Source organism: Ursus arctos, chromosome X (assembly GCF_023065955.2).
Source record: "Ursus arctos isolate Adak ecotype North America chromosome X, UrsArc2.0, whole genome shotgun sequence".
Classification (NCBI taxonomy): domain Eukaryota; kingdom Metazoa; phylum Chordata; class Mammalia; order Carnivora; family Ursidae; genus Ursus; species Ursus arctos.
In genome coordinates this window covers 15,725,775-15,827,255 of record NC_079873.1, presented here as the reverse complement: position 1 = coordinate 15,827,255, position 101,481 = coordinate 15,725,775, and the positions used below count along the sequence as shown (strand labels likewise).

Genomic DNA, 101,481 nt, shown 5'->3' with positions numbered 1-101,481 from the left:
AGCAGTCTATGAGGAACTATGTCCACGCCGTGTGTGCTTGCACGCTGTGTGAGGATCAGTGTGTGAGGAGCGAAACTACGCGCGGTTTGTGAGCGTGCGGTGAGAACTAGTGCGTACGCTGCATGTACACGCCGCGTGCATGTGCTCTGTGGGGGCCGGTGTGCCCCTCGCTTGTGCACGCGGTGCGCGTGCGCGGCGTGAGAACCGGTGCTCACTTCGCACGTGCACGCCGTGTGCGCACGCTGTGTGAGGAGGACGCGTGCGCGTGCGGGTGCGCGCGGGTCCGGTGCGGCGCGGCGGCTCCGGCAGTGCGCCTGTGCGGCCCGCGCGTCCCAATGGAGCGCGGCGGGGGCTGCGGGTCTGGAAGCGGGACGGAGGGGGCTGCGCGGGGACCCCCGCTCTCCGGGAAGATGGCAGAGTCAGGCGCGGTGCGGACCTCGCCGCCCAACCACCGACCTTCAGGTAGGGCCCCCGGGGTGTGTTGAGCGCGTGGGGGCTTCAGGTCCCCCCGGGGGGCGGGGCGGACCCGCCGCAAGCCGCGCAGGGCAGCGGCTCTGGAGCGCGCCGGGCGGGGACGCGGCGCGGTGCTGGGCTAAACGCCCTTCTCCCGGCCTGGGGTCGACTGGGCGCGGTATCCAGGGCCTCGACGCTCGCCGTGCCGGTGGCAGGGGCCCCTCTCAGGTGGCCTGAGTGAGTGGGTGCAGTTGGGGGTGGCTTAGGGTGGATGGCCAGTATGTTTGGTGTGGGGAGCCTGGGCCCAGGCTGGATGCCCCAGGGGCTCCGGGGGGCCGGGCCCCTCTCAGGGAGCAGCCGGCGTGGGGGGCACTGGGGAAGGCTGAGCAGTGGGGGGGGTCGCCGGGGCCTGCGCGCTCGCCCACTCTGCGTCTTGGGAAATGCGCGCGAGCGGCAGCTGCAGCCGGCCCTGGAGGTGGCCCGGCTTCATGCTTCGCGGCATCCTGGGGGCAGATCCCGGACGTCACCCACTGGCAGGGGCGGGCGGAGCACTGCTTGGACAGGCGGGCGCGAGCCCCGGGACCGGGTTCCCCCGCCACCCGCAGGCACTCCCGCAGGCCTCGGGTGCGTTGCCCAGGGGTCTGGAGGGGCCGCAAGCCCCCTCAAATGGCAGCGCAACCACTGCGTCTTCCAGCCCGCAAGCCTGCAACTGCTAGGAGCTAAGGAGGGCTGGTTCCCGGACGGGCTGCCCAAAAATGAGCGAAGCAGGGGGAGATTTTGAGGACATTTGGCAGAATTTTAGATAAGCAGGTCTCATGTCTTCGACGTTCTGTAAAGTGGTTGCAGGTAGTGCGGGGGTGCAAGCAGTGGAGAAACTGATTTCCTGCTGTTTTTCCTGGCAACACCTTTTTTTTTAAGTTAATGTGACCTATTTTTAAAACATTTTTGCTGTAGTATAACATGCATAATACAAAAGCGCACAGGTCTGAAGTATATGATTCGAAGAATTATCACATAGTGAAGAGACGACTATTTTATATGAGGTGAACCAAGGAAGGGAAAGAAATCAAGGGAAATGTTCTTTAGTCGCTTAAAACATGCTCTTCATGGTGGGTGGGAGGTATTTTCTGATTGGGCCTTAATTTGCATCGTTGATAGAAGGAGGAGGTGGCTTACGTCTTCCCCAATTTGCGTTTTTCATCATGCATTTTTTAAGGCAGAATTTAACAAATATCACAGGTTAGTGATATAAATATGTATTTATAAATATGTATACTTCCGTTTTTATTCTTTTTGCTTAATTTGAGAAACTCAGATGTGTCTGCTAGGGAAGAAGCCAGAACCCACCAACCCACCCACCCATCAGAATCAGCCTTGGGGGAAGGAGACCGAGCAGAAGAGAATATTGGAAAGGTTGTTGAAGTTTACAGTTTTATTTGGGAGTTTAAATAATAGGTTATTTCCATGTTTTAAAGGCAGGGAGGGGCTTTTTGGTTGGGCTTGCAATTTATCTGTGGGATTTTTTATTTTTTAAAAAAGATTTTATTTATTTATTTGACAGAGAGAGAGCATGAGCAGGGGGTTGGAGCAAGGGGAGAGGGAGAAGCAGACTCCCCGCTGAGCAGGGAGCTCTATGCAGGACTACATCCTAGGACCCCAGGATCAGGACCTGAGCTGAAGGCAGACGTTTAACCGACTGAGCCACCCAGGTGCCTTACCTGTGGAATTTAAGTTTCTCTGAAGGAACTTAATAAGGGGGCATCCTTATTAAGCCCTAGTAGGAAACTTTATTGTAGAACCATTTAATGCACTCTCTACTGATATTAAGATTAACTTAAACTGTTTTCCTTTATTTGAAATTGAAACGATAGAAAGACATGTGAAGGTTTAAAATATTACACTTCCATGCATTACAGTTGGTGTGGAAAAATTGGGAGTGTTCAATTTAGGGGCCAGGTAGTACCATGGTTGATTATTTTGAGGGCTACTGAGGCCAGATACTTAGAAAAAATAATGTCATCCTCAGTAAAATCTGGATTATTGAGGTTTTATTGTAATCCATCCTGGATGCTGATCATTCTTGGCTGCCCAGAGGCCTTATCATTTGGGATCCATTCCTAATGAGATTCAGCCTGCACATCTGGGGGCTATGAGTTGGTGAGTGGTTTTCCTAGGATCTGCTGTAGAAGGTGACTAGGGAATACCTCTGGTGGTTTCCTTTAACAACAGCTTCTTCCGATATTGAAATCCTGTGCATGTTCCTATTACCCACCAGTGATGCTTTTTTTCTTTCCTTTTATTTACCTCCAGGATGGAAGTTAGCAAATGTGCTGTTCTTTCTAGTGCTCTGTTATGTGCACCGTATAACTAATGACGAGCAAGCCCTCGTTGCTTGGATCTGCTTAAATACCTTTAGCCAGCAAATAGAATCACTGGATCTCAGCTGTCAAACTGCCTCTGTGTCACCCAGATCTTGTGCTCCCCTCAGCCTGAAATGCCCTCTTCCCTTTTCCCTTTCCATGGTTCACTTCCTCTAGGCTCCTCTCAGTCAGAATTAAGGAACTTCTGCTTGTCTGTGCCTGTGGCACCTTCAGCGAAACACTATTATTCTGCCTGTTACGTTCACCATCCAGCTCCTCTCAGCAGGCATTCTTTGAGAGTCCACCGTTAGCCGGACCCTGTGCCGGTGGCTGCTGCTGAAGCTGAAGAGATTGAGCGCCGGAGTGCCTGGGTGTGAATGCCACCTCGCCACTTTCCTGCACTCTCACCTCCCGGAAGTTATTTGACGCCTTGAGCTTCAGTTTTCTCATCTTTAAAATGGGCTCAAGAACAACATGGGGAGGTAGAAGCACTGCTTCGAGGAAGGAATTGGTCTCTGTAAAGCAGTGCCTGACACACAGTAAGTGCTCACACTGGTTAGCAGTTATTTCCTATTATATCATCAGCTTGAGAACAAGGCCTGGGTCTAGGTTATAGGCCCCTCTCTCAGTGCCACATGGTACAGGTACACAATAAGTCTGTAACTGATCTTTAACAATTGCATCATGCCGGGAGCACCTACACCGGGTCCAGTGCTCAGTAAATATTCATGAGTTGGATGAAAGCAGCGTGTTGGTGGAGTTTGTGATAGTGGAATTACAAAGCATGTTTCCTAAGACCTGTTGAGTTTTCTGGTGTATTCGATGGATGAATGTTGTTTATTGAGTTGAACTCATTTACCCATTGTTCCCTGGTAAAGAGAATTGCTTTAAGGAAAGATGAGGTTCCCTTTTGTCCTTCCACTTGGAAGTTTTCCATCACCCGCCCTAGATAAAGAGAAAGTAGGTACAAGCTGGAAATTCAGGAGACCCTCCCTCAGGGGCAAAGTTGGGTGGGGCTGAGTAGGAAAGGCTGAGAGTAGGTCCCCAAGAAATCAGAATTCTTCATCTTTTCTCAAAATTGTATTTAAGACTATTCTTAAATGCTTTCTTTTTTATAAAAGATTTTTACATAATCTCTACACCCAGTGTGGGACTTGAACTCACAACCCTGAGACCAAGAGTTGCATGCTCCACCAACTGAGCCAGCCAGGCACCCCCAGACACTTGAATTCTAAGACTGTTTGGACCTAAGAAGAGCAAGTTGAGTTTGTGCATGCATATTAACATCTCAAGTCCCCTTGGCATTAGGAAGGACCCACAGGTCAGGAGGGAAAGACACAAAGTTGTGTTTGGTCTGGGGCTTCTGGTCTTGTTTAGTGGTGGCACTATAGGACCTGGACTTGGCAGCACCTTCAGGGCAAACTGCTGAAAGTTTACCTGACCATCAGCGGTTTCTCTTCTGATGTCCCAGCCCTGGTGACACAAGTAGTCAAAGTCTTTCCATTTCTAACCCTTCTTCCTCTCCAAGATTAAAAGATGTTTTTCTCTTATTCAGATGCCCCATCTTCTGGAGTAGTTTCTTTTTTTTTTTTTTTAAGAACATCTCATCTTTTGTAGGAATTATATGGATTGACTTATAAAACGAGGATTTGCAGGGTTGATTTGAGCAGAAAGAAATGGGGATTTCTGGGGGATGTTGGTGCACAGTCTGGTGGGCCTTGATGGGATGATTTAACAGGATATAACTCGAATGCACTCAGCTCCCAGGATGATGCTGACGATGATACGGCCTGGTTTGGGGGGACTATCACTGTGTTGCATTGGCTCTGGCAGCAGTCCAAGGATTTGAAACCTTTCCCAGGAAGTGGCTGTGGTTGGGGGTAGCTGCTTTTGGGGGACTGTGGCCTGGGAGGGATTGCCCACTACCCATCTCACATCTCAGGTGACCTCTTTCAAATGTGGAGTTGGCATCTGAGGCTCTGGGGTAGGCTAGGCCTCGGGATCCCCCTCATCCCCCTCTGAGGTCTGTCTGAATGTAGGCCTTTATCTGCTTTTCTGTTAGGAAGCATTTTTGCTATCTTTTTGCCTAGTTTTCCTCTTTAAAAGCCCTGTGATTAGCAGAGTTCAGGTTGTGGCTTAAGCAAAACGAAGACAGGTGTGAGTGAGCTACACAGCGGTCAAACAGTCATGACAAATTCCCATAATCCTTTGGAATAGCAGGGTCTGTCTCCAGGGTACACAGCTCCTGGCTGGCACTGGGTTCATTCACTGTTTTGAAAATATCTGCTTTTCCTCTTGATGCCAAATAGGCTGGCCCCAAACAACCCTATGGAGTGCTTTTTGCTCCTTTGTCATCTCCACCCTCTTCATTTTTACCTTCCTCTTTACTATGTAGTAATAACTTTAGAGAGACATTGTTAATATACTTTACATTTCACCCTTTTAAAATGCACAATTCAATGATTTTCAGTATTTTCACAGAGTTGTACAGCCATCACTACAACCAATTTTAGAACATTTTCATCACTCCACAGAGAAACCCCATACCCATTAGCAGGCATTCCCTGTTGCCTCTCGCCGCCCTTCCCCCAGGTGCGGGCAGCCACCCATCTACTCTGTGTCTGTAGAGACCTCTGGGGTTCCTACATGGTGGTCTTCAGCCTTTGGCGCAGACGCATGTTGTTCTTGCCCAGCAGTGCATGGATGGGTCTCCGTGTATCAGAGGTTTAGAAACCATCATTCTGCAGTCTCCATCTTTCAGATCCAATACTTGTTTCACCACAAAGCCTTGCCTTTCCACCTTCCTGGGCTTTCTGCTGCTCAGGCCTGCCAGGCAGCAGAACCTGAATGTAACCTCCCTCCCAGACAGCCTGCAGTTACACACTGTACACGTGCTCATTTTAGCTCCTCAAATGGTAACAGCTGCCAGTTGTTGAGCACTTATGAGCCAAGCACCATTATAAGCACTTGTCATATATTATTTTACTTTATTCCTCACAACCACTCTTTATACTGTTTTTTTCCTGTTTTTATCCTCATTTTAGAGATGTTTCAATTCTCTATTGCTGTGTAGCAAACCATTTCAAATGTATTATTTCTCATGATTCTGGGGGTTAGTTGGGCTCAATTGAGTAGTTTTTCTGTTCCATGTGGTGTCAGCTGGAGTCGCAGTCAGCTTGGAGCTCACTTGGGTTTGTAACGTCCAACATGGCCTGTCATGGGCCAGGTATCTAATCACAGGGAGTCTGTCCTGGACTTCTCACAGCATAGCAGCTGTGCCTCAAGAGTGAGGAAGCAGAAGTTGCCAGTTCTCTTAAGGCCTGGGCTTGGAAGTCCCAGAATGTCATTTTTCCTGCATTCAGTGGTTAAAGCAAGTCACAGGGCCAGCCCAGATTCAAGGGGAGGGAGCTAGACTCTACCTCTTGACGTGAAGAGAGGTTATCTCCTTTTTTGGAGATTCTCTGATGCAACAGGTAAATATGTTGAATGTAAGAGAGGTTAAGTAATTTGCTCAAGGACATACAGTAAGCGGCAAGCCAGTGTGTTTGACTCCAGAGTTAAGTATTTTGAACCTTCATGCTACTTGTGCCTTCCCAGATAGATTATAACAAACTCCTCTCACATACGCTCCAAGTGAGCTCCCAGCTGACTTCGAATCCAGCTGACACATCTTCTGTACCCCTCTCAAGATCTAGCTCATTACTCTAGGTCCCCATTTTATAAGGATTTTTTGTGCCTTTTCCTTAGTATACAATTTTTCTCCCCAAAGGTAAGGAGAACCCACATTTCTTAGAATTATAGCAAACATTTTATGAATTAAAATGCTTAGAGGAAGAAAACTTCCATTTAACAGGATTTCTGGTTTGCCAGCAATTAACTTCCTACTCTCTCTGTGCCAGCCTTTATTACTGGGCTCTGGAAGATCTCCTTAGTACATTTTTCTGTCTTAGGACACTGTTGGGTGTGACTGAGGATTGCAGTTCTTGGATTATCACTCCAGAAGGCCCATGGAAGATTCTCTTATACTGTAGGCCAGTGTGTCTCAAACTAATTCTGGCAACCAGTTTGGTTTTTGGTTTTTGTTTCTAATTTCCAATCTGTTGTTGACCAATATCTTGGTAAAATAGAATAAAAAAGACTTACTAGAAAAATAAAATGTAAAGGACATGGAAAATATAACTCCTGACTTTTTAAATATTAGATTAGGTATTAGATTCCAAGATATCAATGGATATTAGATTAGACTGTCAAATTGCTATAAATGTTTCTAAATGCATGTTCTCAACTTATGTCCTTATTGTGAACGATAACGAACAGTAAGGAGACTGGCACCCATCCACGGGCTACACTCTGAGTAGCTCTGCCCTAGGCCAACATTTCCCAAAGGGTGTGGTACACAAGAGGGTTTTAGGTTACATGTGGACAGGTTTATCTTTTCAATTTTAGGTTAATAGTTGTGTAGATTTTTAGATTGTATTATAAAAATACAACTAGTACATCAAACTGTAATTTCATGAATATTTTCAGAATGAGTAGAAAATGAAAAGAACTCAATTTAAAGATAAAATACTAAACAATAGTATAGGCTGGTGCTGGATAATACAAATAGAATGCTAGCCGTATATATAATCCTAAATTTTCTAACAGCTACATTTGAAAAAGTAAAAAAGAAAAAAGGGAAATTAATATAATACAGTTTCTTCAGGGTCGCCTGGGTGGCTCAGTCAGTTAAGTGTCTGCCTTCACCTCAGGTCATGATCCCAGGGTCCTGGGATCAAGTCCCACATCGGGCTCCTTGCTCCTCTGGGAGCCTACTTCTCCCCCTGCTGGTGCTCATGCACTCTCTCTCTCTCTCTTTCTGACAAATAAATAAATAAAATCTTTAAAAAAATTTATTTAACCCAGTATACCCAAAATACTATCATTTCAATATGTGATTAGTATAAAGAATTATTAATAAGAGATCTCACAATGTATTCTTTGCACTGAGTCTTCCAAAACCAGTATATATTTTATGCTTTCAGCACATCTCCATTTGGACTGGTCACATTTCAAGTGCTCAGGAGCTGTGACTAGTGGCTAGCATATTGGACAGGACTCACTGATCTAGACCATTTCCATCATGGCAGAAAGTTCTTTTGCTGTAGGAATGACACCATAGTCACATAGGGCACGATGGTATTGAATGATGTTGAGAGTGGTATGAACGCGTGCTGTGGTATTCAGTCCAACGTGAGTAGGCGTGATGGAAATGGAAAGATGATTTGATAAATGGTATCCCCTGTAGTAAGGCAAAACAGGCTTAATCCCCAGGCACTTGAAGGGAGAAGCTGCATTTGTTTTCTCCAGCATGGCCAAGTGGTAAAGTCCGCACACAAAATGTTGTCTTCGTGACCAGACAGGCTGTGGAAAGAGGGTGGGCTTGACTTTGTGGTAATTGTTGAGCTGTTATCAGTGGAAAGCATGGTATAATATTGACAGAAAGATGGGAGAAGGCAGCAGTATTAACCAGCTCAGGATCTCCAAGGTTCAGTGTTGGGGTCCTGTGGGGAATCCTCTGGGTTAGGATAGGCTCTGTGAGGTCAGGTCTGGTCATTTCCTCCCAGAGATGGTATTGTGTCTTCCTAGTACCTGTTTATAGAAGCCACTTGCTCATTATGATCAACAAGTTCCTGTTGGTTGACAGGACAAATTCTGGGGACCACATTACTGGGCGGTTCCAGTGAATTCACAGGCTGGTCCCACCTCCTATGTCCTGGGTTTGATTATGTGAGAGAGCCGGCACTGGCTATAAAGGGACTTAGTTGAGTGGGACCGGTTAGCCAGCACTCACTTTCAGGGCTTGCAGGACAAGTCCTTGCCCAGACCAAGTTGTCTTCCTCCTGAGCAGTTGGTCTTTCTCTATCTTTGACACCAAGTCTTTAAAAATTAACTATTGCTTGGGGAGCCTGGGTGGATCAGTCAGTTAAGCAGCCTACTCTGGATTTCGGCTCGGGTCATGATCTCAGGGTCCTGGGATGGAGCCCTGCATCAGGCTCCATGCTCCGTGAGGAGTCTGCTTGAGGATTCTCTCTCTCCCTCTGCCTCTCCCCCCACTTGCATTCTGGTTCTCTCTCTCTCAAATAAATAAATAAATCTTAAAAAAAAAAAAAGAATTAACTGTTGGCTTAGCAAGTCTACCAGTGTGGAACCTGGGTTGGTGTGGTAGGTATAGTGTCTTAACTTCCTTCTTACCTCTATTTTTCTATGTTACTCTTGTTTTTCTCACTTGCTTTTCATATTTATTTCTCTGTTTTATATAAGACGACAGAGGGCATAAATGAATGCCTGAAATTAATAATAAATACAGAGCAGGAAATGCCGCTGTAGCTTGACTCTTTTACCAGGCACCTAAACCCCTTAATTAAACAGTGCTTTGTGTCCTTGTTTTAAAACAACACCTTAATATGTGCTCTTAACTTGAAATAACCATCTGAATTGTAAACTGGACAAAATGGGATTCTGCTGAACTTATTTTTTAAGCACCTGCCCCACCCAAGATTCCTGTCCTCTTCCCTGAGCACCTGGGTATGCTCTCCCCTTACTAGAGAAGGAACCGTCCTTGTGCATGGGAGTGGTGTCACCTCTTAGGAGTTTTTGCTCTTTTTTACTTTGTGTGTGTTGGGTTCTCTGGAGCACTTGTCAAGGGATGGCAATTGGTGTTGAAATACTATGATAGCCTTCAGTGAAAGCTTTCCTTCCATTTGGATAACTTTCCCCCCAGTGGAGATTTGTGTTATGAACAAAATTTAAGTGATCATTTTCATTATCTAGGTAACCAATATTACTTAAGCTGTTTTAGCTACGTCTTCAGATATAAACTGTCTTAAAAATTACTAATTCTAATTGTAGTTTTCTTACTGCAAAACATGTTTCTGCTTTCCTTTTTTACCTTCTCCTCGCCCCCCTAAATTTCCACTTCACTTGATTTTGTTTTTGTCAGTCATAAATTATTTCTCAAGAATAATTGCTTCTTATTAATGGTCCATTAGTTTCCACATATCCCTAATCTTCTGGGATGAGATTAGCTCTTTTTATAGTAGAACGATCAAGAAAGCAGAATGTGGACTGTTTCACTCTACCCTGTTAGCCTTCATTTCTCTTAGTTGTCTTTTACTTTCTCTCAGTTTTGACTGAGGGACCCCAGAAGACTTGGTGCCTTTCTATTAAGGAGTACTGAATGTCCTTTGTGGTATGTAATTTCATCTTTATTAGTTAAAAATTAAAAGGATTCTTGCCACTTTGACACGTAAAGAAGATCTCAGAGTGAATGCCTCTTTTTTTTTTTTTTTAAGATTTATTTACTTGAGAGAGAGCGAGCTGGGGAGGGAAGGGCAGAGGGAGAGAGAGCCCAACTCAAGGCTCAGTCTCACCACCAGAGATCACAACCTGAGCCAAAACCAAGAGTTAGATGCTTAACCGCCTGCACCATCCAGATGCCCCTAGAGTGAATGCCTCTTACAAGCAGGCCAGTTCAAGCAGGAGATATCACATGTGAGGACCAGGGCTGTCTAATAGAACTTTCTGTGAGGATGGAGATGTTCTATGTCTGTTCCACATGGTAGCCACCAGCCACCATGTGGCTATGGAGCACTGAGGAACTGAATTTTTAATTGTATTTGATTTTAGATAATTTAAATTAAAATAGCACATGTGGTAGTGGCTCCTGAATTGGACTGGGCAATTACCTAGATGTTGACTAACCTTGCCAGATAAGGAGCAGAAATGAGGAATAGGTTTCAGGCCTTGAACAAGTTACTTTAAACTCATCCATTCTTGGTTTCTCCTCTACAGACTGTGGTATTTGGCCCTTCAACCACTCTCAGATGGGTACAGGCCATCAAGTAAAGAACCCAGAAGTTACCTCCTATGGTTCGTATCAGATCTGTAGGGCCATGATGGAATCTAGTACCCAAGGCTTATTTCTGGCTCCTGGTTGCCCTGGGGTGCCCATGGTCAGCCAACTCCTCTGTGTCCCCGCCTCAGTTTTGGTTATACAGATTGGTTGGAGGATAAGTTGGATTGACTTACAAGGCATTACCAAACCATTAGGTGAAACCGTTAGTTGTACAGGATTTGGGTGGCCTGTGGAGAGAATTTTTGCTGTGAGAGACTGGCAGGGACTGAGACCATAGGCCCAGGCCAGAGAACCCTGTAGTAGAAGGTGAGGTTGGTGAGGGCATTTGGGGGCATTGGGTACCACAGCTGAATGAGTCATGTTCCCCCTTCTCTAGGACGTACTCACTAAAGTAGATAAGCCTCAGCTCTCTTGTTCTGGCTTGTTCCTTACAAACTGTGGCCACAAGTGTTGGCCCATGAGAAGAACTCAGTTGCTTGTCTGTAAGATGGTACACTAGGAAATCTGACTGGTGCTTTCCAACTCTTGAGATACTGTGATCCTCCACTTCCAGCTCAGGAGGCAAGGGGAAGGGTAGGTTTGTCTTCACCCTTTTGTTATGGGGATCACCAGCCAAGTAGGCTTGGAGCCAACAGACTTACCAACTTTCCCCGTAACCTCCCCCATTACAACCAAGTAGGGACTTCTGGCTTCTTTATCTCTTATGACCCCATCCCTATTGCCTGGGTTAGACCTGTCATCTGGAGCCTGATCATTATTACGAGAGCCTTAGAGGTCTCTTTCCCTCCATCCAGGTCACCCTCCCGTCATGGATCCATCTTATCACTCTTACCTAACCTCATCTGACATCTGCCTAGCGTGCGTATAGTCTAAGCTTCTGATAGGACAGGTGTGTTGAAATGGGGCTCCCATTTACCTTTCCAGCCCCCTCTCTCTGGCCAGTGACCACTTGAAGCTTGTAGCATCCAGCACAGTCTGCACCCACTCACACCTCACTGCTCATGGGCATGCTCTTCCCTGCGCCCAGAATTCCCTTCCTCTTTGTATCTGCCATGTTCATCCTCTAGTACTTGTCTCACATCTCACCTTCCCTGAAGCCTTCCCCGATCACACATTTTTGGTGGATTTTTCTTTTCTCCCCCATTTCCATTATGGTGTTGATAATGTTAATGCAGGTAAATCAGATCATGTGCAAATAAACTTGGGTTTGGCATTTGGAAACTGAAGTACACAGACCTTAAGCATATAGTGTGATGAATATTTACTTATACACCTATATAACCAACACCCAGATCAAAAAACAACATTTCCAGCACCCAGAAAGCTTCCTCATGCCCCCTCCTAGACAGTGGTCCCCAAAGGGAACCATTGTTCTCACCTCTTTTTTTTTTTTGAAGATTTATTTACTTAGGGACAGAAAGAGAGAGAGAACATGCATACGGTGGGAAGGAGCAGAGGAGGAGGGAGAGAGAAACTCAAGCAGATTCCATGCTGAGCACAAGTGCTACGGAGGTCTCGATCTCACCACCCAGGAGGTCATGCATGACCTGAGCCGAAATCATGGGTATCACGAGTCGGATGCTTAACTGACAGAGTCACTCAGGTGCCCCCTCATCACTTTTCACTGTGGTTTAGTTTTGCTTGTTTTTGAATTTTATTAAAATGGATTCATGTAGCATGCCCATTTGTATTATGGCAAAATATACATAACCTAAAACTATTTTAGCAGTGTTTAAGTCCATTGCAATTAAGGACATTCACATTGTTGTGCATCCATCACTGCCATCCATCTCCAGAACCTTTTAGTCAAGTATATACTTTTTTTTAAAGATTTTATTCATTCATTTGAGGGACAGTGTGAGAGAGAGAGCACCAGAAGGGTGAGGGGCAGAGGGAGAAGCAGGCTCCGCACTGAGCAGGGAGCCCGATGCGGGGCTCGATCCCAGGACCCTGGGACCATGCCCCGAACTGAAGGCAGATGCTCACACAAATGAGCCACCCAGGCGCCCCCAGTATATACTTTTTTGTGTCTGTTTTTTTTCACTCAGTATTATGCCTATAAGATTCACCCCTGTTGTATATATCAGCAGTTCATTTATTTTTATTTCTGAGCAGTATTACATTGTGTGACTATTATTGTAGTTTGTTTTATCCATTCTTTTGCTAATGGACACATGGGTTATTTCCAGCTTCTTATTCTTTTGACTAAAACTGCTATGAACATGCTTGTACACATCTCTTGGTGCCCATACAGATGCATTTCTATTGCTTATATGCCTAGAAGTGGAATTGCTGGGTCATAAGGTAGGCACATGCTCAGCTTTAGCAGATAGTGCCAAACTGTTTTCCAAACAGTTAGAAGCAGTTTCCTTTTGTGGTTATAATAAATTACCACAAATTTAATGGCTTGTAGCAACATGAATTTATCTTATAATTCTGGAAGTCAGAAGTCCTAAAATATGTGTCAGTAGAACCTTTCTGGAGGCTGCAAGGTAAGAACCCATTTCCTTGCCTTCTCCATCCAGCTTCTAGAGGCTGCCTGCATTCTTTGGCTCATGACTCCTTCCTCTCTTGTCAAGGCCAGCAGCATAGCTGTATCTTCCAGTATCTCTCTCTCCAACTTCTGGTTCTATGGTCTTATCTCCTCTCTCACCCAACTCTCTTGCTTCCCCTGTGATTGCTTTGGGCCCACTTGGAAAATCCTGGATAATCTCCCCATCTCAAGAACCTTAACTTAGTCACATCTGCAAAGGCCTTTTTGTCACATAAGGTAACATTTTCACAGACTCCAGGGATTAGGACATGGACATCTCGGCAGGGATGAGGGGGAGGGCATTATTCTGCCTACCACATGGCTGTTCCATTTTGCATTCCCATCAGGAAAGCATCAGAGTTTCAGTTCCTCCACATCTTTGTCAGCACTTGGTATTGTCAGTCTTTTTAATTTTAGCCATTCTGATGGGAATGTGGGGTACATCTATAGCTACCACCTCCAGACGGTATATCCTCCTTTGCTCTGATACAGCTTTATTGCAACTTATCAGTATTATAAATATTTGTTTACATGCTTCTGTCTTGGCTAAACTGTATATCCTTCATGCAGCAGGTTGTAACTGGCTCAGTAACTGCTCCTTGGATGGTAAGTAATGACTGAGGGCATTTTTTAATAGAGAAATGAGCAGAGCTAAAGATGTAATTGAAAGCCTGTGCTTATCGTCCCATCTCTGGCTTGAAGTAGGGTTTCTCCCAGATAAAAAGTAGGACCAGAGCAAAGAACTTAGTTTCTAGCTTTTGCATACTTTGCCTTTCCCAAGATAGTTAATCTATAAGTGAGTAATGCTATAGAAGGAGATGTGGGCCTCAACTCCTGAGGGCGTTGGTTGGAGATGACTTCACCTTATATGTAAATGAGAGGGGAATGTAGTTTCAGCAGGCAGTCTTCTGGGGAGTCTGATCTTGGACCTTTTGCAGTGTCTGAAGTTTTCCTTTTCCCTGGATTCTGCTCCAGTATAGCAACGCACTGCAGCTTCTGGCTTGCAGAAGGAAAGACTGGAAGGTGAGTGGGGTTTCTTGATCTCAAGGAATGTAGTGTGTGTAGACTTAAACCCACCTTGAAGACTTGAGGATGGAATTTCTGAGGAAGGTGAAGCCATAGTAGAAAAGAATATCTGATGACCCTGGACACAGAGTGGTTGGGTGCAAATGTCTTGACACTAGGGAGATAAACCTGGAAGGAGGAATTAGTATTAGACAAAAGGCAGACAGGATTGTGGCTTCCTTTGGGAAGATTCTAATATGAGTAACTACTCTTTTGTTCTTGTTTGTTCCCAGTTTACATTCCTGGACCCACCCCTGGTTTCATGAAGGCTATAAGGTTTCGGGGCCTCAGTCTTATCTTTTCAGGCCACAGACGTGTTGGCAGCATTCCTGCAGCTTGGCATTACTTTGACCCTGTGGGGTGTGGCATGTGTGAGAGAAATGTTGCCATCAGTGTGGCAGGGGACTTCTTTGGCCCTCATGAGAAAACCTCTCTGTCACTGACAAGACCTGACTGGTCAGTATTTAGATCATAAAGGAGTTGGTCTTTTGAGAAAAATACTAGCTCAGGGTGGAAGTTACTGTGTTGGGCCTATGCTGGCATTATTATTCCCTGTTGAGACATACTAACAATGCCACAGCTTTAGTGATTTGAATAAGTACACGTGTGATTCACAGGCTGATCTGCAAGCAAACCAGCCATGCCAGAATGGAGGCATGCCTGGGCCTTGGGTGGTGTGGCCGACACACACACCAGGAGGATTGGGATAGGCTGAACAGAGCCATGGCTATGTTTGTGGAGTCCCAGTGACTTCCTGGATGTCCTCTCTTCTCTGCCTGGTGTATTCGAGCTGTGGAAAAGTCATGTGGCTGCATTCCTGCTGAGAACACCTTCCCACACACAGACCAAGGGCCTGGCCTTTTGGCGTTCCCCTCTGTTGACTCCAGGTCTGGAGGGGATCTTGAGAGAAAACTTGAGGTGCCGCCCCCTGTAAGCAGGTGCATGTTAACTTTTTCCAGGACAGACCGCGGCTCTTTGCTCCACATTCTCAGGCTGGAGGGGCACTCCTTGCCTCGTAGGTCAAGAAGTCCTTTATGTTCATATAGACATCTCTCCTCTAAATGCCTCTCCTCTTGCTTTCCTGTCTGTGAACAGGTAGAACAACCACTCAGCATCCTTTTGACAAAACCTCCCAGTCTCCATAAAGAAACCTGGGGCCTTCTGTGGGGCCCAGTTCCCTAAACCTTCCTTACATGACTTTTAGTTTGGTGTTTACTTCTATGATATTGGTGTCTTCCTTCTATAACTTTTTGCACAAATTACCCATTGTGTAGCCTTTTTACCTCTTCTTCAGTTAAGAATTTACTAATGAGATATCCCCTCATATCTGTTAGGATGCCTGTTATCAAAAAACAAAAGACAAGTGCTGGTGAGGATGTGGAGAAATTGGAACCCTTGTGCACTGTTAGTGGGAATGCAAACTGGTGCAGCTGCTATGGAAAACAGCGTGAACATTCCTCAAAAAAAAAGTAAAAATAGAACTATACCATATGATCCAGCAATCCCACTTCTGAGTATACATTCAAAAGAATAAAGATCAGGATCTCAGGGATATTAACACTGTTCACAATGGCTAATGTGGAAACAACCTAATAAATGTCTATGTGCAAATGAATGGATAAAGAAAATGTGATACACACACACACACACATACACACACACTGGAATATTATCTAGCCTTAAAAAGAGAAGAAAATTCTGCAATATGTGACAGTGTGGATGGACCTTTGATGACATTATGAAATCAGCCAGTCATGGAAAGACAAAAACTATGTACATATATTCCACTTATATGAAACATCTAAAATAGACAAATTCACAGAATCATAGAGTATATTGGTGGTTCCCAGGAGGTGGGGACAGCAGGGAATGGAGAGTTACTAATCAACAGACATAAAGTTATAGTTAAATAAGATGAGTAAGTTCTGGAGATCTGCTGTACAACATTATACACAGAGTCAACGATATTGTACCATACATTAAAAAGTTTATTAAGAGGGGCACCTGGGTGGCTCAGTTGGTTTAAGTGTCTGCCTTCAGCTCAGGTCATGATCCCGGAGTCCTGGGATTGAGTCCCATATTGGGATCCCTGCTCAGCGGGGAGTCTTCTTCTCCCTCTGCCTGCAGCTCCCCCTGCTTGTGTGCACTCTCTCTCTCTCTCTCACACACACATACAAACACATACACACACATACAAATAAATAAATAAATAAAATCTTAAAAAAATGAGTTTATTAAGAATGTAGATCTTTTGGGGAACCTGAGTGGTTCAGTCAGTTGAGCGTCCAACTCTTGATTTTGGCTCAGGTCATGATCTCAGGGTCGTGAGATGGATTCCTGCATCGGGCTCCGTGCTCAGTGTGGAGTCTGCTTGAGATTCTCTCCCTCCCTCTCCCTCTGCCCTTCCCCCCCACTCGCTCTCTCTCCCTCCCTCTCAAATAAGTAAATAATTTTAAATTACTTATTTGAGAGGGTGAGAGGGAGCACAAGCAGGGGAAGCTGCTGCAGAGGGAGAGAGAGAAGTAGGCTCCCCGCTGAGGAGGGAGCTCGATGCGGGGCTCAATCCCAGGACCCTGAGATCATGACCTGAGCTGAAGGCAGATGCTTAACCGACTGAGCCACCCAGGCTCCCCTAAATAAAAACCTTTTTAAAAAAAGAACGTACATCTCATGTTAAGTGTTCTTACCACAATAAAATTTAAAAAATACAAAACATTTACAAACAATATACCATTTAAGACCGTAATCTGATCAGTTACCGGCTTAGCCAAAGACGTGGGCTATTCCTTGGTCTATTCTTAGCCTTAGTTTCTTTACTTATAAAATGGAGAAAGAAATTCCTCACAGCGTTGACAGGAGGACTGTATGAGGTAATGCATGGAAAGTGTTTAGTACAGTGTCTGGCACATAGGTGCTCGGTGAGGTAGGTGGTATGGCCATCATCATCTGTGCATCGAGTATAAGACCCCAGACCTTATGTCTATGAATATAAAAAATACATTTTTGGGGTGCCTGGCTGGCTTAGTCCATAGAGCATGTGGCACTTGATCTCAGAGTTGTAAGTTCGAGCCCCATGTTGGGGGTAGAGATTCCTTAAAAATAAGATCTATAAAATTTATATATATGTATATATTTGTATGTAGCATACTTTATATCAGTGTACTTATATTGATATATTTGTGTTCTGGCTTTGCCTTCCAAGGAACTAATGACCTAGTGAGATAGGCTTTAATTAATTAATTAATTAATTTTTAAGATTTTTATTTATTTATTTGACAGAGGGTGAGAGAACACAAGCAGGGGGAGCAGCAGAGGGAGCTGCAGAGGGAGAGGAAGAAGCAGCATCCCTGCTAAGCAGGGAGCCCAACACGGAGCTTGATCCCAGGACCCTGGGACCATGACTTGAGCCAAAGGCAGACACTTAACCGACTGAGCCTCCAAGGTGACCCGGCTTTCTCTAATTGAATATAATCCAAGTCTCACACTGAAAGGTACCATAAATGGAAATACAAAAATGGACCATGAGGCCATAGATAAGCGCACGGTTAATTCTGGCGGAGAACCCAGGGACAGTCTTTGTGCATGTGTGAGTCTTCACGGTGACTTACATTTAGGTGTCCTGTGGTTAGCAGGACAGCACTGCCAAGTACTCAGCAAATTGTTACTGGAGGCCTGTCTTTGGCCATGTTCTCCAGTTTCTGCACAGGAATGGTGGTTCTTTTTCTCCCATTCAAGCTCAATTTGTAAGTATGTCAGAGACTTGTCCTAGGTCCAGTTTCTCATTGTCCTAGGTGAACTTAATTTTCTCACTTTGTGTAGTTAGCATTTTTCCACAGGGGACACAGGAGAATAGAGGAAAATTCTTATTTTTTTGTCCTCTATCCCTCTTTGACACCCACTGCTAGATGTTTTGCTCCACAAATTGGCCTGGAAATCAAGACATCATTCAACTTTCTGAACTGTGGAAACTGTCACGGCTTTTGGCAAGATAAGAGAGTTGAGTAGTGTGCTGTAAGTTCAGGATTTTAGACTCTGTATTGGCCAATATGGTAGCCAACTGCCACATGTGGCTATTTAAATTAATTCAAATTAAATAAAATTTAAAATTTAGCTCTTCAGTTGCACTAGTCACATTTTAAATGCTCAGTAGTCCCATGTGGCTAATGACTACTGTATTGGACAGCACAGACACAGAACATTCCTTTCTTTGCATAAAGTTCCATGGAACAGCACTGATTTAGAGGGTTATCTTAACAGTTGTAGGCTACTTAAAAGAGAGGAAGACATAGATATTTATTCATGCTGTGATGGTTTTGATCCTTCTTCTAAATGATCCAAGTTGGATGTATAAGCATTAAATGTACCTGCCTAATCAACTGAACCTTGTCTAATGCACGTAAAATATTTTGACCTCAAATTTGTAGTGCAAGAAGGGTATTTACTTTCTGAAGTCTTTTTTGTACTGCCATATTACCCTGAAGCAGCTATCAAGTGTGGATTCTTAGATGAGAGAGCCCTGGTTTTTTAATTGTGGTAGATTATATATAACATAAGCTTTACCATTTTAACCATTTTAAAGTGTACAATTTAGTGGCATTAAGTGCATTCACAGTGTTATGTGACCATCACCACTATCTTTTTCCACAACTTTATATCATCTCAAACAGAAACTATACCCATTAAACAGTAACTCCCCATTATGCCCTCCCTCTAATCCCTGGTAACCAATATTCTATTTTCTCTCTCTTTGTTCTAGGTACTTCATATAAGTGGAATCATACAACATTTATCCTTTTGTGACTGGCTTTTTTCGCTTAGCCTAATGTCCTCAGGGTTCATCCATGTTGTGGCATATATCAGAATTTCATTTCTTTTTAGGGCTGAATAATATTCCATTGTATGGATAGACCACATTTGTTTATCCATTCATCTGTTGATGGACACTTGGGTTGCTTCCACCTTTTGGCTATTGTGAACAGTGCTGCTATGTACATGGGAGTCCAAGTATCTGTTTGAGTCTCTGCTTTCAGTTCTTTAGGATGTATACACAAGTGGAATTGCTGGGTGATATGGTAATTCTATCTTTGGCTCTGATTTTTTGGAAGCAGTTTAAAAATTTTTGAGATATAATTCATACAACATAAATGTCACCCTTGTGAAGTGTACAGTTCAATGGTTTTTAGTATATTCACAAGGCTTACAATCACCCCTACTCATTTTATAGCCTCTTAGGAACCAGAATGGGGGAGAGAGACAGAATTTTGCAGGCAGCTTAAGTGGAAGGAAGGGAGCTTTCAGGATTAGTATGAGACTCTTTAAAATAGTAATTTGTGGGGCGCCTGGGTGGCACAGCGGTTAAGCGTCTGCCTTCGGCTCAGGGCGTGATCCCGGCGTCATGGGATTGAGCCCCACATCAGGCTCCTCCGCTATGAGCCTGCTTCTTCCTCTCCCACTCCCCCTGCTTGTGTTCCCTCTCTCGCTGGCCGTCTCTATCACTGTCGAATAAATAAATAAAATCTTTAAAAAAAAATAAAATAAAATAAAATAAAATAAAATAGTAATTTGTGGGGGCTCCTGGGTGGCTCAGTCGTTAAGTGTCTGCCTTCGGCTCAGGTCATGATCCCAGGGGCCTGGGATCGAGCTCTGCATTGGGCTCCCTGCTCAGCGGGAGGCCTGCTTCTCCCTCTCCCCCTCCCCCTGCTTGTGTTCCCTCTCTCGCTGTCTCTCTCTCTGTGAAATAAAGAAATAAAATCTTAAAAAAAAAAAGTGATTCGTGGGGCACTTGACTGGCTCAGTCGATGGAGCATGTGACTCTTGATCTTGGGTCATGAGTTCAAGGCCCACGTTAGGGGTACAGATTACTTAAAAAAAAAAAGATATTTCTACCCAATACTTGGCATGCTGTGCAGTCTTTAGCAAGAATACTCTACTCACTGTGAGGCTTTTAGACTGAAATTCAGAAAAGCTCCCCTGCTACCTGACATATTTTCAGCTACTTATGAGGCCTTGTTTTATGGAACGGGATGTTGAATAACCTCACAAGTGGGTCAGACTCCTCAGAAATTCTCTGGAAGCTGTGGCTTCTTTCTTCTTTATCACACCTCCTATGTTTGCTTTGTCAGACATCCTTCCCTGGCTTGAAAGTTGTTCTATTCCTTCTCTGGTTCTGATCCCAAATTCTGCAACTACTTGGTTTCCAAACATCAGATTGTTTACAATAAATACCTTCAACATGGATTTTTAGATTTCACATTGCTCTGCTTTGAAGCAAATAATAAAACTCACACTCTTTTGTTATTGAACAACTCGGGGATTAGGGGGTGCTGACCCCTCTGTGCAGCTGAAAACCTGCTTATAATTCATATAATTTTGACTCCCCCCAAATTTAACTACTAATGGCCTACTGTTGACCAGAAACCTTACTGATAACATACAAAGTCGATTAACACATGTTTTGTGTTACATGGATTATGTACTGTATTCTTACAATACAGTAAGCTAGGGAAAGAAAAGTGTTATTAAGAAAATCATCAGGAAGAGAAAATACATTTACAGTAGTGTACTCTATTGGGAAAAAATCGTCATGTAAGTGAACCCACATAATTTAAACCCATGTTGTTCAAACCTGTGTTGTTCAAGGGTCAACTGTATATGCCATTCATACATTACCAGGGTGTTCTGATTTTTCTTGTCACGTATTTGTGGTTTTAATATTTTATGGTTTGGGGATGGTTTTATTGCGGTCTTCTGATAGTTGGCCAGCTTTCTTTACCTTTTTTTTTTTGAAAGATTTATTTATTTGACAGAGAAAGAGAGTATGCATGCATGCATGTGAGTGGGGAGGGGCAGAGGGCTCTTGGACTCCATGCTGGGCGCAGAGACCAATGCAGGGCTCAGTCTCATGACCCATGAAATCATGACCCGAGCCAAAACCAAGGGTTGGATGCTTAACCAACTGAGCCACCCAGGTGTCCCTCTTTATTTATTTATTTTTTAAATACCATATAGTTCTCTCAACTCAGAGTGTATAATGGAGTGGTTTTTAGCATATTCAGAGTTGTGCAGTTTATAACCATTACCACAATCAATTCTAGAAAATTTTCTTCACCTCAAAAAGAAACCTCATGCCCTTTAGCAGTCACTCCCCCTTTCCTCCCAACATCCAGCCCTAGGCAACCCAGTCACTAATCTACTCTGTCTCTATAGATTTGGGGCAAGCTGTCTTGCATCCTTGTTAACAGTGATTTTTTTTTTCTTCCCTAAATTGTACTATAAGCCACCCACTCATCTTTCCATCCCTGTTGCATTCTTGTCATTTGCCTTTTTCTTTTTTTTTTTTTACTCTTGATAGTAGTAGGTTAGCTAGAAATCCTTCAAAGTGGGTGGGGCACAGCTGCAGGAATTCATCCCAAAACAGCAAGGACAGACAGATAACCACTGCTGAGCCCTGGAACACCCTTTTAAGGCACCTGTCTTTATTCTATACTCTGAAGCTGGCTTTTTTTTCACTGGCCGGGCTGCCAGGACGTCGAGAGCTAATAAGCCAGTGAGAGCCGCTGGGCCGGAAGCTGCACTGGGATTGATCCCTGATCCTGTGTAAGTTCCTGGGCAGAAATCAAATGCACAGTTTCCAGATGTGTAAATTCAGTAACTTCTTCTCTAACAGAAGCAATATTTAATAGTCATTAATGGTAGAGGAGCTTCAGAATCTGCAAATATCTGTCTTTACCATGCCAGTCACTGTTACTGGTGATGAGAAAAGATTGGTGCACTTGGGCATAAATAGTTTATTCACTTAGTATAGTGTTTTTCTTTTGTAGCAGATGCCCTGGGACTAAATCCTAACTCTGCCCCTTTTATTACCGAGGTGACCTTGAGCAAGTCACTTCACCTTTCTGGAAGACTCCTTTCCTCCTCTCTGAAACGGGAGAATAATAAATCTAACTGCATCAGGTTGTTGTGAGATTTAAATAAGATAGTACGAGCAAAGCACTTAATACAATGCCTGGCCAAGAGTAAGAGATGAATAAATGTTACCTGGTATTAAGGGGCCATATTTATTATGTGCCTGCTGTATACAAGGTGCCAGGTTAGGTTCTACAAGGAATAAACCAGGATCTCATGAATGGAGTTCAAGCCCTCTTGGTGTTATAGTTGTGTCTGGAGCTTGGCGGTTAATGCTGGGGAAGCAGAGGCTAGGTGGCATCCAGATTTTATTTGTCTCCTTAGAACTATAGATTTTATTAAATAATTTTCATAAAGCACAGTGTTGATTATAAATATCAACACAGAAAAGATTTGGCTGAGGTTAGGTGTTTCCTGGGAATGGTAGATATTGTCGTTTCTTGTGGGCAAATTAAAACATTCTATCATTTACTGTTGGCCACTGGTAGCGGTCATCAAGACAAACCGTTTGTCAAAACAAATAAACTTGACAAAAAAGGGTAGTCATGATCCTACTTAATGAACCTCCTAATTTTTTTTGTATTAAAAAGGCACCAGTAGTGTTCATTCCCAGGCATGCTCTATGTACATCCTATTCTATTCCATCTCTGTATTGCTCCGTATTGCTGCTGTCAGGATGAGTACCAGCAGGCTGTTTCTGTGGAATTTTCTGAGCCACGTGAGAGAGAAGCACAGTGTACTCTTAGAACAAGATCTGTCCTGCCTTTCCTTGTGTTCCAGAGTCTACTTTGGTTGAGAGAGCTAGCATAAGCTTTTGTTTGGAAAGGAACTTTGGGTTTTTGTTTATTTCTTAAAACAGGAAATGGTGAGCATTCTGATGGTAGAAGTCCCATATCAGTTTTAGCATGAGAGAACCACGTTTGGCTTGGTTGTAAATGGTGAGAGTCAGCTGCAGTCTGGTGCAGGCTAAGCCTTCTGACCCACAGGAGGATAGGGCATCTTTAGATACGGGCTCAGCCCCCTCCTTTTCTAAAAAAATTTTATTTATTTATATGACAGAGAGAGAGAGAGCCAGCAAGAGAGGGAGCACAAGCAGGGGGAGTGGGAGAGGAAGAAGCAGGCTCTCAGCAGGGGAGCCTGATGGAGGGCTCGATCCCAGGACCCTGGGATCAGGCCCTGAGCCGAAGGCAGACGCTTAATGACTGAGCCACCCAGGTGCCCCTGGGCTCAGCCCCTTAACTCAGTGTTGTCTTGGGAAAAAAATCTTTTAGGACTTCACTTTCCCATCAATAAAATGGTATTACTTCCTGCAGTTGTATTAAGGATTAGAAAAAAATACATCTAAAGCACACATCATGCTGCCTTGCAAGAGTTAGACCTGTTAAGTAGTCTTTCTTGGCTTGGAAAAGAATGGTGAGTTTGCTTTGTGGCACCTTCAAATGAGCACAGAGACCAGGCCAATCAGTTTCTTTTGGTCAATTAAACATCCCTTAGAGGGTGCCTGGATGGCTCAGTCGGTTGACCACCCAACTTGATCTTAGCTCAGGTCTTGGCCTCAGGGTTGTGAGTTCAAGGTCTGCATAAAACCTACTTAAACAAACAATCAAAACATCCTTCAGTTATTTTATCCAGGGGGAGAAAAAGTGTGTGACACACTGACACTCGTTTATCCCATCCATCCCGTGCTAAACTCAAGTCATCACCTGGAAGCAACCTCAACATTCTTCTGACACCACACTCCAGGCAGCCACTGCCAGTCAGTCAAGGCCTGCATATCCTGCCACTCCCTGTGGAGCTCTAGAAGTCTTTTGCCCTCAGAACCAAATGTGACAGGTATAGGTATTTGTTTCCCCTGTGGAAAAGAATTCTCCAGTAAGTAGAGGGTGATGAAGGAGACACCAGACTTAAAAGTCTCACAGATATGTGGATGGAGTGATATCTGAGGTATTCAGACAACAAATACTTTCTGAGGGCCTACTCAAGGCTGGGTTCTGGGCTGAGTGCAGAGGGAGACAAGATAAAAAGACACGGAGGAACTAGAGTGTCACAGCTGCAGTGATGAGGACAGATAGGGCCTGTGGGTACACATAGGCCTGGGGTACCGAGGTAGAGCCAGGAATGCTTCTCGGAGGAAGTAGCTGCTTATCCAAGGGTATTCAAAATAAAATATATGTGTTGGGGTACAGGTTGGGGTGTTCAGGCAGGGGCTGAGGCTTGTGCAGAGGCCTAGAGGTAAGAGAGTCTGGCTTCTTCAGAGAAGAAACAAGAGCTCAGTGTGCCAGGAGGGCAGAGTCCCCTGGGAAATGGTTCTGTTCAAGCTCTCAGACGCAGGGATGCATCTGAGAAGTAGGTTCACATATAGACAGAATGATATTTAAATGATTTACTAACGTGAACTGGGATCTCATTGTCTTAAATGGAAATAATTTATTTACTGCTTTTTATCAAGGCTTGCTAAATGCTGCTTGGGCAAAACAGGACAGTGTCATGGACACTGCTTTCATCTTACCTCCTGTGCTGCCCTCTTCCCTCTACATTTTGCTGTTGGGTAAAATAACGCTATGTACTCATTCCTCTGAACAGGGGCACTTGCTGTTTATTTGGAACCTTCATAAAGCCACTTCATCTCACTAGGCCTCCCTTTTCTACTCCTTCGAAGTGGACTAAAATAGTATTACCCTCATTTGTCTGGTCTGCTTGTTGGAAATTCAGATTTTCTGCCTCCTCTTGGGAGATGCCATTTCACCAGGTCTAAGAAGTTTGGGAATCTGTACATTTTAAATTAACTTTATTGTGTTTGTGTGCGCACACACACACACAGACATACTTTTGTAGGCATAATTTACATACGAGAAAATGCACCCATTTTATTTTATTTTTTTAAGTATTTATTTATTTGAGAGAGAGCGAGAGAGAGCAAGCGGGGGGGGGGGGAGCAAAGGGAGAGTGAGAAAGAATCACAAGTAGACCCCACACCGAGCACTCCACTCCCAACACAGGGCTCAATCCCACGACCCTGACTGAGATCACAACCTGAGCTGAAACGAAGAGTTGGATGATCAACCGACTAAGCCACCCAGGCACCCTCAAATGCACCTATCTTATGTGTACCAATAGATGTGCTCTGACACATTCCAGCAATCACTCCCACAATAAAAAACACAGACCAGTCCATCCAAACACCTTGCAGACGCTCCCCGCCCCCAGCCCTAGGCAATTACTGATCTGCTTTCTGTTACCATAGATCAGGCTTGTCATTTTTAACATTTCCTATAAATGGAATCTTACAGAATGTACTCTTTTCTCTCTGGCTTCTTTCATCTGGCATGTGTTTGAGATTCATATGTGGTGTGTGTGTGTGTGTGTAAGTAATCATTCCTTTTGTTGCTGAGGAGTAATAAGAATATACGACTGTGTTTTTGCTGCACTGCTGTTTTAGCCATTCTCTTGCTGATAGACAGTTGGATTGTTTCCAGTTTTGGGCAATAGATACTGTGAGCATTCACGTGCAAAACCCCTTTGTGGACATACATTTGCATTTCTCTGGGGTAAATCCCTCAGAGTGGGGTTGCTCGGTCGTGATAAATGCATACTTCAACTGGGAAAGGAAGAGCTAAACTCTTTTCCCAAGTGGTTGTACCAGTTTACATTCTCACCTGCAGTTCAGGAGAGATCTAGTTGCTTTGCCTCCTTCCCAGCACTCAGTATGGTCAGATTTTTATGGGATTTAAAAAAATTTTTCTCTTTCTTGTGGTTGTATAGTGGTATCTCATTGTGGTTTTACTTTGTATTTTCTTGGTGATTAAAGATATCGAGCATCTTTTCAGGTGCTTCTTGGCATGTGAAGTGTCTGCTCACATATTTTGCCTTTTTTTTTTTAACTGAGTTTGCATATTTAGCTGTAAGAATTTTTTATTTGCTTGTATTTCAGAATTTTACATCTTTATTCACAGGTAAGATTGGTCAATAGTTTTATTTTATGTTAAGTTTAAGTATTTTTCTTTTATAACTTTTTGTTATATTCTGGATGCGAGTTCTTTCTCAGACATCAATATTGTGAATACTTTCTACTTCTCTGGTTTGCCTTTTCATTTTCTTAATGGTGTCTTTTTGAAGATCATGTCCATTTGGGAATCACTGTTCTGGAGTATTCTAAGGATCGTTCTATTAAGTCTCTGTATTCCTGCCAGCTCAGCTTCAGTTTGTACCCCAGCTCCTTACTGCTTAAAGTGAGGTCCACAGACCAGCAACATCTGCGAGCTTGTTCAGAATGCAGATTCTCACCTCTCTCCAGACCTAGTGACTAGAACTTGCACTCATTATGATGAGATCCGCAGTTGATTCCCCTGAGGGTTGCACAGCACTCTCCTTGATGTAATTCCCCTGAAACAGAGCTTTCTAGCTTTTTGGATCATGAATAACTCCACAATTAGAAACACAGACTACAATATGCATATTGATGTAGCTGAAACAGATTTTTAAAAAACAGTGGCTACCCTTCCTATATGTCTGCTTGCTTTCTCTTCCCTTTTCTTTCCTCTCTTCTCCTACCATATTCCTCCCTTCTTCCCTTCCTATTCCTTCCTGTTGAATATAAAGTTCACCTATTCTCAGTGAACAGTTTGAATTTATATAGCTGTGCAGCTAACTCCACAGCCAAATTCTACAATGCTTCCAACATCCCAAAATTTCCCTTCTGCCTCTTTACAATCATTCCTACACTATCTATTTAAAATACTAGTAGCTACTTACAGTTTGCAAAGAGTCCTAGACTGGAGTTGGACTGGCTCTGCAATGCTATAATGTCTATTATAATGTCTATAGTGCTCAGACTCGGCTAAAAGTGGTTCTGAACCGGGCCAAAGGCCCTGTGACATGACTTCAAGCACAGAACTATTTTTGCACGGAAAGTTATTTGTAGTATATTTCTGTCACATAACAATGCATCATATATTTACAAGAACTTACACATGTAGAAATTAATTGCTGAATCTCTAAGTTAAAAGAATCTTGACCATCTAAAACCCTTGAGTTGTTAAGTCTACGTATTTTTGAATCTAGTTTGGCTGTTTGGTTGTGAGTTAGACCAACAGTTTGCAGAGAGGTGAAATGATTTCATCTATTTTGTTCAGCTGTAGCCAGTCACATGTGTCTGAAGTAACACAATTTCCAAAAATATAGAGGGCTTGATTTGTGAAGTTTTATTGTCCACGATAGGTTCTAAAAGTCCAGTCCTTAAATGATTTAGAAGCCCAGTGTTGAATACATATTGTAGATTTCTGTTGTCAGTGTGTAATACATTTTCCTTTGTAATCAATGCCTTTAAGGCAAGGCCTTGCCTTTCCTCTCTAGGCAATTCTCCCTACCCTGCCCCATGCCAGTCTATAGTTTTAGAGTCAGAACACCTGAGTTTGTATTTAGCTTCCGTTGTTTACCAGTTGTGTGGCCTCAGGAAAGTGTTTAACCTCTCAGTTTTCCCACATGGAAAATGGAGACAGTATTAGCACTTATCTCATAGATTTGTTGGGAAAATTGAGTGTAGACATGTCAAGCATTTAGGACTGGGCCTGCCATGATCAGTGTTGGTTATCATTATCATCACTATTATTGTTATCTTTATTCTCTAAACCGTTGTTGGCAAAATCTCCCATTTAGCTATTTTCTAGGCTCCCCAAATTACTTAATAACCAAACTTAACACATTGCTAATCACCCCCCCCCCCCCGCAGTTTTCCTTATTTTTGTAGATGGTATCAGCCACTCTTCTCCAGGCTGCCCAGGCCCAGAACCTCAGCTTATCTTTGGTTCGCTCCTTTCCACCTCCACTCAGTTGCCTATTTGTGTAGCATCTACCTGTCTGTGCTAGAATTTATCTTTTCCTTTCCATTCCATTCCAGTTTAAATCCTCATAAACTCTCATCTGAATTATTCATTCACTGTGATGTTGACATAGGAGGACAGGGTTTTTGTGGGCCAGGTCCTGGACCCACCTGGGTGGGCTGGGAGGACAGGATGGGGTGCAGGGTGTGCCTTGGCAGTGTGAGGGACAGGGCAAAAGGACAGTGGGGAGAGGGCTCCGAGGAGGGCAAAGCCACACCTCAGAGCCCCCCTGTATTTGAATTGCCTTTAGCTTTTATGTTCTCCATGGACATCTCTCTGAATAAAGTCCTTAGATCAAATTGCACCAAATGGTTCATTATAAGCTTGAAAGATCACCTGGAGAAAAACTTCAGAAAGTGTTTTATTCCAAAACCTGCTCTTTATCTTTGTTTCTGACATTTGGTGACCATCTTAGCTATGGTGTGTGTAGGACTGTCATGCCCTGTCCTGAGCAGAGAACTCCGATTTTGAAACCTCAGAAGATTGATACTATGCTTGATGAAAGAACCCAGTGCTGTATTGATGAGTGAAACCTCAGGTTGCCTTGGGAACACAGACATCCTTCCTGTTACTATAAAAAGGGACACAGTGGCTGCAGTCATGAGGCAACCTACATTTTACTGATTCTGTGTGGTTAAAAAAAAAAGTACCCACAGGGAAATGCTATATTTTTTAATAACTCTGATCAGAAACATAAAACTTCCTATTAGTGCTGATCAAATCAAGTAAATCCAGTTTTTAAATGCTGTTGGATTTTGCAGGGACCAAAGCTGCTCCCATCCATCTTTCTTCTCATCCTCTTCCCTGGTGCCTCCAGGATAATTGTTGCAAGATACAATATGAATTGTTCTTATCAGCAGGGATTGTGATTAAGGGTATAATTTGTACTAATGGTCTTAGAAGGGAATTCCTTTGCCCAGTAGGGCCTGTGAAGGCCGCATAAAGGCAGAGGGAATACGTGTGCCTTCCCTGGAGTGGCCTGTTGAGGGGGTGACCTGGCCAAGTCTTTCTCACTCCAGGTCGCCAGGGCAGCACATTATCTTTGCCTCTGTTGCAGATTCGCACCATGGTTTCACTGCACTGCCATCCAGGAAAGTGGCATTGGGGCAGTTTGTTCCATAAAGGATGTTGTAGAAGCCTTAATAGTACTACTAATGCATTCAGTCGCAGTCCTACTTAAGGAAATGAATGTGCCTATTGATGCTGTCAAACACCGATAAGAATTGTATTGATTCTCTATTTTTGAAGAAGAATTTTTAAAACTACTACAAATTGCTACAGCTTTTAACAAAGCTGCCCAAATAGGAATCATGTTTTTTCTGTGTTTATCATTTCCTAGCTTTGTTCTTACTGCTCTGTATTGTTTTAGTGTGAACCAAGGTGTCTACAGTGTGGAAAGGAAGTCTTTCTCCTTGTCACATGTAGCACAGCTTACTAGAGCAGGGTTTCTCAACCTTGGCAGTACTGACTTTTAGGGTTGGAAGATTCGGCATGTATGTGTGTGTGTGGGGGGGACAGCATGTGTCCACTGTGGGATGTTAGCATCCCTGGCCTCAACCCACTAGATGCCAGTAGCATCCCCCCCACCCTAATTGTGACAACCCAAAATGTCTGCAGTCATTGCCAAGTGTTACTTGTGAGCACAATTACCTCTGGTTGAGAACCTTAGTCTTAGAGAATAAGATTTGTGTAGCACGCTGTTTTTAAAAGCGGTGGTCATTTAAGCATTGGTTTTGGGTCAGCTATAATAGAAATGTGTGTAATGACCTATAAGTCTGACACTTTGGCTAATTTAAAATAATGTGGTGAGTCCAAAACTGGATTGCTCTGATGGGCTAGCCTGCTTAAATAACAACGGTATATTGTTGTTCTCTGTTCCTTGTTTTTGCAGGTGAAAGGCAACATGCAGGATTTAAAAATACGCACCTCATCAGTTTTTCTCTTCCTGCAGTAAAAAACAAGGAAAGAAACAGTGACAGCCACCATAGGCAAGGCACCCATGCTCAGACATAACTGTAGTTCACAAAAGAGTGTTTTTTCTGTGTTGTTTTGAATGGCAGGGGCTTTTTCTGTGAAACAGACAAAAAGAAGCTTTTACATGTCCATATACCTTGAGACTTCACTTCTCTGAAGGCCTTGTTTTACTTTACAAAAATCTTGCCCAGAAACAAATACCAAGATTTACATTTTACTTTTTCTCTTGTCACTGTCACATCTGTTACCTTACTATTTTCAAAATAAGATTTTGACCACTGGCAGCAATAAGTAGAACTTTAAGATTCATGTGCCTTTTGTTTTTCCAAAGAGGTATTGGGAGGGGCAGTTGGAGGGGGGTGAGGTAGGGTAAATTTAATCAACAAGCTGGAGATATCTGCAATGCTGTTTAAAAAGACAAAGCAGATTGCTCGGAATGATGCTGAGTGAGGGTACACATTGTGCTCTGCTCCTGTGGTTTAAGAAGACTTTATTTGAGCCAGGAAGCTGTTTCTGCCTCAAGGCCTCAAAATGTCCTTGAAAACTGTCCTTGTTTAAGAATCCTGCTGTGGCTGAGCTGAGAATGCCAGATGCCAGGCCTGTATATTGGGATGGGGGTGGAACAACCCTGTTGGGTGTGCTTTTTATTTTTTATTTATTTTTTTAAAGGAAACCTCATTTATGTATTTATTTTTAAAGATATTGTTAATTTGTCAGAGAGAGAGAGAAAGCACAAACGGGGAGCAGCAGGCAGAGGGAGAGTGAGAAGCAGGCTCCCTGCTGAGCAGGGAGCCTGATGTAGGACTCTTATCCCAGGACCCTGAGATCATGACCTGAGCCAAAGGCAGACGCTTAACTGACTGAGCCACCCAGGCGTCCCTGGGTGTGCTTTTTAGGGAAAAAAAGAACAGGGGTTATGACTTTGCAAAAAAAATTTTTTGAAGATTTATTCATTTAAGGGGGGAGGATAGGGGCCGGGGGAGAAGGGGAGAGAGTCACAAGCAGACTCCACACTGAGCATGGAGCCAGTTGTGGGGCTCAGTCTCATGACTCTGAGATCATGACCTGAACTGAAACCAAGAGTCGGACGCTTGACTGACTGGACCACCCGGGCTCCCCGACTTTGAAAATTCTTAATATATCTCTAAATGGTTTGTAATACAAAGAGTGGTTTTTTTCCTAGCCTCTTTATTTCCCCCTTGTATTTTGTTTTAAAATTCAGGAATCTTCTTGTAACTGCAGGCCTGACAACCACACTGATGACTTGGATTGGGTTTCCAAAGTCCTGTCAGTGGTCCCTCAAAGTGCTGGTGTTAACTGGGGACATCTCTGTTGTGGGGTTGTGCTGCCATGAGCTGAAACTGGGAATAGAGGGGCTTGGAGCAGTGAGGGTTCACTTCGAATGGTTGAGTTGTACAGCTATAGTCAAAGCTCGGGCCTGGTGCCCAGTGAGATAGCATAGGGGGAGCAGGCAGCCTAGGAACAAGGGGCTGTCCACAGGGAGAGTGTCTGAAGGCTCCTGCCAACTCTGTACCGTGAAGTTGGAGGGACCTTAAATGCTTATGAGCATGTCAGTGTGTGGAAACACTGAGGGAACAAGGACAAAATAAGGGGCTCAGGACAAGGAGCTCTCTGGCCTGCCCAGCTCATGCTCAAGGGCATGAGCTCTTCCTACCATGGGGACTCTGGGCCTTATGGGCAGCTAGGTCAGGAGTGGCGTGAAGATTGGCCAGAAGGGCCTTCAGTGAGGCTGTGGGATCCTTGACACATCTTTTACTTTCATGGTCATCAGACATACACACCACTCTGAAGAGAACATCAAGTGACAGTACTAATAATGGAATGCCACAGTTAAAGTCTCTTTACTAGCTATTACCTGCTGGATTCTGTCCACAGTTTCAAAGAGACGTTTGTAAATCTCTTGTACTTTGTTGCTGAAAAAGTAAGAATCATCCTTTTCCCCTGTGTTTAGCCCTTTTAACAGATGTTCAAGGCCTTTCTGAATCTTATCTCAGGATGGTGAGTTGGGGGCTTGTATTTCCACACATGACTCTCACTGTAAACAACCACTTGTCCTGGTATGCAACCCCAGAATCTGCCCCTGCCACACCCCTGAAGGACAGTCCTGGGTGGTTTAGGCTTAGAAATATCGATGCCTAACATTTATTGAGCGATGACTGCAGCAGGCAGTGTTCTGAGCAGTACACACATGTGTGCACACACACACTCATTCACTCACTCAGAGCCTCCCCACCTCTTCTTATCTCCCTCCCTCTTTCCCCGTCCCCCTCTCCTCCTCCCTCTCCAGCTCTGTTGATGCTCCTTGATCTCAGTGGGATTGGAACCAGGCCCACCTGGCTCCTGAGCTCTTGCTCCCAGACACTGTACCCAGCTGCCTTCTCCGTACTTTCTGAGGGATGGGAGGGCTATGCAAGGGTCATTCTGTCTGCAAATCAGAGCCTTACCCCTTCCTTGGATCCCTGCATCTTGTAAGCCTCTGGATACTGAAACCAAAGCCCCATATGTCAGAGCCCCCCCCCACCTGTAAAGGACCTTGAGGTCAACTTCAGACACCTGGCCTTGTGTGCCCTGTCCATGGTAGAAATCTCTGTACTTGCTCTGCTTTCCATCTTCACTCCCTTTTCTGGCCAGTTCCTGCTTCTCTGGTTTTTTTGTGATCATGCTTGACAGGATGGGTGGAGTCCAAATTCTTGTGACTGCAAATAATTCTGTCATGACTAGAGACACACATGGGGGATTGGGCATGGATGTGGAGGAGAGGTGTTTTGTGTGGCTACCACAATGGCAAAGAAGGCCGGGAAGGTGGATCTCAGCATGGAACCACCCAATTGCTTGTGGAGCCCTGTGCTTACCTTTTGAAGGGTGGCAGAATATGCCACCCAAAATATGCCTCTTTTACATAAGGATTATTTTGTATGGGAAGTCTACGTTTATTTAAAAAAAAATTTTCGATAGGGATGCCTGAGTGGTTCAGTTGGTTGAGCGACAGACTCTTGGTTTTGGCTCAGGTCATGATCTCATGGGTTGTGGGATAGAGCCATGCATCAGCCTCCATGCTCAGCAGGGAGTCTGCCTGAAGATTCTCTCCCTCTGCCCCTCCCCCCTCTAAAATAAATAAATAAATTAAAATTTTTTTTTGCAGTAGAAAGGGGGCCTATACCAGGAAGAGAGCTATTACCAGAGCAAACTTTTTCACCTGAGAGACATACTTGCACAGCAGGGCAACTTTTGTTTAATATTTCCTCCTCTCACCTTCTGTGAATTGCATCCCCCCCAACATCTTTCTTTTGTCTCTAGCTGAAGATAGTATTTAAACTTCTCTTTGTATTACAGGGGGTCCCAGCCAAGAACTCAGAATGGTAGAGGGAAAATTATGTAGGTTTCATTTAACTAGCAAATCATGTTGTGAGTAGAGTATGCTGTGCATATTGGGTCCTTTTGAAATGATACATACTTATATTAAATTTATTGTGGAAACACAGGAATCCGGGACACTCCTGCCTCCCAGATTAAGAGCCAGAGTGGGAGATAAGTTTGTGCATCACAGTGCTCAGTAATTAGTCAAGTTGAATTTTTTAGCTGTTTGTTGTCTTCTTTTAGGCACCTTTGAATTTGTTCCTCTCACTTTCTAAGTGAATTATCAGCAAGGCAGAACAAGTCTTAGAATGGAAACTGTGACTTCTTAGGAAGTTGTGGGGGGTTTCCTGGGGGAATTTTGTGAGGCTCTTGGAAAGACTGAAATGTGGAGGTTGTGATTCCATGGCCCAGGGCTTGGGCCCAGTGAGCATCTGCCACAACTTGTTCGGTCTGTGTTCTCATATTTCATCAGAGGAATGGGGCCAACCGTGACTATTCTTGCTACCAGGTGTTTTCACAAGACCCCCTATAACCCTGAAGTTAGGTAGTGATGTTCCTGCTTTACAGAAGAGCAGCTGGAAGCTCTGAGATATGAAGAGATTTGCTCAAGGTCCTTTGATTGGGGTACTTTTGGGCAGGGCACGTGGATGGAACCAGAAGAAGGCCCCGGGGCCAGGCTTTACACATGAATAGGGAAGTGATCAACAGAGACAGTTTTCCTGGTGGCTGTAGAAAAGAGCCAGGCCATTTGGACATTGGTAGCTGGGATCTGGTGTGTGTGGAAACAGATAAAGGTTAATAGTGAACCCGGAAGAGGATGGTTCAGAACCAAGGAGCTGGCTTGTTAGACCTCCTTATCTCCTGAATCATGAGGCATTTTTGAAGAGCCCTGCAGCTTGAGCCACCTTCCCTGGGCCTTTGCAAGTGACTTCAGTTTCCACACTGGCTCTGGTGAGGCATACCCCTTGTTCCCATGCTGCCCTTAAGAGTCTGAGTCCCCACACTTCTTCACAGGGCCACAGCGAGAATGTGGTTGCCTGGCATATCCAGGATTAGTCATGGCAGTCTCGGTGGAGGCACTAATGACATATGGCGAGTCACCCAGCACTAAATTTTGCCTTTTCTGTTATCATATCTGTTGTAGTGTTACAAATAGATATCATACACAAAATGCACACATTTTAAGTGTACCGTCAGGTGATTTTTTTTTTTTTAAAAGATTTTATTTATTTATTCGACAGAGATAGAGACAGCCAGCGAGAGGGGGAACACAAGCAGGGAGAGTGGGAGAGGAAGAAGCAGGCTCATAGCAGAGGAGCCTGATGTGGGGCTCGATCCCATAACGCCGGGATCACGCCCTGAGCTGAAGGCAGACGCTTAACCGCTGTGCCACCCAGGCGCCCCCGTCAGGTGATTTTTTGACAAGTGTGTACATTGCCTTCACCCAGGCCCCCCTCATTAGCTCCGTAGTCCTCTAACAGTCAGGACCCTCGCAGGCAGGGGCAGGGGTTCCTGAGATGCCCGGTGGGTCAGCCACCGGAGGCCTGGTGCAAGCTGAAGACATCGCTGTTTTAAAAGCAGGGTTCATAGATGAGGAGGCGGGGATCAGGGGCTAGTTCTAGATTATAGTAGCCATTGTGGTGGTGGTAAGGGTGATAATAATGATTGATACTGATGACCATGAATGCAGTCTTGAGAGCTTAATATGTCCTAAGCACTTGTATTTACATTCTCATTTAAGGACCACATCTAAACCAATAATGATGATGATGATGATACTATTAGCTAATATTTATTATGTGTTTTTTTTAAAGATTTTATTTATTTATTTAACAGAGATAGAGACAGCCAGCGAGAGAGGGAACACAGCAGGGGGAGTGGGAGAGGAAGAAGCAGGCTCATAGCGGAGGAGCCTGATGTGGGGCTCGATCCCAGAACGCCGGGATCACACCCTGAGCCGAAGGCAGACGCTTAACCGCTATGCCACCCAGGCGCCCCTTATTATGTGTTTTTAACATGTGCTAAGAGCTTTACATATATTCTACCTCAAACTTCACATTACTCTACAACACAGGTACTACTATTATCCCTATTTAACAGATGAGAAAACTAAGGCTTAGAAGCTTCCTTAGTAGTCACACTGTCAGTGTGTGCTGAGCAGGGATTTGAGTGAGCCCATTTTCTTAGGCTCCTTTGTGCATTCCAATAAGAGTAGCTCCCAGTTTCTGGACCTCTGAACCCTAGGTCAGTAGTCTTTCCTTTAGGTGGCCTTCATTTCCTATCAGCACTCAATTGGTGCCTGTCAGCTTGGGAGTCAGCCAGACCTCAAATCCAGGCTTTGCTGCATAGCACCTGTGACTTTGGACAGATTTCTTAACTTTGAGTCTATTTCCTCATCTGTAAAATAAGGGTACCTTCCATCTCCTAGGATTATTGTGAGCATTAAATAACATTTAGAGAATATAATGCCTGGCAGGAAATAGGTGCTTAATAAATGGTACCTTTAGAAAAAGACAGTCTGGCCCGTGAATATGTGTACAGTTCACAAAACTGGGCACAGTTGAATTTTATAATATGACACATTTTCACTTGATTCTGGGGAGCTTATTGGAGTTGCTGGAGTGGGTATTCTTGGGGCAGCTGATTATGTGTATATGAATATAATAAGGAAATTTACTGTTGAAGTAGTGAAGAACAGCATCATCATCATATACAGCCTTCACAAGTAATGTTTGTGAAATGTCATCTATGTATTCTTTTTCTGGTAAGAAACTAATGCTGTAAAGACAGGATCTCATTTCTACTGATTTACCAGAAGGGGCATGTGTCTACATGTGTCTACATGTGTAGATACAAATGATGATTGGTAACTGATACTCTTGGCAGAAGATGAGAAATCATCTATCTATCTATCTATCTATCTATCTATAATTTTTACAGAAGAAGAAGCCTTGCCCTGGTTTTAGCCTGGTGCTGTTGCATGCACTCTGATTGCCCCATTAGGAAAGGTAGCAGGATTGGTTTTCAGAAGAATTCAGTAGTGGAAAAGGAAGAGCACTGTACAAGAACAGGCTGGCTGGAATGGCTAACAAGGAATAGCTCAGTTTATTGAGCTCCCACTATGTGCTGGGCACAGTGAAGCATTGCCTGTGATCTTCCCTTTAATCCTCATTGTGAGTAAGATAGGTCCAGACCACTGTTATTGCCATTGTTTAGAAAAGGGGTCTGAAACAGTTGCTGCAGGACTTCACCCTTCTGCCTTCTTCCAGTAACTCTCTGCAGAGAATTTTGTGGCATATTGGTGATGATTATGTGCCAGGTTCCAGCGTGAGGAGGAGATTCATTCTCATCATTCAAACTTAATGTCAAAGTGCTGTGGTCTTTATGATTGTTTGAACTTTCACCCAGTTCTACACTTAAAAAAAACAACTGTTCATTCTCTCTGTTGTGCAGTTCTTGTTTAAGAAAATCATTTAAGAGGGGTACCTGGGTGGCTCAGTTGGTTAAGCCTCTGCCTTCAGCTCAGGTCATGATCCCAGGGTCCTGGGATTGAGCCCTTTCTCAGGCTCCCTGCTCAGCAGGGAGTCCCCTTCTCCCTCTGTTCATCTCCCACCCCTGCTCATGCTCTCTCTCTCTGATAAATAAAATTGTTAAAAAAAAAAAAGAATCATTTAGGGATCCTTTGAGTCATTTAGTAATACTCTTTTCACGTCTGCATTTTTCTGGAAAAAGTAATTCATTTAGCTATTTTAAAGGAAACCTATAGGAATTTAGTGAGCATATTTTATAAAAACATAACAACAGCATAGATTTGTGTACATTCTTAAATCGTTCTCTATTTCTCCACTTCTTTCTTTTCAAGGGCATTTTAGTATCTGTATACATTTTTTAAAATTTATTTTGATACCTGGATGTCTATACCTTCATCCTAGTAAGTCAGTGGCTGTTGAACATAAAAAAAGCTAGTTCCAGCCCTGCCTCCTTCAAAAGTATAAATTATGACATCATCCTTGAAAAAGAGACGTGTTGAAAGTAGTGAACTGGGTGGTAATAGTGACTTTTTCTTACCATTGAAAATAGAATTTAAACCAGTTCAGAAGATTATAGCATTTGAGAAATGTATTGGATCAGTGGTTCTGAAAGTGAGGTCCCCAAACCAGTAGCATTAGCATCACCTGGGAACTTGTTAGAACTGCAGATTCCCAGGCCCCACCAGCCCTACTGAATCAGAAGCTCTGGAGGTGGGGCCCAGCAATTTGTTTTTCACAAGCCTTCTAGGGGATTCTTCTGATGTGTGCTAAAGCTTGAGAATCACTGGATTAGTGTTTGCCCCCAAAATTCTCACGCGAGTTACTAAGCTATGGGGAGAAGTGGTATCTTTCCAAGGCACAAATTGCAGTTGAAGCCAGCCAGTTCTGCTCTTATCAGAGACAGAAAATGGAATTAATGGCCAATGAAGGGTGTCTATAACCTTTGATTCCCCTGAGGTTAGCTCCTCCCTAGGTATTTGTTTCTAAAATAAATATCCTAAATAAATATCAAAAGCTCATGTGATAGCCAAAGAAATAGAACTCAATAACCAAAAGAGATTAAAACAATTCATATCTTTACTGGAGATTAGCAAAGTGTCAGAGGATTGAATTCTAACCTGCAGCTCTTTGCCTATTCCTCTGGCTCCCGGTGTTACACACACATATACCATACCTTCCAGGAGTTTCTTGAAACCCTGTGTTCAGTTCCCAGGCAGAATCGTACCCAGAGGCAGCCTTAACATGGCTTCTGACTCCCATGTCCACCTCTTACTTCGTCTCTCTTCTATTCCTTCATACAGGTTTGCTTCCTTTTCCAGTGTCTGTTAATCAAAGCTGATTCACTTCTTACAGTCCTGAAACCCTTTTTACCTACATTCTCCACCTGTATAACAAAAGCCCAAGAATTCATCCAGCATATCAGATGGGCAGATGGAGGAAGCCAAGAGAATAAAGATAGTCTTTTCTGGTGGAGGAAAGGGACCAAACCCCCCATCTCTGTCGTTCGCTCACTTGCTCGCTCGCTCATTCACTCACAGCAAGTAGAGGGTTGAATTGGGCCCCTGAGAGCTCTTTCACTGGAAATTCCATGATTTGAAATCTTGAAAGTGAAGATCATACATTATCAAATTTACTTTTCGGGGAATTTTTTGTGCATTGTACACTGGTATAGTTAAGCCCTGATTTTAACAGTGTAAGGGTTGATTTATTATTCTCAGAGTGCCTTTAATGGAAATGAATTTCATTTTGGAGAAAAATCAGGTTGACAGACAAGAATCTTCTTCAACTCTTAGTGCTATTGGTTTTCATGACAGTCCACTGCATTAAAGTAGTCATCCTGAAGTATGGATGGATGCTGACAGGACCTACTGAGAATTGAGATTTAGTTCCACATTGAAAGAAATTAAATAGAAAGGTTAGAGACTCTATGGGATTGTAATTGTTTTTGAGATTTTAACTGAAAAAGATAAGGCAGGAATATGTGATGCTTTCTGGACAAAAACAGTACCCTCATGCAAAGATGAAAAAGGTTCTAGATTCTGTCAATTGATTTTCAGTTTAGACTGGTAGGATTGAAGTTCAAACAGATTTCAGGCTTTTACTATTATTTTCTAGCATACTTTTGCATACACCATTATCCCTTCCTGGAATTTTTGCCTTCCTGCCCTTCATTGATCTGAATCTGATCCTGCAGCAGTCTAGGAAAAATCACAGTGGATTAAGGGTCAGAGAGATAATGAGAATCCTCCCACTTAATACGAGATTGGGTGGATCACTTGACTTTTTGAGTCTCCACTTTAATCTCGAAATATAACTCCCCCTAAAAATAATAGCCCACTAGTATTTAATGAGCACTTATCATAATGGAAATTTCTTCATATAGATCACTTCATGTAATTGCAACTGTTGGTCTTAACACATTTATCATTTATTGGTATTTTTTTCATCCCCTCCTCCCTTTTGAACAAACAGTAGACGTATTTCTTTTTCTTTTTTTTATAATACTTTTTTATTATGTTATGTTAGTCACCATACAGTAAGACATATTTCTTTTTCTTTCAACTTACAAACATTCATTTTTGCTCCCCGGTTTTATAAATTATAACAAAGATCTTGAGATTGTGTGGCAGATACTTTACAAGGATGTGTGTGTGTGTATGTGTGTGTGTGTGTGTGTGTGTATACACACACATACATATATATGATTTTTACATACTCAGATGTACCATATTCATTCTCATTGTATGGAAAACACTTTGTTGGAACCAAATATAGCATTTGGATATTTGAGAGGAAAAAGTAAAAGCAGTAACTTGAGAGACTTGGATGAAGACTACAGATGATAGTAATTAGGCTCTGGATTTTATTTTATTATTTTAAAGATTTTATTTATTTTGAGAAAGAGAGAGAGAGAGCATACGAGCTGGGGGGAGGGGCAGAGGGAGAGAGAGAAGCAGACTCCCCACTGAGCAGGGAGCCCGATGTGGGCGCTTGGTACCAGGACCCCAGGATCACGACCCGAGCCAAAGGCAGACACTTAACTGACTGAGCCACCCAGGCGCTCCAGGCTGTGGATTTTAAATCTTGTTGTGGAGGCCCTCCATAAGATGGTTTTATTCTGGTTTTTTTTCTTTCTGCAGATTGTATTATTGCAGTATAATTCACGTAACAGTTATCATTTTGAAATGTAAACTTTGGTGGGTTTTAGTACATTCACAATGTTATACAACCATCATTACTATTTAATACCGGAACATTTCCACCACCCCTAAAAGAAATCCTGTACCCATTAACAGCCCATCATCCCCTTCATTCCTTTTTTTATGACTGAATAATATTTCATTATATGGATATACTATGTTTTATTTATCCATTCAATAGTTGATGGACATTAGATTGTTTCCACTTAGTGGCTATTATGAATAATGCTGCTGTGAACATTCATGTACAGGTTCTCCTCTTTTACACCTACCAGCACTTATTGAGGGGTATGCTCCCTGGGAACTAAGAGTGAGGGGGAAGGTATGTGAGCTAGGGAAGGAAGGAAAGGAAATAAAAGGTAATGTGTCATCAAGCTGACCAAGGCCTTGCAACCAAACACAGCTGGTGGTGATTGGATCCACAGGCTACGGAGGTTAGGAATCCTGGTGACTCAGAGCAGTTCACTGGTAGAAAGAAGGACGAACAATTCATCCATTGTCGCCTTTTTGTCTCAGAGTGCATGTCACAGGGCCTTAACTGCTTTGTCTTCTGGGTCATGTTTCCTGGCCTCTGCAGGATTGGCCTAGTCAATGTCAAGGTGCTTGTGTTGTTCCTTTTCAGCCGGTGCCATGTATGGGGGCTCTTCTGTCGGAGGCAGTGGCAGGAGCAGCTTCCAGGGCACGCCGAATGAGGGAACTGCATGAGCATCACTAAATTCTGCCTGAGAAGCATGACAGGTGGCTGAGGTCCAGGGTTGGTGAGCCCATGAGGCTGAGGAGTCTAGGGTGGGTGCATAATCTGGGTCCCATATGCTGAGTGATCAGAAAGTGTTGCTTGTTTGCTTTTGGTTGATCGATGGACTGATTTTCTGGTTATATTGCTGTGTAACAAACTACACCAAGACTAAGCAGTTTATAATGTTGACTTCTTTCTCAGGGTTCTGTGTGTTGCCTGGGGTTGACTGGGTGATTCTCACTTGAGATCTTTACTGAGGGGCAGCTGGAGGGCCAAGATGGCACACTCAGAGGCTGACAGTTGGTGGTACCTTTTGGCTCTGCTGGTTGGAGCCTTCCCTGAGACCCGCTGTTTGACTTGGCCTTCTCACAGCATCGGGATGTGTTATAAGAGGGTGAGTCCCCAGAGCTAGCATTCCATATCCCTTTTAAGTATGGGAAACTGAGACTTCTCAAGTTTAAATAAGTGGGTCAGGTCATATGGAGGCCACAGGAGTGATGTCCTTGTCCTGATGCTGTTATAGGATCGTAGGAAATAAGGAAATTTGTGTCTTTTTTTTTTTTTTTTTTAGATTTTTTAATTTTATTTATTTGACAGAGATAGAGACAGCCAGCGAGAGAGGGAACACAAGCAGGGGGAGTGGGAGAGGAAGAAGCAGGCTCACAGCGGAGGAGCCTGATGTGGGGCTCGATCCCATAACGCCGGGATCACGCCCTGAGCCGAAGGCAGACGCTTAACCGCTGTGCCACCCAGGCGCCCCAGGAAATTTGTGTCTTAATATCCCCTCCAGGACTGGCACACAGTAGGTGCTTGTGAACACAGAGAGCATTTATTAAGTGCTTAATGTGTACAGAATACTATGCTAGGCCCTTGGGGCTATGGGAAGAAATGGGACATGGGCTTTTCCCTTAAGAAGCTTATATCGGGGTGCTTGGCTGGCTCGGTAGGTAGAGCATGCAACTCTTGATCTCTGGGTTTTAAGTTCAAAGCCCCACATTGGGTGTAGAGATTACTTAATAAAATCTAAAGAGGAAGAAGCTTATATCCTGATAGACGGACTGGAAAGGGGCATGGTATGGAGGGTGGAGCTTCCTGTGCTTGAGGACCATGAATGAGTAGGGACCCTAATTCGAATTAAAGAGGGAAAAGAGCTGAGAGAGGCGGAGCACTGATGGAATTTAGAGGAAAGATTCATTTTAGCCTTGTGAGGGGAGCATGGGGAGCAGTGGGAAAAGCTGCTTTCCTTTCTTTACCTTTGTACTCCTTGCCCCAACTCCAGCAGTATAAGAGGTACAAAGATGCTTCAAAATGTTACTTGTTTATATAGATATGACTGATAAAAAGGTTTAAATGCTCTACAAGTGGGCAGTGGAACATAATGTTCATGGCCTAGTCATTCAGTATTTGAGTACCTTGTGCAAGGTGCTGGAGATTCAGAGATAAGAGCTTAGAGGGCAAGGGGCAAATGAACAGGCCCAGACCATAGCATGTGGAGCAGTAACGACCATGGCAAAGGGAAATGCTGTGTTGGGGAGGAGTGAGGGGTGCAGGCAGGTGGTCGATCATCTTTGCTTTCCTTCCATCCTACTTTGTGAGCCCCACATTCTCCTGGGATCTGGACTTCCACAGAGGAGCCACAGGCAGGGCCACGTCCTGTAGAATCAGCATAGTCTGCAACAGTGGTTCTCAAGTTGTAGGCCCTGGATCAACACCATCAACCTCACCTGGGAACTTGTTAGAAAGGCAGTTTCTCTGGCTCACCCCAGGCCCACTCTGTTAAAGCTCTGGGGGTGCCATCCAGCAGTAAGAGTTCACAAGCCCTCCAGGTGGTTCTGATTCATGCTCCAGTGGGAGGAGTAGTGGGCCAGAACATTTCTCAGTCCTGCTGCATGTTAGAATCACGTGGGATCTTTTAAGGCACCGCCACCCCATTTACACCTGAGATGTTAGGTCAGCCTCTGGGAGGGAGATGCATGCGTCTGTCATTTTAAAAGCTCCCACGGTAATTCCGTTGTGTAGTCATAGTTGAGAACCACTGGTCTTCATGCATATAGACAGATGACAGCACAAATGAGTGACCACAGAGGTGAATGTGTCCATGCCTGCCAGTCCACAGAGGGGAGGGTGCCGCACAGTAGGGACTTCTTATTTGATAAGCTCTTATTTGATAAGCTCTTCATTTCTTTTCCCTTTCTTTTTTCTGGACACTGACTCAGTTGCAGTGATATGAGTGTGATTGGGGGAAAGTTACTTTAAAATTCATTAAATACGATTAATTTTTGAAAGTCGAACACAGCTGGCTTCCCCTAAAAACTTTGTATTTTGATAATGGTTATTATCAGTACCGTGAATAATGGACTGATACCAGCTCATGAATATTCTAGTGGGAGAGTGCTCAGGCTAATAAAATTTGTTTTAAAATTAGTTTTTAAAAACGTGTTGCTACAGCCCAAGGATAACAGGAAGTTACTCCAAGCAAGAGCACATCGGTGAAGTAAGAAATTTTATGATGTTCTGTTAACATAAAATAGTTGTTTAGCTGCTCAGTATCCCTGTTTCATTCTCGTTTCCATGGGATGAGTTGCCCAGGAAAGGGCCTCCGTTTCAGTGGTGCGCGTTACTTGAATGCTGTTGCCCTGGGAAGCATTACTGCATCAGGGATGGGGCAGTTTTGGCTCTGACATGTGTACCACTTGTTCTTCTCCTGGGTGGGACACCTCCAGGAAGGTGTCCTCTGCTCCCTCTATGTCTTTGGTTCTCCTCCAGGGCTTCACCCCTGGGCCATAGTTTTTTAAACTAAAAGGTCATTGTAGATTCACATTGCAGTTATAAGTGATACTACAGAGAGATCCCATGTACCCTTTACACAGTTACCCCCAAAAGTATTAGCTTGCAGCGGTATAGTACACTGTCCCAACCAGAGTGGTGATACTGGTACAGTCAAGATAGAGGACATTTCCATTACCACAAGGATCCTTCATGCTGTCCTTTCATAGCCACCCACTTCCCTTCCGCCCCTCTTCTCTGCTCCCTGACAAGCACGGATCTATTCTCCATCTCTTCTCCTGGGGTTCAAAGATAAAATTGGATCTCTGGTTTAATAAAAGAGAGACAAGGGTACACATAAAGTACAAGGTATAATGGACAAAGGATGATTGATTGGGTAGAAAAACTAAATACTTTAGGATTCCAGGCCATACAGAAAGAAGGCTACCTTTAGGAACCAAATTGAGCTTTATCCCTTAAGTATGCTAGGTCTTTAGAGGAGGTCTCTTGGTATTGTTAATGTTCATGTATTATTTATCCTGGCTGTGTTAATCATGGCCTACCTTGATTCCTCTGGCTGTATTTGCCCTAGTGGTAATAACTGGTTAAGTCCATGGTCCCTAACAAATAGGGTGGTCTGGTTTGTGCTCTACCCTGGGATAAGCCCAGTGCTTCTCAGCAGGGGCTCCTGGAGGGTCATGGAAAGTCACAAGATGGAAGTTGGAGATATGAGTTAATTATTTGGTTTCTCTTCAAATGGATGTTCTAGAAACGATTGCTTGACAGTTCTTGTAATCAGGAGAGGCTGACGCTGTGTGGTGGAATGAGGCCCTACCTCAGCCTTACTCACTCAGCAAAACTCAACCCTGATTGAACTCTGAGATCTTCCTTATCCACGTGTGTCCCAGAGCAGCTAAGTGTTAAGGAAGAGAATCACAAGAGGGAGCCGCCAAACTCCTCTTTCTCTTTCAGTGCTGTCCAGTATGGTAGCCACCAGCCTCATGTGACTAGTGAGTGTCTGAAATGTGGCCAGTGTGCAGAGGAACTGAACTTTTAATTGCATTTAATTTTTTAAGTTTATTTTAGTTGTCTCTACACCCAGTGTGAGACTCGAACTCACAACCCATGCAATCAAGAGTCACATGCTCTTCCGACTGAGCCAGCCAGGCACCCCTGACTGCATTTAATTTTGATTATCTTAAATTGAAGTAGCTGCACATGGCTTGTGGCTGTGTGTGTCAGTACAGAGACTCCAGGTTACCCATGTTGGACTGTTTGAGTTGCTTCACCCTCCTTAGTGAGGCCAAAGCAGAATTGCTTTTCATGGTTGTTCCCAGCATTCTCTGGCTAACCCCCTTTCCCACCCAGCTTCAGCCTCTCTAAAACATTTCCAAATCATCAGTTTGAAGAGGAAGCAAATATTTACTCTGCCTGGGCAGTGCCATATCTGCGGCCAGCCAGCCAGTGTGTGGCTCACAGTAGTGCTTCTTGAAACCTCTCTAATGAGTTAAACTTAGACCTCTCCCCAAATTTGTAGGCTTATTCCTGGGACAAGGATGGGATTTGTTCCTTGTGTGTGATACTGGGTCACAGCTTTCATTCATAGGCATGAAGATTAAGCTGTTACATTTCTTCCTTTGCAGGAGAGTAGTAATTAAAAGTGTGGGTCCTGGAGTCACGTTCTTGGGGTAGGATCTGGCTTCTCCACTTTCTGATGGTGTGACCTCAGACAAGTTAATTAACCTCTTTGTGCCTCCCTTTCTGCACCTATGAAGATCAATATAATACCTGCATCATAAGATGATTGAGCCAAATAAATCCAAGAAGTGCATCGATCCATAGTAACTGGGTCACCTGCTATTATGATGTAGCATGTGATCACGACAATGAGCATGATAATGAAGATTCTCTGGAAAAGAAACGATTTGTAGTTGTAACTCTTACAAGTGCCCACAAGTGGGCAGCCTAAAATCATGCATATCCCTGGAACAGAGCAACTTGTGTTCGTAAAGCCTCTGGGTAATGTGTCCAGTTCCAAACGTGCTTGGCTCTTTTCCCTCAGTTTTTTTCTTCTGTTTGAAGAACACTTTCAGTGGTTCTCAGACTGTACCTCAGATAGAGGGCTGACCCATTAACATCTGAAGGGTGGCGTGGGCAATACAGAGTAAGGTTCGGGTCTTGCTGGGATGGACAGGTTGATTTGGGTGCTGACACAAGCAAACATCTGTCTAAGGGTGGTAAGCTTCTCTTTGTAACTTTTCACACAGAATAAATTTTAATTAATCAAACTCTTGAGGTAGACACTAGAGCCTGAAAGTGTTTAGAGAAAAGAAAAGCCAGGTTTTGTCTCCCTTCCACTGACTATGTGCCTGCCTTTGAGCATTGTGTGTTCACGTTAGGGGTACAGCTGGGGGGCAGTGCCCCGAGCAGGGGTGACCCAGACATACCCTTGTCTCAGTAGCCTCTCCCTCCTCCCAGGGCGACTCAATCAGAGAAGTCTGCAGCCAAGCAGGATGAAAAGGCTTTTGCTAACTGTATAGGAGCGCAGAGCATCATAAGTTCTGGGGAATAGTGGGGTCTGGAAGGTGGATGGGGTTTAAATAGGTGTTTATTTAAGAGGTATGGGAGAAGGGGCATTTTGAGCTGGAAGGTGTGTGGAAGAAAGGGACAGTGCTGATGTCAAGTTGGTAAGAGAGTTTGGGGTCAGATTGTTGGGAGCCAGCAACGATGAGCTAAGAAGTCGGGCCTTCAAATTCTTGATGATGTTTTTATGTTGTCGGTAGTATCATGGTTAAGAGTTAACTAAAAACAAACATGGGTAATGGCATTTATAGTCCAGGTTGATTTTCCAGTACCTCAGTCTTGAGCTTTAATATCCCTGATACGTAATCCAGGCTGCAAAGTCGGATGCCCATGGGGAGTTGTAACAATCCAGTGTTTATCACATCCATCTCTATCTGCATTCCTGCTGCCTACACCAAGTCCAAGTCTCTGGTCTTTCTCCTGGACAGTCACAGGAACCTCCGCCAAAGGGGTGCAGGTAACTCTGGCAGCAAGGCACACAATGAGGTCAGCGTGTGATGCTACCAGAAAGGAGGGCCCAGGCATCATGAAAGTGAGTCTCGTTGTACTAACACAAAAGCTGGTTTCTCCAAGATGTTGTGCCTGAACATTATATAAGTAATGCTCATGAATGACTGATCGTGACTGAGTGCAGTAAATTATTTCTAATCCTAAAATGACCATGAAGATTATTTGATTTTTGATTCAGAAAGCCGTTTGTGGTCTTGTAGAAGACGGGTGGAGATGTGGAGCTCCTGGGATGTGTCCTGGACATTTTGTGGGGGGTACTGCCATCTGTTCTATTTTATTTGTTGTAAATATTTAAATGACAAACAGGAATGAATTATATTTCTACTTTTTTATTCTAAACTACTAAGATTGACATTGGAGCAGATTTAACAGGACCGAAATCAAACTTGAGTGTTGTATTTCTTAGTGCTTACCCAAGGAGCTTGTATGTGTCCCTCAGCAGTTGCCTCCCTTCAGAGAGTAGGATGTTGACTATCTGTGTAATAATTGTGTCCACTTCTGTGCTTCTCCTCTCCCCTGGGAGCCAGGCTTGGGGAGACCTGGTGGGCTTTTCTGCACCCTGCCAGGCCTCCCTGGCACTTCCTGACCCCTCCAGGTCCAGTCCTGGGGACAGAGTACTAGGTAAAGGGTGTGGTTCTCCAGGATTGGCACTGGGGCCGCCACAGCACAGCTTGGTAGGTGAGTGTGGAAGCTGTGGCTGCCACCCCTCACCTCTCAGGGCCTGGCCGTGTGTGTGTGTGTGTGTGTGTGTGTGTGTGTGTGTGTGTGTGTTGGGGAATGGTGTATTGGGACTCCATGGATGAAGTGATGGCAATGGATGATGTATGTGTGTGGCCAGACCCAGGGTGCAGGACCAGTGGCCCCTGGCACTCAGCAGGTGGGGAAAAAGGGAAGAATTATTTTATCATATTTTATTTTTTATAGGCATGGATGGATTTTTAAGATCTGATGAGAGACAAAGACTAGCTAAAGAAAGACGAGAAGAAAGAGAAAAATGTCTTGGTAAGTTGTGCCCTTTGGCTGTTTAGGTCCAAGGGAATAGAGATGTGGTGGTGTCTTTTCTGAAGATCCTTAGAAATTGATGACTGAATGGGAAGAGAGCTAGGACAATTGCTAGATGAACATGAAGCACTGGGGAACGAATCGACACTTTGGCTCGATGTTCACAATTGTCATTTAATTCTCAGAACAGTTCATTTTCTCACTTAGCAAACATTGAACCTCTGCTATGTTCTAGATACTCTGCTAGGGACTGTGGGTATGATGCTTAAGAGCAAGAAAAAGTCACTGCCCCCACCTCCTCAGGCACCCACTATGTGCACTCACTCAGGCTCTTTCCAGGGCATCTAGAAGGGCCATCCTCTCAGAACTGAGAAAATTAGCAGTTAAGACATTTTCTGTGTTAGGATGGGAAACCCAGTTGAGAAAGGCTCTCTTAGCTCTTGCAAACTATAGACAGATAAGTACGATGTGTTCCCCACAGGGTCCTGTGAAGTAGGTAAATAGTGTTTTCCCCACTGAATTGACACAAGTGAGCTTTCAGATTCTTCTTGATTGCCTCCTGCCAGTTGATGTATAGCTTATTATCCCCAGAGAACCCTTCCCTGACACCACCAGGTCGATAGTCCTTAGGAAATGTCTTGAGGGGAATATCATGAGTTGGTGCCCTCACCAAGCTCAATATCTTATGCATGGTATGTGCACCGTTAACATGGTCTTTAGTGGATGACCCCTTAGAACTCACTTCTCAGCCTAGAGTATGGCTTAGCCATCGTGACAGGTCTGACTTGCTGATAGTGGCAGTAGTTGTGGCTCCCATGTGCAGGGCCTGTTACTGTGTACTTTCCACGCACGGCCTCATTTAATCTTCACCATACTGAGACTTTGCAGACATGATGGTCCCCACTTCTCAGAAGAGGAAACCGAGGCAGAGAGATGATGTGGTTAGCATGCCCAGAGTCACCCTGCTAGTGGCAGAGATGCCAGAACCTTTCATCTCAATCACTGTAACCTAGAATCCCAGCGGGCTCTTTTTTTGTCTCACTCTTGCTTCTGCATTTTGGTTAATCCAAACAGCGTGGGGTGCTCTGGTAATGACACCTGTCTTCCACTTTTCTTCCCCCAGCTGCCCGGGAGCAGCAGATCTTGGAGAAACAGAAAAGAGCGAAACTCCAGTATGAAAAGCAAATTGAGGAGCGATGGCGGAAACTGGAAGAGCAGCGGCAGCGGGAGGACCAGAAGAGGGCAGCTGTGGAAGAGAAGAGGAAGCAGAAGCTCCGGGAGGAGGAGGTAAGGTCCTAGGACCTTCAAGCCATCGCAGCAGCTCCCATAGGGCTTGGTGCTCAAGGGATCTGAGTGGCCTGCCCAGCTCTGGGATACAAGAGAGATCTACTACTGAGTCTTCTCCCTGGTGCCTCAACGTGCCTTCTCTCTCAAGGCAAGACACTGGTATACTGAAAGCCCACTGGAATAAGAATGAAGAGACTTAATCATTCAGCTTAGGTGTTGATTTACTATGTGACCTTGGGCAAGCCATTTGGTCTGTCTGGGTCTTTGCTTGATTTGCTTATCTCTGAAGTGAGGGGTTGAATTTGGCAATCTCCAAGGCCTCTTCCAGACCTAACCTTCTCTGACTTTGAGACTCAGAGAGGATGGTGGATAGGGGCCTGCAGGAAGGGATGTGGGGAGAGAGGGTAACTTGGTCCTGTTATTCACAGCAAACAGTCTGCCTTCAAATACAAACATGCTAGTATATTTAAATTTTAATGCATTCCTTGCTTTAATCATCCTTTCTCTAAAGTTACCTTTTAAAAAAGAAACGGAGTGTTATTACCACTGCAGAGTCCTTTATTACTAAACTTTGAAAATATATTTAGAAAGCATATTTGGGGTATAGATTTTCTTAACAAGTATATTTTAAGGATGTAATCATAGCCTTGTATCAGGTGATGATCATTTTTTATTCATAAGATATAATGACTCATCAGTTAGTATGAACAATATAGAGGTTTATTAATCACCAGCTCTATAGGATTCAGAGACATTTGTATAGATTTGGTATCTTTTTAAATCTCTATATGGGTTATGACTATACATCTTTTACCCCTTCCTCTTTTTTAAATGAAAAAAACATGAACATGTGCACACGTGTACACATACGCGTGCGCATACACACACACACACACACTTAGACCTGACCCATCTTTGCCCACAAAGCACTCATTTAAATGGTGATTTCTTTGTTCCTCTTGGCAAATGAAAGTCATTGCAAGGGTCTTAGCCCCAATTCACCACTGCTGGCTGTGGCCTGACAACTGCATGGATTCATCTGCTCCCAGTGCAAATCCCAGCTCTGCTACTGGGCAGTTGGTAGCCAGGAACAAGTCACCTAGCTCCTCATAACCCTCTCACTCAGTCTCTTCAACCCAAAACAGAGGTGGTCACAGGAAATAAAGGACGTGACTTCTGTAAAAGTTCCAGCAAAGCATCTTGCACAGAGTAGTGTTCAGAAATGTTAGATTCCCTTCAGTGACTTCAGCTGAATCTTTAATGGTTGCACTTCAGGATAATTTTCCGTTTGCTTTGTGTGCTTCCTTTCACTCCTAACATAGATGATAATGGGGAATGGGGAATGGGGGATGATGCCTGACCTTTGTCACTACACATACAAGCCGAGGTGGCTTCCCTCTTCTCCCCAGATAGAGCAGGTCAGGGCTGAGAGTCTGGGCCTCCTGTGGTTGTGTAGCAACGCAAGGAGACAGCAGCCTTCCTCTGCCACCACTCCCACCTTCAGGGCCCCCAGAGTCCCAGGTGGAGCTTAGGGACTTTCCACACACCTGCCAGCCTGTTAACCACATCAGTGTCAGCAGTCTGCTAGTGCTGAGGCCTGTTTGGCATTCTTGTGGGTGATCTTTGGAGAGGATGGATGGGTCTACACTGCAGGGGCCCCTTTCCAAAGGAAAACCCTCATTTGCATTTGCCCTCATGGTTCGCTGGAAACCTTTGGCAGGGCTACTGACTGCTTGGCACATGGCTGCATAGATTCTCCAATCTTTTCTTGTTCTTCTTGTCATGTTCTGTCTCTGTCAACCAGAGAAAAGCCTCTGCAAGAATGGCTCATTCCATTGCAGCCCATTTTGCTTCTGTAGCTTATTAGAAATTGTTTGGGTTGCCCGCCAAGTCCTGCCTCTCTCGGGCTGATACTAGGAGCCCATAAAAGACCTGTTGATTCCACACCTCCCTCCTGGCCCTGTCCTGGTTCCATATCCTTAGAGTTGCCGTGATGTTGCTTTTGGTAACCCCTCACATCTGTGTGGGTGAGCCCCAGATTTGACCAGGAGGCTTCCTGTCTGCTAGTACAGAAATGGGCACCACACTCAGCCGGGCTTCCAGAGGTCTTGAGGATTGGGAGGGCTGGAGGCTGGTCAGGCCTGTCCTGGGGAAGGGGATATCCAGTGTCCACTTGAGATACTGACCTTGAGCTCATTTTCTCGCTGAAGGCTGCTTTCTCCTCAAGGTGGGTTCTTCTGATCCTTGCGTGCTTCGGTCAGGGCTGACAACACAATGTCCTCACCCATTCTCCCCTTGGGGGAGTATAGGTTCCTGACTAGAAGCCCTGAGAAATGGGATTTGGTGAAGCCAACTCAGCGTTCCTCATGCTAAATGGATAACCAGGAAAGGCCTCTTTCAAAGAGTGGCTTCATCTCCTACTTCTCAAACTCTTATTGTTTGGTACCTAACAAAACCCACCAGGCTGAGTATAAAAAGGAGAAATTTCTAAACTCACCTAAACAAAAACTTCACTAAACTGAGAGCTAGCTGGTATCAGAGGGCATTGGCTGTCATGGGGCCATGGTGACTATGTGGCCTTCTGGCCAGATGTAGATGTCTGTTTGTAAAGAGAAAGACCTTCTGCAGAGCCCTACTGAAAACCCCTTGGGAGCTTGTCCCCACACTGTTTTCCCAAAAACACGTGTAGTCAGGGCAGTGGAAAAGGCACAGCCAGCTCTCCACGCCTGCCAGAGATGGCTGTCTGGGTCATCAACAGTGCCTAAGCTGTGCCCTGCTGGAGGCCTTTTATACTCCTTGGCCAGCTCTGTGAGTCATCTTGGTCTTCGTTCTTTTCCTCTGAGTTCATCCAGGCAGATCTAGGGCCAGAGCTGAAGGGGTCAAGGGTGAGGTCCCCTCATTCCTTCCTCCCACTAAGCTGTACCCAATAGAGGACATTCTAAGGACAAGAGTCTGCCTTGCCCTTTCCCCATCCTCTATTGATCATCTGATGATACTCAGCAGGAGGAGAATTTGGCAGGAATTTCGGTATGCAGTATGCAGCTCTAACATTTATTAATACTGTTCTTCTGGTGTGATTGAACTTTCTTGCGTGCTCTCTCATGCTCACCCTTTCCTTTAACCAGTGGTTCTCACAGTGAGTTCCAGGACCAGCAGCATCCACATTGCTTGGGAACTTGTTAGAAATGCAAATTCTTCGCAGGTACCATCCCAGATCTGTAGAATCAGAAACTCTGCATGTGGGGCCCAGCAGTGGGTGTTCTGACAAGCCCTCCAGAGGATTCTGATGCAAACTGACTCAAGTTTGAGAATCACTGCTTTAAACTATCCTGTTAATAATTTTCCTTTACAAATTTGGGTTCAGTTTTATTGGTTAAGGACTTATTATGCTAGTCATTGTCTTGTAGACTTGAGGGATCTGATGATACAGGTAATGTCAGCCCCATTTTTTAAAAGATTTAATTTATTCATTTATTTGAGAGAAAGAGCATGCTTCTGAGCATGAGCAGGCTGAGGGACAGAGGGAGACGGAAAGGGAAAGAATTTCAAGCAGACTCCACACTTAACACTGAGCGCGGAGCCTGACACAGGGCTCAATCCCACGACCCTGAGATCATGACCTGAGCTGAAGCCGAAAACAGGAGTCAGACATTTAACTGACTGAGCCACCCAGGTGCCCTCATCCCCGTTCCATCAAATGAAGTAACAGAAAAATTCCCTCCCTGCCCACCCCCACACACACAGTAATAGGGACTTCTATAGGACTAACCTCTAATAAGAGTGAAGTGAACCTGTTTTGTTTTTTTAAGATTTTATTTATTTACTTGAGAGAGGGGGAGAAAGAGAGAGAGAGAGAGTGAGCGAGCACGAGCAGGGGGAGGGGCAGAGGGAAAAGCAGACTCCCTGCTGAGGACCCAGGACCCTGAGATATGACCTGAGCCAAAGGCAAGCACGTAACCGACTGAACCACCCAGGCGCCCCTGGACCAGTTTTGTTTTTGACATATTTGAATCACCCTGTTCTGATGATTTTGGGTTCCATAAGTCTCCTTACCATAGAGCTTGGTTACCACCTATTTTTCATCACCTCTGCAAAAGTGGGTGACACAGAGTGATTGTGTCCTCTCTCAGGGATAGCTTCATTTTCATAAGCCTGCTTATGATTCAAAGGAATGTATCTCTAACAGTGGAATTTGGAGCAGCTCAGTGGGTTGGAGTTAGATGGTAGAAGTTTTGTTTTGTTTTGTTTTAAGGTAACTTAACAGTCCAGTGGTAGGTCTGGATTTGGGTGAGCATTCTCTTATAATTATACCCCTATACAGTTGCTCAGTGGTAAGTTTGGCTGGCAAGTCTTGGTGTTATTTGTTGTCATTGGTCCCCTAATAAATGAAGGACTGTCTTGTGAGGTCCTTTGGCATGTAGGTCCTTATGGCATGCCATAACCCACTCAATACTAAATTCACTCTGAGGTAAAAGGTTTCAACACTTAAATAAGGTCATTGGTTAAATACTTTATGTTAAATCCAAATAATGAAATACCTTTCAGTCCCAATCTCAAGCGACTGTACTTCAAGTATTGAATAGTCAAAAAGTTCTAGTCCCTCCAAACCACCAACTTATCTTGGGTAGGCCCTGGTGGTTGGCTGTCAGAATTTAATGGGCCATGGGGCGCCTGGGTGGCACAGCGGTTAAGCGTCTGCCTTCGGCTCAGGGCATGATCCCGGCGTTATGGGATCGAGCCCCACATCAGGCTCTTCTGCTATGAGCCTGCTTCTTCCTCTCCCACTCCCCCTGCTTGTGTTCCCTCTCTCGCTGGCTGTCTCTATCTCTGTCGAATAAATAAATAAATAAAATCTTAAAAAAAAAAAGAATTTAATGGGCCAGGGTCATAAGGACAGGAGTTTGCTAGGAAATGCACATTCATGATTGTAGAGTCTTAGCCAAAAACCAGAGCAAATAAAAATCTGAGATTCACAGGAGAAAAAAAAATCCCCTTTCTCCTCAGAGGTCCCTGGAGAGGCCATCTCTTAGCAAAGTGCTATTCAGGGAAAAATTATGCAGAAGCCGAGATGTGGGTAATGCTCATCCCATCCCTCTGGTATAGACACAAGGGATGCAAATACCCCCTAAGTGACCTTTCTGTGTTTCTAGTAAGTGAAATAAAGGAACCTTTCCCTGACTCTTAAATCATGGTTATGTAGTTGGTGCTGCCCTAAATTAATTTTGTTTGCTTTTTATTCAAGCCATGAGAAAATAGTTATCTTTTTGTTTTGGAGTTGGGCTGGGTTGACCCCATTTCCTTGAGCACCTCAGGGTTGGGTTTTATGAAGGCAAAAGGGCATCAGCATGTACCTGTTTACCTTGTTTCAGGCCTTGTCCAGTAGAGGCAGGGAGAGGATTTGGTATTTGCAGTGTCATTGGGGTGGTGGGGAATGCAAAATTAGAACAGCTTCACTCCAGTGCCAAGGAAATATTTGCCAGCATTCAGACCCAACTTTATGAAAATAACACTTTGGTTAACACAGGAGAGTGCTTTTAATAAATGCTCTGGTAAGGGAGAAGACTGGTTGTTGTTGTTTTCTCTTCTGGCTAAAAACTGTTTAGTTCCTCCTCCTCTCCTCCGATCTAACTCTTGAGAATGCATAGATGATTTATTTTATGGCTAGGAGGTTCTCTACTCTTGTCTCTTTTAAATTTTGAAATATGCAGCGTTATCCCCAGAATACTATGTAACAGGAAAATGTTACAATGTAGAAAACAATTGATTCCCCCTTAAGAAGTTCTAAGATGAAAATGAGGCTTGGTAAAATAGATCTCAAAGCTATGTATTACCCCAAAAAGTTATGCTTAGGGCTATAGAAATTCAAATTAGATTTCAATTTAAATTTTCTCAAATCAGAATGCTTTATGCTTTTCTACTAGAGAGAATGCCTTTAGTTCCAGAGCACAATTCCAGTTCTACTCAATGAGGCAAAATGGTACTCGAGACAGGCCTGAAGGAGTTAATGCTTGTCTGGCATTATTCTTAAACAAATCAAGGCCTGGCTGCTGCAGCAGCCTGTCCCCTGGGGCTGGGAGCCTGCACTAGCTGCACTGTTTACTCTCCACCCACTAAGATCTCGCTAGTGTGGTGGAGAGCACGTGTGCCTGGGTTTTGGATGCTGAGCACCGAGAGCCCCATTTGGTGACTCACTCTGGGCACGGAAGCACAGCGGCACAGTGGGGCTGGGTGGTTATGTTATTCTCCCTTGTGTGAACTGGGCAGGAGCGGCTTGAGGCAATGATGCGCCGGTCCCTGGAGCGCACGCAGCAATTGGAGCTGAAGAAGAAATGCTCGTGGGGAGCTTCGCTGGCCACCGGGCCTGGAGGTCGTGATGGTGAGTATATGGCTGTCCCTGCATTGCAGGGCCCCGGTGGGAGATCATGGGGCAGACAGCAGATCGTGAGCACAGGCTGGTGCCCACTGGATCTGGGCATGCTTTGTAGTCATCTGCAGATACCTTTTCTCAGATGTGATGCCAAGCTTCCTGTGTATGCGTTTCTCATGAAGGGAGTCTGTGCATTCTTTTTGCTGGCAAACAGCAGTTGATACAGTGACTGGGCTTTAAGGGAAAGCAAAAGAAAAGCAAAGAAAATGAATGCAGAGCCTGGTTAACCAGATGCACCTAGCTAGCCTAGCGATAATCTGATTTCAGGGAAGGTCAAATGGCAGTAGATTAAGTCACTGCTGTACCGTGGCCCCGAAGGGCTGAGCAGCGGTTACCCTCCAAAAGGGGCTGGGGGTTTTCCCTACTCATCATTCATTTTTGTTGCTCTTTCAATTTTGTTTCAAGGTGACTTATTTATTTCATTTTCCAGATCATACTCATCTTTAAATTTTCAAGTGTTTAATGTGTGGACTGTTAACTAGTCTCTGGGTGGCCTTTCTCTCTCTTCAGTGTCTTCGTTTCTATGATCTTGTCATTCTGTTACACAGGAGTTGTATGCTAGCTCTTAGAACAGATGGGTTCTGTTTGTAGTACAGTTGTTTGACTTTGCTGTATTGTGCTTTTAACCTTTTGTCAGTGAATATACTTCATTTTTTTCTTTTTGAGAAGTCAATAACCCATTTCAGCTACTCTTTCTAATTTCCTAATTAGAAACTAAAGTCAGCCAGAAATTGGGACTTTTCTCTTTTACCTCTCTTTGCTCTGATTTTTTGCTGTGTAGGTGAATCAGAAAATACCCCACCCCCTCCTCTAGGTTTAGCAGCCAGCACCCTCCCTCCGGACCCAGGGACCACTGCCACCGCTGCCGAGTCCACCAACGGTATATCTGAGCTTCACCGTGCCATGGCGTTTTGTGATGACTGTTCTGATCATTCCCCTCCATCACTGTGTCTGTCTCAAGTGCTTTTACAATTGATTTCTTAGACTGACCCCTTAGAACTTTTTTTTATAGAAATGTGAATGATGTGCCTATATTTCTTTGTTCTTCTGTCATCATGGAGGTGCGCATGCCTTACACCCTAGTGCCCTAGAGACATTTCATCCTTAGCTCACTAAATTCTGCCTTGAAAATCTTGTCAGTGTCTGACTTTTGTGCATTTAGATCTTTAACACTCTCATTAATTTTTGGTTTTGGGCAATATGTAGTAGGGTGTTCGAGTCACTTCTGATGACCAAAAACCTGTACTCTTAGAGAGTTCTGGGTATTAATGTGATGGATTCCTGGAAGAGGTGTTTGAGATGAAGTGGTAGGGAGTTTATCAGTACTAACACTGGGAATACAAACAAGGAGATAAGTTTGCTTTGTTCTTGATTTTATCTCTCTAATAGGCTCTTTGTTTTTGGATTCAGGCCTGGGAATTTCTTAGGGTCTAGAACAAGAGCGGAATTAGTAAAACTTTTCTCCCAGTTAATAAAGATTTTAGAAATTCAATCTGTCTGTGGCTGGCAAAGAAAAAACAAGATGTAAAAGGGATGCAGTATTTACCAGCAGTACAGGTCAAATTACAGCAAGAGGAATAAATACCTTTGGTTTCCAACATTCCTTAGAGAAAAATCCTTATTGGTGTTGCTGAGTAGCAGAGAATTTGCTCCGTGGGCCCGATTAGCTGTAGTGTGGTGCTGGTCTTCCCCGAAAAGAGAGGCGCAGTAATAGATTACCCCTTGGGAATCACACCCAGGGCTTGGGGCCATGGTGAGGCAACCAAAGTACTTGGGCATACAATTTCAGGGAAAACCTTATCAAGATGAAGTAATATTTGAATAAATCAAAATTAATGCAGAACAATCCATGATGAACAAAGTACCAAATTTCCAAAGACAAGTACCATACTGAGCCGGCCATATTGGAGCATGGGACAAAAAGGAGGGATGTGTACCCCTTTACACATCGTTTTATGTAACTTCTACTGGTGAATTTTTTTTTTGGTAAAGTAGAAAAAATGCTGAAAAATTGAGTAGATAAATTAAAACTCACATCATTTTAAATTTAAATATTTTATTTATACCAAAATAGAATTTATTATAATTTCGCTTCAGCTTAAGAGAATTAAAATTTATTTAAGATTGTCACTTGGTCAGGGGCACCTGGGTGGCTCAGTCGTTGAGCATCTGCCTTCGGCTCAGGGCGTGATCCCAGAGTCCTGGGATTGAGCCCCATATCAGGCTCCTCCGCTGGGAGCCTGCTTCTTCCTTTCCCACTCCCCCTGCCTGTGTTCCCTCTCTCGCTGGCTGTCTCTCTCTCTCTGTCAAATAAATAAATAAAATCTTAAAAAAAAAAAAGATTGTCACTTGGTCAGGACATATTGTAAAACACAGCAAATTTCTCATTTGGAAACAAGATGAGAGGAATAGATTTTGAACATAATTAGTGATGAGTTTGCTTCCTTTAAAGCCAAGGGTGCACATCTTTCCTTTTGCTTGAGGCTTTGATATGGCTTGACAGGGCATTATCAGCACCTTTTAATTTGCTGTGATGTTTTAATTGAGAAACCAATCTAAAATAATGGCTGGAAATTAAGAATACCAAACGCAGGACCACATGTTAAAATTCTAACCATAAATAGTCACAGCATTAAAAAAAAGGGCTATTGTGATCCCATCTCTTGAGAGGAGAAAGAAATCAACTGCTAAAAGTTGTTCTGCTTCAAATACAGCTACTTGGCATATCATATTACTTCTTTCTCCACCCTGAGCCTGTAGATAACCTTCAGAAAAAGTCTGCTTTCAGCTCACCCAGTCTCAGACCATAGAACATTTTCCAATGGTGATTTGTCTCTGGGTCCATATTGGTTTTGTTTTTGTGTAGTCTGAATATGCTTAAAAGTCCCTGGACACGGGAAATGATTTGCCAGTGAGATTAGCGTGGCTTTAGTTGAACAGTTGAGTGAGGCTGAATATTTGAAATTGAAGAGAAGATCTTGCTGAATCAGACTGATGGCTGCCGTGGCCTGGGCATTTCCAGATAGGCTAAGTGCATAGCAGGCTGATGGAAGCCATGTGCTGGGCCACAGTAGTTTAGGAGGCGTGTGGATGAGGACAGGAAAAACACTTTGGGATATGTGTTTCTCAGTCTACAGTGGTGTGAATACCAATGTCTTTAATGCGTTTCTCTGCAGCATGTGACAAACTTTCAACATCAACCATGAATTTGCCAAAGCAGATGGAGCCTCCCATGAGTAAGCGCCTGTCTTCATCCACCGTGGCAATATCCTATTCCCCAGACCGAGGCAAGTGAACGTGTAGACCTGGTCTCTGTGGTTTTCTTCTTTCTAGTGTGAGCGTCTTAACATCAGTCTTTGTGAGAGCCCCTCTTGAGCCTTCTGCAAATGCCTCAATTATTTGCATTCAGCCTTGTGGTCTGAATGTGGGAGCCCCAGGGCCTCACTTAATGGGACTTTGGAAAGTGGCATCACTCTTTAGAGCCAGTTTGTTGTTGAATAGGTATAGGAATTAATGCTATTCTTTCAGTCTGAAAGAGATTATTCCATTTTCCACAGTGCAAGTAGGAGTTAGCCTGCCCTAGAATTAATTAACCAGTGGGCAGATATGACCGTTAAAAAAGTAACTGCCTGGTTATTGATGTTATCTACTTGACTAGCCAGAAACAGCAGAATTGATTATGCAGAGATAGGTGGAAAACTGAGATGTATGAAGAAAAAAATGGGACTCTGCTGTTGTTTGTGGTTTGTAGGCCTGCCCATTTCTGTTTTGAAAACAGAAGTTCAGAGCTAATATGAAGCCTTTAAAAGGGGAAAAGGATGGGTAGCCTATTCCGGCACTCATTGTGAGGTGGAGGATGGTATGCATAGGACGCGTGCTGGTTCCAGAAACTGAATAGATTTAAAAGTGCTCATGTTCTAATAGAGGCTCAGATAAGTTACCAAAAGTATGAATTTATACCTTTCAGAGAATGTAGGTTAAGGAAGAGAGGGAAACTCTCCATGCATTAAATGCGTATTTTCAAACAACACTGGAGAAGTGTCAGCTGCCAGTGGACTATTTAACAGGTCAGGCATTACCAAGGGGCAAGCAGGAGAATGTTTGTGACTTTGAAGAGGCCAGTGTGCCTTTCTGGTTGTTTTTCACTGGCATTGACCTTACACCTCCAGCACAGAGGCCCGTCATGTGTGTCAGAGACCCCATAAGTGTCAGTGTTGCTGATCTCTAATGCAATTCATGGTTGAGCTGAACATGGGAAACCTTGAATTAATTGAGAGCTGAATGAGAAGACATCTGCTTGCTTTTAATTCTATATGGCTTTTCCATAGTGAGCGTATTCCATCTGTTTTCATTAATTCACACGGTTACAAATTGAGGTTAAATTCATATTTGCATTGATTACTACATAAAGATACCAGTATGTTATTACATATTGTTCGCAACTGAATTATCTGCTTGTGGATTATAAATTGAAAAATTTTAATTCCCAAACTCTTTACTGGCTAATGGGTACCCAAGAAATTCAAAGTAATGGAAAAGTTAATCTGTTACCATATAATACATTCCAAAGCCATCAAGATGACATTTCAGTCTCTGTATTTTAGATTATGATTACTGCTACTTCCATTAAAGCCGATGATTAGTTGGCTATTTTTTGTTTTTGTGGTTCTTATTTAATTTTTGCCCTTATGTACATGGAAAAAGTATGAACAGGTGCATATTTATACATTAACAAAATCAGCGTATAATGAAATGTTTTTTAACAGAGGACCCTAAAGTGTTTCATAGGAGTAATCTTTTCTCAATGTTAGATCTACTTGGTGAGTAAATGGTTTCTTGAGTCCATATTACATCTTGGGAGATGGGCTAATTCTCTTCAAGTGATACAGGTAATATTGTGATACCGTAATAGCATATTGAATGAGTTCTGACACCCTAAAAGAATTAACTCACTCTCCCAAACTCCAAATGACACATCGTTTGTTTTATTTTACTATGACAAACTCCAAAGCCATCCTTTGCTAGAATATTTTTATTTTCCACATTCATTCTGCCACCCAAAAGTTAATTTGCATCATACACTGTGTTGTTTTAAACATTTTATTTTGTTTTAATTTTGCTTTTTAAAATTTTCATTTGATTCCATCCCTCAGCTCATCGCACACACCTTAGTCCCATGGAAACCTTTCTTGTTATGCGACTGTTGACACCTACACAGGCTTCTTTAGCCAGAAGCAGAAGTGCACTCATGCTCTCTGAGCAGGCCAGTGACTCAGGTAAAAGAGGCCAAGTTGGTGACGCTGAGGAAAATGCCCAAAGTGGTATTGGTCGACCTACAAGTTATTCCTGAATTTTTGTATTTTGTTTCTCATTTGCTGACTTCATGAAATGTCTTCAGTGGTTAATAACTTTCTACCCACCAGTGTTTTGCTGTTACTATGTTTTTTTTTTCTTTTCAGTGTCACAGAGGTGAGTAAATTATTTTTGATTGAGGGAATGTGGGTTAGGAAATAGAATCTATTTCATGAGCTGTAGAGGTTAGTAGATTTTCTTAAAGAGATGATTTGGCAAAGTAGCCTGTAAACCACAGTCTCTGGGTTCCCATAACCAGATTTACCACTTACTAGCTCTTACCACTCTGGGTAAATTAATTAACCTCTCTAAGCCTCAGTTTCTTTTTTTTAAGATTTATTTATTTGAGAGAGAGCGAGAGAGCACGTGCAAGCACACACTTGAGGTGAGGGGCAGAGGGAGAGAGAGAATTGTGAGCAAACTCCCTGCTGAGTGTAGAACCCAAATTGGGGTTTGGTCTCATGACCCTGAGATACATGGCCTGAGCCAAAATCAAAAGTTGGACACTTAACTCTCAGAGCCACCCAGGTGCCCCTAAAGCCTCAGTTTCCCTATCTATAAAATTGAAATATTTTAAATTGTCATGAGGATGAAATGAGATAGGACAATGATTGGCACAGTAAGAGCTCAACAAATATCTAGAGCCTTGCTGCTCAAGGGGTGGCCCATGGACCATCAATATTGGTATCACCTGGGAGCTTTTGAGGAAGACAGACTCTCAGGCCCCAGCAGACCTGCACACTGAAGTCTGGAAACTCTGGGCCACACTATCAAAGCTTTTTCTTGACTAATCAGATCAAACTGTCATGGCAAGATTAATGAGGGCTGACATTCTCTGTTTGCACATTCGCAACACTGTGTCCACGTTAAAGCAGGTCTAGTCTTAGTTCCCAAGAGAGTGTGTTCACTTAGATAACATGTAAATGACATATAATCCTCTACCTACTTCTGACTAGTTTTTAGAAACAGCCTACTAGTTTGAGTAATTGTGATATTCCCACAAAGACGATATACAGATGGCCAATAAGCGTGTGACGAGATACTCAACATCATTACATCAGGGAAATGTATATGAAAACCACAATGAGATACCACTTCACACTTACTAGAATGGCTAAAATTCAAAGAGAACTGAGAAAATAGTAAGTGTTGGCAAGGATGTAGAGAAATTGTAACCTTCTTACATTGCTAGTGGGAATGTAAAATGATGTACTCACTTTGGAAAACAGCCCGGCAAGTTCCTCAAAAGGTTAAACATAGAGTTACCATGTGACCCAGCAATTGTACGCTTATGTATAGAGCCAAGAAAATTGAAAACACACAAAAACTTGTCCCTGAGTAGTTCTTAGCAGCGTTAGCTACAAAGTGTAAACAACCCAAGTGTCCATGAACAGATGAATGGATAAACAAAATGTGGTCTATCCATAAAGTGGAATATCACTCAGCTATGAAGAAGAATGAATTATTGATACATGCTATGCAATGAACCTTGAAAACGTTAGGCTTTGTATAAGAAGCCAGACACAAAATGCCACAAGTTACACAAGTCCATTTATATGACTTGTCCAGAATAGGCAAATCCAGAAAGACAGTAAATTTGTGGTTGCTAGGAACTGGAGGAATGGGAAAAGGGAACGAATGCTTAATTGGGTACAAGGTTTGTTTTGGGAGTAATGAAAATGTTCTGGAATTAGACTGTAGTTGTGATTGTACAAACGTTAATATACTAAAAACCACTAAATTGTACAGTTTTTTAAAGGGTAAATTTTATGGTACATGAATTATCTCCTAACCAAAAAATTCATGGGAAGTAGGAAGTATCCCCCTTTTGAGAACAAGGAATGTATCCGGAAGTCCCCAAGACCATTTGCAGGATCACTGATTCTCAAGGAGGATTCCTAACTATGATTTATTATAGTGAAAGTCTACAGAGCAAAATCAGCAAAGGGAAAAAAGCCATGGGATGAAGTCTGGGGAAGTTCAGGAACAAGCTTCCAGAGTCATCTTCCAGTGGAGCCATGCAGAGCACATTCCCTCAGCAATGAGTTGTGACATGTATGAAGTGTTACCTACCAAGGAAGCTTATTAGAGACCCAGTGCCCAGAGTTTTATTGGAGGCTGGTAATGTAGGTACCCCTGCCAGGTACATACCCAAATTCCAGGCCCTCAGAAAGAAAGCAGGTGTTCAGCATAAATCATTGTTGTTTATACCAACAACTTAGGCACAGTGAGCCACTCTTACCAGTTAATGGTGGGAGCTCTCCTGGAAAGCAAGTTCTCTGATGCCAGGGCCAACCTTGTAAGCTTTCCAAGGACAGCAGTCAGACCTGCTGTGTTGTTCTTTTCTTTTCTTTTCTTTTCTATTTTTTTAAGGATTTTATTTATTTGAGAGAGAGAGAGAGAGAGAGAGTGAGCATGAGCAGGGGGAGAGGCAGAGGGAGAGGGAGAAGCAGACTCCCTGCTGAGCATGAAGCCTGACTCAGGGCTCAATCCCAGGACCCTGAGATGATGACCTGAGCCGAAGGCAGATGCTCAACCTACTGAGCCAACCAGGCGCCCCTTCTCTTTTCTTTTCTGCATAGTCCATTCCCTTGGTCTTTGGCAAAGGCACCTTTACAGCCGAATTATCATCAGCAGGATTCCACACAGCAGGTTGAGGCTAACCTACAGTATTGACCTCAGTTGCACCCTTTAGAGATTCTGGACTAAGCCAGTTAAAACACAGACCATTAGCCATAAAGGTCTGTCTTAGAAAGCCAGGTGGGTTCCTCCATGCCTCTCTATATGAACTTTTTTTTTTTTTGGTAACCTGGCCCAAGGCATCAGTTCAGGCCCAGCACAACCTGGCCAGTAAGATGAAGCTGTCCCAAAGCCTTCCAGGGCTGAGGCAGTATCACAGTAAATCAGAACAGAAATCAGAACACACACCCAGGGAGTATAATCCCTGAGGACACATATGTCCCCTGGAAACAGTTTACACTGTTCAGGCACCCAAAGCAGGACATACATTGGCCAGGCAGTACAGACCAACAGGGCCCCCATTGTGTCTTTCCCCCCATGGTTCCTCCCACCCCACGGTTCTCAGTCTGGCGCAAGGAATTCAGTTCAGTTCTTGCTTTCAGAGGAACTGCTTGAGGTGGTCAGTTCCAAACAGGTCTGTCAACAATGTGAGTTCATCACCTGCTGAGTGTGGGCGGCATATGGAGGTGGTCTTTAGGGACCGTGCAGGAACTGGCCTTCCCTGCGGCTCTCAGTCACATTGTCATCTGCAGCCTGGGCTCAACAGTCCATGGGAATCCGAAAGTGCTCACAGCAGCTGGTGCAGGCAGCACAGTTTTTCTTCAGGAAGAGGGCAGAGTTCCTAGAAACAGTTCTGGAAAACAAAGATCCTGAATGTCCTTCCCATCACTGCACCACTGCAGGTGCTAGATTTTGTTGGTTTTTTTTTCATTGTTATCAGTGTGTCCCATTCAGTAATCAAGACTTTACATTTTCTCAATCATCCTCTTCTTTTAAAATGACCTTTCATAAGGAAAGACTGAATGCAAGAAGGACAAGAGCTTTTTACAAAAAAAAAAAAATTAACCAGAAAGACATATCATATTCAGAACAAAATCCTGAATTTTCAAAAAAATTTCAGGATAGGTTTGCATCAACTGCCATTTCTGTAGTTCCATTCATTTACCCAGTGAACAGCCTAGGGAAAAAGCAGTCCCTCTCTGGGGACAGGTGCATTGCCTTCCTGAGGTGTGTGTAGCAGGAGAAAGAGAAGGAAAGCAGAGTCAAGCTCCTAGTCCATTGTTACAAACTGCACCCATCCCAGCAAGTCAAATACCAGAGATCTTGTTAGCGGGTGTTGAGTCTGCTCGTCAGGGGTAGGTGAAGGGGTCATACTCCCTGTGAGTACCCTGTCCTAGCTCGCAGCTGTGGCAGGAATCACAGGTTAGGAATGTAATTAGGCTCTGCATCAGAATTAAGAGCTGACCAGCAGTTCCATGTCAGATGGTCTCATCAGGGAATGAGCTCTTGCCTGTGCGCATTTGTCTGTGACTGGGATGGTACAACCGGTATCCGTGATATTTTCACAGGTTAGGGCCCCATGGAGGGGTGTTCCGTATCTGTAATAGAACCGGGTTGTTTTTTAAAACTCCAAACGTGTATCTGTCTGGAGGCTCTCTTTTCATGTGTCCCTTTTTCCAGAGGCTCCATTATGCAAAAGTCATAGCAAAAATCATCAAGTGTGGAGGTTTGTTCCGGTTCTAGTACTTAGAGTTTTAAATTCCTGCCAAATTACTGATGGTAAAAAACAAGGAAGTTGTGTCCCACTCCCACTTGGAGGAGAAAACAAAAACCAAAGACATTACCTGGGTTGTACTTGTCCCCTCACTTTAGCTAGCATGGCCAAAACCAGCCAGAGGATCCAGCAAGCCAACTCTTGGAGTTGGATGGGTTATCTTCAAATACCATAGGTATTTTACCTCTTGCAACAGACAGCAGCTCGGTTGCTATTTGATACGGTGGCTGACTCCATAGCCACCAGGCACCAGAAGGTCATCATCCTCCATCCTTTGGCCTTTCTTTTTCAAACACTGCTTTTACCATTTGTCCATGAATCAGGGTCATTCTTGCAGTTCCTGCTTCTGGTACCAGTTGTGTCACGGTCCCCAAGACCAGCCCCAGTTCTGGTGATTTGCTAGGAGCACTCGGGACACTGAGCATATGGTGGCACTCACAGCTGTGACGTATTAGAGTGGAAGCTGCACAGCACACCTGCAGAGGGAATTGGCACATGGGCGAAGTCCAGAGGACACCAGGTGCAAGTTTCCAAGAGTCCTCTCCCAGTGGAGTCACACAGGACGTGCTTAATTCCCCCAGCAATGAGCTGTGATAACACATGTGAAATGTTGCCAACCAGGAAAGCTCGTTAGAGACTCGGTGGCCAGGGTTTTATTGAGGGTTGGTCACGTAGGCACCCCCTGCCAGTTACATACCCGAATTCCAGACTCTCAGAAGGAAAGAGGTTAAGTCATGTTGTTTGTACTTACAGCTTAGGCACAGTGAGCAACTCGTCAGTTAATGGCAAGAACCCTTCTGAAATCTTAAGTTCTCAGGTTCTGACCAAGAGCCAACCTTGTAAGCAGGCCTTTCTAAGGACAGTTTTCAGGGCTGCTATGTTAACTCTTTCCTGCACAAGGAAATTGACATTTAGAGAGGTTAAGTAACCTCCCCAAGGTGATCCAGCTATTTGGTAACAGTACTAGTTCTGTCTGATTCCAAAGCCCAGACTTTGAACTCCTGAAATGAACTGGACTGTTGAGCATGGAGTATGGAAATCTTTCAAGATAGCATCTATTCTGTATATACTAGAAAAATATGGTGGTATTTAGAGATTGCCTTTGTTACGTTTTAACAGAAATGTGTTCTTCCCAACTCCCTCCTTCCCCTACTTTTTCCATCTGTGCTCCCTGTCTCTTTGGCTGTGATATTATAACTCTCTAGTATCCCATGCCTGTCCTCGTGTAGCTCCTGCTGGCCCTCTTAAATCTTCTTACAAGTCTTCTCCCACTCGGAGTGCTGAGAGGAAGAAGACTCCATCTACATCTGGTGTAGGAGATTCTGGGAAAGGAGCCCCTGCAGGAGCGGAGGCCTCTCCGGTAGGTTTAAACCCACTCTCTCACCCCTTGGGACGGGTTTATTTGACAGTATGATTACTCCCTGTGCTTGACCGGGGGGTCTCTGTTTCCATCAGTCTCTAGAGACTGCTGAACTGGTGGATTTGGTTTAAAAATTCACTCATCCTTTGAAAATCATTTAACTTTTTGCACCTTCCTAAATCTGATTGCCTTCAAGCAAATTCCTAAAGACCTTGTCCTTGTTATAGCCTGCCCTCCAGGGGACAGGAATCAGAAGGAATGTTCTGAGTGTCTTCGTTCTCCTTTAGAAAAGGATACCAATCTCGCCTCTACAGGCAACTAGAACTAAGGTTCTAGGTCAGCCTTCAATCCATAACAGCGGCCTTTAAACATTTTTGACATCATACTGATACCATCAGTAAAACAAATGTTGAACAAATACTCCCAATTATGTGTATTTATTTAGAAATTATATATTGCATGCTACTTTTGTTAGTTATCACTTGATACGTACATAAATCACCCCAAACCTTAGCTGCTTAAAACAAATGTTTATTACCACACTGGTTCTTTGGGTCAGAAATTGAGGATGGCTTAGCTGGGTAGTTCTGGTTCACGGTCTCTCATGAGGGTGTGGTCAGGATGATGGCCAGAGCTATAGTCCTATGAAAGCATAGCTGGGGCTCTTCCAGAATGTCTTGCTCACATGGCTGCTGGCCTCAGTTCCTTATTGGAACTGAGCTCTCTATAGAGCTGCTTGAATGTTCAAATGACATGGCAGCTGGCTTCCTCCAGAATGAGAGATCCAAGGCGGGGTGGGTGCAAGCATGCAGGGGACAACTGCAGCACCTTTTGTGCTTAAATCTTACATGTTACCCACCATCATTCTGCCATATGTTGTTCCTTAAAAATAGGTCACTAAGACCAACCCACACTCAAAAGGAAGGGAGGAGCCATCAAATGACGCGTGGACTTGTTTTAAGACTGCCACATTACTGTACTATTGGGCATTTATTTTGTAACACTGTATGTATTTTTAAAATCCATTGTGGCCCTGAGGTTCTTACATGAGAAGTGAATGTGTCAGACCCTTGGGTTTTACTGTAGGGTCAGTTACTGTGGAAGGGGGCTAAGGTATGTGTGTGCATGGGGCAGGGGCAAAGGAAGGTTTTAAAAGTGCAATAGGGAGAGAAGGGAACCACCCTGTTGAACCCCCCCCCCCCCGTACCACATGCCAGGCACAGAGGCTGTGCCTCCTGCCTCTTGCATAGGGAGGCCATGGGGACAATGTATAGGGACAGGTGGTCCCTATGGGGCTGTAGTCCCCATTACACCAGGTACACTGTTGGAGTCCACAGTTCACTGTCTTGGGTGTTAACCACATTTATCCCCACCTGTAGTTTTTTTTTGGGTGATTATGTATTTTTGTACTCTTCCCATTTTTTTTCTTTTTTAAGCTTTTTTTAATTCCAATACAGGCATACAGTGTTATATCACTTTCAGGTGTATAGTATAGTGATTCAACAATTCTATACATTATTCAGTGCTCATCACGATAAGTGCACTCTTACTCCCCTTCACTTCTTTGACCGATCTCCTCCCCTCTCCAGTAACCACCAGTTTTTGTTGTCTGTATTTGAGAGTCTGTTTTTTTGTTTCTCTTTTTCTTTCTTTGTTCATTTTTGTTTCTTAAGTTCCACTTATGAATGAAATCATGTGGTATTTGTCTTTCTCTGACTTATTTCACTTAGCATAATACTCTCTACATCTGTCCATGTCGTTGTATATGGCAAGATTTCATTCTTTTGTATGGCTAATAGTCCATTGAATATATACCACATATTCTTTTTTGACATTTATGCCACATACTCTTTATTCATTCATCAGTGGACATTTGGGATGCTTCCATAATTTGGCTGTTGTAAATAATCTGCAGTAAACATAGGGGTGCATACATCCCTTCAAATTAGTGTTTTCATATACTTTGGGTAAATACCCAGTAGTGGAATTACTGAATTATATGATAGTTCTATTTTTAACTTTTTGAGGTGTGAAATGATAGTTAATGGTGGTTTTGATTTGCATTTCCCTGATGATGAGTCATCTAGTTTCTATATGTCCAGAATCATAATATGGTTCTGTTGTTAGCTTTTTGCAAAATAGGAGTAGGAAATCTTTGCATTTTGAGGCTGAAATGTTTTTTTTTAATTGGATGACCTCAATATTGACCACCAAATTGATGACCTCATGGTGCTTTCCTGCAAAGGTTCCATTGTAGGAAGCACTATAGCTTCATATGAACCCTTCTGGAAGAAAGCTGTGCATCACTTGCATCTGGGTTTTTTTAAAGAAATTGTAGAAGTATTGCCAGTGATGGGCCATGGCTGACCTATTCTGTGTCTCCTTCAGACAGAGAAGATGAAGAGGGGCCCTCGAACAACTTCTGTTCCCAGTGTGGGCCTTGGGTCTCCTCTGAGAAGATGCGAGTTTCCAGGAAGCATTTCTAAGAGGTCATCTTCTCCAGTGACATCCAAGTAAGTATCTTTTTGCTTTGCCACAGTCGGCCAGTGAAAGCGATTTGGTGGGGCTCTGTACAGTGCCGCGTGTGCTTCCTGCTGCCGCATGAGTCGTGGCCAGCCCTAAGAGGCAAGCAGAAGGAATGCTGGACTTTGAGTTACCTCATTTACTCTCTCTGTATCTTTTGGATAAATGGTGGGCTCTTCAGGGGTTTGTTGCCTGGTAAGTATGAGACTCTTATTTACTGAGATGATCCGTTCAACATTTTCTCTTTCGGTCCATCAGTTCCATTCTGCTTTTCTGGCATTCTCTACCTGCATCTAGAGTGAGGTGATTGCATTGTGCTTGGGTGCTCAAGCTCATGTACTTGGGCACTCACTCTCTCCCTCCCTCGTCTTTCTCTTCAACAGGCAATAATAAGTTATCAGCCGCCATCGGCAGTATGTTGTTGTTGTTTTTAAATGAAGCCATTATATTTTTTTGTTAAGCATTGGATGAACTCACCAATGAAACTGTGTCACTGAAAAACAAATTCACACTGTGTGACCACTCTTGTAAGTCATTAAAATATATTATTTATTGTAGCCGACAAAATGACTCAGTAAATAACTCGGTCTAGCAGAATGGAATCATCTTCAGTAGTACTGAGAGAGAAAGAGAAATATGATTTTAATTTGGGGAAATAGGAAACTCTGTAGAGAATCAGTTAAGACTTGTTCAGTGCATCAATTTGTTTTCAGAGAACATAGGATAAAACACAAGTTTAATGAACACTTGGGCATTTGTTAAAAATATTTCAGAGTAAAAAAATATTTCAGAGAGACATCAGCTCTTATTTTTAATTTGTTGCTTTCTTTATTTTTTTTTTAAGATTTTATTTATTTATTTGTCAGAGAGCGGGAGAGAGAGAGCGGCAGGCAGAGGGAGAAGCAGGCTCCCTGCCGATCAGGGAGCCTGATGTGGGACTCGATCCCTGGGACCCTGGAATCATGACCTGAGCCAAAGGCAGACGTTTAATCAACTGAGCCACCCAGGCACCCCTAATTTGTTGCTTTCTAACAGGGACTTTTTTCTCTGTTATTATTTAGTTCAGAGAACATATGGTTTTTATAGATTACTAATACCTGTTATTGATATATCTGTCTTCTATAAGGAAAATCCTTACGTAACATATTGCTGAATTAACAGCATCAAGTTTTTGTTTTGTTTTTAAGTCCATTGTGTTCTTTCTGCGCTCCTATTGCCTGTCTTTGTTTATGGCGTTGCTGTCTTGCAGAATCTGAATCCATCAGGTGGGCTGTAAGGTCTCTGTCTTATTTCTGAGCCTATATTCACATGTTACTACTCTGGTGTTAGGGTGGGACATTACCACCTATTCCACCAGAGAGAAAAGCCTATTCGTATTGGGGTTTTTCCAGATTACACCCCTCTTTTTCATAGATACTGACTCATGGTCCCTGCATGGAGAGTAGCTGGCAAGTTTCATCATCATCTTTGTAAATTTCACTAAGGTAAACTAAGGGGGTTATTCCCCTCTGTAGAGATGAGAATTCAGTTTTTGGAAGCAGGCTCACGGTGGCCTCTGTGCTATTTCTTTGATGTTGAAAATCTTGATGGTGTGTTTCAGGAACTATTTTATATTTTTTTAATTGAGATACAGTTGACAGATTACATTGTGTTAGTTTCAGGTGGACAAAACGGTTCAATATTTGTATACATTATGAAATGATGACCATAATAAGTCTAGTTACCATCCATCACAGTACATAGGTACATTTTTTTTCTTGTGAGGGCTTTTAAAATTTATTCTCTTAGCAACTTTCAAATATGCACTACAGTACAGTATTATTAACTAGAGTCACCCTGCTGTACATTACATTCCATAGCTTACTTATTTTATAACCAGAAGTTAGTACTTTTTGACCCCCTTCACCCATTTCATCTACTCCTACACCTCGCCAACCACCAGTCTCTTCTCTGAATCCGTGAGCTTGGTTTTGTTTATTTTTTAGATTCCACATGTAAGTGAGATCTTACAGTGTTTGTCTTCATCTGATTTATTTCACTTAGCAAAATGAATGCCCTCAAGTTCTGTCCGTGTGTTGCACATGGCAAGATTCCATTCTTTTTTTATGGCTGAATCATATTCCATTGTATATATATGGAGCTATTTTATATTTTAAAGGTCACATCATCTAAATTTTATAAAAAGCTCATTCTGACCAAAGAGACTTAGACAAAATCCCAGACTTTTTTTTTTGAAGATTTTATTTACAGAGAGAGAGAGAGTGCCGGAGAACGGGCAGAGCAAGAGGGAGAGAGAATCTCAAGCAGACTCTGCACTGAGTGTGGAGCCTAATGTGGGGTTTGATCTCAGAACCCTGAGATTATGACCTGAGCCAAAATCAAGAGTTGGACGCTCAACTGACTAAGCCACCCAGATGCCCCCAAATCCCAGAATTTTGAATGCAGTTCAATTTAGGGAAATTTTTTAAATTTCCCCTCTATATAGAAGAGTAATGGGTACTTAGTAGGAACTTTGTAAATATTTGTGGAATGAATGAAGTCCCTGTGCCCTGTGTGCTTCGGAGAACCCCCAAATGAGTGAGAACAGTTTCCATTTGAACAAACCCCAAGTGAGGGGAGAGAAAGATGGCGATGCAGCTGAGGACAGTTGCAGCCTAGCCCAGAGAGAGTTGTCCTGCTAAACTGCTTATCCCTCAGAACTCGGCTCAGCCATCATTGTCTACAGAGCCGGCCAAAACTGAACTCACCCCCTTCTCTGTGCTCACTGAGCCTCATGTGCATACTTAGTGCCTCCTCTGTGTCCAGCATTCTCAGCCCATGGGAAGCTTACCTGACAGTGAATGACAAATATAACATCAGGGGGTGAGAAGTTCTATGAAGAAAAATAAAACCAGATGAGATGACAGAGAGTGGTAGAGGAGAGTAGTAGCTAGATATGGTGGTCAGGGAAGGCTTCTCTGGGGAGGTGACATTTGAAGAGAGCCTTGTATGGAATGAGGGAGCAAGCAGGCCATGTTGATCTCTGGCTTCTTGCACTGTATCATCTGTTAACTGCCTGGAGAGTGGGGACTGATTAGATTTATTGTTGCACAGTAGGTGCTTAGTGTGTATCCATGTGACAAAAACAAGAAGGGAAGTAGAGCCTGGGGGGCAGGAGTGGATTGGCTGGTGGGTATGGGCAATGCTAGGACCATTCCTGTCCAAGGACTCTGGCCCTTTGCCTCCTCTTTCCTTCTGAGCCATTCGTTGTTTTTTTCTCCCACTGATCAGTTCCTTAAATTCTCTCTTTTCTGGGCTGTGTATTTCTCCTGGGAAATGCTTGAAGGATGAGGGATACTGGCTTTTACGACTGTACTACAGCATATTCCTGCTACTTCGGCAAAGAAAAATTAATGGAATGACCTTTCTTTTCAGAGCTCTATGCATGCCATCCCTAGTGCAGGCAGGAAAAATAGTAAACTCTAACGCAGCTGGACTTCTTGTGTATTGTCAAAAGTACCAGAATCATTCTCTCCTTACGAAGTGCCCTGGGGACAGGAGTTTGCTCCACTACCTCTATTTTTTTTTTATAATGATTTTTTATTATATGTTAGTCACCATACAGTACATCCCCGGTTTTCGATGTAAAGCTCAATGATTCATTAGTTGTGTATAACACCCAGTGCACCATGCAATATGTGCCCTCCTTACTACCCATCACCGGCCTATCCCATTCCCCCACCCCCCTCCCCTCTGAGGCCCTCAGTTTGTTTGTCATTGCTCCACTACCTCTAAATCAGAATTACTAAGTTGAGAGGCCTAAGGAGAAGCAAACATTTCTTGATTTTAAGACATTCAAAGATAATTTCTCCCCAGGTGAAAATTAATGGCTGAACCGCAATGGGTATGAACCAGGTCTGAGAAATGTGGAAAGTCAGGTAGACTGTAAATAAGTTCTGAAAATTCAGCCAAACTCCACAGCAGTGAAAAAGAATGGATTGCAGCTTCCCACAGCCAGTGGGTGGATCTCAGGAACATAATGTTGAGCAGCAAAAGGAAGTGTAAAAGAATATCATCAGTGACATTTATATTGAGTTCCCAGATGTGTAAAACCAGCATGTTTTTAAGAATATGAATGTGGTAAAATGATTAGAAAAAGTAAGAAGATGGTAAATATAAAATTCAAAGTAATGATGGCCTCTGAATGGGAAGTGGGGGAGGGGGCCGGGGAGGGGTCAGGCGAGATTCCAGAATATATATGTCTTTCTTTGGAACTAGTTGTTAGCTGTATGGGTATTTGTTATGTCATTCTTCATACCTTTCCTATTTTATAAATATTTTTTGTATATTCAATATTGAAGAAAGAAAAAAAGAAACCTTTGATTTTTTAAAACGGTGTCACACGCAAAATCCCAGTCAGAGTGGCATTTTCAAACTTCCCTCTGTGCAGACCAAGTGTGTGGGATCTTTAAAGCATACTGGAAGCAGTGTGGCTTTGAACGGTGGTTTAGTTAGTCCTTTTGAACCCCCATCCAGAAACTCAAACAGGTCATGTGATAAATGACTCTGACAGCGCATTGTTCTCCTCCCGGATCTCAGATAAATTAAGCCACTGTTCCGTGGCTGTGCATATTAATGGCATTGCTCTTTAAAGCGTTCAAGTTTATTTCCATTGTTTGCATTGTTGGGTACTTGCATGGGTTTTAGAAAACTAGCTTCAGCAACACTCTCAAAGATGTGGATGGAGCATACCTTTCTTCTTGTAACCTAGAGAGAGGAAATCAAGTGTGGCCATGTATGTTTGCCCAGCCTGTCCCTGCCTTTGAGTGTTGGTGCTCCCTGTACTCCTAATTCTTCAGTGTGAAATGTTTTCTGTTGGTTTCAGGTTTTTAGAAATATATTCTAAGTCACTTTGGTCATTTTGATGGGGAATATTTCAGTTACCTCTTGCTGCTGTAATAACCCCCCCCCAATTTAGTAGCATAAAATAACAATTTGTTATTAATTCTCACAGCTCTGTGACTTGGGCTTACCAAGAGGGTCTCTCTTGAGGTCTTTTGTGTGGTTTTTCTGAGATTTGGCTTGGGTTCACCTGGTGGTTCTCACTCGGGGCCTTCCACCATAGGTTCAGTGTCACCTGGGGCTGCAGTTAACTGTCTTGAGTGAGCTGGAAGTCTGAGATAGCCCATTCACCTGGCTGGTAGTTAATGCTGGCCATTGGCTGGAGCTCAGTGGGGGCTGGGAACCAGAATAGAATGCGTACACATAGCTTCTCCATATCACTTCAGCATCTCACAGCATGGCACTGAGTTCTAAGAGGGAGTGTTCCCAAGAGAAAGTATCTCCCAGACCAGGAAGGGGAAGCGTCAAGCTAGTTAAGTACTGTGCCATGAACTGGCACCGTTTTCCTTCTCAGGCCAACTGAGATTCAGTGGGATGGAGAAAGAAACTCAAAAGATCATGTGGGATTGGAGGAGATATTTTTGTGATCATCTTTGGAAAATACAGTCTGCCAAAGATAATCACTTTGAGAGATAGCTTATACCTGAGATCAGTTTTGTGTCAGGAGCCTAGGTTGACTTTACTTTATCGTGAATTTTGAGAACCAAAACAGATTTTGGTTTGTCCGCATAAGGGAAAAAATTTAGACCAGATTGTCAGCGTGGCCCAGAATAAGTACCTCCCACTCAGAATCATGGGCTCATGGAAGGTTCCTGGAGCCAGCTGATTTCTTCAATGGTTGAGGACGTTTAATCAATCATTACTGGGTTACCCCTGCCTATGGATGAGCGTCTACAGGGCCTCTGCATTGACAATCTGGCTGTTGTTTTTGCCACCACCATTGTTCTCAGATAGGCTTTTACATTCTTTTTTTTTTTTTAAAGATTTTATTTATTTATTTGACAGAGAGAGAGACAGCCAGCGAGAGAGGGAACACAAGCAGGGGGAGTGGGAGAGGAAGAAGCAGGCTCTCAGCGGAGGAGCCTGACGTGGGGCTTGATCCCATGACGCCAGGATCACGCCCTGAGCCGAAGGCAGACGCTTAACCACTGTGCCACCCGGGCGCCCCAGGCTTTTACATTCTTATTTGAACATTTTCTTGAAAAGGATAGTTGAAAATGTTAAGTTATGCTCCCTCCTCATAGCCATACTTATACATTCACCCAGTCTATAGTCCGGTATTTTTTGTTTTACTAGAGGATAATTTGAGTTTAAACCATTTTTTTTTTTTTTTAGTTTAGACCAATTTTAAAAGCCTTTTTATTTTTTATTTTTATTTTTTTAAAGATTTTATTTATTGTTTAGAGAGCACTAGCACAAGCAGGGGGAGAGGCAGAGGGAGAGGGACAAGCCGACTCCACACTGAGCTGAGAGGCTGACGCAGGGCTCGATCTCAGGACCCTAAGCCTAAGGCAGACCTGTAACCAACTGAGCCACCCAGGCACCCCAAAAGCCTTTTTATTTTTAAATCCTTTCAGCCCTACGGAAGAATTACAAGATTACACCAAAGAACCCCTGTAACCTTTTCATCCTGTTAATGTTTAGGCATATTTGCTTCATCATTCCCATCCCCCCACTCACATTCATTCACTTTCTATGGACACACTCTCACACACACAGAATTTTCCTAGAACCATTTGAGAGTAAGTTAAAGACATCATGACCTTTTACCCCTAGGAATGAAGACATTATTTTTGTTTAACCATAGTACAATTGTGAAAATCACAAAATTTATTTATTTTATTTATTTGTCAGAGAGAGAGTACACACCAGCAGGGGGAGCAGCGGCAAGAGGGAGAAGCAGGCTCCCCACCGAGCAAGGAGCCTGACACGGGTCTTGATCCCAGGACCCTTTGACAGTTTTAAAGAGTACAGGCCAGATATTTTGAGGCATGTCTTTCAATTTGGGTCAGTGTACTCTTTCCTCATGATTAGACTCAGGTTGTGCATTTGGGGCGAGAATCCCTCAGAAAGCATGTTGGTTCTTTCTCAGTACATCATATCAGGAGGCCAGGATGTCAGGTTGTTTCATTACTGGTGATGGTAACTTTGATCACTGGGTTAAGGTGTTATCCACAAGTTTCTTTGGTATAGAATTGCTCTTTTCAAGTAATGAATCATGGAACTTTACATCAAAAACCAGGGATGTACTGTATGGTGACTAACATAATATAATAAAAAAATATCATTATAAAAAAAATTTCCCACTTTAAAACAAGAAAAAATGTTAACATTTTGTTTGATTATATCGTAAGACAAAATTCAAATGTTAATGTTAAATGTTTTCATAAAAAAAAAAGAATTGCTCTTTTCCTCCCTGGAAAGTAATAAACTCTGACCATAAACACTGACTTTTCAGAATGTTGGCTGAGCTGTACTGATGAGGAGGCCACAGACCCCTCCCATCCTGTGGGTGGGCTCTGTTCACTATGCCTGGAGTCACGTGGCTTTAGAGAAACTAGAACTAGATTTCAAGATGTGGAGGGAAAAAGTTCTTTGGGGTTCCACTTTGCAGTAAACTTACATCCAGAAGTGTGACAGTCCTCTCTCAACACTTACTCTTGCTGCTCTACTTACAGAGGGGTTTACTCATATTTCCTACCAGTCATGGAAACTCAGAATGTTATATACTCCTGCCTTGTGCACCAGGAAGACCTGTCTCTACCACCCCAGCAAAATTTGTGAATCCCCTTTGTTAGATCTTTAATCATTGGAGGTATTGAACTTTTTTGAAAAAGAAAGTGACTGGATTTATTTTTTTTAAGATTTTTATTTATTTAAGAGAGAGAGAGAGTGCACAAGCTGGAGAGAGGCAGAGGGAGAGGGAGAAGCAGACTCCCTGCTGAGCAGGGAGCCTGACAGAGGACTCAATCCCAGGACCCTGAGATCATCACCTGAGCCAAAGGCAGACACTTAACAGACTGAGACACCCAGGTGCCCCAGAGGTATTGAACTTTTAAAAATTAAAATGGGAAGCCTATAAAAAAGCACGTGAAGAATCAAATGACTTGGGGGCCAGCCCTGGCTCTCTCATCTGGTAACATCTCTTGGGAAAGGTCCTTTAAATGCTTAGGACTTTGGTTTTCTTTCTTTTTTTTTTTTTTTAAAGATTTTATTTATTTATTTGACAGAGATAGAGACAGCCAGCGAGAGAGGGAACACAAGCAGGGGTAGTGGGAGAGGAAGAAACAGGCTCATAGCGGAGGAGCCTGATGTGGGGCTCGATCCCGTAACGCCGGGATCACGCCCTGAGCCGAAGGCAGACGCTTTAACCGCTGTGCCACCCAGGCGCCCCAGGACTTTGGTTTTCTTATCTAAGACATGAGTAATAGTAATTTCACACTTACCTCACTGGGTTATTGTGGCAGTCAAATAGATACTTTTTTCGTAGATAAGAAAGTACTTCTCTGTGAAAGCATGGTAAGTTCCCCTGATAAATTCATGTTAAATTTCTTTCATCAGCTAAAGATAGCTATTTCTAGGAAATTGTAAAACAATAACTTTGCCAGACTTCATTTGGTTGGCAGTGGCCAGAGAGCCTTGGAGCCTGCCGGACCAATATCACCTGGTTCAGGATGCCTGTGCTCAGCATCTCCTACCGGCACCTGACAGAGTCCTGTATCCATACAGAAAAGTAGCCAGACAAGATGAGCAAGAAACTGCGTAAATGGGGATAAATAGGGAATTTTTAAGATTGTATTTTGGTCACTTGCTGTTTTAAAAATAATCTGTAATGCCTACACTTCTTTAATTGAAAGGTTGGGCGTTTGTATGTGCATTTGTGTGTGTGTGTGTGTGTGTGTGTGTGTGTGTGTGTGTGTGTGTTTTCTAATTCTGTATATTGGGCAGGGGCTGGAGTAGGGGAATGTAAACAGACTTCTTAAGACAGTGAGTTTTATCCCAAATAAATTCACCCTTACTTCTCAGGGAAAAATTAGTTTTAGATGTGTGCTCCTAGGTAACTGACTCAGTTTCATTTAGAATAGAACTTCACAGTCTGTGGTGTGAACAGAACCATTGCATGACTTCTTTCAGGAAACCCATAGTTGTGCCTTGGGGTGACTGTGAGGATTAGGACACTGCCTCTCCAATCCGAGTAGCTCTACTCTTATCTACTTTATACAGATACAGTGTGGGAGGGGGTAGCTGTATGTGTCACTTGGGTAGTTCTCACCTGGAGTTGACCTTGTACCTGAGGGGACATTTGACAATGTCTGGAGACATTTTTGGTTCTTACAACCTGGAGTTGTGGGTGGCAATAGCTATTGGCATCTGCTTGGTTGAGGCCAGGGATGCTGCTAAACAGGACAGCCCTACAACAAAGAATGGTCCGGCCCCAAATGTCAGTAACGGCAGGGTTGAAAGACCCTGGTACATATGGATACGTATATGGAGAGGGCAGGATTCTGTGCATGGCTATTTTTTTTTAAGTCTAGGAACAAAATTAGAAAATCAGGGTTAAATGGTACAATTGGAAAGAAACATCTGGTTGCTGAGAAGTCCCTTATGAATCGTGGGTAAGTCAACTGAACCCAGGGGCAGAGGGAGAACAGTCTGCAGGGGGGAGGCACCATCCATGTGGACAAGTTGTCACAGGGGTTCTGTGTAGCTCCAAGCCTACAGGATGATGGCACAGGGAAGTTGGTGTGGCCAGTATGAAACTGTTCTTTCTGGGGCCAGAGCTATCCATCTGGGGAGCAGACTGTTCAGAAAGGCAGACAGCCTACCACAGAAATGAGACCCGAACTGATTCTTTATCAGTAAAACAGTAAGACAGTGGATACTGAAACAGGTGAATTTTAAAAATTCAAATCAGGTTCAAGCTGTATTCATTGGGTCAAGTATGACACAATTATGTGACCCTCAGTCTGGCTTTGAGTAAGAGAAGTTGTTTTCCTGGGCACTTGTGGCTGGCCTTTTAGCGTGAGAGCATCTCTGGGAAACTGGCCTGCATTTTTACCTAATCCACATACCACTTGATGATCATTTTCCATCTCAAGACCAAGTATAGTGTTGATTTGATCATAGTTTTCCTTACCATCAGAACATGATTAGGTAACTCTTAAGCCTGTGGTGATAAATTGGCCTTTAATATTATGTCGAGTTGCTTTTTTTGGTGCTGTTTTCATAGATCAAAAACAGTTGAATATTGGCAGTTCCATATGGTTCAGTCTGCTATAGGCTTGAGAGTGATGATTTGTAATTTATGTAGATTGCTTCTTCCTAAAGGAACTCTGCAAATCCTTCCTCCCTGGGAAACCTTCTGGGTATACTGAACTTCTGAAGCTAGGTTGTCACCTGTATCCTCAACACCTAGCACTCACCAGGAGCCAAGCCTAGAGTGTACTTATAATGGACCTTTTTTCAACATAAGACAGGGTCCTACATTTTAACAAAGTAATATTTCCCTGAGTGACAGTGAGGCTTGTCCTCAGCTTTCACATCTTTCCAGTAGCAGGAGAGATTCTTTTAAACCTTAAGAGCCTCAAAAAAAGACACCTCCTCTCCCTACGTCTTGGCTGAGTTTGTTCCTCAGCATATAAAAAGGAACTGGATATCAATCATACTTCAGTAAAGGTGAATTCTTCTTAAAAAAAAAAAAAGGAACCAGGGACCTTGAAGACATTATGTTGGGTGAAATAAGCCAGACACAAAAGGACATACACTGTATGATTTCATTTCTGTGAGGTACCTGGAGTAGTCAAATTCCTGCAGAGAGAAAGGAGAGGGGTGGTTGTCAAGGGCTGAGGGAGGCAGGGATAGGGAGTTAGTGTTTCATAGGTACAGAGTTCTAGAGATGGATGGTGGTGATAGTTGCACCACATTGTGAACGTACTCAGTGCCACTGAACTGTACACTTCATGGCTAAGGGGCACTTGGGTGGCTCAGTCGGTTAAGTGTCCCAACTCTTGGTTTCAGCTCAGGTCATGATCTCAGGGTCGTGGGAACAAGAGCCATGTCAGGCTCCATGCTCAGCATGGAGTCTGCTTGAGATTCTCTCCTTTCCCTCTGCCCCTCCCGCCTCTCACTCCTCTCTCTCTCACTCTATTTCTCTCTCTCTCTCTAATAAATAAATCTGAAGAAAGAGAATGGCTAAGATGGTAAATTTTATGTTACATGTATTTTACCACAATTTAAAAAAAAGCTCATCCATTGCCATATGCTGAAGCCAGATTGAACCCTGGTATTAATCTGAAAAGAGGTAGGACAGTGCCTAACACTTTATCCTTACATTGTCAGTCAAACTTCAGTGAAGTTAGGACATGGCATCACCAGCTAGGCTTCCGAAAATCTTGTCCCTTCCACCAGGGATATCTTATAGATACCTGTGTTGCTATTAGGGTGATAGTACTTCAAGGACTTTTGAGTATGTGCTAAGCCTTCCACTTGTTCCTCTTGAAGGATGAAATTGTTCAGCTTTTTGAAACCAAGCCTCTTAGGAAACGAGAGGTTCTTTGGCCAGGCTCAGTAATCATCTTCTAGTATGGTTTTGGTTTTCCAGGGCAACTTCAAAAGCATATCCACAGTCTCCAAAGAATATGAAGCCGCCATACCCAGGGTCTCCTGTGAAGTACCGCTTTCCCACCTTTCCCAGCCAAGAAACACCCAAGAGGAAAGCAGAGAAAGAGAAGAGCAATAAGGAAAGGGAAGGTGCCCCGGCTCAGCAGGCAGCTGGCCTGCATGGAGAGGAAGCCCCAGAGAAGCATGTGGTGGACAAGCATGTCACCGAGAAGCATGTGGTGGACAAGCATGTCACCGAGAAGCATGTGGTGGACAAGCATGTCACCGAGAAGCATGTGGCCACAGGAGGAAAGGCCGAGAGCAGCGGAGGTAAGCCCTTCTTGTCAATGCTGCCCCGGGGCTTGGCTTTTACAAGCTGGTTCTCTCTCTGCCCAGATCCATGTGGGAGTCTCATGTGTGGGGGAGGGAGGGAGGGAAAGAGATTTTTCTTTGGGACAACTTCATGCCCTCATGCTGTTTTTTCAGGCTTGCACGTTGCCTCTGAGTCCTTCCCCTTGGTCTCCTATGGGTCTCCTGGAGGAGGGACTGACACTAGTCATGGATTTGGAATTTCATGGGGGTGTTGAGGTCTTCCTTTAGTCCTTCAAGCATTTATGGTAGTTGCAGTGTGTTCACCCAGATGGGCACTTGCGGTGGTGGCTCCTGTGGGTCATGCTATCCACCCCGTCTCTCTTCCCCAACTTTCCACTGCCCTCCCCTGAGTAACGCATTCACAGAGTCACAGCTATCCCACTGCCACTTCTCTGCTCAGTGGCTATTTGTGCTCGTCCCAGCAGCATTTCCCATCACCCGCTGAGTTGGACTTTCTGTTTCCAAGTGGCAGCTACCTGTGTGAGTGCAGTCAGTGTTTCATTTCCCATAATCTTTTCCTCTGATGCAGCTTCAGGGAAGCCTACAGCAGGCACCACTGATGCAGGAGAGGCTGCAAAGATCCTGGCTGAAAAGAGACGACAGGCCCGGCTACAGAAGGAGCAGGAGGAGCAGGAACGGCTGGAGAAGGAAGAACAGGACAGGTATGGGCGGCTCAGAGTTTCATTGCCGTCTCGTACAAAGTCTGTGGTAGAAAGAGCAAGTCGCCTTTCTTTCTAGGGTTTGACTATTGATAAAAACTCAGCAGAAGTACAGGTCTGCATGGCAGGTGTTCAAGAGACTGTGTCTCTTACTAGATGTAATTAACAGCAGTGGAACATTGTCTTTTTAAGACTACCTGCAAACTCATAGCTCCTGGATCTAAATGTTACCGATGGCTTCCTGTTCTCCTCTTGGTCTCTAGGACCAGCGAGGCCTCATAGAGCTATCAGGGGAGTTTGAGCTTTGTTCATGGAATGAGATTCTCCCTGAAGATAGGAGGTTCCAGAGGTAGAGATCTTGATTCTGCTTCCCAAATCATGTTTTTTCCTTGAATTATCCTAACTTGCACCCCCAGGTGAAAAGGAGGAAGGTTGAGCAAAGGCCCCTAGATGGAGTGGAAGCTAATGTCATTGTCCACAAGCAACAAGGTAGAGGGACTCCATTCCTGGAGCACAGCAGAGGACATCATCATAGTGGTCCTTAAATATGGGAGGGAGGTGTTGGAACCATCCGGGAGTGCAGTGAAAATACACAAGCCTAGGCCCTGTCCTGTTTCAATAGCGCGCCAAAGTGTGAGAACCACTGTGTTGTTAGTACCAGGGCACTTTGGTCAAAGTACGGATAGTTCTGCATTTTCTGATCTTTGTATTCAGAAAAGAATGCATGTTGAAGGACAAGGTAGATTTTATCATTAAATTGGTAAGGAAGCTTTTAGGATAATCACACAGTGTAGTCCAATACGTTTAGAGAATTAACTTGACGGGAAGCAAGCCATGCCGCAGCACTTCAAGACTGGTATTGAATTTCAAGTGATAAATAATAGAATAGCCTTGATCCTTAAGTGACCTTGGCAAGTCTTTTGTGGTCTCTAATTACAGGTTTGCTGATTTATTATTTTTTTTAAGGATGGGCAGTAGGTCTTAATTATCCCTTCTTCAAATTCTGCACTTTTCTGATGATTTTCCCACCTCCAGCCTTCTGTCAACAGTGACATATCTTTTTGTTGAGTGGTGTGTTTGGGCTGGTTTGAGGGGGCCATAGGATGTGTGAAGAGAGGTCACAGGAGGCAAAGATGAATCACAGGACCTCAAATGACAGGCCTTGGTGATTGCAGGTTCTAAGCAGGTAAGTAACATGATTGTGGCTGTATGCTTAGGAAGGTGAAGTTCTTTACCTTCTAACAGTCACCCTGTCTCTCACATTTCCTGGACAGCCCAGCTCCTAAAAGAATTGATTGTACTTCCTGTCTTTATTTCCTCAACACATGTTCATACCTCACACTCACCATTCCTCCCAATTGCCAGACTCCTAATCCATTTCTTTGTTGACTTTGACCTTGTCAAGCTTGCCCTTGCTTCTTTGGCCTCTCCTTCTCTTCTATCCATCCCTCATCCCCTCACATGTTGCCTGAACTCCCGACCCTCAGTCCTTGGCCAGCTTCACCTGACAAGCCCTCCATGAGCAGTGGTGCTCCCTCCTGTTCAGCCATTTTCCTCTGGCTTCAAAAGATTTGGGGCCCACATTTCACACAACGGTTTCATGTGGAGCATTTGATGTGCTAAACCAACTCTGCTCTCATCTCCCCTTCTATCTTCATTTTCCCTTTGCCTCATTTACCATCTGTTTCTGAAGCTAATTTCATCTCGTTTTGAAAACCTTCGGTACTTCCTGGTACAAGGGAGGCAGTAAATAACACATGCACACTGGTGACCTCTGAATCTGTGCCCATGGCCCGGTCTCTTGCTAGGGGTGTACTGTCTGCTACCATAGCCTCTATTCCTATGTGACTACCAAAATGCAAATGCACTAAAATTAAGTAAAATTCAGTTCCTCAGCTGTACTAGCCGCATTTGTACTGCTCAATAGCTACATAGCTACAATGTTGGATAGCACAAATCTCTAGAATATTTCCCTCATCACAGAAAGTTCTCTTGGAGAGCACTGGTCTAGAACCTAGAGGCCGTATCCCAGCTGGCTTTTGCTTTCATTTGAGTGTGTCCCAAATGCTTCTCAAATTCAGCATGTCCAGAGCAGGTCAGGAGAGAAGCTGCTGAAGGGACAGGGTGAGAACAGATCAAAGAAGGGCAAGTTCAGGATATTGAAGATTAAGGGTTTTTTTAAATGAAAACTTTTAAGCACACGAGAGAGAGAATCGTGAAACCCAGACCTTGTTCACAGATTGAATAGTTCAAGGCTGAGCATGTGTCAGGGATGTCGTACAAGTTGCAAGAGGGGCCAAGGGCTGAAGGATGAGCGATGGGGGTCATTACACAAAGACCCTCACCAGTAGCCAGTGACAGGGATAAGGGATGCATATGCTAAATGCTGAATGATGACCATGGTGCATCGTTTTTTGGTACTTTCTTACCTGGTAAGGAAAGGAGATAGGTTTGGAGTAGATGACAGGAATTAAGACAGAGGAGTGATAGAACTGCACACGGGTCTCATGAACTCCAGAGGGAACTTGGTCAAGATAGCAGGGGGGGGAGGCAGGCAGCGTGCAGCAGCAGGACATTGGAGAAATGACCAAATCCATGTTCTCTGGTTTTTTAAGCAGATAGAGAAAGAATGTTTGTCCTTGGAGAGGATATTGAGGGACTCAGTTTCATATAGGAAGCTAGTTTTCACCTGCTCTGGGAGAAGCAGAGTATGATTAATGGAGGGTATTTTGTCTGGAACAGGAGGGACAAGCAGAGGCTAATGGGCCTGTGGGGAGGAATGTGTGTTGTATGTGATGATGAGGATTAGCGAGACTTAGGGCCAAGGCGATGTGTCGCTTACTGTGTGTGTGTGTGCATTGGGCACCTCTGAAGTCCTTATGGTAAAACAGAATGGCTTTTCAGATACTGAAGAAGAAGATAAAGATGAAGTAACTTGTGCATTAATTCATACACAATGTACCCTTTGTGTATTAACTTCTTGGGGACAAACGATCTCATCAAATGAGGGATAAGAACTAAAACAGTGCTTTGAATTAATCTTTGGATAAATTTTGTTATCAACACGCCCATTTTGATACTCTTGTGTTAGACATACTTGGTCTTTCATTGAGAAGTCTAGGAACTAGAGTTTCTCTCTGATTAGGCTCTGTAATGCTCTTGTCCAGAGTTCTCCAGAATGTTTGTTAATTATTTCAGTTATTCCAGCAATGTGTATAGGCACGACGACTTTTGCTAATGTAGACTATATTGTGCACTATTAGTCTTGGGCTAATGTCTTTCAGTATTTCTTTACCTTTTAAAATATTTCTTTGGTGATGCATAGGCTAATTGCCTCCACAGTTCCTACAGGATAGGAGAATATTCTTTTTAAGTCCTGATCTTTGGGGGGGGGCAGAGGGAAAGGGAGAGAATCTTTTTAAAAAAAAAAACATTTTATTTATTTGTTTGTTTATTTATTTATTTTAAATTTATTTGAGAGAGAAAGAGACCATGAGCAGGGGGAGGGGCAGAGGGAGAAGCAGACTCCCCACTGAGCAGGGAGCCCGACATGGGGCTCCATCCCAGGACCCTGGGATCATGACCTGAGCCGAAGGCAGACGCTTAACCAACTGAGCCACCCAGGCGCCTCAGGTGAAGTTTTGATCTTGCCCATATGTCACATTGCCATTCAGTAACATACTGTACAATGAGTATGATAACTTAAATTTTTTTTATAGATGAGGAAGGTGAACCACTTGTGAACAGGAAGAACATTAGAAATATAAACAAGCACTTAGACTTTATAGGGTTTTCCCTCACTGCTTGGAGCTCTTTATCATTCTACTATCAACCATTCACCTGTGGATGAAAAATTTCTAAATGTCATTTAATTTTCATATAGCAAAGAATAAAAGATAAAAGATTTTTTAACACTTCATTTTTTAAAAGATTTATTTACTTATTTTGGACAGCATGAGTAGGGAGAGGGGCAGAGGGAGAGGGTGAGAGAGAATCGCAAGCAGACTCCCTGCTTAATGTGGAGCCCAATATGGAGCTAAATCTCATGACTCTGAGATTATGACCTGAGCTGAAATCAAGGATCATATGCTTAACTGACTGAGCCACACAGCACCCCAAGCTAAAAGAGATTTTTAAAGATTGGTAAAACAAATGAGAAACAGATGTTTTAATTTCTATATTAAATACAAGGGTTCTGTTGAACATTTTCTTCCACTTGCTGCTTCAGAAGTCACGTAGCAATTGAAACCCAAAGTAAACTTTTTGAGCTCGCAGTCACTGTTCTTAAATTGCTGATTGGCACAGTTGTAACCATCAAGACACTTGCAGTTTTTTTCAGCTTCAATTAGTTTTAAATATTTATTTCACTTAGTTTTTAAAAGAATTGTCATTAAGTAAGAATGATGGGGTTGTGGTCATTTTTACGTTGACTAGGGGACATTTGTGTCTTCGTTACAGTATGTTCACAAATCAATAACATCATTACTCTTTGCATTAACAGAATTTACAGTCAACCCTAGTTCATTCATATATATATATATATATGTATGTATGTTTGTATATATATATTTGTATATATGTGTGTGTGTGTGTGTATATATATATATATATATATATGTTTGTTTGTTTGTTTTTTGGTAACTGTGTGGACTGAAGCGGCTTTCCAGGAAGGATGAGTCATTTTCTTGAGTGAATACTAATTCAAGTGCACATGTCTGTGACTATGTTGTACCTTATGCTCTCCTGCCAGCGCACAGTTCTTTGGCAGTTTGCCTTTTGAGAATGTCATCATCTCTTAACAACAGTTATGTTCTCAAAAGGCTGGAGAGAGAGGAATTGAAAAGAAAGGCAGAGGAGGAAAGACTTCGCCTAGAAGAGGAAGCCCGTAAGCAGGAAGAGGAAAAGAAGCGTCAGGAAGAGGAAGAAAAGAGAAAGGCAGAAGAGGAGGCTAAGAGAAAGGCCAAGGAGGAGCTGTTATTAAAAGAAGAGCAAGAAAAGGAAAAACAAGAAAAAGAAAAGCAAGAAAAAGCCATGATTGAAAAGCAGGTACTGTATGAGTCTTCATATGGACTCTCCTTAAGGGCTTTAGTTAATATTGGGTAAAATGAGTTAAATTTGAATGACTCGTAATATTTACTTGAAATTTTTTCTTAAACTAACTGGGCTAGTTATTAAGTATGAGTTACTTTGGGCAAACAAAGTTTGTAATGTTTGCTGTATGTCAGTTCACATTCCCCAAACAGTAGACCCAAGGATGAGAATTTGGGTGTCAGTAGTTTATTTGGGATGAGATCCCAGGAAGCTGGTAGGGAAGTGAGAGGAAAGCCCGTGTAAGCGAACTGATGAGTAGCTTACTGTGGACCACTGGGAGCTAGTCCCTTTGGCATTCTTTAAGAGACTGTGCAATATGCCTTAGAATTGTCCCTCTGAGGGGTGAGGAAACTAGATTATTTATCTGTCAACTCCTGCCTCTCATGGTTGTAGGTCATTCCTTAGGGAGTTAAGTTTCTGAAACTCCTGGGGTACCTGGGTGGCTCATTTGGTTGCGAATCCAACTCTTGGTTTTGGCTCTAGTTGTCGTCTTGGGGTCGTGGGATCGAGGCCCACATCTGGCTCCATGCTCAGTTTCTGAAACTCCTGGCCACATGCACATGACTAGAGACTGCCCTCAGACACAGAAAGACCTTGGCAGGCAGTGTGGGAACTATCTGCAGGTAATTTGCATGGTGGACTGAGATATGAGTGAGGCCTGGTCACGTCTACTGTGTCATAGAGCAGGCTGTGTAAATCCACACTGAATATTGAAACAACATTCCCTTTGAGGTAGATGATAAGGTGGAAGGACATGGGCATATCCCAAGGAATCCCACTACACTGTTTTCTCAGCTTAGTAGAGTCTGTGCCTTGGTTTTCCTGTTTCTGTCAGAAGGAAGCAGCAGAAGCAAAGGCCCAGGAGGCAGCTAAACAGATGCGTCTAGAAAGAGAACAGATCATGCTGCAGATTGAGCAGGAGCGACTGGAGAGGAAGAAGGTAAGAGCTAAGGATCAGGAGGAGTTAGGGTGAGGCAAGAACAGGAAATGAATCCAGTTCTGTTCTGTAGTTGTTCGGTAGAGTGATCTTAAAATTGTCTAATTAGGTCAAGTTTGTTGGTAGTGCTGTTCAAATCTTCTGTATCTCCATTGGTTTTCTGTCATCTTGTTTTATTAGTAACAGAGAGAAGAGTGTTGAAAGCTTCGTGATTATGAATTTATCCAATTCTCTTTCCAGTTCTATCAACTTTTGTATGTTTTGAAGCTCTGCTGTTAAGTGAATACATATTTCAGATTATTTCATTTTCCTGTTGAATTGACCCCTTTATTGCTAATATATCTTTATCTCCAGTAATAATTGTCGTAAAGTCCTCTTTGTCAGCCTTTTTATGGTTAGTGTCTACATGGTAAATATTTTTCCATCCTTTTACTTTGAACCTATGTGTGTCTTTATTAGAATGTCTCTTGTAAGCAGCATATAGTTAGGACTTGTTATTTTAATCCAGTTTCAGTCTTTGTCTTTTCATTGGAGTGTTCCATCCATTTACATTTAATGTAATTAGGGATAAAGTTAGGTTTAAGGAGGCTTATAAAGCTCCATTCCCAAGGTGTCCTAGATCCAGCCCAGGCTTTATACTACTTTAGGCCTGAGGGCTAGGAGACCAATTTCTGACCTCCCCTCCTGACCTGCACCTCAGCTTCACTTTCTCTAGGGTGGTCCTCTAGAATGGCAGGTGGTGATTTGTTGATTTTTAGGTAACCTACGGAGAGGAAGGAAAAAGATGAGATCAAAACTGTTGATTTTAGATATTAGTTCACTTCTCAAGCATTTGACCTTGTTTATAGGGCAGAGGTGTATATTTGGAAAACCTTTCTGTACTCATTATCCTGTGCTGATGTTTCTCTTTTATAAGTTTTCTGTTTATGCAACTTATGTTATAAGTTTATGCAAGTCTAAATTGCATATAGACCCAGCTGCTTTTATGTGTATTTGGTATTATAGTCCTCTTACCTGGTTCTTTTGGTTTCCAGAGAATTGATGAAATCATGAAGAGAACGAGGAAGAGCGATGTGTCTCCAGAAGTGAAGGTAGGTGTTCAGAGCGCCATTTTAATAGTTTACGGACTGAGGAGAAAAGAGTGGCACAGTATATTCAGTGGAATTGCAGGTCTTGAAGAGGAACAGCCAGAAAAATTGAACTCTTCCTACTTTGTTCCTGGCTAGATTAAGGAGGCTCTAGGTACCTGTAAGGAAAGAGAAGTCTAAGAGAAGAGCTTCAGAGACAGGGTGGTAATGAAAGATTTCCTCCGAGAAGTGGGGGTAGGGATGCAGAGAGAGGCACAGTAGTCCCTGAATAAAACAGAAAATACTGACATATTAATAAGGGAAACAGAGCTGGGGGCGCCTGGGTGGCACAGCGGTTAAAGCGTCTGCCTTCGGCTCAGGGCGTGATCCCGGCGTTATGGGATCGAGCCCCACGTCAGGCTCCTCCTCTATGAGCCTGCTTCTTCCTCTCCCACTCCCTGCTTGTGTTCCCTCTCTCGCTGGCTGTCTCTATCTCTGTCAAATAAATAAATAAAATCTTTAAAAAAAAAAAAAAAGGGAAACACAGCTGATTTGTAATAAGCTCAAAAGTTTCCAAGAATTACTATGGAACAGGCAGATGGCTCAGCACAGTTCCAAATACCCTTTGATGCTTTTCAGAAGCACTTGTCTTTGTGTGAAGTCATCCTTCCCTGTATGTGTTTTCAGAAAGAAGACCCAAAGGTGGAGCTTCAGTCTGCTGTGTGTGTGGAAAAAAAGACAAAACCAGTTGTCCCGAACAAAATAGGTGAGTGTGAGAACTGGTTCTCGAGTTCTTCCTTTCAGCAGGTATGCACTCATAGCATGTCCTGCAGAGGACAAGCACCCAGGGGTCTTAAAAACGTTATTGCTGGAAGGAGACCATGTAGTCTCCCTTCTGGTGGAGTCCCCATCTCCACCACAGGACTGTCAGGTCCATTCAGAAAGCAGTACTCGAATAGCCCAGCACAGAAAGCTGGCTACCTGCTGGCCCATGCCACTTTCTGGGGAGCTTAACAGCTGGTCAGTTTCTATTCAGAACCAACTCTGCTATGCTACGGTGGTTTTTCCTGTCTTCCAGACTTCCGGGCAGTCTGGCTCTTCTCCCTCGAGTATACTTAAAACTCCTTAGATGTGAATATATTATGGCAACCAAAGTCAGAAGGGTGTGTCCATCTCAGAGGCACTCCACATCTCTCCTTTGCCTTGGGGCTCAAGAATACAGAGCCTGGGGACCTGCACAGTATAAGACACCAAGCCTCCTGGGTGGGTCTGGAGCACTGCACAGACACTGATGATGTCATTAGTCTTCTTTTCCCTGTGTGAAACTGATGACACAGGGGTTTTTTGTTATTGTTGTTTGTTTGTTTGTTTGTTTTTTCAAAAGGTGTCGCACTGCTGGTGAGGCAGAGGATTAGATTAATTGCCTCAATATATATTTCCTCTGTTATTTCATTGTTCTGGATATTTTATGGTTAACAGAATGACTTTGTGTTCTCAATCAGAAATAAATGGATTAAACACCTGCCAGGAAGTTAATGGTGTGGGGCGTACTGCCCCAGAAACTTTTCCCCAAGACATTTTCTCTAACGGGCTTAAACCAGTTGGGGGACTTGTTCATCTGGACACCCTTGACGGGAAATCAAACAGTCTGGATGACTCAACTGAAGAAGTTCAGTCTATGGATGTAAGGTAGGTTGATTTATTCCGCATGTGAGCCTCATCTCTTCTCCAGACACCTCCACTGCCTCGTCATTGATTGTTTTAGTCTTTTATACGCCTGAATCAACTAAAATAGGTTCCATTGGCATTCAGGAGAGCTATCAGTGGTTTATTAGTGTCTTAGGTCGGGTTCCTTAGAAGTGGAGCCTGGGAGGGCGCCTGGGTGGTTCAGTGGATTGAGCATCCAACTCTTGGTTTCAACTCAGGTTGTGATCTCATGGGTCATGGGATTGAGCCCCATGTCCAGCTCTGCATTCAACAGGGAGTCTGCTTGAAGATTCTTGCCCTCTGCCCCTCCCCCTCCTTGTGCACAAACTCTCTCTCTCTCTCAAACAAATAAATATTAAAAAAAGAAGTAGAGCCTGGGACAGGTATTCTAAGGCATGGGATTTATAGTTCAAGAGTTCTCTGGAGCAAGTGAAGGGTGGAAAGCAGGATGGGACAGGGGAAGTCACTAAGGAAGGATTATTTCAGCAGGTCCTACGGGAGCTCTAGAGGATGAATTTCTACCAGAGAGTGGTCTGATTAAGGTTGGCAGCCTTTGTGCCACTGTATTCATCAGTCATTGAGTGTAGTCACCCAAGATGGGGGATGCAGGTATAACTTCCGTGGGCATAGGGCTCCTGTCAGCCAAAGGCGGTCATTCAGAGATAGAGGGTGGCAGCTATGAGTTATTAGCAGCCTGTTCTCTCTGCAACTGGGAGACGGGTGCACCTACAGCTAAAGGGGATCTGAGTGGAACACCAATAGGACTCACTGTGTCCAGTGTCTTATGTTAAATAAACTTGTCACTGGGGACTTGATAAGGAATCTAATTTGCTTTCAGATACTAACATCTTAAGGAATTCTTAAACTAGTGTGTTTGTAGATGATATTACCTGGCAAATTAATTCCAATCAAAAGGAGAATTCAGGGGCTCCTGGGTGGCTCAGTCGTTAAGCATCTGCCTTCGGCTCAGGGCATGATCCCAGGGTCCTGGGATCGAACCCCACATTGGGCTCCCTGCTCTGGTGAGAGCCTGCTTCTTCCTCTCCAACTCCCCCTGCTTGTGTTCCCTCTCTCGCTGGCTGTGGTTGGGGCAGTTGAGTGGGGGCAGCTGTCTGAGTCAGGAGATAGTGACAGTGTTTTGCAAAAGTTCTGTCAGACCTCCATCTGGCCAGAACTTACCCTTTTCTCCTTGGCTGTGAATTTTCAGCTTCGTCTGGACAGCAGGGTCTTTCGTAGGGCACAGTGATTGTAAATATCCCAGCTTGTGCACCCTGGCCTTGAGCCAAATATGTAAAAACCCAGGGTCCAGCACCCCGTCACCAGTAGAGCAAATCCTACAGAGACAGCCATTGCCTCCATCGTCCATCTCCTCAGCCCCCAGGGCAAAACTGCTGAGGCATCTTAAACATTAGTGCAACATTTCTGCCCCCACCCTATGTTGAGCCTACCTCTGCTTATTCTTTGTCTCTGGGAGCGGGGTATGGGATAAGACACAGCATCCACCAGGGTTCAGGAAAGCGAAGGGCTTTGTGTGTGCTCCGAGTTCTCCTGTGGCCACCTCTGCATTTAGAGAGAGATGACTCCTGGAGGTTGCACCCAAGCTTGCGGCGTTTTCTCCTCCTCACGCTCTGACCAGCTGTTTAAACCCAGGGAAAGGAGGCAGGGTGAGGTGGAGATGGGGTGGGTGTTTCTGCTGATGGGGCAGTTTTCCTAGGCTCCAGCCACCAGAAGTGGTGTTACATCTTCTACTGCCCCTTAACTAGGCTGAGTATGAGGGAGATGAATTTTCTGAGTTTCTTCAGTTCAACTGGTTTTTGCAGATTCTTCTCTCAGATCTTATCAAGGAAGAAAAGAACAGTCGAACCTTGCAGCAGCCTTACTCTGGCTGTAAGGAAGACTCCAAGTGACAGGACCTCACATACCAGCCCAGCACTCATCTGAGCTAGGCCTGTGGTTGACACAGCTGTGAAACTCCTTCTTCCATCTCCAGGTTGAAGAGAGAGCGAGCCAGGAGTGCTAGGCAGGAGCTGGATAAGTCAGGGTGGAGTGGGACCTCACTTTAGAGCGGGAACATGGGAGAGATTTGCTCTGCAGGGGACTGGGTGAATGGTGGGGTCCATGTTAACGATGGCTCCCACCGAAACTGAGCACTTGCTGCCGGTGGCTCCACACAGACTTCCTCGGTACGATCATATCACGCTCACGGGAGCCCTGGTAGGAAGAAATGATCGTTCACCCCATTGTACAGCAGAGGAAACTGAGGCCAGGGGAGAAAAAACAGCTCATCCACAGTGACACTGCTAGAGAAAAGCAGCACTAGGAGCCCCAGTGCTGATTAGGGCCCTTCCTCAGCTCAGTTTTAACTTCTAGCATTTGCTTTCTATTTGGTCTCCCCATTTTGAAAGTTTTCGAAGTGGTTGGCTTCTCTGCAGTGCTGGTGCCTTTGGCTTTTATTTTCTTTCTTCCTGTGGACAATGTGAGCTTGGCCTTCACAGCCCTGTGCAGTCCACTTCCCTTGTTCTCCTCCATGGGGGCCTTGTGTCTATCAGTGTCTCAGAGTTGTACTAACTTGTATTTTGTATAGTATGTTTCACACCAGCTCTGGCTCTAAATCCATCTTCTCTAGAAAAGTAATATAACCAAATATTGCAAATAGAATTAGGTTTTGCCTCTTTCTCTCTCTCTACCTCTCTCCTTCTCTCCCCTTCCCCACATTCCAGTCCTGTTTCAAAGGAAGAGCTTATCTCCATCCCAGAATTTTCACCAGTAAGTGAAATGATTCCTGGGGTGTCTCTGGACCAAAATGGAACTGGTAATGCCCGAGCACTTCAAGATCTCCTAGATTTCACTGGCCCCCCGATGTACCCCAAGCGATCCAGTGAAAATCTCAGCCTGGATGACTGTAACAAAAACCTGATTGAAGGATTTAACAGTCCTGGCCAAGAAAATACTCTGAACACCTTCTGTTGACAAATGCATGTCTTTAATGAAAGGTACAGTACGGTCTTTTGATTATAGTCTAAATTTATACCTCTCCAACTGGGGTTTGTGAAGGTGGGATAAACATCTCTCAGTCTCTTGGGTGGTCAGCTTTATGAATACGGGTATCACCAGTTTTTCAAAAGTTCCACGCTATGCCAAATGTAGTTTACGAAACACCTACATTACTTCCTGTTTATATTAACTGAAAGTAATAAAAAGAGGATTCTCGCTTTTACAAAAAAAAAAAAAAGCAAAATGTGAAAATAGTATTCAGTGTTCATCTTGCAGTCAGCTTTTACAGAGGCAGCGTGCACCCTGAGCAGTGAGAGTGGCTCCGCTGAGCTCCTTCCTGAGAACCGCACTCAGCAGTCAGCTGCCATAGCTTTGCACTGTCTGTGAGCATCTGTCTTTTATCTCCATTTATTTTGCACATCCATTGGCAAGATGTGTTCTAAAGTATCAGAAAAGCCCAAGAGGCTATTTTTGGAGTCTGGAAATGCTCAAAAAATTTTTCATCTAAGTTAGTGGTAATTGCTTCTTCACCTTATGCCATTACAAAAGGTTTCATAGGAACGTTCTTTGAGATGGGGGGGGACCTCTGTATAGTATATACTGCAACACATACACAATAATGGAGATGGATTTCAAGTAAATCCTTTGTATGAGAGCCTCCGTTGCCACCCCTGCTGTTTGGGGTTTGTGGATGGGTGTGTGTGTTGAGAAGCAGTGCTAAAAGTTTGACCAGCCATCTGTCTGGAGTAGCACAATTTTTAGAGGCAAAGAGAGAAATGCTGTAATAGTGGCGCAAGGTGGTATTAATAAAATGAAATTCTCCCTTAGTTTTACTCAGTGACATCCCACATTCTGTCTACAATCATTTATATACAGTGAGGAGCATTGAGCCAAACAATTTGCTGTTCTATTGACCCATTCTGGAATCTTTTAAGGCAAACATTTTTTCTTGGATTACACCTGAGGGAGTGGGGGAATGGAGAACTGAAATTTGTGTCCTGAAGCTTTCGTTCCCCACCTTTGGCCTTTTTTCTTGGCAAAATGGGTTATAAACACTCTGCATTTGTGTGACTTAGTTATATATGCCTCACATTGGATTTACTTCAGTTTGGGGCTTGTTTGTTTTTGATGACAAAAACATAATTAGAATCTATTGTGAAATCCTTTCATAACTTAATTCCAATTGTCCTCCCACTTTAGATTCTTCGAAACATTTTTGTATTCTCAGCACACTCTCACTTTCTTTTTTAAAAGTTTTATTTAATTTAAATTCAATTAATTAACATATAGTGTATTGTTAGTTTCAGAGGTAGAGTTCAGTAATTCATCATTTGCATATAATACCCAGTGCCCTCCTTAATGCCCATTACCCAGTTACCCCCTCCCCTCACCCACCTCCCTTCCAGCAACCCTCAAGTTCGTTTCCTAGAGTTAAGTGTCTCTTACCCTCCACTCCTATAACAGAACTTCAATGACTGATATTATATAGTCCAACCTTTCTGTTTCTCAAATGAGGAAACGTGGGGTGCCTGGCTGGCTCAGTCAGTAGAGCATGCAGCTCTTTTTTTTTTTTTTTTAATAATGATTTTTTATTATATTATGTTAGTCACCATACAGTACATCCCCGGAGCATGCAGCTCTTGATCATGGGGTTGTGAGTTCAAGCCCCATGTTGGGCATAGAGCCTACTAAAAAGAATATTCAAGTCTATTTTGGGGCACCTGGTTGGGTTAGTTGGAGGAGCATGTGACTCTTGATCTCAGGGAGTTTGAGCCCCTGTTGGGTACGGAGATTACTTAAGTCATATCAAATGAGGAAACAGGTTGGGGAGACCACACGACCAAGGCCACTGTATTTTGTATACATCTTTCTGTGCTCAGCTTTTGGCTGTAGACAGTGCATCTCTTCTCTTGACTCTAGGGAAAGAAGTTGTGGCCCTTTCACACATGAAAGGAAATGCATGGCAGGTAATTTTTAGAATAAACCATGTCCCTAGAGAGTATTATGCTAAGTGAAATAAGTCAGCAAGAGAAAGACAAATACCATATGATTTCATTCTTATGTGGAATTTAATAAAACAAACGAGCAAAAGGGAACAAAAAATAAGGCAAACCAAGAAATAGACTTTTAACTCTAGAGAACAGACTGCTGGTTACAGAAGGGAGGTGGGTAGGGGGATGGGTGAGACAGGTGATGGGGATGAAGGAGGGCACTTGTGATGTGCGCCGGCTGATGTACGGAAGTGTTGAATCACTATAGCGTACACATGAAGCTAACAGTACACTGTATGTTAAGTAACTGAATTAAAATAAAAACTTAAACAAAAAGAATGGGATAGAAAAAACATAAATAAGCATGTGTTTTCTTAGTTGTTTGTTTTGACTGCATTTGGCTTCTTAAAATTAGTCCTCTTCTGAAATCTTAAAATGTATTGGAGGGTTTTTGTTGTCACAGTGGCTGGGGGCGGCACTGCCATTTGGAAAGCAGAGTTCGGGACATTAAGCATCCTGCAGGTGTTAGGACAGTCCCACCCAAAGAGAATGTGGCCACCTAATCGCATAGTCCTACCCAAAATGCTGTAGCACCTCAGTTGAAAGATACTGTATGAGCCAAGGAAAATATAATTACAAGAAGGTAGGAAGTCCCAGACAGTGGGATCATTTTAGTGAGAAAGAATAGGTACAACGTGGTCTCTTCATTCATCTCACCTGGCTTTGTTTTTGAATTGACACAGGTGGTGTTTGGAGAACCCATGAAGCTGCTGGTAGTCAAATCCGAGCTGCCGGTCCTCTGAAGAAGCTTCTGTTGTCCTATATAACTGGATTCCAAATTATTAGATCAAAATGTAACTGTATATTCCTAGTTAGTGTGTCGAACACTGGCCACTCTTGGTAGAAACATTAAAACGTTGGCCTTGTTAGGCTTCAGCAAAGTTTCATGTTACAGTTCTATTTATGAGCTTCAGCTGCTGATACAGTGCTTCCTGTACTACTTCATTATCGTAGTGATCCTCTCAATAACCCAGGTGATTCTGTGTTGGAAATTCACCTTATAACTGTTCTTATTCCCAAAGTTGGAGTACATAGACATGTAGATGGCTTTTCCTGTAAATATTCTAGACATTAACCCGGACTCTACTTAAACATATATACTGAACTTGGGCTGCCTATCTCCTTGTCTGTGTTTAGAAGAAATTCCAGACGGTTTTCCCCCTTCTCTGGGGTTTCTTTGTTGGAAGTTACTCTCAAGAAGCTTTTTGTATTATTAAGCTTAGCCACCTGTAAAATGTGTTGCCCCACATTACTCCTTGGGGACCTAACAGAATGTGTCTGGTTGATTAAGGAAGCAAGGAGTGCGGAATAATTTCTGTTCACTTACGCACTTTCTTATAGACGTGGGCACCTCAGTCTAGCACGGATCTTGTCATTGTTGCACCTTAAAAAATCTCCAAGCCATCAGGTGGCTTTTGGGCCGAAGGAAGTTTGAGTGAATTGTGTGTCTCATGCACAGGTGGTTGGTTTCATGTTTTTGCTATTGCTTTTCTCTTGGATCTTGGGACCCTTTTAGTTTGCTCCTGTGTTTGCCCAACTCTGATGAAGCCAGGCACAAATGAAAATGATAGTGTTCTGGAACAAGGGGGCCCTGAACTGGACCCAATATATCACTTTAATAAACTTCAACATGAAAACATCTGAATGGGGGACAAATGACATGAGAATGTATACTCCACATGTTTCATGCCATATAATAATGTGTTTTCTTAATTTTAATTCTTGTGGTGAAATGTGACTTTCAGATTAAAATGACCTTTGGAACTTTTTTTTTTGAGTTGTATGGTAAAGCGTTTGAAAAAGATCCATAATTTTGACTGAGGTTTGCAACCAGGAGATAAAAAGAAGTCTCAATAGTAATCTTGTTCATGTGCTTTTAAAACCAGCTACAATTTAAGACTTTATTAGTTATGAAACTGTGTATGTTTGTGTATGTGTGTATATTAAATAAAATACGTGCTTCCAGTAATGCAGTGCCGTTGATCGTGATGAATATCGGGGGAAAATCCCACAGAAAATGACAGCATGGTCTGACTTTCAAAAAATGCTTCACCATCTTTCTTACAGCTTTAGTTTGCTAAGTGTTTGTTTTGTTGTGATCTCTTGTGCCTCACAGCACCATTGTGACCATGGTGATGCCTCATTTGCATCATCTGTACGTTGTGTTTAACGTGAAATACATTTTCATTGAAGAGTCTGATGGCTTGCTAGTGTTTTGTTTGTTTCTGTAGGCTCAGTGAAGAAATGTTCTAAAACCAAATCACATCTTTTTAAAACCTATGTGGAGAAAAACCAAAAATCCTGTGTTGGTGTCCTTTCCCTGTCAAACTCATTAAAATTTCTCTGCTGGCAGTTCCAAGTGCAGCCAACTGTGGAAATAAGCTTAAGTGATGAGCTGTCCCCAGGACATGATGAACTTCTAGGTACAGTAAAGTTGCGATACTTTCATACCACTGATGTGAGGCAACTCTAGCTAGCTAAGATGTGGTTAACCTTAGTGTAATCCACAAAAACATTCCACATAACAATCTGGCATTTAAACAAAATTATAATGGGTATGGTGACCCTTATTTTCCAGTAAGCTAAAACCCAGACCAGCTTTTTTTTTTTAAATCTGATTCACAAATTGTCTACAGCCTGGGAGACAATACCAGCCAAGACCAAGAGCCAGGAGGGCAGAACTGGAATGGGAATGTTGAAACTGTCATGATAACTTTTCTGGGCTGCTATCTCTGAAGCCAGGGATCCAGTCAATGCAGCCCTCCTCAGCTCTGCTGACAAAGCCTCTGTTGAGTGCACAGGAGTGGACATCCTCTTTCCCTATGCTGGTCTTTGACAGTAGCATTACAAGTAGCTTCTGTCGTCTTGAGCCCTGGCCATAGGGTCACAGTGGTGGCCAGTCACTGCTAAGAGCAATTTTTATTTTGTGAACATCCTAAAATTTTCTTAGTATGTACAGGTGTTCTATTAGTCAAATGCTTTGTTAACTAAATTTGGAAAGCCAACGTAAAGAACTGTTTTGTTTCTCGAGGTGCACTGTGGCACATGACCCATTACTTTGGGGGCACGACGCAGAGTGACCTCCATCCCAGCTCTTCAGTATTGTTCAAGAAACACATTATGTGAGAAAGTAGAGTGAGAATGCTTAGAAACAGAAAAGAGAAGCCTTTACAGGTAGTGTTTGGGGGCAGGGCAGACCCAAAGAGAAACAAGTGAAAGACTCTTACAATATTTTCACAGGCGAGCCAACTACTGAAGAAAAATCAGTAGTTTTCTTACCCGTTAACAATTAATAGGAAGTTGATGCCAAGAAAACCCAGAAAATTCCTGGAAATAACAAACTATATCTAAAACTTGATTGAAGGATATTAGATGTGAATGGGAAGACGTGTCATGTCCCCAGGTGGGAAAACCTGTGTGTGTGAAGTAGACTCATAGTAGGTAGCACTCACTCTTGTGCAGTATTTATAAATTAAATCAAGTCCCAGTCAATGGAATTTCTTTTTTCACAACTTGTAAATATAATTATATAGTACATGTAAGAAAGTAAACACAAAGCTGAGAAACTTTAAAAAATGAGCTTTTAAAAAGGGAGCATTTCCCTGAACAGCTGAATATTGTGATAAAACTTCCATAACTGAAACAGCATAGTCTGATAAATAGAATTTGGAACCTAAAATAGACATCAGTGACATACCCAAGAGACATAAGAATATAATGTATGATGGGGCAGGGGTGGATTATTTCTTCCTGTGGAGAGAGAGCATTTGGCTTAACGTCTCTTGAGGGTCAACTGAGTTTAGTATCTCTGATGGGATGGGAATGAGGGCCCAGAAGTCAATGAGGAAATTATAAAGACAGGAGCAGGGTCCAAGGTGTGGGTACCAGTTTTGGTTCAAGGTTTAATTCAGAGGAAAATTGAAGCACAAGGCTTGGCACGAGGCACAGAAGATCTTGAACTGATGCCCTGCCCTGATCTCAGGAGGTGAGAAGCAGTGGCCTCTCCTTGCCGTGGTTTAAGCTGCTTCTGCAGGAATGAACCTGAAGAGCAGTGGGTTCTCCGTTCCTGCTGTATGTGAGGTGGTCCTAAGACTTCTCCAGGTTATGAGGTTGGTAGGAGAGGATTACTTCCTCGAGGACACAGAGCTGGAACTTGACAGACTGGGGGAGACTCCAGGGCCCCAGCATTGGTACCCCCAGGGGAGTTGGCAGGTTCTTCTGCCCCTGAGCAGAAGTGCTTTCGCTAGAGCAGGTGCTTACAGCTGAGAAGGGCTCGGACCCCCATGGGGAATCTTCGTTCGGAGTGTGCTTTAAAAAAAACAAAAACTATTGAGATATCATTCACATATTATAAAAAAATATCCTCCTTTTGTACAACTCCATCTTTGATTCATTCACAAAATTGTGCTGCCATCACTACTATCTAATTTTCATTTGAGTGTACTTTTGCGGGCATGTCTTATCCATCCATCCACTCAAAGCAGCAGAGCGTGGCTGTATTATTAGTTCACGTCCCCATTGTACCTAGAAGCAAGAACATGGGATTTGAAAGTAGTATTCCCTGAACCAATCACTTTCCCCATCTTCCTGTCCCAACAAGCCAAATTAATGTGGTGTTCAGGTAACCTGATTTATGTGAGCTGTTTTGTGTTGTTTCACATTCTCTGTGCATAAATATTGGATTGAATGCCAAACACGGGCTCAGATACCCAGTATGGGCCTTCTAAGTTGATGAGAAACATGGAGTGGGTGAAACTGAATTAAAATGCTTTCAAAATTCTGAACCCTTGAAGACGTGCCTTTAACAGTGACCATCAGATCTATTGGGCATGGAGTGGCTCTACTTGCTCTTGTTTTCGGGACAGATGGCCCATGTTAACCAGGAGGGAAATAGTTTTCTTTTTTGACCCTAGGATCCATGTCAGGGTCCAAGACAGTGGGCACTCCACACATGGTGCAAACAAATCACCCTTGCTGCAGCCCAGAGTCTGAGAGTCACCTTGCAAAAGGCAGAGGGAGCTGATAGGCTTCAGATGTGACACCTAGAGAATTCACTCCCCACCCCTCCCTTCAGCTAAGCAGTAAATAAGAGAGAAGCTTATGTGAAGCAGTTAGGATATGCCAAAGTTTAATCCTTCCAGTTGGCTCTGAGGGATGGTTGATGTTAGGGAAAAAGTCTGAAGTGACCAGCCTTCTGGACTTCCAAGATAGTATTAAGGCAGTCTTTCCCCATGTCCCCTTATCTCAGGAAATGCAAAATATGAGGAATAGAGTTCCAAGAAATTGAACCTTCATGTAAAATAACTTCTTTTTCAAATTACAGCCAACAGCCCTCTGTTGTATCTGTCTTTTAATTACATTTTCCTAGCAGTGTGTGTGTGCTCATCTTTGAAATGACCAGAAAGTTGTCAACAAAGAAGTGATAGCTAAGAAGCGGCTAGGTCAGGCACAGTAGACTTGTGGAGAGCTTGTTGGAATGAATGTGGTCCCCAGGGTGGGATGCAAAGATTGTTTTAGAACAAACAGAATCTTACTGGTACCACCAGAAGGAAAGAATAAATTTCATTTGCTCAATGGACCTGACCTTCGGAGGGCTTCTCAGGGGACACTCTTGTGCAGTGACGGCCCCGATGGCTGGTATGGGGTGTTCAGTGTTCACTGATGGTAAGAAATTATCAAGAACATGGAAATAAGGCCAAAAGATAACTGCATGCCCTTTCAAAGACCTGCTAAAGTGTGGTCTCAGCACAGCAGCCCAAGGGCCGCTGAGTCTCAGGGGATGCAGCTTTGTATGACTGGCCATGTGCTTGGACTAGGACCCAGGCTCTGGAGTTATTCACTTGTAGACAGAAAGTTGCAGATGACTTTCATCTTACAGAAAAGCTAACTCTAAAGGTTATGTCTCTTTGTTCCTGCAGGCCACTGAACAATTTTGTACCTAACTTTGTGATCTCCTCCCAGCATTTGTTTCCCCACTGAACATATGTCCTGTGGTGATGTGTGTATACCTACATCCACGTGCCCAACAAGCGATCCCCACATCCTCCCCCGATCCAGTTCTGTCATCCTGCTCCTTAACAAATTCAACATATTTTTGACCCGTGCTCA

At 43.5% G+C, this 101,481-nt stretch overlaps 1 protein-coding gene across 5 annotated transcripts; it reads left to right on the top strand.

Annotated features, from left to right (window-relative positions):
- The first annotated feature begins 299 nt into the window (after nt 1-299).
- Nucleotides 300-97,342, top strand: MAP7D2 (MAP7 domain containing 2). 5 transcript variants are annotated; one of them, XM_057310467.1, is made up of 17 exons: nt 300-462; nt 47,694-47,771; nt 48,895-49,058; nt 55,323-55,434; nt 58,662-58,772; nt 60,639-60,761; nt 66,361-66,491; nt 68,880-69,004; nt 80,497-80,825; nt 81,397-81,529; nt 86,347-86,572; nt 87,453-87,557; nt 88,589-88,645; nt 89,309-89,387; nt 90,124-90,310; nt 93,049-93,321; nt 96,057-97,342. In XM_057310467.1, exons 1-16 carry the CDS (start codon nt 336-338, stop codon nt 93,296-93,298), a joined length of 2,337 nt encoding a protein of 778 aa, XP_057166450.1. In that variant the 5' UTR covers nt 300-335; the 3' UTR covers nt 93,299-93,321; nt 96,057-97,342. The 5 variants fall into 5 exon arrangements, with proteins under 5 accessions (XP_057166450.1, XP_057166446.1, XP_026336000.3 ...); XM_057310463.1 differs by having other exon boundaries at nt 66,337-66,491; nt 87,456-87,557; XM_026480215.4 differs by having other exon boundaries at nt 66,337-66,491.
- Nucleotides 97,343-101,481: the final 4,139 nt, after the last annotated feature.

Coding starts and splice junctions, on each gene's coding strand:
- MAP7D2 (XM_026480215.4), top strand. CDS start 336: ATGGAGCGCGGCGGGGGCTGCGGGTCTGGAAGCGGGACGGAGGGGGCT. Junction 66,492..68,879: donor CAGGAGCGGAGGCCTCTCCG/GTAGGTTTAAAC, acceptor TGTCTCCTTCAG/ACAGAGAAGATGAAGAGGGG. Junction 89,388..90,123: donor AGTTGTCCCGAACAAAATAG/GTGAGTGTGAGA, acceptor GTTCTCAATCAG/AAATAAATGGATTAAACACC.